This window comes from Thermobia domestica, chromosome 15 (assembly GCF_964235325.1).
Source record: "Thermobia domestica chromosome 15, izTheDome1.hap1.1, whole genome shotgun sequence".
NCBI classification, from domain to species: domain Eukaryota; kingdom Metazoa; phylum Arthropoda; class Insecta; order Zygentoma; family Lepismatidae; genus Thermobia; species Thermobia domestica.
The window spans coordinates 137,857,761-138,001,939 of record NC_137468.1 but is presented as its reverse complement, the minus strand read 5'-3'; the positions used below and the strand labels follow the sequence as shown (position 1 = coordinate 138,001,939).

General features: G+C 35.6%; 6 protein-coding genes across 7 annotated transcripts; 2 read left to right on the top strand and 4 right to left on the bottom strand.

The window, feature by feature from the left end:
- Nucleotides 1-27,505: 27,505 nt before the first annotated feature.
- Nucleotides 27,506-28,477, bottom strand: LOC145671629 (uncharacterized). Its single transcript, XM_081740825.1, has one exon. It carries the CDS (start codon nucleotides 28,475-28,477, stop codon nucleotides 27,506-27,508), a length of 972 nt encoding a protein of 323 aa, XP_081596951.1.
- A 1,197-nt stretch (nucleotides 28,478-29,674) lies between these two features.
- LOC145671628 (uncharacterized) lies at nucleotides 29,675-30,079 on the bottom strand. Its single transcript, XM_081740824.1, has one exon. It carries the CDS (start codon nucleotides 30,077-30,079, stop codon nucleotides 29,675-29,677), a length of 405 nt encoding a protein of 134 aa, XP_081596950.1.
- A 40-nt stretch (nucleotides 30,080-30,119) lies between these two features.
- Nucleotides 30,120-32,705, bottom strand: LOC145671627 (uncharacterized). Its single transcript, XM_081740823.1, has one exon. It carries the CDS (start codon nucleotides 32,703-32,705, stop codon nucleotides 30,120-30,122), a length of 2,586 nt encoding a protein of 861 aa, XP_081596949.1.
- An 11,436-nt stretch (nucleotides 32,706-44,141) lies between these two features.
- On the bottom strand, nucleotides 44,142-87,234 carry LOC145671261 (oxidoreductase NAD-binding domain-containing protein 1-like). Its single transcript, XM_081740182.1, has 6 exons — nucleotides 87,042-87,234; nucleotides 82,938-83,141; nucleotides 81,650-81,791; nucleotides 75,315-75,545; nucleotides 63,593-63,692; nucleotides 44,142-44,409 (listed from the first exon to the last, which is right to left on the bottom strand). The coding sequence occupies exons 1-6, from the start codon at nucleotides 87,092-87,094 to the stop codon at nucleotides 44,243-44,245; spliced, it is 897 nt and encodes a 298-aa protein (XP_081596308.1). The 5' UTR covers nucleotides 87,095-87,234; the 3' UTR covers nucleotides 44,142-44,242.
- An 8,173-nt stretch (nucleotides 87,235-95,407) lies between these two features.
- LOC145671260 (uncharacterized) lies at nucleotides 95,408-98,884 on the top strand. The gene is made up of 2 exons (XM_081740180.1): nucleotides 95,408-96,644; nucleotides 97,099-98,884. The coding sequence occupies exons 1-2, from the start codon at nucleotides 96,628-96,630 to the stop codon at nucleotides 97,517-97,519; spliced, it is 438 nt and encodes a 145-aa protein (XP_081596306.1). The 5' UTR covers nucleotides 95,408-96,627; the 3' UTR covers nucleotides 97,520-98,884.
- A 5,796-nt stretch (nucleotides 98,885-104,680) lies between these two features.
- On the top strand, nucleotides 104,681-138,395 carry Blos1 (biogenesis of lysosome-related organelles complex 1 subunit 1). Of its 2 annotated transcripts, XM_081740178.1 has the most exons (5): nucleotides 104,681-104,836; nucleotides 113,350-113,422; nucleotides 118,125-118,342; nucleotides 135,670-135,917; nucleotides 137,709-138,395. In XM_081740178.1, exons 1-4 carry the CDS (start codon nucleotides 104,776-104,778, stop codon nucleotides 135,738-135,740), a joined length of 423 nt encoding a protein of 140 aa, XP_081596304.1. In that variant the 5' UTR covers nucleotides 104,681-104,775; the 3' UTR covers nucleotides 135,741-135,917; nucleotides 137,709-138,395. The 2 variants fall into 2 exon arrangements, with proteins under 2 accessions (XP_081596304.1, XP_081596305.1); XM_081740179.1 differs by lacking the exon at nucleotides 135,670-135,917 and having other exon boundaries at nucleotides 104,682-104,836.
- Nucleotides 138,396-144,179: the final 5,784 nt, after the last annotated feature.

Here is a 144,179-nt window from a genome sequence, read left to right as displayed (position 1 = left end):
GTATTTGGATGATGGAACTATCGCTGATGAACCTGAAGTAGTTCTTTCAACTCTAGCACAAATAAATGAGAAGGCATCTGCACTTGGCCTATATTTGAATGTTTTCTTGGGTCAGACGAAGCCAAGTTCGACCTATTATTTAAAAAATTTGACGAAACTGCCCCAGGAATACGTCTCCTAACTAACCAGGATGCTTGTCTTCTAGGCGCCGCTCCCATAAAGGAAGCTTTTACCAATGTCCTGTTAAGCAAAATATCGAAGTTAGAATTTTTTGTCTCGACTCGCCTCGATTTCTGTCCATGCAGTTCTCTTTCTTCTACGTGCCTCTTTGTCAATCCCTCGTTTAAACTACTTCTTACGATGCTTTCCATCTTGGAATGAGACTCCAGTACTCGAGAAATATGATCATATCCTTAAAATGGGTCTGAAGTCAATTTTAAACTGCTCATTAAGCGACGAATCTTGGATTCAAGCATCCTTACCTGTGAGATTAGGGGGTCTTGGTATTCGGCGATCCGTCGATATGGCGATTCCTTCCTTTCTAGAGTCCTATCACGGATCTTTTCGTTTAGTCGAGGCTCTTCTTCCGCAAGGTTACCACCTAGACCCAAATGGCACAGTTCAAGAAGGCTTTACCAAATGGAAAAATTTAACAGATACAGATGTTCCAGAAATCAACAAAAGATGTTCTCGGGCATCTTGGTACACACCAATTACAGCGCATTTTCATGAACTTCTCTTACAGTCAGTTATTGCTCCAGAGGATAAAGCCAGGATTCGTGCTGCCTCATCCCTACATGCTGGGGCATGGTTGAATGCAATACCCTCCCCACCATTAGGTCTGCATATAACTAATGAGGCATTTCCTATCTCTGTCGCCTTAAGATTATGTGCAGATATTTGTGAGCCACATCGCTGTCCAACTTGCGGGGGATCAAGTTAACCAACATGGCCTGCATGGCCTTTCATGCATGAAGAGCATAGGTAGACACGCTAGGCACTCCTCTGTGAATGATATCATTTTACGAGCCCTTTCCACAGCTGGAATTCTTTCCATACGTGAACCTTTAGGATGTTGTCGTTCAGATGGTAAACGACCTGATGGCATGACATTAGTTCCTTGGTTGAAAGGCAAATCACTAGTATGGGACTTTACGTGTTCAGATACATTTGCCCATTCAAGTCTCCCTTTAGCTGTTATGAATGCTGAACCTGTTGCTAGTCGTAGAGAAGTAGAAAAGCAAAGGAAATATAACAACCTCCTTGATAAATTTATTTTTGCTCCAATTGCCATCGAGACTAGTGGTACTTGGGGATCTGCAAGCCTTGATTTTATTAGAGAGGTAGGCAGACGCATTTCTATCGTTACTCGAGATATTCGTTCAACATCTTCCCTAATTCAACGCATATCTATTGCTATCCAACGTGGCAACGTGTCGTCGGTTCTTGGCACCTTACCACATGGAAAAGAACTAGATGAGGTGTTTCTTCTCTAACACAAAGGACAACACTGAACATTTATACAACTGGACGACATACTATACAAATAAGATGTAATATCATTGGATGGCGTAGAAAAGCATACAGTAACACTAGATATGATGCCGTTGATAGGTGGGTTTTTTTACCCCTTCCTTTGGTTCGACTATAGAAATATATTTCCTGCTGATTTAATTATTTTTCGCAATTATTTCATAAATTTATTTAATGCAATTGTTACAATTTTAATCAAATTATTATATTTTTTCTGTTATTCTGTTAGCAATTATTGTTCCATTCCTCATTTATGCCTGTTGTTATTTTATTTGAATGTCGAATAATTTTGAATTGTAATAAATATCGCACGAAAATGTATTTAAATATAAAAAATCACATTAATATTAAAAATAATAATTTTTATATTTGGCATTTTCTAAAAATAAATGATATAAATAAAAACTAAAACAATATTTTAAAAAACGTAGGAAATTTGGATTTCCAACTTCCGTATAGTATGATATTTATGTTACTCTTTGTTTTTTTTCTTTTCTTTCATTTCCTCTTAATTTTTTAAAGGACTTGTGTTAGTAAAAATATGTTTTGATTGTAATGGTATAATATACTAGCAGCGTTCACCCCGCTTCGCTGCGGTCACCCCGGAACGCAATAACCTTTGTTACTTAGATAATTTTTACTTTTTCGCTTTCAAGTGATATGATAAAAACCATAGAAGATTGCAGTAAATGTTAACATTATATCGCCTGTCATTTATGTTAACCCGCCCCGCTTCGCTGCGGTCACCCCGGAACGCAATAAACTTTGTTACTTAGATAATTTTTACTTTTTCGCTTTCAAATTGCAGTAAATGTTAAAATTATAGCGCCTGTCATTTATGTTAACCCGCCGAGTCACATGGTCATGCGGGTTGCATATAAATACGTTTATTTTTACCTATGATGAACTAATAACAAAGGATTTGTACGTATGGACACTTGAATGGTCAATTATCTCAAGACACTGGTAATTAAAAATTAAAGTGATATGATAAAAACCATCTAGGGTCCAAATCCTAATAACCCCCCAAAAATGAAAGAAATTGGTTCAGCCGTATTAGCGTGATGAGTTCACAAAGGATTTGTGCGTTCTCTTTTATATATATAGATTGAGAACAAAAGTAGATATCTTGTATAAATCTTCCAGCACTGGTCTAAATTCTGTAGCATCTCTTTTGTATAATAATAATAATAATAATAATAATAATAATAATAATAATAAATAGTCAAACAAAAAATAATAATAAAGGCCTACTATTTCCAACTTAACAACATCACAGCATGTGTTTATCTGTGGGCAGTTTCGTATTTGCTCCCTTACTTCATATAGGTGTTCAGTAGACCAGGTCACAGGTCATCGTTTTTGAAAATGGTGGAGGGGAATAAGTTCAGTGATCCACACTAATGCCTCACTGTACTTCACATATGAAGTGGGGGATTCAAAAAGTTGAAATATTATTATTATTATTATTATTATTATTATTATTATTATTATTATTATTAATAATAATAATAATAATAATAAATATTCAAACTAGTCGTCATTGTTATTTAAAATACTTTAATAATGTTATTTATTTATTTAACCTAAATTGGAATACTTATCTACTGCATTTAATATACACTTCGGTGCGTACGGTCCAAGGTTAGACTCCTGCGGGAACACAGTCCCCATGTGTTTACCATTATATGAAGGATTGCATTCACGAAAATGGCAGTGTGAGATCTAGAAGTCAGAAATAATGGTATCTCAGAACCGATGTGCTAACCAAGCATTAGACCTACGAAGTTGATGCGCTCCACCTGGCTAGTCATAGATATCCATAACCTGTAGAGCCAGAGTATAGTTTCTATTATTTATGAAATTCCCGTTTCTTCGCTAAGTATTTATTTCTTCGTAGACATGAAATGTGTAGGGGAGAGGGGGGGCACATTTGAACAGGGGGTACCTTTGAACATTTAAGATAACAGGCTAGAAATAATAGCGTATCTAGTGGTTTCAAAATTTTTAGTTTGGCAAAACTGCGTTACGTGACGGTCAACTGTTATCTGCCATTTTAGTGTAACTGTTGATGAACAGCAGTACTTTGTTACATTTGTGGGGTGTAAAGTTGGAATTTTTGTGAAGTTTTCTAAGATTTTTGACAGAAGCCTGTGTTTTGATATTATCTGCCATTCATTGCAGAAGCAAGTACATTAATTTACTTATCTAATGTTGCCCTTTGTATTTCACAATAGTTTGTACTATCTGGATATTACCAAATTCTGTTTGGTCATGCCGGTTGGGGCAGTTTTGAACAAAAATTAGGGGGCACATTTGACAATTGTTCTACCTCTACTTTTCTGAAACTTATAAGTACCAACAACATGTTTGTGTTCTCAGACAAGAAAGACAAATGTTCAGTGCCAACTGCTGATATTGTGTGTAGACTTTCTAATCCCACAACTTCTGGAGAGACAAAGCGTACTGCAAGAATTGTGACATTTCATGTTGATTTGCAGAATTTTAGGGTAGAATAAATTTCGTGTCCAGTACCCGGTTAGTGGTGAAAAAAATGTAATTTCTTAGATCTCTTAGATTGCTAGTAGTAATAGGTTTTCCATTAAGCTTATCAGATATGACGAGCAAAATTAAAAAGTGAATCATAATCATATTTTCACAGACATGCTTAAAGTTTTCTTCAGATCACACCTACACCTCTAGATATGTTGTCCACATATCCTTTTGTGTGTGTGTGTGTGTGTGTAACGTATAACGTACAGCATATATACAGGCCCGTATTTAGGTAATTACTATTCTGTGCTCGAACACAGGACGTCACAATTTAGAGGGCGGCAAAATTTTGGATTTTTTTTTAAAAAAAAGATTCACAATAAAGTTATATTTAACACTACCACACTCAGAGTCCCGCGCAAGAGCGAGAAAATGTTAAATTCGCTCTAATTACAGTAGCTATTAATTAGCTAGCTTATCTGATTATTTTTTTAAAAGTCATCCTCTCCTACTCCCACCCTAAGGGGTGAGGATGAACTTGAACATTATGAAAACTGATACCGTTAAACTCAGCGACCTCGAAAACCATGAATTCAACACTAATATCTGTCGTTTTCGATTACTTTTAAACTCTCGCCCGCCTCACTCGGGAGTTGAGTATGACCTTGAAGTTGAATTGGATTAAAACTGTCACTATTCATCTCAGTGACCCCAAAAACTATGAATTCAACTCAATTCAGATGTTTCCGAAGGGGAGGCAAATTATTTAGAGCACAGAGGCGCACAATATACAAATACGGGTCTGCATATATGTTTCAGGAATTATTACTATTTAATATTATTATTATTTCCTTCCCATACGCGATTGGTTAATTCTTGTGCCTTAAACCGTTTATGCTGCTTTGTTACATTAGCCTTGTTGTTCGAAAACGAATTCATCCTGAGAATGACGATTATTGTAGTAAAATAATGGTTTGTTCAAAACTGCCCCACGTATGTTCAAATCTACGCCCCAAGGGGGTACATTTGAACGACACCCCCTGCGCCCTTGCACAGGATGACAAGATCAAACAAAGTACTCTATTTTATGGCAAATATAATGTATATTATATTTAGCAGTTCTATAAGGAAATTTACTGAGTGTTTGGAAGCAAAAGCGAATATTCGAAAATAGATGTTCAAATGTACCCTCCTCTCCCCTACATTACGATGGTTTTAATTTGCCTTAAAATGGAGGTCCACGTTTAATATAGTCTTGGTGGCAGGAAGTGACGTCCAACTCAAACTAACATTTCCTTTCCAGTGATTTATAACACAACTAAAAAGGTGTTCGCGAATCCCTTTTAGTTGGTTGGTTGGAGTTATGTCCTTTCCAGCACCGAGGTTATATAAGACCAACCCGCAGCTTCACGAATTACTTGTACACAAATCAGGCAATAAATGTTCACATATTTTATTTTGATTTCGTTTTTTTTCTCGCACTTCCTGTCTCGAATGTAAATTGAGGGGCTACGGTGGCTCACTGGTACAGCGTTTACCTCTGGTGCGTGGGGTCCCGGGTTCGATACCAGCTCCCGCCAAGTGAACTTTGTGGTGGATAAACACAGTGTGCGTGGGTATCCTCCGGGTTCTCTCGTTTCCTCCCACTTCATTTCACCATTTCATTCGTTTATCATCATCACCGTCTCCTTTAGTATAGCTGGCATAATCGTGGTATGTAAAACTCAAAGATCTCAAATGTAAATTGAGTAGTAGTTCTGAAACCACTTTAAACATTAGGTGCTGTCCCATTTAGCTTGGGGGCTGGAGAGGAACACTAAACACAAATCAGTCCAAACCAATAACTCACTGAAATATAAATCGTTCTGTGATAATTTTTAATTAATATGCTAGTTATTGGCACATGTTTTGAGAGAGGAGAGACGCTCCAGTACAGAATATGGAAAGCATTGTGCTATGGTACGGCTGTTTCATTATATAATATTAAAATAAACATTCATAATTTGATTTCAGTTTTGGGTCTATGCTTAAATTACGGTCTATATTTCAGGTTCTCTTTTCTGTCAGCAATCGCTCCAGCACAGATAAATTTGGCACTACAACCCTGTTTATTGGGAATAAAGTCTATTATTTTGGCCTGAGTCCACTGTGCCTTTTGATCAACGTCAATTAAAACACGATTCCGAGAGAGCATGAAACCTGAGTAGACCAGATAATTTCAAATTCACAATATTTCAAAAGGAGGATTGGGAGATATTATAACTCAAATACAGTAACCAGTTTTACAGCAAAACCAGAACAATGTGACACAGCAATAGCCCAGTAAATAAAGGACCGCGAGCTGAAATAATTTAGAAAAAGCTGAAAATTTCAGGATTTGTTTTTCATGTGATCTTAAATGAAATATCAAAAGTCCCCTAAAATCCCGTGTGCGCTTCATCCTCAAAATGGCGGTCAAAGATGGCGGCCGTTCGGAATGCGCATGTCTCCCGATTTTAGCTTGTAACTCTGAGACTATTTAAGATATTCCAATTCTGTAAAAGCACTTTTGTTCTAGAAGCTCTAATCTATAACTTTTCTAAGTACTTCTTTCTCGTAAAGTTTGACACAAAGCCACCATTTTCCATTAAAGTATAAAGTGATACATTTTGAAAGTCCTGCTCTTGGATTAGTTGCAGAAAATCTCCAAAACCGTTAGGAATTCGCAAACAATGCTCGGAATAGTTTCAATTGAATATTTAATTAGCTTTGTTTTAAAAAAAGAATCATCTAAATCGGAATACAATTAGTCGAGAAATTCGACCTTTTTTAAAAAATATACGTGGACAGAGCTGCTTTCTTGTTACCCAGTTGTCCATACTGTGTTCCTTTAAATCTCCAATCTCCTTTTTTTTCTTTTTAGTAGCAGAAATTAAGTATATATATATATATATATATATATATATATATATATATATATATATATATATATATATTCAGTAGACTCACCCTTAGCATCATTGGCGTAACAGCTGGTAGTCTATATATTATTATATTCTAAACATACATAAATTTTAAGCTAATGTGGTTCATAGTGGTATGAAAATAAACAGCAAACCCCTGCCTTCTTATCTCAAAGAATGAAGCAAACAAGAAAAGAAAAGCAGATCATGTCTAAAAATAGAAGCATCAACAATGCATTCGTATCGCGTCTACCTAGAAAGAAGCAATTCCTTCATTGGAAAAAATTTGCTCCCGAGGATCCACAATCATTAAAATTTTTTGTTGAAAATGTAACTAGAAGTAAGAAAGGTGATTTAAATATGTTATCTCGAATGCATATCATGATCTGCCATTCAATTATTTCAATGTGTCGGCCTCGTACGTTTATATCACCAATCCATCTAGCAATTGGTGTTTACTGTTTGCGATACTATGGATTTCGTCAATGTATAAATAGATATATTTGCATAGTTTTGGAGTATCAGCCAGCTACGCTGAAGTAAGAAGATATGCATATTCTAGAATGTGTTGTATTATTCCAATCCAAACCGATCATTCTCAAAATTTGATTCAGTTTGTTTTTGATAATGCAGCGAGAACATTAGATGGTCACGGTACTTTCCACAGTATGGGTAGGATTAAAATATGCACACCTAAAATAAATAGACAAGATTTACGTATAGAACGTGCTGCACTGCCTTCAGCAGTTATGTATCCGCTCTTGCTAGAAGGTATATTAAATTTTATAACAAACCAACAAACAATTAACTTTTAAATATTGAAATAAAGAGTTTGATACCGGCAGAAAATATGATAGTACAAAATCTCCGATATGCTAATTTTCACAGATGAAGTTTGACTTCTCATGCATCTCATAAAAGATTCACCTAAGCCAGAGTGGAATGGTTTCATGCACACTATCACTATGACCACCGGCAGTTTGAAATGAGCAGCACAACTGCAGTTCTTTTTCTCAACTGGAAATCATCAAATTTCTGTACAATTTACACTTCCTTTGTATTTACTTGTGACGAAAGCAAGAAGGCGGGATAGGATTCTTGTATCGTTACTTTTGAACAGCTTCTGCTGAACAGAAGGGGGATTTCACCTTCTAATGTCATACTTAGGTGTCGTTGGACATATTATCTGGTACTTTAATTGAAGAGCTTTGGGGCTTGTTGTATGCGCAAAATACTGTGGTACACATATTAAATGGAACTACATATGCAAGAGCACTGAGAGCACTAAGCACTTTTTGACTTAAATAGCACCATCAACAGATTTGCAGTTTAGTTAGGGACCTTGAAGAGAGTAATATATGTTTAAGTATCGATGAGTTGATCATAGGTATAAAAACCGTAAACGACTTAAAGGATAATCCAGACATTAAAATACTTATGACCTATCTAGCCGAGTCAAAGCTGAACTGTGGCTTCAAAGTTTGGAACAAATAAGATTAATAATACTTTATATTCGAGCGGAGCGTCCTGGAGACAGGACTCGCATATTTATACGGCGAAATGCATGATTACAAACTTTTACGCAGCAGGACATTTGAACTATGCAAAATCTACACAGTTTCATCTGCAACAGATGGAAGAATTGGGAAATAAACTGAAACCAGCAGAACTTAAAAGATACTTTGATGTGCGAAGGAAGGATTGCTTTTGGAGTGGAAGTGCAACAGATATGGTAATTGAACAGAGTTTGATAAGGGCATTGAAAGCTTCCGGAGGCTTGAGCTATAGGCGGGATATTGGCTGGCTCGGTCTTATCTTTTCCAATTACAATGGAAGTGAGTGAAGCCTTAGAAAGTTTCTGTGAAAAATGGTCGTTAGTGTCTGAACAGCATGTAGAAACTAGACCTTTCGGTCAGGAGACAGATGATCAAGACTTCAGAAAACTTTCTGATTGGCTTAGTCTTCACAACCTGTTTGAACAGTCCTATCAAAAAGACCTTCTAGTCAACATTGCAACTGGCTTAGTAACTGGTAAGAAAGTTAACTGTGATAGGACGAAAGAGATAGGATCAAAATCACTATCTCAAATGATAGGTAAAACCTTTGGTAGCGTAGTTCTAAAAAGAAAAGAGAAGGTTGTGCGTCTGTGACAAGCAATACAATTAATATTAGGAAGGAAGCTGTTACCATCAGCTCACTTTAGTTGTTCAGCCGAATTGCTGCGGTATTGCAATCATATGAATTGATGCATTATGTTTTAAAATATGAACTAGCACCTTATCCTCCCTCTTTGCTTAATGAAATTTCAATTAGAAAAACTAGAAAATCTGTACCTGTGAACATTGTAGGACCTATAGAACCCTGTATGAAAATTCTATCAGAATTGAGTTACGTTGTAGACGGTGGTTTCTTACTTCATGCGGTTGTTTGTCCGATATTAACATATGCAAATACTTCTGAAAAATATGTACGATATATACAGAAACACATTTCTCCGTGCAGAGCTGCAGTTTTTGATGGCTATGCAACAGACAATAACACCAAAAATGTTGAACGACAGAGAAGAGCAATGTCAAAGATGTCTCTACAATCGCATTTGATGAAAATACGAAAGTAACCACTGAGCAAGCACTGAACTCTATAAATAAAAGACGTTTGATTGATTTCTTCAAAACCCACTTTAACTCTTCAAGCATTACAGTGTACGAAGCTGAAGGAGATGCAGATGCTCTGATTGTCAGCACAGCTATTAATCTAAGTAAATAAAACACTTTTGTTGCTGTAGTAGTAGGAACTGACTCTGACTTATTGGCCATCTTAATTGCTCGAACAACTCCAGACACTACAGCGTACTTTGTGAGGCCGAAAACAAACAAAATTGAATTGTATGGAGAACACAATCAAATTTCTTTAGACGAACTTCGATATAAGCCTACAACAGGATAATGACTAGAAAACAATCCTCAAAATTCAATTTGGCAAATTTCCCTCTTACAAGTGCTGCTGCCTCTCAACACAGTGTATGTGTTTACCTTCAAGTACACCAATGATTGGGGAATGATTTGAGCCCAACAAAATGGGGGTGGCAATTAATAGAAGATAAATTGCTTCCAGTGCAATAAACTTAAAAGCTGCTTCTGACAATCTGCTGAACGTTTATCTTGCCCATGTAAGATCAGAACGCAGAAAGACTGTGACAGCAAATGTGAATATAGAAAGGCAGGGCGGCTTGTTCCAAACTTCCTTTCAATTGTCGGGGAAATATTTGTTCAAATATGTTAATTCCTGACGACTCTGAAGATCATGAAATTTTCATGTATTAAAGAAGGTAGATGTAATACATATTTTAAAAACTTTTCACTCCCTTTTTGACTATCTACAATGAAGAATCTACTGTACAAGGAGTTCAAATGAGATGTAAACACGGATACTTAATTTTCAACAATGGTGGCTCGTTGGTGTGTAATCAGTGAGGCACACTACATAACTGTAAGTTGGGTTGTGTATCTACAAGTAGACTCAATGCAAATTGACCATTTGGTATCCTTATGAATATACAACCAAACTTAGTTATTCCGTGTGCACCACCGGTTGCATAACGAGCCACTACTGTTTTCAATGTACTTAAAATTATATTACTCTTAACAAAATTTACAGAATAGGGCTTTTATTTTTCATAATAAAAGTGCTTTTTACAGAATTAAAATATAATAATCCCTTTTCTAGCTGTTAGTTTCTTTTTTTTTTGGGGGGGGGGACATGTCGGACAAGTGTCCTCTTAGGGCGCCAAATTGGTATGAAATTCACATAGGTTCTATGCATTCAGGTTCTATGACAGTTTTGAAATTTCAGTTTGGAATCCAAGGCATGAATGCCATAAATCCAGCACAACTATGAGTTTCGAAACTTTAGGTGCTGGAATAATAACGATTTTTATCCAACTACTTTTAATTAAAAACATCAAATTACTCGACTAATTGTATTCCGATTTAGATGATTCTTTTTTAAAACAAAGCTAATTAAATTTTCAATCGAAACTATTCCGAGCATTGTTTGCGAATTCCTAACGGTTTTGGAGATTTCCTACAACCAATCCAAGAATAGGACTTTCAAAATGTATCACTTTATACTTTAATGGAAAATGGTGGCTTTGTGTCAAACTTTACGAGAAAGAAGTATTAAGAAAAGTTATAGATTAGAGCTTCTAGAACAAAAGTGCTTTTACAGAATTGGAATATCTTAAATAGTCTCAGAGTTACAAGCTAAAATCGGGAGACATGCGCATTCCGGACGGCCGCCATCTTTGGCCGCCATTTTGAGGATGAAGCGCACACGGGATTTTAGGGGACTTTTGATATTTCATTTAAGATCACATGAAAAACAAATCCTGAAATTTTCAGCTTTTTCTAAATTATTTCAGCTCGACACCCTTTTTGGTCCTTTATTTACTGGGCTACAAGCGAAAATGTCGCCCTTGAACTTCGATTGAACATTATAGTAATAGAGTAGTAAGTACTGTAAAAACAGTAACTGGCTTAGCAAAACAAAGAAAAATCTTCTATAATAGACGCAAATGTCAAAAATTTTGGTAAACGTTTTATCCTATTTTGAAACAGATTGACTAATATATCTTAATAATAAATATGTACAGTACATCCTAACAATAAAAACAGAAAATTACTCTTAATTAGCTCTGTAGAAAGGACGCAGAATTAAAGCAAAAATGAAGCTAGAAATCTTAAACTGCAACATGAAACAACAACAAAATTTGACACTTATTCTACATATATAATAGCTTTCTAAATATATATATAATATATATATATATATATATATATAATATTATATATATATAAATATATATATAATAGCTTTCTACAATATTTCACGATTTGGAACATGTGAAAAACTGCATATCAATGTCTCGCACTGGATGTGAGTGCACTGTCACTGAGCCACCGTGCCCTCTATATTATATTAGTAATTTTGCAACTCTTTGTTTATCTCAGAAAAAGAAATGTGTCAATAAGAAAACTGTCAGCCTCAACCGTCCTCATTGACTCTCCTCCGACCGGTCGTCGACATCGGATAAATATTGTACATGAAGAGAGCTAATGAACTTTTATTTTCTTTTGGATAACTCCGAGTCTACGCCAGAGGATAAAGGTCTCCATATCGTTACAACTAATATATATATATATATATATATATATATATATATATATATATATATATATATATATATATATATATATATATATATTCTTTTTTGAGCAGGCGATTTAAAATTGGCTGAAAATATTCACTATACTTATATTTTCATATTAAGGTATCCCCCCTAGATTTTGTTGGGAGGAAAATGCAAGCATAAAATTTTTGGTGGTGGCGAATTTCCCCCGTTCACCCAGGATTTCGCACCCTGGTTAACACGACCACTGACATAAAACATTACCTCGATGAAAAAACACTATAGATTGATCGATTCTTGTCACTGCCACTAACACTTCTGCCATTTTTACGCGGGCGATTTTATCGGCATCAGTGAATGTTTGCACAATTTAGATGTGATATGGTTTTAAGCCCAATCGTGATGCATGATTCGTCGAAGAGATCATTCAGGTGTTTCTGTTTTGCATTCTAACCGAGAAAGTAACTTTTCGGCCTATTTAGCATGACTTCTTGCACCCTTATGATGTTGTACTCAGTTCTGACACTTCTAGGTTGTACACTAGAAGTAATTAATTTATAATTATTGGCCACAGAAACTTTTTCTTTTTAATTCTCACGTACTCACGGAATGGCCAACTTACTTGGAGAATCTTTGTTGTACCACATTTAAACGTCTTTCTCAATTACTGTAGGTGATTGATACACTTCCATTCACGCCGCAATCTTTCTTCTTTCCACGAGACGTAATCCTGTTACTATCTTTCATCCAAAAAGAAAATATCCCATATCAGAGGGATTTTTTTTTTTTTTTTTTTTTTTTTTTGCTGTGCCCTTTATATACTAACGAAACTCGTCCCCCTTGACATTTGTGGCCATTGTGCCTCCCCCATGTATAGGGTTGCCAGACGTTCCGGTTTTCAATGAAAGAATTAACTGTCCCGACAAAGGCTTTCGGGACGCCTGTTAGTCCAGGTTTTCCTTCTTGAGATTGAAAAAATAAACCTGGAAGAACTAGTATGTCACCTAAAAACGGAACGTTTTTGGAAGATTTGTGTAGCCAATGAATTTTACTAAACAAACAAACAGACAAAGGAGTTTGAAAATCACACCCATTCTTTCGTCCTATGGGTTTTAATTAGCTAGAACTCGTACCTTGTTTCTGATATTTACTATACACTATGATCTTGGTAGTGTCATAATCAAGAGTTTAATGATATTATTCTTCAGTATTAGTTTCAGCTTAATAATTTGCATTCTCGCAGCGTCAATTTATAGGTTTACAAACCAATTCATTTTTTCTTGATTTTTCTCGAAAACCACGCATGAGGTGGTTTCACACTTACCCACATAATCTCGTTCAACTTAATGAGATGTATTGATTGGTATCCCTTTCGGCATCCGATGGTACAATTTGTTTCATAGGACATTGCGTTATAACTCTCCTATTTGAGCTTTTTCGTCCGTTTTTTTTTTTTTTCAAGTCTAGAGGCATTGTAGAAGACCTTATATGATTTCACACATTCCTGCGTCCAGATATAGGAGGTGATGACGTCATAATTCTAAAATATATATATTTTCTTTTATTTAGCCTATGTTCATTATTTTCTGGATGGCTTATTTTTGCACGTAGAAGATTGAAATTTTGCACAAACATTCAGTCCACTGAGTAGTATTTCCCAGATTTTTTTCAGATTTCTGCGTTAAAACAGGGGGGATCCAGAGGGGCAAAAAGTTGAAAAAAGGGATATTTTTACCAAAAATTCACTTTCTTCGGGATTTTCCCGCCTTAGATACATGATGAAGACATGTTAATGGTACCGCCTGAAAGGCAGTTCTATTCTGAAGAGAATGATGTGCAAACCATGATCCTAGGGTAATTAGGGATGTCTCAGAGATTTTTTACAAAATATCCTTCTGTATACGGGAATATGGGACATTGTCGGTATATTTTTTTTTGGCGGGCTTACTTTTGTACCTAGAAGATTGAGATTGTGCATAAACATTCAGCCCACCTAGTAGTAATTATCAGATTTTTTCAGATCTCTGCGTTTAAACAGAGGGGGGTCCAGAGGGGCTAAAAGTTGAAAAAAGGGATATTTAGACCAAAAAATCCCTTTTTCGGGATTTTCCCGCCTTAGATACACGATGGAGACACGTGAGTCATACCGTCTGAAAGGCAGTTCTATTATGAAGAGAATGATGGGCGAAACATGACCCTAGGGTAATTAGGGATGTGTCAGGGAATTTTTATCAAAATATACTTCTGTATAGGGGAATATTGGACATTTTCGGTATTTTTTGCGGGCTTATTTTGCACCTAGAAGATTGAAATTGTGCACAAACATTCAGTCCACCGAGTAGTATTTAACAATTTTTTCAGATTTCTGTGTTAAAACAGAGGGGTCCAGAGGGACTAAAAGTTGAAAAAGGGATATTTAGACAAAAAATCCCTTTTTCGGGATTTTCCCACCTTAGATACATGATGGAGACATGTGAATGGTACCACCTGAAAGGCAGTTCTATTCTGAAGAGAATGATTGGCGGATTATAGTTCTAGGGTAAAGAGAGATGTCTCAGGAATTTTTTTACCTGAGATCATGGTGTTTTGCGGTAATTTGGGGCATTGTGGGGATTCTTGATAAAATTTCTCCCGCCCTTAGTATTCAAGATAGAAACTTGAAATTTGGCACACACATTCAGCCTACCAAGTACTATTTATCAGATTTTTTTGAGATCTCTACGCTCACACAGGGCCGTTCCAGAGGGGCCCAAAATGTGAAAAAAATTCCCCGAAATTTTCCCTTTGACATCACTTTTCCCTCTCCTGGTATATGGTATGAGCATGCAAGTGGTACCATTTGAAAGCCAGCTTCATTCTGAAGAGAATGAGGTATGAACCATGATCCTAGGATAAATAGTGACGATGCAGTAGCTGCTTGACTGAAAGTCTAAAAAATACTCCAAAAATCCCGGATGCCGAAAGGGGTATTCGTCTCATGTTTGGATTTATTTATTATGTAACGCTAATAATATTGTTCAATTATAGTGTTCTTTCTTTTGTGTATGACAAATTTTAATGTCATGATTAACTTGCATATATATTTTTTCTAGTTCTAACAAGTGTGTTTCCATCTATTATTTACTTAAGGTGAATCACTAGGTGTTGTCGGTGGTATGCTAAACACTGCTTGAATAGTGCGGCGTTGCCAGGTAGTGTCGAGTGTTTACTGGTGCCAGATAATAAAGGAATTCTGCTTGGATACTTACTGGAGAAATTAGTTTTCGACCCTTACCGCAATTCACAGCTAAGTTCCGCTTCTCGAACTGCAACGCTAGAATCCAGGAATTAAACGTACAAATTTGGCAACATTCGCATTATGGCGTTCTGCGCAAGTTTCTTTTCAAAATATATTTACTTAAACGTAAATTAATATTTAAATAAAATGTTAAGCATAACACGAAAAACGGTTAAACAGTATATCTATTTCGTAATAAGATCGTTACTTTAAAGTACTTTACACATTCAAATAAACGTTTCATAAAAATGAGCACTTCTAGTAGAATCTAACACCAAGTGCCATTTTGTGTGCTCATTGTAAAACGAATCAAATATTTTCTTTTATTTGTTACCTTTTTCGATATCGGAAGACACAACCAAATGAATCAGTGTTTTGTGTTGTAGCTGAAACATAACTTTATCATATAGTACAATATTTATAATATGTAATGTTTCATTGCGCAGTAAAGGGAATGAGCTAAAATATGTAGTGACTTCCGGGTGGTGATCCACCTTAACTGCGCTTTGTATTCGACGATGCTTAACCGTCACTGATGACGTCATCGAGTCGTTGGTGATGAATTGCAGTCGATTGTCAGAGTTGGATGTTGGTGGCTGTGGACGGGTGACTGACAGAGCTATGGAAGCAATTGGTGGAAACCTCAGTACATTGAAATGTCTCAGTGTTTCGAGGAAAAAGGTACATCTGTTGCGATCGTTATTGAAGGCAAAATATTCTTTAATAAGGTCGGATAGATATTAGGAAAAAGATTGTTTAATAAAATTTTCAATGTATACAGTGGAGTCTCGTTAATTCGAAATATTGGATAATTCGAACAAAAGTCCATTCCCCTTGAAAACTGTATTGAAAACAATAGTAAAAAATCGTGGATAAATCGAACTTTTGAACCTATGTTTTGGATAATTCGAAGTAAATACAGTTGAAAATTTTTAATGTTGGACAGATGTAAATAGAGAAATACAGTTTTAACGTGTTTTCAGTTATCCAGATGCAGCCATAGGGAAGAGTAATACAAAAGATAAATAGAAAATCTATGTAATGATAAAGATGAAGGTGAGTTGGGGAAGAAGTAAAGATAGAGAACATGTGCCAATCTCATCTTGTTTCAGAATTCGTTGAAAATTTAAGATGAATTATTGATAAAGTCAACCAAACGTTATTTACGCAATACATGAAATTCAAGATTTATTGACCATACAAAATCAATCAAATTTAAGCAAATGAGGTTTACGATTTCTTAAAAGTGAGACAGAATATTCAAATTGTTACAGGTGTTTAATGGTTTGGGCTATTCAATGTATGTTGTAGTGTTGTACGTAAATATATTTTCCATTGTACACGTAGTTTGAATTATGTGGAGTCAATGTCGTTTGATAGTTTGCGGTATTCGATCACGCAAATAATAAGCTGCTTTAAAGGTAAAGTATACACCATATGAATATGTTTCTGATGCACAGTACTTTGGTTCGTTTGTTGTTATATATGTGAAAACGAATGTTGTTGGATAATTCGAAGTTTTTTCGTGTCCTCTTGGATTTCGAATTAAAAATAGTCCACTGTATTTAGAATATTTTCGTTTGATAATAATGAACGAAAGATGACAGGAAGGTTATCTTCTACACTCCCCGGATGGGACAGGCTTTTGAGTGAAGTACTCAGTACTGCGAAAGGTAAAGTTAACGTCTGTGAAGTTCCAAGTAGTCAGGACTAGACTATGCACCGATAAATGTTAAAAAACATATTTTTGTATTCAGAGTATGTCAGTGTCGCGAAAAAGTCACGAATTCAGAAAATAGTCATTAAAGTCAAGAAATTTAGCTTTTGCGTCACGACTTTTTTTTATCTGTAGAAATATAAGTACAGACTAGAAAATGTTTTATAAAACATCAAAATTCACCACCAATAATATATATGGTCGGCTTTAGACGCTATCAAATCGCTCCTAGCTATCAAATCAAATCGCTATCAAAACACGTTTCTATCGCATGTATGAAAATTCGGTCTAACTCGCACCCAAATTCGCTCTTGAGAATGTTACGAAATTTTATGATTTTTTAAAAGAAAAGGGTCACGAAATTTCATTTTGGTATTTTGGTAGACACCCTGGTATTTGTTTATAGTTGTAATGTATCATTACAGTCGGGGTAATGAAAATTTTCTTTGGAGGGGCCCAATATTTTTGAACGTACTGTATACTGTAGATTTTTCAATATATATTCTTCGGTCCATGTAGCAGGGCTGCATCCACGGGGGGGGGGCAAGAGGGGGCCGGGCCCCCCTAAATTTTTCTTGCCCCACCTAAAATTTTCATGGAAGGCTTGCAAAGAAAACTCGATTAATTCTGTGTGTAAACACTAAGAATAAAATGCAATATAAAAGAGTTTATTCCAAGAATTTTTCCATTTTAACTATTTGATGAACACTTCTAAACATATTTTAAAGGAGTTAAAGTAAAGTTTATCAGTCTTCTCGAATCTTGATATGAAATGACACAATACATATTGAAGCAAGTTTTTACGAAAAGAAGGAATATGTTCATAATACTTCATGCCACAGTTGTAATAGCGATCTGGAAGGTAGGAGACGAAGTGTGAAGTGCTTGCTGCAAGCCAAATCATAAAAACATGAGCGGGAACAAAGCGTTTATCTTTTGTCGATTGCAGTAACGGCGGTAGGTTATTGCTATTCTATTGTGTAGTTATAGTACATACATGCATTGCAAAATCCTCGTCAACAGCAAACCTTAGATTAATTGTAGAACAATTAGTTGTGAATTGAATTAAGAGCTCCGAGTTCCGTTAAAGGCGATTGATTCTAGTAGGGTCCAAATTATTGTGGTGTTATATGTAAAACAAGAACTGTGGTGGAATATTCACCGAAAAAGTAATGGTTGCAAAGAGTCATATGTTTGTTCTCGTAGAAGAGTAAAGTTAAGCTAAATTACCTTAATTAGATGAGTAACTGAGCAAGTGAACATATTTAACGTTTAAGATTAAATTCCGGGCTGTGGAGCCAGGACTAGTAAAAATTTGCAAGATTTAGAGGAGAAATTAAGTAGCAGAATGTTTTGTATTGTACTTGGGGCGGGGGATCCCGTGGACAGGGTGCGAATTACCGGGGGGGATGAGGGGGATTTACCCCCTCAATCACATTTTGTTCCCCCCCAAAGAAGTCAGCTGAAGTATCCCCACCGGGGATGCTCGCTTTCCCCCTCAAACTATGCTTAGTATAACTCCAAATTTCACTGATTTTTGTTATTTCTTGTAAAGGAGGGATGGCGAAAAGGGCCAAAATCGGCCCCCGCGGGGGGTCGTTTTTAAAGTAGCTGTTCGGACTGAATTTGGCCTATATGAGCAATCTATAAGATATAAAACGTCAAAAAATAATAAGCATTTTCATACAGTGCAGAGTGGTTTATAGGAAAATATTTGTGGAAGGAGGTTTGTTGCAAGAAAATCCTTGAAAAGGGGTTGTTTTTCGACATTTACTAAGTTATTACGTATATAGCGCAACGGAGTACGAAAATTATTTTTAAGTATGTTGTGTAGGAGTGGATAAGCGTTAACATTTGCAAAAATGGCCACAGTACTCCACAGCGCTTATAGTGAAAATGAAACCCATCCCCTTGGGAAGAACAACGATGCCTCTATTATCACAGCGCATATGTGACAACAAGCATAGGGTTTAAGACGTTGGCTTAATGAGGATGATGTCATCATCGTAGATAGAGGATTCAGAGACAGTGTGAATCTTTTGGAAGACTTGAATCTAATAGTAAAGATGCCACATTTCCTACAGAAATAAAGTCAACATACTACACAAGAGGCTAATGAGTCGAGATTAGTTACATCAGTGAGATGGGTAGTAGAAGCCTCAAATGGTTTACTAAAAACTTTTCTAACACTAGGCCACGTCATGCCCAATTCTCAAGTGCCATACATAGGAGACTATGTCAAAATTGTAAGTAGCATCTGCAATGCATTTAGGCCTCCTCGAATAATGGAAGATGATGAAAGTGCAAAAATAATTGGAGAAAGAATGTTAGCATTGCACTTCCATCCCAATGAGTTGCAACACCGGGTGACTAGAGAAGTGGTTAAGAAAAAGGGTTATTTGGCAAGAAATGACTGCTGACACTTTGACAGACTTCCCTCGTTTAACACTTGAAGAACTTAAACAACTGATCTTGGGCATATATCAGCTGAAACTGGCGACCTCTTATACAGCTGAACATACAGATGAACTAGGCCTTTACAAGTTGTTCTCACACAGAGAATGTTCAGATGAATAAGAGTTTTAATTCAGAGCCAACACACATCGTCCAAGATACACACTCTATGGATACAGTATAATATAGCTACAGTTGGATCTTGGTATTGCCAGTGTAAAGTTGGCGCACGTGTTGTTGGATGCTGTGCTCACATTGCTTCTGTGTTGTGGTTTCTTGGTTACTATCGACACCTTCATTACCAACAAGAAAGACACTCCGCACATTATCAAGATTTTATACAAGATGCTGCAGTTGGCTGGTCTGATGACGAAGATGCTGATGATGACAAAGCAGGAGACTTAGATTGACAGGAAAGCGAAAATAGAACCATGTGTCTCTCTACATGTTGTGTTACGGCACTGAGTGGTCTGTGAAGAACAAACTAATAAAATGACTATTGTGATATTGTCATTCTGTAGTAGGCCTATATCACGAAGTTCTAATAGGGGATACCACAAATAGTGTTTTGACAACATAAAAAAGGAAATGCTTTGTCTTTTTAATATTGATTTTGTTTCGCTTTCATCAGTAATGCTAGTTTCTTGTCCATGTTACCTACAATATAATACGATTGTGCATTTTTTTTGTTAACAAATAGTGCTGTGTAAAACCTTAATTGCAAAATATATTTGGTTAACATTCTGTTTTTCATACATATCTGCTCTAGTACTACCATTATAGCATAAATGAATTGAAAAATCAAGGGGGCCGATTTTGGCCCTTTTCGCCACCCCTCCTTTAATCTTCTAGCTGTATTTCGAAATGATCGATGTAAACTGTTCAGTTTTGGTCATTTCTACTTACCACCTAATTACCCACTATTTTATCAACGTTGTTTAGTAGAACTATATTATTATGACTACGGTTGTTACTTGAAACTGTACCTTCGTACCCTTCAGTTCGTCATCGTTTGTGAATTTGAATGTAGTAATTGCGTATAACAAAGCCACATATAGATTTATAAATGTTCTTAGCGGTTGGCCAAGAAGAAGTAAACAAATAGCTTCTTCTACCATACTTGGCGAAGTTCGGATATGTCATATTCATCCTCTATATTTGTATCGATTATCATTTTATTTTAATTTTTGTTATAGCATGTTATTTCATTTTCCAGTGTACTCTTTGTTAGCACATGGTCTTCATTCCCTAGTAGGTTGTGTGTATGCAACTCAAAAGTTGCATTTAATTTGTGATAATTAGCATAGTAATCACTGCTTTTACAGTTTACGGAAATGAACTTTTGAAACTGTACACAAAATCTGAGATATAGGTATTCTCTCGTAAGTATATGTTAACGTACACGCTGGGGGATACGCTCCTAGTGAGCAGACATGTTAATGAAGGTGATTTTTAGGTGAATAAGCGAATAATTCAAGATTTGTTTCAGCATTTGTTAATACGACTGGTTCTCCGTGCCATTGTCCGTGTCGGTATAAGCATTTCAACTGGAGCGGTTTTTTTTTAAGTTAACCCTTCATTTTTCCATCTTTTCGCTGTACAGTTTGCTGTCCATGCAATTAATGTTGTCTGAAAAACTTCAGTGTAATGTTTTACTTTATTTGAATAACGTAGCCCATAGTGAATCAACTCATCTTCAACCTAACAGCAAAGTAATTTTTAAGTGTTGACTTTCCGTGCCCATCACGGAATCGATATTTGGAGAAAAAAAAAAGTCGTGATGAGCACAGCTTTAGCGGGAAGTAGAAGCACAAGCTCGAAATTTGAATTGAGAGATTTTAAATATTTGGCTTTCGATTTGACCTTGATGTGAGAAATCTGGACCAGCAACAATTCATTTCTTATTTGATAGGCTAATATCTAGATTTTCTTTAAAAAAAATGTCCGGTTTAACTGATAATTTTAGTGGTTTTCACAAGACTGAAGTAGGTTTCTTTTCGCAACCTGTATGTATTAATGCAAAGTGGAAGCTTTCAATATGAGTGGAAAAATTAACATATGCTTGTGATCATGGCTATCCCTCGAGCCGAATTATTAACTAAATAAACCTTAGAGAGCTACGGAGACAAGAGTGAGTACAACATTAAAACACGTTCAGAAAGGTTTAGTGGGGTGTGTGTATGTCACACAATATATATGTGCATAGTTATTGTCGATAGATTTATTAAATTAATAAATCTCTTATTTATTACACATGCCACACACACACACATACACACACACACACACATATATATATATATATATATATATATATATATATATATATATATATATATATATATATATATATATATATATATGGGGGTAAGGCATTTATTGTCTCATTTTGAAATTTGAACCTTCAGACTATGTCCTTTGGCCTAATTTTATCCCCCCCAATATAGGTTATCTAATTCGCACACTGCCCGTGGAAGTAGCTAGTTTTCATATAAAAACGTTGTAAATTGGAACTATTTCTTAGTCGCGTACGCGTAATAATGTTGTAATTCAACATTAAAGAAGCAGTGATACTTTTACTCGATACTAGATGGGTGTAGCGTTTTACTTAGATTGAGAAAAATGCGTTCTCCGAACCTTGGTATGTTGTACAAATATACGGAATCCTCTTGCTTACTACAAAAATCAGAACGGAGCATATTTTTCTACGTTATCTGTATGCTACATAGGCACTGCCGTTAGGTGTTACATCATGCCGTTGCAGGATGTTTGATGTCTAACAGTACATACATATATGTATGTTACCTTCGTCAGTTATATGTTATATACGTCCATTTGTATGTGAGATCCTGACCGCTTATATTGTTTCATACGGAAAGTATGTATAGATGGAACACTAATACAGAAAGTATTATAGAGCATGCGTTTTCAGTTATACGCTTGCTGTACGTTAAGTCCAGAAACTACAGGATTTACAAATGTAATCTTCGATATTCCGTATGTCGCATACATTTTTTCTCAGTGTAGCTTTGAATAACATAATATTTTTAAGCTGTTTTGGTATGTGTTTTCTTGGTATAGTGTGCAGGTGGTTCATTTATATAAGACGAGTTTAATTTAAGATTTTAAACAAGAACTTGCTATAAATATTTAAAAGAAAATACAACTGTAATTGTAAACAAAGGAATTACTTCAAAGTTACCCGTCCACCTAATTTTCAACAAAAAACATAATAAAATCTACAATCATTAATTTCTACTTAACTTTACTCATTTTATGTTCTGTTACGTTACCTTGAGGGTGTGAGTACGGGGGAGGAACCACAATTACATATGGAAATCCACTATTAACCTAAAGGGGAGACTGGCGGGCCGCGCGGAGCACAGTTGTGGGTAGTTAATGGGGAGTGCGGGATTGAGAGGGAAGAACGAGCGAAGCGAGAAGCCGAAGTAAGGTGGGATAACGCACTGGCACTAGGTTACTTAGGTTAGGTTGTCTACTTCGCGCTCACCTTAGTACTTACTTAGGTTTGTAGAGCTCTCCTATCTCAAGCAGAAACTCGTGAACGATTGTTGGTGGTCTGTTCTTTCATTCATTAAGGCATGAATATTCAAAAGATTAACCTCATTATCAACATCATGTTTTACAAATGTTAGTACTGTCAATTCACATCCAGCTCAAAGACCCTGTACACTTGCAGGCATGTTTACTCGAAACTTATCCACAATCCAACCGTCCTGAACCTAGAGACGAGTAGTTCTCTCTACTTGCGAATTAGTCCCGTCTTTATAACCACTTATCAGAAGGTATTACACATAAATTACGCTTCACTTACATGTTATCAAGCACACAAGTAATCAAATTATCAAATTCTTCTAGGTAAATTTTCAAAATTTTGTTAAAAACGGAAGGGCAACTTCGCAAGTTAACGCTAAAGAAGATCCTAAGTAAAGTTGAATTTCCTTATTTCACAGTAGATCATCTCTCGTTCTTGATCTTAATGTTAGTATTACATGTAGGACTATTAAAACATTTATATTTTAATTCTAATTCGTGTAGTTAGTAATACCCATTCAATAAAATTCACATTTTTTAAATGTAGATTACAGAATGTTAACTTAATGTGTGTGTGTAGAGGGGATAATAGAATTAAGTAGAAACAAAATACTTAAACATTCAAGAGCGATATGATGAATTGCTGATGTTACTATTTGATGAAATATGATGTGGCTGGCTCGCCCCCCCCCCTAACTTCTACCGGGCCCCTTCTACATTTTTGGGCTGGCTACGGGCCTGCCATGTAATGTATTCATTTTTTCCTTATTCAAACCTAAATTAATGTGGAAGCTTTGAATAACCCAGTAAGAATTATATTTTGGGGAATAATATCTTCATTTATACATTATTTTAATGTAAACCCTGTATATGGGCATTTCAAATGGATGAGTATTGAAATTATACTTCCATGCTATTACAAAAACATAGGCCCCGAAATTGGATAGAAATTCTTGAAATTATCCACCAATCTGATATTTGGCAGAATAATTTAGACCTTCGTCCCTCTGAGATGCCCATATCCTCCCAAAATCCGGTTTCATCCAGTTTTTACTATTTTCTATTCGCTTTATATTTTCCGCCGCCAGAACTCTTTGTTCTAATTGGAACTATTTCCGGTGCTCTAGTATTAAGCCGTGTCTCTTGTCATTCTCTTCCTGGGACACGATTGCAGTAACTCCAAGCTACCTCGGCTCTTGGAAATTTTGGATCTTTGGATACAAAAGCCGCATTATTAAGGTAAAATTAGTTTCATTTAATAAATAAACTTGTTAGAAGCAGAAGGGAGCCCTGAACTGTAAAATTAAGCAGTGAGAACAGTCAGAAAATCAATGAGGTATGGAACCTCAATTCAAGAATGCCATGTTTACGTCAAGTTTTTGGCAGGAGTAGCATCAAAGTGAATTGGCTTTGCGGTTGTGTGATATTTCAAACTAAGTATTTGGAGATTAGTGTTTTCCTCTAAGAATCCCTTCACCCTCCAAAAGTTCAGTTTAGAGTTACGGTAGCCTGTCCATCTATATATATATATATATATATATATATATTTTGTACGTAGTATATGTAATTTTTTTTATTAACATGGCGGAAGGTGTAGGTTGCTTTGTAGTTGAATTAATTACCATTATGTCCATGTAAGTTAGCACAGGGACTCTCACTACTCTTAAAAATTGATCACACCTTCCAACGGAAATGGGTTAAGTGATCTTCATTTTCCCTTCAAGAAAGGGATCTTTTTCATTAATAATCTGTAATAATATGTCCCTCCTGGGGCATTGACAATAGTAACTGGAAAACATGATAATTAGTAGTAGGGCCATTGGGCTCTGCTTATTTCGTTTCTTTTCCCTAGTGCATAAAGCCAGTTTAGGATGGTAAAGTTCAGTAACTTGTTTGATTTATGTATAGATGAACGTGTGATAATATGATTTAACATGTGTAATGATATGTGTTAATATTTGTTTTCTTAGTTTATGTGGGATGTAGCATATAATTATATGTGTGTAAATTATAGTATTTTGATCGTAGTGATGTATGAATGAAAATGTGATTTATTTCTTTATGGATAGTGTATTGCTTAATTAGTCATCTCTCGTAGTCAATCTAAACGGATAAACCAATTCGCATCTTAAATTCATAGTAACACTACCGTAATTACTCCCTAGATTACTCATAGTTACCGATCACAAAATACAAATTTATTTAATAGTGCAAGGTTTGTTTTCGTAGTATCAACACCATATCGTGTCAGGTTGAGAACTATTCGTCGCTAGTTTTTTGTTACTCCAAAACTTAATGATTAGTCGATCCGAAAATTACCCTTCTTTTGTGATTATTGATGAGTAAATATTAATTCTGGTTCATATGAATAGGTATTTAGACAAATTACATTATAATTCGAGATCTCTAAAAAGCACAATTATTTATATAGTCCAGTAACCAAATTATTAATAATAATAAACTTTGCTTTTTTCTTAACCTGAAGTTTGTCTATATGTCATTTTCTGTTGGCAGGCTGCAGTTTCAAAATTCTCTCTTCGTTACGTTCGGTGGTGATAGCACTGTTGAGAATCTCAGAAAATATGATTGCATGTAGTTAAGAGGATAGCTAATAATATTGAACTTTCATTGCATATAAAATAATTCGAAGCCCTGGAATGAAATATACTATTTGTTTTGAAAAAATCTAGTCTCAGTATATACAAATTCTCGCGTGCTGATCAGTCACACACATGGTGTACGGAGAACTTAATCCCGCTCAATTGACCAGTAGCGTAGCCAGGATGTGTGTTTGGGGGGGGCCCAAGTGCTGTTATAGGTACATATAGAAAAATTACAAACAAAAAATATATAAACATAGATATATATAAAAAATTACAAACATCAAAGTACCAAAGTACATTGTCGGACCTCTTTGGGGGGGGCCCGGCCCCTCCGGCCCCCCCCTTCCCTACGCCACTGCAATTGACCAACACACATGGTTTACGGAGAACTTCCGATTTCTGTTCTGGTTCCCCCGGAGCATTCTACGCGCAACGAGTAGCCTTTTACGACCTGTATTTTAAAGACTATGGCACACTTAGTTATTACAGTAGAGCAGAGAATAGAAATAAGCACACACGCATGCGCAGAAACATTACACACAACAAGACTTTGAACATAGCAGAACGACCATGACACTGCCGGTAGTGTTTTTTGTACACATTATATAACATCAGGGGTATTCTCGTTCTCTTTTACGAGCACTTTTTATCAATGGCAACAGTAGACCAGAGATTAAAAAATAACAACAGAACTTACAATATAGCAAAAGTCTGGTTAGTAACACACACACACACACACTAGGGTGCATCGAATTTCCACTTTTTTTTAAATCAACTTATCCTTAGTGATATTTTTTTGCGAAATGGGATCCATATAAGGTGTAAAAGATTGCAAGTAGATTGGTCAATATCTTTAGGTGCCACCAACGGCCGAAAATTTCTAAATTTTGTTAAATGTTATTTTAAAAAATGTAAAATATGTACTTTTATGAAAAATGGTTAACCTATGTGGTTTTGTTTCTGTAAAATGTCTATATTTTACGTGTAAAAGATTTCAGCTTGATGAGTCGTCATTCAGGTGCCACCAGTGGCTTAAAATATGGACAATTGTGTCCCTACTTTTTTCATTTCTTAAAATTAAGTTGCGTTGTTTGTGATTTATCTGCATCGTTAATTAGATAAGAAAGATTTTGTTTTACATCTGCAGCTCTTTGCTTATTTCCAAACATTAATGATGGAAATAACCCAGAATTCACCATGAGGTAGCTGCAGTTCGAGTTTCGCCCACCCTTATATACTAATGTTGCATATGGTAGTGCAAGTTCATATCATTACTCTTTTACCTCAATTTTTTCGTATTAAATTCTGGTATGTTTTTTTCTCGACTGTAGTATTGCTGGGACAAATCAATGTCATGCTTCTTGCCCACATACCGCTGATGTCGCTTGTCACCGACTTCACCATTCTTTCTACAGCGCGAGTGTGACAGGGTAAGGATGTTGTTCTGTCTTTTGATGAATAAATGTTCACAAAACAGCTTACTTATGATAAATGAATAAATGTTTATTTGCACTAAGTACACAACAACTGAAACACTTACAACCTACTGTTATATTGTCCTTTTTGTAAGAATTCCGGAGGACCGTCTTGTATGGATCTCCTGGTGCTCAACTTGCTGACACTCACACACACATACTGTTTTTAAAACAAGAGAAACGTTATGCAAATATAATGGCAATGATACAAACTCACTATAAAAGTCTCTACATTCTCCCCTCTCTTGATTGAACCAAGTCAATCAACTTACACACAATCCACATTATCACTTTTAGGTACAGGTACAATTTTAGTAATCGGTCTTTTAACAGTCCCTGTCTTACACTTTACACTCACTACTCTCACTAGTCCATCTTTTCCCGGAAACACTTGTTGAATAACACCTAATTTCCATGACAATGGAGGAGTGTTGTCTTCTTTGATTAGAACCACATCTCCAATAGAAATATTAGGTTGTTTTGTTGTCCATTTCCTTCTCTGCTGTAGTTCATGTAGATAATCCTGAGACCATCTTTTCCAAAAATGCTGCTTCATCTTCTGAAGATGGTTCCATCTTGATAATCGGTTGGTCGGAATGTCCACTAGATCTGGTTCAGGAATGCTCATCAAAGGTTCACCAATAAGGAAATGTCCTGGCGACAAAAATGAAGGATCATCGGGATCATTGGATAGAACGGTGATTGGTCTTGAATTCAAACAGGCTTCTATTTGTGTTATGACTGTGTTGAGTTCTTCAAATGTCAAAATCGTGCAACCTACTATTCTTCTTAAATGAAACTTAAATGACTTCACTGCACTTTCCCAAATGCCTCCAAAATGACTTGCTCTGGGTGGAATGAAATGCCATGTAAATCCTTCTTGCACTGCAACATCTTGAATTGAGTTTTGAAATTGTTGTGAACTGAGTAGTTGTTGAAGCTCCTTAAGTTCTCGCTGAGCTCCAATGAAATTGGTTCCGTTGTCACTATAGATGTTCGAAAATTTACCTCTTCTTGATACAAATCTTCGAAGAGCTGCTAAAAATGCTTGGCTACTCAAATCACTCACTAACTCCATATGAATCGCTTTGGTTGTTAAGCACACGAATATTGCAACATACGCCTTTGTCACTTTACGAGCTCTAGTTCCTTGCTTAATCATTAGGGGACCGGCGAAATCCACCCCCACGTGAATAAAAGCTCGAGCTGGCTGTACTCGTGCTGATGGTAATTGACCCATGAGTTGTTCTGAGGCTGACGCTTTCAATTTAAAACAAACTAGACACTGATGAATGATAGATCGAACGACTTGTTTAGCTCGTGGGATCCAATATTTTTGCCTCAATGATGAAATCAATAACTGCGGTCCAGCATGTAACAATCTTCTATGTTCCGCTTCAATTATCAATTTGGTGAGATGCTCTTTAGGTGGTAAGATGATCTGATGTCGGCTATCATACGGTAAGTCGGAGTTTTTTAGCCGTCCTCCCACTCGTAGCTACTGTTCATTATCTATAAATGGATACAAAGATTTAAGTTCACTTTGGGATGAAACTTGGCCTGACGAAGCTAAGTCCTTGAATTCTTGCGAATAACTAACTTGTTGGATTAGCTTAATGCATTGTTGTAAAGTATCACTAATTTCAGAAGTGGAAATAGTTCCTACTTTCTTCTCGTTGTGATTTTTACAATTGTAAATAAAACGACGACACAAACAAATAACTCGCAATAGCTTCCACAATGATGAAAATTTCTCCAGACAGCTTATGTCACCTTCATAACTGACTAAAGATATGCTCGTTACTTTCCTTTCTTCTGGAACATCTTCGTCTACCACTTCTGATTGTTCGGGCCATGCAGATGATTCAAGCCATGCGGGTCCATGCCACCAAATATCTGCTTCCTTCAACTGTTTCGGATCCATTCCCCGTGTAATAATATCGGCTGGATTGTCCATTGACGACACATGATGCCACTGGTTGACTGATGTGATCTCCTGTATCTCTGCAACCCTGTTTGCCACGAACTCCTTCCATCTGGCAGCTGGAGATGATATCCATGCAAGCACTATTTTTGAATCGGTCCAGAAGTAAGTACTATTCACTGAAATGTTTAATATCGGAATTATTTTGTGATACAACCTGCTCAAAAGTACTGCCGCACAAAGTTCAAGTCTTGGTAACGTTACCTTTTTAATAGGAGCTATTCTAGATTTAGAACCCAAAAGTTTAACAGTAGTTTTGCCTGAAATGTCCACAGTTTTAACATAAATGCAACAGCCGTACGCAAGTTGACTGCTGTCAGCAAACCCATGTATCTCGACATGAACATAATTCTTCAATACTACACATCTATCAATTTGTATTTCGTTAACACTTGGAAGATGATGACACAGGTCTAACCATTGCTGATAGAGCTCTGATGGTATTTGATCATCCTAATTGATCTTATGGATCCACATTTGTTGTAAGAAAATCTTGAACGGAGTAACTACAGGGCTTATAAGTCCTAAAGGATCAAATATTTTTGCTATTGTCGAAGTCACTTGACGTTTGGTTGGTATGTTGGTCGTGAGACATTCTTTAACTGACTTGTTGGTGATGAGAAGCTTATCTGATGCAGGATTCCACGATAAACCCAATGTTGAAACACCTGACTCGGACTCAAATTCAAACGGTAAGTGAATTTCCCTATGTTCTTCTGGCACTGCTTCCAACAATGCTGGCTCGTTCGAACACCATTTTCTTAAAGTAAACCCACCGCTTTGCAATAATTGAATAAGTTCTTTCTGAAGCTTTAACGCCTGTTCGACATTATGGCATCCTGAACTTACATCATCCATATAAAAATCACGTTCCAATACTATTGCTGCTTGAGGATATTTACTTTTCTTCTTCCGCTAACCTTCGAAGACACGCTGTCGCCAAATATGGTGATGATGCTTCACCATATGTGACCCGCTGCAACTCATAAATCTTGACTGGTTCCACTGATGAATATCTCCACCGAATTCTTTGAACTCCAATGTCATCTTCATGAACTTCTATCATTCGATACATTGACTGAATATCCGCCGTAAAAGCAATAGGAAAGGTTCGAAATCTCGTGACAATTGAATGTAAATCTTGCTGGATTGTTGGTCCTGTCATAAGTATGTCGTTTAATGAAACCCCCGTTGAAGTCTTTGCAGAAGCGTCGAAAACCACTCTTAGCTTTGTTGTGGTACTGGATGGTTTCAATACTGCGTGATGTGGCAGATAACATTTCATACCATTATCTTCATGTTCTTCTTTCACTGGTTTCATATGATCTAATTCTTCATATTCCCTCATAAAGTTACGGTACTGCTCGTTAATTTCTGGACACTGCTGCAACCGTCTTTCTAGCTGGTAAAATCTACGAAGAGCTAAATTATATGATTCTCCTAATGGTTTATGGCTTGGCTTAATTGGCAGACGTACAACGAATCGACCACTGCTATCTCTGGTAGTGTTTTCCTCAAAGTGTCGTTCACATTGCTTTTCTTCTTGAGTCATAACTGTTGAATGTATCGTTTCGAGCTCCCAAAATGTCTGTAACTGTCTATCAAGGTTACTTTCTTGCACAAAAAATGACACTTGTGGTATACTAGAATCTCTTGTTGTAGGAACTTTACCCGCCAAAATGTACCCAAATTCAGTCTCTTGTACTACTGGATAATTCCCTGGTCTAGTTAGTTTATGCGATCGCAAAATGTCCAAAAACACTTCCGCGCCTAACAAAATGTCAATAGTATCTGGTTGGTGAAAATTAGGATCTGCATACACTATGTCTGTCGGCAAGTTCCAATCAGCATGATCTATTGGCCTACTTGGAATGTTATCTGTTATTTTGAGCAAAACTAAACAGTTTACATCAATTGCAAATTCACGAATTCTTGATTCTATATGTACATCTACACAATGCTTTGTTTCACTAATCACACTATTAATACCTTGAATTGGAACTCGGTGTTTATTTTTAGGTAGACGCAACCTTTGAACTAAATCTTCAGTTACAAAATTACTTTGACTGGCAGAATCTAATAATACTCTACATGGATGTAATTTACCATTTACATCTCGTACATTTACTATAGCAGTAGATAACATAACAGTAACATTTGGTTTTCCCTTGAAAATGCAATAAGAACCTTGTGTCATATTTTCCCTATTCGTATTAGAATGACTCGAAAAATTTCTTGATTGTGAATTAGCAACACTGGTTTTCTCATCTGATTTTGACATTACGTCATAATGCAGCAAGGTATTATGCCTTTTGGAGCATCGTTTACAGCCACCTGATCTGCACGTCTTTACCTTACATTCTTTTTTGAGACAGTTGAAACACAATAAATTATCTCGAACATAGTCTTGTCTTTCTTTTGCTTCAGCGTTTAAAAATGCAGGACATTTAAACAACTGATGTATTAGGTTTTGTTTACAAAAGTTACAGAAAGACTGAGTTGTTGTCACGTATGATTTGGTTGTTTTTTCTTTTTGTTTTGGTTCAGCACTCTGTCTATTTTTATCGCCCCTTGACCTTGACACTACTTCCTGCGATGGTGTATTTTTTATAGTTTCAAATGCTTGACACCTACGTTCCAAGAAAGCAAAGAACTCTGATAAGGGAGGGAAAGAATGATCTGTGATTTGTAACTCCCACGCACGCCTAGTGTTATTGTCTAATTGTGAAACGAAATGTTGAACTAACAAAACCTCTTCTAGTGGTGTCTGCAAATCTAAAGCTCGTAATGCGTTCAAGTTACTAGTAGCTATATTAATAAATTCTCTTAATTCTGATGTAGTTTCCTTTGTGATACATTTAATATGTAACAAATTACGGACATGAGTAGCTGCAATCAAACGCTTATTTTCATACCTGTCTTTCAATAATTGCCATGCAATTTTATAATTAGCTTCTGTAACTTGCAGATTCGCTATTAAATCATACGCCTCCCCTCTCAATGCACTCCTAAGGTAATGGAACTTTTGCAACACTGACACGTTATCGTTATTATGAATCATAACTTTAAAATTGTCTGAAAATGAAAGCCAATTTTCGTATCGTCCTTCAAATGATGGCAATTCAACACGAGGCAATTTTAATTGATCATTTGACACCTGATTCTCATTTTTTGAGGAATTGTTTGAATGAGATTCCTGGCTACGCTGAATAATAAAATCCTCTAGTTGCGCTAATACATCATAGTAACTGGTTTCAAAGTCCTCCCTATATGCATCGTCCTCTACTTGTTCGTAATTTATTTCTAACTGTGATTGTACTTCATCGAACTTTTTATACAACTCAATCATTGCAGTCTTACGTACTTTCACTTGACTAATTGTAGTTGTTGAATTAATATTACTTACGTAGTTTTGAATTCTTGTCAGTTGACTTTTGCACACACCACGTTGTTTCACTAACTTGCTTCTGTCCGAGTCCTCCATCTTGAAAAATATTGTAAGTCCACACTAACTAATAAACACAAGTCCACACACAAGTCCACACTGATGAACGTGTTCTCACTTATGTCTATTCACATAGTTTCCGGAAGAATTAATAAATGTCACTACACACACGAACAAAACTAAACAGAGAGCAATGTAACGATTGTTCACATACACATTCACAGTTTGTATCAAACGCTAGTTCACTGTGATCCGGTCGGAGCTGACCAATGTTTTGTCTTTTTTGTACGAATTCCGGAGGACCGTCTTGTATGGATCTCTTGGTGCTCAACTTGCTGACACTCACACACACATACTGTTTTTAAAACAAAAGAGAAACGTTATGCAAATATAATGGCAATGATACAAACTCACTATAAAAGTCTCTACAGATGTAATAGATTCATCAGCTGTTGGGAGACGTCTTTACATTTTCTCTTAGGTTCTGCAGACTCAAGTGTTTTGTCAGTGGTGGCTCCATCAGCGTGCATGTTGACCAATTAATATCAACATAGTTTGTCGCGTCTAAGTTGATTTCAGGGACGACGAATTCTCGTACCGGTACGCGATCACCAGGTTGGGTCGTTTGTCTTGCTTTTAGGACTCGCCTCCGGCCAAGCTCTCGTACTTTAGCATCTTGGTCAGTCAACATTAATGGAAGTAGGTTCTCAGGATGGCCGTACCACACTTTTCTACGGATCACTGGATGAATTTTCCTGTATTTCGCTTCCATGTGGCGAGAAGTCGTGATAAGTTGCCACAAATGACGAGCTCCTGCACACGATGGATTACGGATCACAGCAAACCAGAGTGGCGCGTAGACCATCATGATGTACTGGACGATGGTTTTAAGTTCATTAGTGCGTTCTTTTGTTCCTACGTATAAACGTAAGACTCTTATTTGCTATAGTTAGCCATCTGGCTTGATAAATTTTACCAGGCTTCATGTGAGCTAACCCAACGGGGCATTCTCCTGAAGAAACCGCTTGGCAGATATTCAGCAAATATTTTTGATCCGTGCTTAATGAATCCTCAGTGGTTTTGTTCCCAGTCTACTGGAACGGGCTGAAAACTCTGGAGTGGCAACTCTTCTGTGTCTCCTTTCTATCAAGTCCTGCCATACCCATCTGTCGGGTGGTTCTCTGGACAATTAAAAATGAAACCTCCAATTTAGTCACTTTCTTCTCTCTCGCACAAGTGCAAGCAATCGGGTCGATGCATTTACAAGAAGCGATATCAAACAAAGTTTTGCTGGCGAACGTCTGGAATTCTGCAACTTTGGAAGCAAAGGAAACGGGTTTGTCCTTGAACTTTTGCAGCTGACGTACTTTTTTGTGATATGTATAATGTAAAATCAACGCTATAACCGCGTTGCTCGCTCAAAATAGCTGCACCGCTGATTGATGCATTTTCCCAAATTTGAATTACTTTCCTTGCCACTGAATGAGCTATTACTTTAGCAGAGGGGTCCTTCTGAGATGCTGTATCCCATTTCGTGTTCTCTCTTTCCCACAATAATTGCTTAAGAATATCAGCGATTGTTGGAAGCTGACTAAAAGTGACTCCGCAGGGGATCCAATAACATTATGGACAAAGTTCCTTACATTCAAACGTGACTTCTTTTTAGGTGACATCTTTACGGACACTTGATAGTTTATTCATCGAAACCAATTTTGAACAGTTAGACACTTTTGTCAACGCAAGACCTCAACACACTTGCCGCACCATTGGAATGACGAACTGAAACACTCAATGACTGCCGATAAGCACAAGTAGGACGCAATCCCTCAAAAACGCACATAAACGCACACGTATTTTCGCTTAAACACAATCAGCAACGTAAACAGTTTCCACATCAAACACCAATTTTTCTGTCTAGAAAGCAACGCAAAATTACTCCTAATCTCATCTGCAGACACACTAACAATGAGTCACTTTTTTTCTTTTCTCCCGATGCTACTTCACTTTTAATTTTACGACAAACTCGCTTTTGGGCGACTTCATTCTATACAGTGCAGGTGTTTTATCGAAAGGATTTTTATCTACAAAAATAATCATTTTTTCGCGCTACGAACATAAGCTTGACAACCACCGGTATGTGTCTTATTTGATAACATTCATTCTACTCTAAAGTCTTTTTTTTTTACCTTGATTGCCCATTTCTTACCTAATTAGCTGTTTATAAGAGACGAAAAATCTTTTTTACAGAACAATGAATAAAATATATTTTGGGGGGTTTCGTCCAAACTTTAAGACGCTGGTGGCACCTGAAGGATTTGACCGATCAAGCTGAAATTTTTTTCACGCAAAATATGTACATTTCTGCCAAAAATAACTACTAAGGATAAAATGTTTTCGTAAAAGTAAATATGTAAGATTTGTTGTTTAAAAATGTATTTTTTAACAAATTTTTGAAAATTTAGGCCGTTAGTGGCACCTAAAGAAATTAACTAATCGGCATGCGATTTTCTATATGACATATAGAGACCATTTCGCAAAAAAAAAAAAAAAAAATCACTAAGGGTAAGTTGATTTCAAATAAAGTGGAAATTCGATGCACCCTAACACACACACATGGTTTACGGAGAATTTCCGATTCCTGTTCTGGTTCGCCCGGAGCAGACTACGCAACGAGTAGCATCGACTAAACATATTTTTACCATTAAGAAGACTTACCTCACCGGCGCCTATTACTAAAGTTGAGATTCAACCGATACTCACTACAAATACTGTATGTGATGTAAACATAGATTCCAATTTAAATCATTGGTGAACTGCTATAAATCTATTAACTACAGTGATGACACTTCTACCCACTCTGAGGGAAATGATAGTGACTACTTTGATCCTTGCTTCGATGGGACGGAAAGTGTTATTGCCGTTACATGTATATATCACAAGTTTTCTCCTAGTAATTTTACAGTGTATTATAGTGTTTATAGTATTTAGAGTGTCTTACAATGTTTCCCATTGTATTAGTGTTGTAGAGAAAATAACTCATTAATGACAAATGTGTATCTTTCTCAAAAATAATCTTGCAGATTATTTTTTTTTTCAGTGTGGGGATTGTAAGTTTCTCCACATCATAACAGAAGCATAACATGTGTTATTGATTACAAACAATGAAGCAGACGAAATCCAACACGGAAGACACGAAACCAAGACGACGGATCCCGAGGAGGAACGAACCACCATGAGGCCTTCTATAAACACGCAGCCTAAAGAGGACCTGGTATCAGTCTGGCCACTGTTCAACTAACCAACACCTGCTCCGAGGTCGCATTGAACTAGGGATTCTCACCACAGTCAAAACCTCACGAAGCTGCCTTGGGCTGAAGGGGGTTTTCAAGACTCACCTTGTAGGTGCCTTGGAAATTGATTTCAGAGAAGGGGCGCCGTAAAAACATCGATATCCTTCATTTGGTCAATAAGAAAAGAGACTTTTTATTATTTGTAAAGCAAAGACATTGTACTTAGGGATTTTTATAATAAATTGGTGAAGGGGAAAAGACTCGCTCGGACCGTTAGTTTGTCTCTACCTATAAAATCATTACAATATCAATATGCGGAGTCAATCTAACGTTCTTTAAAGATTAAGCTGTTGTTCCATTTACTCTTCCGCTTCCAGAAAATCCACGCACGTGGTGTTTATCCACCATAAAGTCCGTATGACATTAGATGGCATCGATCTTACCCCATGACGTAAACGTTACCGGCACCTAGTGGCCCACTTGCTGGTAAATGTCGATCGTTGCTATAGCGACGCGTCGAAGGATTGCCGCTAGTGTGCCAATCGCGGAGGGTTTCGTCGAGTCGAAATAAATATCTCGAGTCGGGGCGTTGTAGTTACCACTGAGTAGCAGAGAGAACTTCATTTTGGTCCGCACTCCTTCGATTCGTCGCGGAGAATCGCGAAGGGACCAACACGAGTTATCGCCAATAATGTGCATGCAATTATTATTATTATATACAGGCCCGTATTTATGTGTTGTGCATCCTTTTGCTCAAAATAATTTTCCGCCCCCCGAAAACGACCAATATTAGAGGTGAATTCATAGTGTTTTGGTGTCGCTGAGATGAATAGTGACAGTTTTAATCCAATTTAACTTCAACGTCATACTCCATTCCCCAGGGAGGGGGCGAGATTTTGAAAGTAATGGAAAACCACAGATATTAGTGTTGAATTCATAGTTTTCGAGGTCACTGAGTTTAACGGTATCAGTTTTCATGATGTTCAAGTTCATCCCCACCCCTTTCGGTGGGGTGAGAGAGGATGACATTTTAAAAATAATCAGATAAGCTAGCTAATTAGTAACTACTGTAATTAGAGCGATTTAAACACATTAACATATTTTCTCACGCTGGCGCGGGACTTTGCGGGTTGCTAGTTTTAAATACTAGTTTATTATCAATCCTTAAAAATCCTGAGGGCTTCGGTGGCTCAGTGGGAGCGTTCACCTCTGGTGCATGGGATGCTTGACTCGATCCCAGCTCGCGCAAAGTGAAATTTGTGGTGGACAAACGCTGAATGTGCGTTTTCTCGGGGTTCTCCCGCTTGCTCCCTTTTTTCATTCCACCATTTCATTTATCCTCGTCATCACCCTCTCCTTTAGCCTCGCTAGCATAATCATGGGACATGAAACTTAAAAATTTCATTTCATTTTAAAAAATCCAAAATTTTGCCGCCCCTACCGCTCTGTGCTTGAACACAGAATAGCACCTAAATATGGGCCTGATTATATATTATTACCTGACGGATTGTTCCTAAAGTGAGCTCCAGGAGTCAAGAGTAACCCCTGCCTCTGAATCATGAACTGAAAAATCTTGAGATGAGTGTGTATTATTGTATGAATTTAGACGGCAACTGTCGGAAATCATTTGAAAGTGAACCTGGGAGAATCATGAAATTACATACAGTAAACAGATGTGCGTCATTGTTACAAAATTACATGGCTAGCGGATTTCATCTGATCCCAAACGGTTAACGTTGAATATACACAGTTAAAGGAGCTCTCTGATTAGCCAATCGACGTTTCCTACATCGCTTCCGTGGTCAAGTCGGAAGAGCACGCGCCTAGTAGTCCGAAGGTTGATGGTTCGCGCCCACCCCGGGGTACTTTTTTTAGTGTTTTTTAAAGACTCGCCCTAATGTAAACAAATTACGCATATAAGCGATTTAACATATTCTCGGGGAGTAATTTTGTGGTTCATTAGCTTTTCGTCGCGTCTCTGCCGCTGGTGGTGTAATTTTCAAAACGGAAGTGGGGCCACCGCGGGTCGTCACTGCGAGGCCGCCAATTTTTCCCGAGATGTCGCTAGTAGCTCATTGGTAGTCTACCGACGCTTACGGCATAGGGTACATGAAAGTCGGGACCAGTACTATACATGTTATTGTCGAATAACTCAAGTTTGTGTGCAGCGTTACAAAAATATTTACTTACGTCTTATGCGCGTGGACATGGGTTTAAGTCCATTGGGAACTATGGAACAGTGGACCTTAACATACTTTAAGCAAAATTGTAAGTTTCATCGCTACAATCTCAGCTGTTCGTTTTAGTCTTTTGTAGTAATTATTATTGATAAAGTTTAGTACCGGTAATTTTTGTCCTTGCGTGTTGTTTTTATTCTTTTCTTTATTTTGAAATTATATCCAAATAAATGCCACCATAATTACTATTATTTTGAATGTAAACGCCATGTACAATTGATAAAGAACAAATATTTAACGTTCCGACGCACTGTAAAAATTAAAAAACAAAAACTGGAAGTTTTGGGGTTCGAACACACACTCCAAAATAGGGGCAATACAGAACTTGAATACATTGCGTGTTACTAAGCGTAATCATCATGGCCAAGCAGTTTGCGACAGCTGGTTGTAATACTTTTGATGTCCATGACTATGGGTTCGAACCCCAATACTTCCACCTTTGCTATGTCGGAACGTTAAATTTTTGTTCTTTATCAATTGTAAATGGCGTTTACATTCAAAATAACAGTAATTATGGTCGCGTTTATTTGGATATATTTTTAAAACAAAGAAAAGAATAGCAATATGTAAAGACAAAAGCAATTACCGGTACTAAACATTATCAATAATTACTACGAAAGACTAAAATTAATAGCTGACCAAAACGTGTTCTATAGTCCCCAACGGGCTTAAACCTATGCCCACGCGCACAAGATATAAGTAAATATTTTTGTAACGCTCCACACAAGCTTGAGTTATCCGACAATAACATGTGTAGTACTGGTCCCGATTTTTAAGTATACATAAGATCGATCCCATCTAATGTCATACGGACTTTATGGTGGATAAACACTACGTGTATGATTTTCTAGAAACGGAAGAGTAAAGGAACAACTGCCTAATCTTAAAAGAAAGTTCGTTAGATTGACTCCGCATATTGATATTATTATTCGTTCGAATGACAACTACACAGTGAAGTTGAACATTTATTATTATTATTAAAATAAGCTTACTTTTGAACTTGCACGGCGTAATTACTGCATAGTATATTATTTCTGTAATTTTTCCTGGATGGTATGTTATTTCGTTTATTAGTGGGCACTAATTTGTGTCCAAATCTTCGAATAAATGTATTTCGACGTGTACTTTGGTGTAAATAACCTTACAGAAAGAAACCGGATCGTTCCAAAGAGCAGAACTGAACTAAGTAAGATTTGAGTCACAGTTTCAGGTGACAGAGTAGGGTAGGGATAACGTCCTGGACTCATGAGTAGTATAGGTTCAAGAAATAGGTTCGAACCCTGGTAAAGACAAGGGTCCTTTTTTCATAAAGAGATCGTGAAGAATCGAAAAGTGACTTCTGATACTAAACAAGCAATCCATAAGAATGTGGAAGCAAAGATCTGTTTCATAATAGAGACGTTTTACAAATGTTGATTGGGAAAGGGCAAATAATAACTATGGGAGCTACTAGGACAATTCGAAACACTTAATTGATCTGTGGTATCTACTTTTCATGTTATTGTTCTTAGAAACTTTATAACTTTGTTAAATGTTTCGAGTACAGTAACCGTTGGTGTCTTGGTACCGTCCTAGACTTGCAAACGGAAAATATTTTTTCATAAAATATTCACTACAAACATTGGTTGGAGAAGTTACAAGGTATCACTGGTGAGAATCCGAATGAACAGTGTGTGCAGTCTTCATCATAGAGAGTAATGATCAGTAGTTTTCATATGTATATTCGTCCTTCCCTCTCTCTCTATAAATCTTTCTTGACGTTTCCTTATCATGTCTTGCATCTTTCTCTTCTCCCTCACACACACACACAAATACACACTCTATGTCAAAATAAGTATAGTCTCTCTTTTTCCTGTAGGTTACCGAGTTTCAATCGGATCACCGTGTCACTGAGATGACCCGTTTCAGCTGTAGCGTGTTTATTCTATCATTGCGAATACAACGTTATAACCGCAATAGGTGAAATCGAGAGTGGATGTTCGGAACAGACAAATGTTCAGAAATGACTAGAAAATGGCTTCCTTTTGGGTTAATTCAAGAGACATTTTATTTATATTAATTTGACAAAAAATGACATCCTACAATTCTTCAATTTGTTTTACCCACGAATGAAATGCAAAATATGCAAGATTTGCTACGTCTATAAGGAACCAACATCCACTTTTCCTTTTAAACATTTGTAACTTTTCATTATGATACAATTCGGACTTTTAATGTAGGCTCTTTCTTGTATAAATTTAGTACTACAATAGGACTCACTCAATTTTACTTTGTTTTTTCTATATTTTCTTTTTCTTTTTTGTTTACATTAGTAGCCTGCAATGGAAGGTATGACCTACGCTACCTACTAGGTTTATTATAATGTATTTCAGATCAGTACGTTTAATAAACACTACCCAATTTGCAAACGAACCACGCGGAAAGACAGGATGTGTTTGAAACTTTTGTAATGATCCTAGATGTGTCTCGGACCTTTTTAGTTTCACTGGAAATTGAGTACTTAATTTGATCACTAAGTTCGGTATTCATTTTGAAAGTGACTTAATGAATTTTTCAAGCATCCTCTATGTATTTATTTGAATATTTCAGGAATTAAAAAAAAAAAATGTTATTTCTATATTAAGTTGGATTTCTGGAAACGGAACTTTATAATGTTAGGTTCTTTTCTTACTACGTTTAAATCCAATATTTTTATCTGTGTTCCCTTTTATTTTTCTTCTTTTATCTTCTTTCTCTCTCTGTCTCACTTCCATACCTCTAACAGATACCTATTGGTTTCAATTTTTCATTGAGATATGTTTAAGTTTCTCTCTACATCAATTTATGAATCTCGTTTCGTCTCATTTTTATTCTTTTAGTTTATTGACACTAATAAATGTATATTTTGAAATTAGAATTGTGCCCAAGTTGTTGCTGATTTTAATATGGGAGAGAGGAAGCAGGAGAGAGAGGGGGTCTCTCTACCAGACACGATTGTGGGATAAGGAGGTATATATTGGATGGCCTAGCTACAAGGTGTTTGTTAGCTGTCGCTTTTTTATGTAGAGTGTATAGGTTCAGTAATTCATCATGAATATAGTCAATCAGAAATGTTTTTGTAACGAAGAAATAACATGAATAGTGAAATCTCTTTTAACAAACTGTCGAGATCTGAGAGTCGCAAACTTCACACTTTCAGGTATTGTTTATCTCGAAATTCCTATAGCCAGAATTAGCCCAGGATAGGATACTTATATATTTAAAAGAAAAAGGATAATCTCAGCAAAATACAAACGTCTCTTAGTGTGACAGAAAAAAAGGAATTAAATCTCTTATTTGTAGTTCTATTAATATTGTAGGTCTGAGTCTGTAGTCTGTGTCAAAATTACTGACAGAAATCAAGACAATGAATTATGATTATTTTGTAGAACATTCCACTTTATTATCACAAGAATTTTATCTTCTGATTTGCTAAATTGTGAAAAATTATAGTGTGTATTGCTATACTATGTAAAGTATGTGTACTGTTGTTGATTTCTGATGGCAATCAGAAACAGAATTAAAAGATAAATAGTAATAGTTTTCTATTAAGGGAGAAGTATAACTACTTTTAACAATTCCTTTGGCTTAAAATGTTTGTTCGGGTTCACCCTCTTCCCCCTCAACCTTGGATACGGAATGCAAGAACATATTTAGATTTTGATTATTGATTCCAGTATATTTCAAGCATCACTTTCGTATCAAGACCTGTGCGATATGTCGATATATCGATATCGATATATCTATATCCTAAACTTTCGATAATGATCTTGGGGGGGGCGAGGCATAGGGGGCTCCTAAGACTTGCGATGGATGACGAAACAAAACTTAATTTTTACAATAATGTTTCCCAATGACAATTTTTTATTACCACAAATAGCAGTGTAAATAAATCCGCTTGCAAATTTGCAATATTATATACTGTAATTTCTTAGGCGCCAAAACTTTTCTCTTCCGAAAAAACAAGAAAAAAAAGCACCTATCAAAAACAAGTGCTTCGAACTTTGACCCAGAATTTATCATAAGAAAGTTTTTTTTTCCTCTCTCTCGGAGATTTCCATCCCATTTGGCCTTTGAGACCGGTCATTGACAAAAACTGCACACATGACCACTATATGCTGACATGTTTTTATTCAGAATCAGAGATTTGGAAAGGAAATGAGTTTTCAATAATAATAATAATAATAATAATAATAATAATTATTATTATTATTATTATTATTATTATTATTATTATTCTAACAATTGGGTTTACAAGTAGGGTTCAGTCTCTTTATCTTGCGTGGGAGGTCTGCAAATCACTACGCTAATGGCGTCCCTTAGTCTGTGTTTGTTTCTCTGTCTGTTTCCTGTGAATGTTTCTTGTGCTGTCAAGCGTTTATATTAAGCCTTTACTTATGTAACCAATTTTCTTTTTTACGAGTTTCTTGAAAATAGGAAAGAAACTGCTTTCCACTGATACTTATTTCTTACCATTGATCTTGTTTCAACTGCTTAAGTAAGATTATTTTGTAACTTTTTTGTGTCATCCATTTCCTTCTTAATAATAAAACCGCCATTCTTAACAATTTATTTTATTACCTTATTGGCAATTTTGCCACACTGTTATATTTGTAACAAAATTAAGCTTTGGTCCAACGCCTTTCGAATACTCAACCAACCCAACGATCGAGCTTTTTGGGTTGCCTAATATTGCAGGAAAGGGAGAATTGCAGGTGGTAATGCACTTTTGGAGTCTTGTATACAATGATCCTTACTTGTGAATATGCATGAAGTGAAACAAACAATCTTAACGATGGAAGAAAATACACACACTTGTGGTCAAAAAATGAGATTGAAGTTGGTATGAATTATTTCACGTATGACATGTAACATGTGTGATGGTTCTCCATGAACTCTCGGTGTATCTATTTCCATTGGTTCCTCGATGAGGTTATCCGCCACTGGATTTGGCTTCTCTGATTTAATTCACCAAAACTGGCTCTAAATCCAATGATGTTGGCAACTGGGTGATCCTTGGTGTCCCACAGATAGTCCAACAACATTCAAAATTGAGAAGTCGAAAGAATGGCAAGTCTTCCTGAAATTGAGTATGAGATGCCGAACCTTGCAGTCGCCATCGGATAATCCGAAGTTTCTATTTTGCGACAAGTCAAGCCTATGTGGTTAAGTTGCAAAAATGTACATGCAGAAGATTTAATAAAATAGGGAAAGTTTTTTTTTTGTATGGTTATCGCATCAGAGCAGTTTTCTTATACTCGTACAAAATGATTGATTCATAATTTCTTGTTCATGTCACTGATGTTGACACGATAAAAAACTGATGTTTAATTAGTCTCCCTGAGGTTTCTTCAATCCTTAAATTTGGAAGACTAGTCATGTCTAACGGATCCACAATATATTTTTTTCATCTCTTAAGTTAACTTTCCACATTTAAGTCGTAGCATAGAAATACAACTGGGATTAACGTCTTCACGTGATAAGTTAGTTGCATACACGACGAAACTATGTCTAAACGAAAAATTCCAGCTGTGTCAGTGATGATGCTAGTGCCAATAGTGAATGCATAATAATCCAAATCCCTGCTGTGATTCATAACTGGAAGGTTACAAGTCTTTGCCTGGCCAACCTAATTGAGCTTTATCCTCGGTCTCATTAAGTGAATATTGTTCATTCCAGGTTCATTTTTCTTTGGAAAGTTCCTTTCGACTCCTATTGTTAATGTTTCCAATGTAAAAACAGGCTCCTATAAGATGTAATTCCAACTCAAAATGAAAATTAAAAGAAGCTACTTTCGCCGTATGTACAGTAATGATTAGACAGGAAGTAGGAAAGAGCGGATTAGTTGAGAGGAAGTATGTCCCAATTTTGTGTAGGTAACAGTCCCACAAGATGCACAGTTTTTATTGAAGTAATATCAGTAATCAGTATACTTTTAAAGTAATCAGTATACATTTAATTGTGTATTAACAATACAGTATAATACACTATAACAATATAGTTTAATAATATATTTATAAAAACTACTTTATCACCACCACTTCTCAAAATATATTTGATTCCTTGTCAGTCCAGTTCGTATTAAATTATTTTCCATATCTGTTATCATGGGTGGTGGACCACAAACATAAACCTGAAGCGATCGTTTGTCGAACTGTGATACACATTCGTTGATCTTCCATGGCGTTATCCTGCTACCTGTAGGTAACAAGAAAACACGTAATTATAATATTATGTTCAAGCACAATATGTATTTAAAAAATAGTATACGATAATTATGAAATTATATGATAATGTGTCTGAGGAAGGCTATGTTACATAGCCGAAACTGTAACACAAATATATAATCTTAAAATATATATACTGCTTTGGTCAGTTGGAGTTTTATTCGTAATCATGAACTGTCAGAGTACTATTGTGTAACATTTTGCTGCGTATTTATCCCTGTTTCACGATCATTGTATTTACATCATAAAATACTTTACACCTTAAGCCATAATATTAGAAAAGTACAATCCACGAAATTTGTACTGTATAACAAACATTAAAGATGGGTCATTCCATATGGATTCACCAGATTGAAGGAACATTTGTTGTTTCATAGTCACAGATTTTTTTTCTGAAAGGTAGTATGATCTAGGTAACAGAAATGCAATATGAGAGTTTTTAAATAGATACTGCAGAAAATACACGGTGTTGAAAAAGTGACAAATTTTTCCAAATTGACCGTTTCTAGAGAACACCCTACGACAGAAAAAGAGCCATGTCTCAAAAACTATTTGACCAATTGTAATGTTTTTGGTTTTGTTTTAAAGTGGAAGGTTGTACAAACCGAAAATGTCATTTTTGTATGCGTAACCCCAAAAATCTCAGAAAAATTTTGTGAGAAAACCCACAAGCACGGTGTTTGTCCACCACAAAGTTCACTTGGCGAGGCCTGGGATCGAACCCGGGACCCCAAGCATCAGAGGTGAACGCTCTACCACTGAGCCACCGCGCCCCTCAATAACATAAAAGATATTATTTCTGACAAAAAATTACCATCATTTTATTGTATCCTTACCTAGTTGCTATCTGACGCTTTAGAAGAGTCTGTATTTTCGCAAAGACATGTACTCTCGGGGCAGCATATCCTTATAATCTTTATGTGAATTGCTTACAGCATCAACGTGACATTGTCATGATATGTAGGGTCACACAATCCTTGGAACGTAACTGACGAAAGTTAGAAAATCCAATAATGTTCTAGTGAATGTTTTTCCTTAAAATATGTAAAGATTTTCTTTAAGTTGAACAATAATAGCCTCTTCTGCTTCAAGATTATTCCATTCCCAACTGGCACAGATACACAATCCTTTTTACCAGCACATTCGACTTATATCATCATGTAGGTAAAATTCTTGAACTCATTTTATAGTATCTTGGCTTACACTTGCTCTTTTTCTTTTCCTAGGTTTGGATGAATCCGAGCCATCTATTGAATGTGTGAAGAATGTACATTGTTCAGTTCTGCCATCTGTGGGTAATTAACAAAACGACTTAGCTACATGAGAAACAAGTCCAAACTTGTACAGTATAGTGAGTGCTGGCATTGTCTGAGTGGGTAACAATGGAGACTTGTTTCCTTTTAGTGGTGAGCATGTGGAGATACAGCCATTGAACTCTGTGTCTAGTTTAAGTGCAGAAAACCAAGAACTTCTTAAATTAAGAACAAGACTTGTACCGAATGAAACTGCTTCACTACATATTTGTGAGAGTCACAAGATAGAATACCTTACAAGATGTGAACATAAGCAAAGAAGATGCATCCCCTCTGAATCTGCATCCCCATAAACCACGAAAGACATCTCTTAAAATTATAACAGTGAAGACAAATGTGCTTCACAGTTTGAAGACGTATAGTTTTCTGAACCAAGTACGTCTCTGGAAGGACTGAACACCTCCCTCACTGCTGTTGGCTGTTCACCTCTCAAAGTTAAGAAACTATCCAGAAAAAGGCGTACACCATACATGAAAAAGAAATTGTTAGATTTACGTGCAAAATATGTTCAAACCGCAGCAGATCTATTACATGTTCCTCCTCATGAGTTACACAGTATTCCAATGCCGTGCACTACCACATGTTCTGACTGTGACACATTGATGGAGGGTCTCAGGAGAAATTTTGCTGAATCTACTATCCATGATAAGGTGCAAATACTGACTCTAGTTCCTAACTCATGGACTATACCACAGACTATGGAATATTTTCAAACAACTGAATACATGGTTAGACAAGTGCGTACGATCAGACATACAGAAGGTATTCTATCCAAACCTGGCAAAAGAAAAGGTGCAAATGTAAGCAATGATACTATAAAATGTGCTCAAGAATTTTACCTACATGATGATATAAGTCGAGTTTGTGCTGGTAAAAAGGACTGCGTGTCTGTGCCGATTGAGAATTGGAGCGAGTTGAAGCAGAAGAGGCTGTTATTGTTCAACTTGAAGGAAATCTTTATATATTTTAAGGAAAAACATCCAACAGAAAAAAATGTATTTTCTAAATTTTGCCAGTTACGTCCCAAGGAGTATGTGACCACTGTAAGCCGTGGAATACATTCTATCTGTATCAGTGGCGGCCGGTGGATTGTGGTTTCGGGTGTTGCAGTACGAACGATCGGAGACAGAAGATATAAAGTGGACTTATTGACTAATCAGTATAGCTTTAGATGCAAATGCTATGTGACATGTGAAATTAAATAAAATTCTGTTTTTTAAAAGTAAAAAATGCAGAACATTTAATCCGATTAATCACCTTAATTAATTAGGAAGTCCATTCTCCTCTCTTTGATTGGAAAAAATCTGCCTAATACATGCTAGTTGAACTCCAGTATTCTTATTGTCAGGTCTTTTTCGAGTGTAGACTGAAGAGAGTTCGTAGCAGAGATTAATGTTATAAAAAATGTACATTGAACACGCTTTATTCACAATTTATCTAGGGAAATTGAAAATAAATTGTGGAAATGTATCTAGTGCATACAACATTACTGCCATAAGATGTCCTGTAAATTTAAACCTTTTTTTTTTTTTTTCGAACACTCTCCTGAATTGCACTTTGCTTGTTTTGTCTAAGCCTTAATTGTAAGTTTTTCTCGGTTGACAGCTGGGATTTTTTTTTTTTTTTTTTGTAAGTTATTTACAGAACTCATAGTATGCAATTCATTCAGAATTTGTAGGTTATGTACAGAATTAAAGCACACACAATAAAATTAAATCTAATAACTAATAATCAAAAAGCTGATACCAAAGAGATATTGGTATATGAATTGCGAATGTTACATACTCATACATAGGGCTGTCACCTGGCCAGCTTTTCATTGGCCTGGCCGGAAAAATTGCTGTTATTTTGATTAAAGCCGGTGACGGGTACAAACTTCTCACCAGCCCCTTTATAACAGTTTTTTTTTTTTTTTTTTTTTTTCAAATTTGTATCTAGTTCGAAGTATATATATTGAAAAGTAGCTGTCATTCTGTAAACTCAAAACTGTTACCTTTCACCATCTATCAACGGTTACTATATTTTGTTCACCTGTTTAGAAAATTTTGGAGAGATGACAGGGACTATCAGGGAAAATTTGAAATTTACTTTTAACGAATTTTATACATTTATTAAGAGTGGAAAAGGACTTCTTAAAGCAATTTCCTATAGTTGAAGTAGAGACTATATGTTTAAAGAGTGAATTTCATATTCCAAATCCAAAATTGTCACGTAAAGATTATTATACTTTTGTTCAACTGTTTCGATAATTTTAAAGAAATGGTAGTTACTGGTAAATACAATAAATTGTTCAATGCCGATTGATCAATTTCAGTTTCTCATTTATAGCACAATGTATCTATTAAGCTTATTAGTGAATGTTCTAAGGACATACAGAATATATGTGTTAATGCACTTTTGTTCACGATAGTACATTTCCTTTCCATGGATAGGTCCGAACAGAGATACTTCACGCTGAGACCTTTATCATAGAGAATTTTGAGGAAGTGCCGGTTTTTTTCTTATTTTACAGAGTTGGCAACCCTATTCATATATCAACACACACACACACACACACACACACATATATATATATATATATATATATATATATATATATATATATATATATATACGTAAAAAAAAAAAAACTACATTCCAAATCATCCGTCTTGGTTGTTACGCAATGCACGATGAACACAATATACTTCTACATGAGGCGAAACAATGTTTATCAACGTTCTGGAAAGCAACCTTGAAACCCTCCAGATATAGGAACAACATGTTAGCTGGGAGGGGTCCAAAGTATTTGAGGAAGGTCCAATACGTCTACGTAATAACGAACCTGTCTTATACTGTATCCGAAAAGATAAGCAATTCTTAATTACTGTCACCTATATTTTTAGAAAAAAATGATATAACGATTATTTCTATAAGAAAAGAAAGAGTACATGATGAGGCGTAAAATAAAATATTTAGCGTACATCAATCATTTCTCTGTTAAACAAGTATAGTTCGTTAGGAAAGTCTACAAATGTTAGTCAAGTTTCGAAATTTTTGGGAGGTCCAAACCCGGTGGAACCCCCTCGTGGCTACGCCTCTGAGCATTGCTAACTAGTCCCAAATTCAATGTGGCGTTCCCCACTATACAGTTTTATCAAGAGTATAAAATATACTTTTTATAAAAGAAATATGTATATACTAAAATACTATCCACAGAGGGGGTGGGGGATTCTGCATATTGACTTATTAATATTTGGTTCACAAATTACTGTAGAAGAAACCTTCATTATCTATATAAGCCAAGAATTAACTTGTAAATGCGGATCTACTTTAATTTAATTTCTGCTCTACTGCATATTTTCTTTCTTTTTTGTAATTCTGCTATCACTTTTTTTAATTGTCATTATATTGATTTGCTTCAGTATAAGTACCGTAATTTAAAAATATGAATGCATAAAAACAAATTCCATTTGTTAATTGCTAGTGAAATGAAATTCAGAAAGCTTATTTAGCGCGAAAAACCTTCTCATTCACTGCAAACCGTGTTGTGTTGCAGAAGCACTGCAACGACCAGACCCTTTAACTTCTGAGATAGGGGAAAGGAGACTTAACATTCGCTCCAATTCCCGCGCTGAAAGAATCTGGTCGTTGTATGCTCGCTGCAACACAATATAAATTAGAGACTCTGTGACGGATTATTTTTCGCTTTTTAAAACAGATTAACGAAACGGACAGTTACAGAAGTAAAAAAAATATGTTATTTCAATTATATATGGGAGTATTAGAAAGTATTTTTTCTGTTCTTTACTACTATTACTAATATTTTTTTTCTTGAAATACTTTGGTCGTTGCGCAACGCTGCAACACTACCATTAGCCGCTACTGATCTGTATATGTAAATATCATTAAAATGTCAAGTTGATGCTACAAGCCACACACATACAAGATTATAAGGGTATGCTCCAAAAATTGGTTTGTACATTAGAGAATGAGAAATGCATGATTCATCGCTGCAAAAACTGTCCATCTGAAGAACTTGTCAAGTCAGAACTGCTGCAATCTGAAATGTTTAACCTTGTAGATACTATAAAGTACTACCAGTGGGAAGAAACGGACAGATTAACTATTGCATGCATAGAACAGCCATAGAATGACTTTATGGACAAACTGGTTACCAATCTTTCAAAACTTACAGCTCATCACTTCATTTCTAAATGACAGGGCACTTTTTTGCAAATATCAAGGGAGAACATAACACAAGAAACAGTTATCACTATTCCTGATTTATCTGAAAATTACTCCGTTGTAATGCAGGATTTCATTCAGAGCTTCCATTGGAGTGCTTGTCAAGCTACGGTTCATCCGTTTCTGGGTTATTACTGAGATGCTTCTGGGTCTGTCTGTCACCTCTGTATGTGTGTAATAAGTGACTGCTTGCAGCATGATACAAATACATTTTGGTCATTTCAGTAACACATTGTTGTTCATATTAGAAATGTTGTTCCGGCAGTGGCCCATATTTTGTATTTCAGTGAGTGTTAATTCTATTATGTGAGTGTTAATTCGTACACAGTAGTGACATACTTCCACACATCTTCTGGTGTGCTAGAACTGTTCAATTTGTGACATGTGTGTGTTGTGTTTGCAAAAATATGGATTCTTCTAAAGCGTCAGACAGCAACCAGGTAAGGGTACAATAAAATTGTGATAATTTTATTGTCAGAAATAATATCTTTTTAAATTTCTTTTATGCTATTGTCTATGTGTTGATAAGGCGATATACCAAATTATTTTGTTTTACCACCTGGGATTCACCATTAAAAAATGGTCATTTCGGGTGTTATTTTTGTTACTATTTTTTGTCTGTTTCACAAAATTGTTCTTACATTTTTGGGGTTACGCATACAAAAAATGACATTTTCGGTTTGTACAGACCTTCCACTTTAAAATAAAACCAAAAACATTACAATTGGTCAAATAGTTTTTGAGGCATGGCTCTTTTTCTGTCGTAGGGTGTTTTTCAGAAACGGTCACTTTTCCAATACCCTGTATTTTCTGCAGTATCTATTTAAAAACTCTCATATTGCCTTTCTGTTACCTAGACCACACTACCTTTCACTACAAAAAACATCTGTGACTATGAAGCAACACGCATCTGTTAAATTCGTATGGAATGACCCAGGTGCTTTTACAATTAAATGAAGTATCTTTTTTCTTATGGATATATCAATTACGTTGGTGTCAAACAATGCCATGTAATACATTCTCTTGCGAAAAATTGATTGTTGGAGTAGTGGAGAACCGAATTCCGATTTATCGCTTGCCGGACGGAATTCTACCACTTGAACTATCAGTGGAAAAATCAGTTTTCAGAGTACATGGGGAGTCAAAAGTTCCTTACCACTAAGTATAAAATGAAAACAAATTGAGCTGACAAGTGGTCATGGTAGAAATATTTGAACGAAAATAATTTGATACAGTTTGGGGATTGATTGCTATTTTGAATTCACTTTGAAAATCTTAAAAGGAAGAATGTTATGCGATAAAGAAAATATGGCTAGAATTTTAAAAGAAAATGTAATCATGAAGGTTTGGTTAATCTAACACCAATCAGTACAAAGATATGAATATTACGAAGTTGTTTTTGTTGTTGGTTGACGCAGAATGCCATAGTGAGAGAAACACACAAGAATTTAACCATTGGCATCCACGAAAAGGCTTATGTAGCATGTGGCAGATGCGCAATTACTCCAGAAGTTCCAGGAAATAGGACCGATTGACCACAGAAACGTTTCGGACATCGAAAACTGGAACGGACAAACATCCGCAGCAGTGAAAATGAAATGAAATCTTTAAGTTTTACGTCCCACGGTTATGCCGGTTAGGCTAAAGGAGACGGTGATGATGAGAGATGAGTGAAATGGTGGAATGAAGAAAGTGGGAGGAAACGGGAGAACCCCGAGAAAACCCACGAGCACGGTGTTTGTCCACCACAAAGTTCACTTGGCGGGGGCTGGGATCGAACCCGGGACCCCAAGCACCAGAGGTGAACGCTCTACCACTGAGCCACCGCGCCCCCCATCCGCAGCAGTGCTAGCTTCATTTGTTAAATCATCAAAATGTAGTACACACCGATTCTCTCTCGGAAGTAGTACCAATCAATCATCAATTGTTTGACTCTTGCACCGCAACAAAATAAAAACGGGATATTACGGAAACGGTGGCAGTTCCATAATACCCTATTTCCCGGTAGATGGATTGTCAAACAGGCACCTGTTGAATGTCCTCCAAGTTCTCTAGGCCTGTAGAGATTGGGATTTCACTGTGGGACATTTGATGGGGGTATGCAATAAAAATTCACGATCTTGGCCATCTATAACAACACATTGTTGCTGCTTGTTATGTTACCACATATGCAACATATGTGTGACTGGGAGAGATGCCTGACAGTATGCACACAGAAGCATGGCCAACACTGAGCAAATTTAATAACAAATTGTGTTCATAACGTTTCACTCATTAAAGTTAATTGAATCAAATCTTCATCATTACATTTATTTTGAAATTCTAGCCGTGTTATATGTATCGCATGACTTCTAATCTAAAAATTTCAAACTGAATTTTAAAAGGTGGCCGACATCTCCAATTACATCAAATTGTTTTCCCAGCCTCATATGTTTCTACCGTAACCACATGTGACCAGTTCAACTCCTTTTTATTTTATACTGGTGATAAGAGACTTTTGATTCATCCTGTATTATTGGCAAGTATTTGTAGAGACAATTTATTTTTCCGTAAACATTTTACACAGACGACTTATCTGCTGTAAACGTGTCTAATATACACTTCATTACAATAGTTACTCTTCTACAACCGATACCCTAATCCTCGAATCAGATAGACGTGACAGGCTCGCTGACTTGAATCTTGAAGTACTTTCATCGGTTCCTGAAGGACAATGAATATAATACACTTACTGACGAAATTGAACTGTTATCCCAATTGCTGCGAAAAATATCTTAAGGATAACTGAGTAGTGCAATGAAATACTTCAATCGATATTTAGGAAACATAAAAAGTATGTAGAAATGAAAAGAATTCCTTACGTGTATTGTACGATTTGAGACTAAAATCACTCATATCGATACAAGTGAAAAAGTTATCAGTTAAAAATACAGAGCTCTTTTGTAGTGAGACTATACAAATGACATGTTTCAAAGTAATACTATTGATTTACTCCTCTTTAGTCATACTTATGGGCATTTTGTACTAGATAACTCACCTCTGGTGCGACGGGTTGCTAATTCGATCCCCGTCCATTAGTTTGTGGTAAGCAACATTGTATACGTGAGAGTTCCCGTCTCCTCTCACATTACTATTTCATGAACCCTTTCATAATCATTCACTTCCATTAATCACTCGTCTCTTTTAGCCTATAGCGCATAACCGTGGGAAGTTAAAATTAAGATTTCTTTCCATTTTTTTAAGATATTCCTTAGTATGAGGGCCATTTCAAGATTAGTGTACAGTGCATGAGCGACCATTTGAGTGGTGTGATCAAGTTCAATTTCATATCAGTTGTGAGTCAGAGTTTGGGCTTGACGGCTGTGCCTGTGTTTGCTGGTGTTCTGAGAAATTCTATGTTAATATGGAAGGTGAACCCGACTTAGGTCGGATTACACATAGTGACCTGCGTTTCTATATCAAAACCGAAATTCTACGTGGAAAGAATACAACTGATATTTACAATGCTTTGCGAGAGGTTTGTGGAAATAGCGTAGTGGACTGTAGCACTGTATCGCACTGGTCAGCTCGTTTCCGTGAAGGTCGTGTAAGCACTGCGGACAACCCAAGAAGTGGAAGTCCATCAACTGCAACAGCCTACACCTCTGAGATTATTATGAATGACATTTTGAGAAAGGATCGACAAAAAACATGTGAGGAAATTGCATATGAGGCCAGAATGTCTGTCACTTCAGTTTAGAGAATCATTACTGAGAAGTTAAAGAGAAAAATCGCTGCCAGATAAGTTCCGAAAGATCTTAGTGAAGAGCAGAAAGCATGTCGAAAATAATCACAGAAGAATTGCTTCAACGTTACCGAACAGAAGGCGATCAGTTTCTACGAAGGATTGTTGCAATTAATGAAACCTGGATATGAGATTTGAGCCCACCAGACTTTGGTTTATTTCCCAAATTAAAAGAACCACTCCGTGGAAAACGTTTCGATACACTTGGAGAAGCTTCCAGTGAGGTAACCGAGTGATCAGACAGCTCAGCAATGAAGGTGCCCTATTCGGAATACAGAATTTACCAAAACGCTGAGAAGTTGTCATAAGCATGAATAGAGATTATATTGAAGGCCTGTAAAGGCATTTTGTACAATAAATTATTTATTTCCATAATATCTTCCAGTGTGTAGAACCTATGAAATGGCCCTCGTATCGTAGAAATTTGTGTTGATCAGACCCATGAAATTACAGAGGCGTCAAAGTTCATAGGAATTATTAAGCAGTAGTTCTCGTTCGAACATCTTGGGCCTTTCATATTTAATTTCAGTTGTACATTGGAAATGCCTAGACGAAGATTCCTTCGGTTCTTTAAGCTTCGTTCTGTCTATACCTAAAAATATTCGACTATGAAAGTGACAGAAAATGGAGTTGTGTAGAAATTGGCCAAGCTTTGCAGAAGAATACTACTTAAGAACAAATTAGACATCTACAGAAACTTAGCCATGTATTAGATTGGTGTGAATGATGCGTATGTCTACCCTAGGTGCGTCATTTTCAAAGGAAACAAAATACACTGCCTGAACAATATAAACAGTCACAGTCTGCAACCACACATTTTGTCATCGCTCAGCCAACATTGGATTCCGTGGCAAAAGAAGTCCTCAACCACACGTTGTACTGCCTGATCATAAGGAAAGGTATTCCCTTCTAAGAAGTGACTGAGACGGTATTGGGTGAACATGGTACCTGAAGAAAGTTTCATACTGCAAATCATGGAAAACATGCGCTGTTATTTGCGCAACACATAGGCGAACATTGTCATGCAACATGAGGGCACAATGTCTGTTGATCGGATAGTTGCGGAAAAGTTTGCGATGCATTTCGTGGCGTTTGGCAACCTAACGATTCGCAGTGATGATTTCAGCTTGCTTGAGAAAGATATGATGGACCACTCCCACAACAGATCACTATACCAGCAACACCAACTTCTATGGGTGACGAGGTAGTTCAGGAAACTATCATGAACATTTATTACGATCCAACTATTGCCTTGATTGTTCACAATTGTCAAGCAGATCTATTTTCCATCTGAAGCGACAATCTGTTGCAGGAAACTTTCCTGATTATTCCTTATATTCAGAGAACTGCACTCCTCCATTGGCAATCCTTATTGGTCGGTGTAAATTTAGTTGAGTTGAGTTGATTTTGAGATTAACGTCCCTTTCAGCAGCGAGGCTATATAAGACGGGACCTACTGGTTAACGTGGAATCAGAACTACATGAGCTTCCGCCTGGAATCGAACCCGGGTCTCCCACGCCAAAGGTGCGTACGCTAACAGCTTGCCCACAAAGGAGCTCCGTGTAGATTTAGGTGGCACCCACAAACCCAAATTTTTCATCTTACTGATTAGTCACCGATCGACAATGGTATGGTATATACCTAACTTGTCTGCAATGGCACGAACACTTTTCCGATTATAAGATTCCACGGTGTTCCTAAGGAACTCATCCAAATGTGAAGTTGATCGGTGCTCACGGAGCTCATTTTGCAATGCTGTCACTGGAACGAAATTTGACAAACCACCGGTGAATGGAGCGTTCATTTCCAATTCCTGAACCAAATGCATTGTTAATGTTTATGTGCGGCTTGCAGAGCAGAATGTCGCACTTGGAATTCATTTTTAAAAAACTCACTTGCAATTGTGTGTTCTCCATGGTGCACATTTATACAACTCTATTCAACAAGAACTACCTCCTGACTGTGTGAACACCCCAGCCTATTACCTGGACGTGTACTGAGTTTGTGACGTTAGACACCTGACCTTACTCCATTCCTGTGCTATGTTACTGAGGTGAATTTTCCATCAGATGTCAAATAGGCATTTCATTCGCACCAACCTAATATACTCACGGCGAAAGTTATATGATAGTCTTCATCGGATGCAAGAAGGAATATATATAGGATGTTTCAAAACAACACCAACGACGTTTGGGAAGTGATTCCTGACACCGAGATAAGACGAAACGTATAGATCAACCTGGGTCACAAATGCTTCTTTTCGGAGTTACAGGCTGCCAAAAACATGAAGAAATGAACTTTGAAGGTCCATAGCTCCAAAACTATGAGACCTACCGTAATCGGGTCAAGACTTTATTTAGGAACTAGTATGTGCCCTATCCAAATATCCATGTTTCAGAATCCTAAGGTACTCACACAACAGTTTTTATAGAGGTAGTTCGTGAGTACTTCAAATTATATGCCCGTAGCAAACTCCCTCTACAAAAATTGTTGCATGAGTACCTTAGGATTCTGAAACATGGATTTGTGGATAGGGCACATACTCGTTTCTAAATAAAGTCGTGACCCGATTACGGTAGATCCCACAGTTCTGGAGCTATGGACCTTTAAAGTTCATTTTTTCATGTTTTCGGCAGCCTATAACTCCGAAAGGAAGCATTTGTACACCCAGGTTGGTCTATACTTTTTGTCTTATCTTGGTGTCAGGAATCACCTCCCAAACGTTGACGGTGTTGTGTTAAAACACCCTACATATATATATATATATATATATATATATACCGGGTGCACCATTTATAATGTCCCACCTTTATAACAGAGGAACTAAGAGAGTGAGAGAAGCGAAACTTTGTACAAAGCAACTACAGGAAGGGGGACATCTATCCATGTATTGGATAACATCACTAGGTGAACAGTGTTGCCAACCCAATATAAAGTTATGATTTTTTAAATGGAATGACCTAAATTTAATATCATAATTCGAATCAGCAATGAAAACAAAGGCGAAAGAGATGACACTCGCAGATCAGTGTTGCATACTTTTTGAGAAATATTGTAAAACATATGTCAAATTTAAACGCCTTTAACACACACAAGGAATGAAGTAGTAACTATTTGTGCACATTAAATGAAATACTGGAAAGAACTCTTTAAAATGACTTCAAGTTTAGAAGGATTAGTTAAACAGTGTTGCCACAACAGAAGAGAGAAAAATTGAGTTTGGAAATAGTGCAATAACTTGGAAAAAGTCCCTAGTACAATATAGGTTTAAATGCATAGAGGAAATCAGTATGTCATAAGGAGCATTGTCACGTTTATTTGAGATCGATAAGTCAAGTACTTACCAAGATATTCGGTACTCTGTAAAAGCTGAGAATTTTGTGCTGTACAAGATGGTAACGCTGTTTTAAAATTCCCTTTTTTCCCTCAGCGTTGGAGAAATCGTGAAGAAATGATTAAAATGAAATAAAACATTAACCAATGGGCATACAATGAAATGAAACCCATTTGAGTCCTTGAAGGGGCTAATTAAACGTAATGTGAATATAAATTGTTCTTGAGTTAGTAGTATCAATTCAAATTTTAACAGGATGGTAGAAATACGTTTACGAGATCTACCTAATAGCTATTTCGTGCAGTGAATATACTTATTCTCGTGCAACTTTAGGGGAGTAATATCGAAACAATTTAATATTATCTGCAAATATTACCGACTTGTTATTATTTCTTTTTTAAACACGAATGAATGAAATAAGTAAGTGTTCCAATTGAAGCAATACAAAGGATGATTTGGGAGCACAATTTCTTTGGCTGTATTGTAGCTGTTGGGTGTAGCCAAGTGGTGTAATCAAGATAATTATTCACTTTCTTCGTTTGCACGTCTAAGAGGATCATTCAAGAAATTGTTCATACAAGAAATGCAAGAAGTCATTATAACTGCTATGCCGATGATCACTAACAAAATGTTAAATATTGCTTTGCGTTGACGTAACCCATACCGGAATAGTTCCCCAAGTCTTTGGCATTACCCATCAGGTCACGAAACAAGTTTCTTTGTGTGGTCTACTTTGTACAAATGAACTCTCACTTAGGAACTTAAAATTTTAGTCATTGGCCCTAACTGACAATTTTTTTTATTTATTATTATTTTGCTACCATATTATAAATCGCTACAAAGGTTAGCTGTATGAGTTGTAGCCTATATGCACCATTGAAATAGGCATTTTTTTTCTGGAAATACCTAATTATATGTACCATAAAATTCGTGTATTTTTTAAATTTCTACTTTGCCGTCAACTTTTCAAACTGCACGTTATCTTTTGTATTTGTCAGCTCATTTATTGGATGTATAGTTACAAATCATCGAATAAGTTTGAAACGCGCTACTGCCTTTCATGTGAAGCTCGACATAATGTTTTAAGTACATTTTTACGAAGATTTCTCGTGCAGCTTTACTTTTGCCGTACAACTCGAAATAATTGTTCAGAAATTACAATTCTTTACAAATTCCTTATTATTGTTTACTAAATGATTTGCGCTGGCCGACATGGAAACATGTCAAATGGAATAGTTAAATTTCAAGGGGACCATCATAATCAAATGTTGAAAAATTAAAATTCTTCTAGGATTTGCGTGTAAATACGGCGTCCAGATGTATGCATAAAAACTGCAATGCAAAAAACAAGAAACAACCTTTGCTAGTAGGCCACTAAAAAGCACGAATGCTATCTAACGGAGTCACGGCAGGGCGAAACTGAAGGGCATCTCTAGAGATGGGGTGAGTCCGAAGGGAGCAGGTGCGTCAGCGAAGGTTGCTATATGCAAAAATAAGGATAGTGAAATGAGTGGATTTTGGTAATGATATGAGTTTCAATAATACTTGTCACGGTTTCATACTTGTAGCGTTCCACTTGTAAACATAAAATACAACTTATGTACACTGTGCACAAATACAGCACCGGTGGAAAATAGTTTCTAATACAACCATCATTTATATGCACTCACTTATTTTATCCCTAGTAAAGTACTCGTAAGAATTTTACACTATACTCCGCGCCACCCGAATTGGTGTGTGGCATCAACCAATAAACTCACAGTGCACTGTTACTAAACCTTCAGGGAGGAATCAAATCATTCATAATTAATTTTGTTCGTATTTGTGGACAATTATGAATGAATAGGTTCCTCCCTGAAGGTATAGTAACAGCGCACTACTATCTTGTTGGCTGATGCCACACGCCAATTCGAGGGACGCGAACTATAGTAATCTACACTTGTAAACATAAAATACAGGTATATTACTTTGTATTTAACTCTATCGCTTGCAGAAAATTGTTCTTTATGTCTTTTCATGCAAAATACGGACTTTTACCTGTAAATCTTTCAAAATTTGTTGCGCCAAAAGTAAAAAAAAGCACCATATTTACTATAAATTCAAAGGTAAATAAGGGGGGCGCGGTGGCTCAGTGGTAGAGCGTTCACCTCTGGTGGTTGGGGTCCCGGCTTCGATCCCAGCCCCCGCCAAGTGAACTTTGTGGTGGACAAACACCGTGCTCGTCGGTTTTCTCGGGGTTCTCCCGTTTCCTCCCACTTTCTTCATTCCACCATTTCACTCATGTCTCATCATCACCGTCTCCTTTAGCCTAACCGGCATAACCGTGGGACGTAAAACTTAAAGATTTCATTTCATTTCATTTTCAAAGGTAAATAAATTGACCAAAATGCAAGAACTAGCAAGTAGTAAGACTGACGTAATGTACTGTACACTGGCTCACGCACAACAATGCGTGATAGGTTTGTAATATAGTGCTGATGGGATTCACTAAAATTTTACTTAGGTGTTTTTTTTCTTTCTTTTTGTCCTTGAACATAAAATATGAGTTAGGATACGTAGGTTGGCTTTAGTTAGCTTAGTTTAGTATACATTTAGTAAACTCCGTCTATGATACTGCAGCAAACGTAAAAATTTGTGAATTTTGCATTAATATCACAAAAATCATTGGTTCAAGTTTTCTCTTACACACACAATTGCTACGTCGTAATTACTGAATGTCTTAAAATGTTTTATACGGCATCATTCTGCAGTGGATTGTGTTAACGAAATTTAAAATATGGCTTTTTTTCGATTATCGATATGCAATAATAATTATTATTGCATCGTTTCTGCGTTCGTTTGCGATTCGCAAATTTTGCGAACATTATTACGAAATTAGACTCATATACTGTTATTTAGCGTGGTACATAGACTGTTATTTGTTATGGTACCAATAGCTTCTAATGTTTGCAATTAGTATTTAGATGTACCGCTACGTACAACATTATGTCCTAGCAACTGTTCGGAAATTTTTTTGCAATATATTGTACGACAATCACTTCGAAAGTTCTGCACACTGAAAGATGTTATGCAAGCTAATAATTTATTGTACAAAATATCTTTACAGGCGTTCAATACAATCTTCATACTTGTTTATAACAACTTCCCAACATTTGGCAAATTCTGTGTTCTGGATAGGGCACCTTCATTGTTGAGGTATCTGATCCCTCGGGTCACCTCACTGAAAGCTTCATCAATCGAATCAAAACGTTTTCCGCAGAGTGGTTCTTTTAATTTGGGAAACAATTCAAAGTCTGGCGGGCTCAAATCAGGACTATATTGGGAAGGAAAGTATTTCCCATCCATACTTGTTAAGTGTCACTCTTACTTGTAGAGCAGTATGCTGCCTTGCATTATCGTTCAGAATACATCAGCTGCAAGAATGTCGGGATTTCTTTCAATACTTTTCGGATGCAAAACATTTTGCTGAAACAGCTTGTAATATTCGCCTGGTATAGACGTCCCCTATGTCACTCTATTGTAGCCATCTCTCCATTCGTATCATACGCAAAGATCATCGTGAGTAAAACGTTTGATTGTTGCTAGCAGAATTTCTTCGGGCGTGAAGAGTCTGAACTGTTTTAATGTGACGACTGAAACTTCAGTTCTGGTTCAAACTCTCGTATCCAGGTTTCATTAATTGCAACAGTCGTTTGAAAAGCTGATCTCCTTCTGTTTGATAACATTGAAGTAATTTTTCTGCGATTCTTTTGCAACATGCTTTCTGCTCTTAACTCAGATCATGCGGAACCCATCTCGTCTTCATTTTCAGCTTTTCAGTAATAATTTTGTAAAGTGAAGTGACAGATATTTTGGTCTCATATGCAATTTTCTTACATATTTTCGTCGACCCTCTCTCAAAATGTCATTCACAATAATCTCAGGAGTGTAGTCTGTTGCAGTTGATGGTTTTTCACATCTTGAGGTGTCCGCAATGATTACACGACCTTCACGGAAACGAGCTGAGCACCGAAATACAGTGCTATGATCCACTACACTATTTCGACAAACCTCCCGCAAAACATTGTAAATTTCAGTTGAATTCTTTCCATATAGAGTTTCGATGTTGATATAGGAACGCTTATCATCATGCGCATATACACTGTCGCTGAAATGCCTCCTCCATACGGACAAAAGTCCGTGTGAGTTTGCAACTTCGTTTAGTTCAAATAGATGAAATGATCGCTTTCGTATTTTTCCGAGAATAATCGCTTTTCAGATATATCATTTTGCAGTATATCATAATTATGTATTCAATTATTGTGAACCATTGTACAAAAAACAAAAGATTTTGATTGAATTATAATAGGAAAATACTGTGGTTAAGCCTTCTTAAAGTTAAACTGCGAGGGCACGGTTGCTCAGTGGTAGAGCACTTACATCTGGTGCGTGGGGTCCCTGATACGATTTCCGATCCAGTAAGTTTGCGGTGGATAACGGGGTTGTCGGGTACTCTCGCTTTCTCTCACATTCTCATCCCATTAATTCATCAGTCACTTGCCTTAATCATTGTCTCCCTTAGCCTAAATGGCATAAACGTGGGACGTTATACAGTTAGTTACGCTGCGCTAAGTAATACGATGTCGTATATAATTTGCAGAACTATGGAATATTCTTTACACAGTATGTTTACACTATTTTGTTTACAAGCATACCCACTTTTGCTAACGCGCCTGGTCCCTATAGACACCTTGATTTTCCACTACTTTGGCCCAGCCCTGACTTGGTTAAATACTTCCTTGTTTTTTGTGGCTATCCAGCATAGATTTGATTTTTTTACACTCTATTCGTTTACTCGTCAACTCACTACGGATCCAATCGTTCATGGACCCACCAGGTTCTCCATTTCCGATCAGATACATTTCCTGTTTTTAATGGATATCTAACAGGAGTTGTTTGGTGTTTGTTCCATTATAGCTTATATGGCATATTTCAACGTGCTGTAGTTTTACTCGTAACGTTTGGGTCCTCATAAGGGAGTCGGCACCTATGAATCCATAAATGCAACTCACTTCTTAAAAACAATTTATACATTATTTGTAGTTAATTTCGTGGTGAATGAAATACAAAATAAGTTGTGTATGGTCCCCTAAAATTGGTCAGTATGTATAAATATTGGATGATCTGAAAAATTTTGCTACCATTTAACATAACTTAGCCTATGTATTTTCTGTTTAACTTTTACAACTATTAATATCTACGTTTTATTGTCTTTTCCAAATTATATTCAGGAGAAAGAAATTAAATTAAAGAAATATATGTTTATGATGATCAAGAAACAATTATTTGTAACATACATTACAAAATTCATGAAACAGAAAAAAATATTCTGTTTCCTTATTTTAAATATTTTGCTTTAATTCAGCATGTCACAGAATATAACTTGTGTCACAGATTAGTACTTTAATATTTCTCCAAGGCAGAGGGAAAAAAGGGAATTTTGAAACAGCGTTACCATCTTGTACAGCACAAAATTCTCAGCTTTTACAGAGTACCGAATATCTTGGTAAATACTTGACTTATCGATCTCAAATAAACGTGACAATGCTCCTTATGACGTACTGATTTCCTCTATGCATTTAAACCCATACTGTACTAGGGACCTTTTCGAAGTTATTGCACTATTTCCAAACTCAATTGTTCTCTCTCCTGTTGTGGCAACACTGTTTAACTGATCCTTCTAAACTTGAAGTCATTTTAAAGAGTTCTTTCCAGTATTTCATTTAATGTGCACAAATAGTTACTACTTCATTCCTTGTGTGTGTTAAAGGCGTTTAAATTTGACATATGTTTTACAATATTTCTCAGAAAGTATGCAACACTGATCTGCGAGTGTCATCTCTTTCGTCTTTGTTTTCATTGCTGATTCGAATTATGATATTAAATTTAGGTCATTCCATTTAAAAAATCATAACTTTATATTGGGTTGGCAACACTGTTCACCTAGTGATGTTATCCAATACATGGATAGATGTCCCCCTTCCTGTAGTTGCTTTGTACAAAGTTTCGCTTCTCTCACTCTCTTAGTTCCTCTGTTATAAAGGTGGGACATTATAAATGGTGCACCCGGTATATATATATATATATATATATATATATATCTACAGAGCCGGATTTAGGGGGATGCAAAGGTGCACGTGCACCCTTCTTCGTTGTAAATATACACTACCTAAAGTAAGAAGCTAGCAGTGAGTTTTACAAAATCAATAGTTTAAGTCAATTTTCTGAAGGTTGAAGGAAAAGAATTCATCGAGAGCAGACATTTAGCATTTCCAAAGGAATTCCTCATTCACATCACAGATGTCTAAAGGCTTTTAAAAAACTCAAATGTACTGGTAGTTATTGGTGCACCTCCCCTTAGAGAATCCTGGATCCGGCGCTGTATATATATATATATATATATATATAAAATTATGTTTTTCGTTCCCGTAAGAAGGAGTCAGTAAATATACTTACTATTTAAAGAAGTATCTGAGCTGTCATTCACGGGCTGCCTAGTTACGAAATAATGACATTTGACGAAATCATTGTCTTTCGTTATACTGTCGAAAATATTCTGAAAAGAAATGAATAAATGAAAAATATTTTATTATATTTTCATAAAACAGGTTACATTTTTGTATCAGATTACGCTCCTAGCATATAATTGTAAGTACGAATTATTCACAAGTAACTTTTTTCATAATGCGTTGGAGCAGTATACAATTAACAACAAAAAATCGCACTCAGTGCTCTGTTCAATCTTTATAGACCCGTCTTTACACTCCGAACTCACAAGATACATTCGCAAAGTGTCCCGTCGGGATTTGTGTAAAACTAATTCAAATGCAAAGTTCCCCGCGCCTTAATGTGTATTTTACTAATTTTAGCGGCCCATACTGGTAATTTGCACATTTATGGGCCTTCATATATCCAGAATTCAATCATACACTACTATAACGCTCGGAGACAAAATTGCTTTTAACTTTCAGTTTTTCAAATGGAAATAGGCGCACGTGATACATCAAATTCATGTACAATTTTCTCGGAAATTCACTGGTGAAGTGAGTTTTATCGTAGCTTGTACCATTTGGAAGGGATTCCATGTTAAATCCCTCCAGGCACTTCGCGAGTAGACATTGAAGAGTAATATCAGTTACGATTACGTTTCTGGTGTTGACAAATTAGAACAATTTCTAACTGGAAAAGTACTGTAGGTATAATCAAACTCTTGTCATTAGTGGCATAATCATATTACATTTCTGTGAGTGATTGTCATTACTCACATGTTATAACAAAGGAGCATTGTATTACGGTAAAAGTGCCTAATGTAAATCTAGATACAACCAGATTTGGGTAGAGATCTATTATTTTCGTATTGACGTTTGTATGTCTGTATGTATGTGCATCAGAGACTATTTCGTTACCGAAAAATCTCATAAAAGATTACATATACACACGGGGCCCTGCACAACTTTCTATTTGGTTCAATATTTGTGAAGTGCCTAACATTTAACATGCAATACCTTGCAAACGGTACAAGCTACGGTAAAACTCACTACTGTACACCAATGAATTTCCGAGGAAATTGTACATGAATTTGGTGTATCACTTGCACCTATTCTCATTTGAAAAATCGAAAGTTGAATCCAATATAACAGATCCAATATGACAGATGGTGGACAGGGTGGGTAACATGTGTCAGAGATGCAGTACTAGATCCAATTTGTTTTGCATATGCTCTTATTCATGTCCAGTTACATCTAAAGAAACTAAAAACAATTTTGTCCAAGCGTTATAGTAGTGTATGATTGAATTCCGGATATATGAAGGCCCATAAATAAGTAGATTACCGGTATTGGCCGCTAAAATTAGTACAATACACATTGGGCCGCGGAGAACTTTGCATTTATACTAACTTTACACGAATCCCGAGGGGACACTTCGCGAACGTACTTTGTCAGACAAAATAGATTATTAAAATGATACAACAATAAACGCTTTGAATATCATCTTGGAAGTTGTATAAAAAAGACCAATTTGACGTCGAGATTGAACTAAGTGGCAGTTTACTGCGTACTCATTGTCAACTGACAATTACATTCCTGTCTTTCTTTTTCTTCGTCCAACTCATATAGCAGCCAAGACAAGATTGTCTAACCTCTTATGTAATTGGCCACAATCCAAATTTATACTCTGGTTTACCTATTCTAATTTACTAGGTTTCAACAAATTGCCTTTTCTATAATCGTTTTATATACGATATTATTCATGTATATCATAATTATTATATTTTCTGACTATATGTTCTGATAGATTGATACTAGATTTTATTTTTGGACTCCTTCATGTACTCCTCTAATCTTATGTTTATATGTTTGCTTTTTTCACAAAAGTACGTGTAACATGATAACCCGACTATTTTATGTATTACCCGTGGAGTACCTTTTTAAACTCAGTTAACTGATTGTCTACTCTTTCCTAGATTAATGTCGAATGTGCCAAACAACTTATTTAACTTTCTCGTAATATTCTAAAATGATTGGTATCTCTTCTTGGCTTTGCTTCGAGGTATCGCATTCATTTCCTCTCCTCTTCACAGAACACTTAATTTGCACTATTTAACCATCTGACCAGGAGCCTTTTTTAATCACTCTTTTTTGGTATCTCACCAAAAACATCTTTACATGAACACACCTTGAACATCTTTCTTTAAAAAAAATCTAAACGTTAATCTTTAAGAAATATGTGAGCAAAGGACGATTGCATTTAAAATTTCTGTGAATATCACTGTTCAATACACAAAACGTTACGGAAATAACACTAACTATAACTAAATCTTACTAATCTGGGGCCACTGAATTTGAAAAGGATATTACAATTTATAGTTTCCGAGTTACGAACTTGGCCTGAAATTACAGTTTTTGCACTAAATGTTGTGTTTTTCACATTTAATCAGTTGCCAACACTGAAAAGTTCATTATATTTTTCACAATACTGTATCTTCATGTTGTCGGCTACTCTCGCTGCACGTCTATCACATAATAGTAAAATTCTCATCTGATAAGGATTTTTTAGTTTATTTAAATGGTAAGAAGTCAATATTTTTTGCTCTATTGCGGTGAAGTAACATTTGCTTCGAGGAAGTGTTCAATAACGCCAACAATAAAAATTGCATATTTTGGCTGTTGGATAGAGGATCAAGACAAAAATTAGACTGACCTCTACTGCACTTGATGAAAAAGGAGTTTCATGCCTTCTGCAGTACCCATTCTTTAGAAGGAGTATTATCAATCACACTACTCATTGTTATATCCGTGTGGTTCCTCCTATTAAGAAATGAATATTCATGAAGAGAAAACCAAAACCTATGTACTCTAATATACCCTCTGCAGTTCGGCCTGTGCATGATGACAAAGGACTTCCTAGTTCCTAGGACTTCCTTCAGAAAATGTCTCTATAAACTCTGACAAAAATAACAGTCTATCTCAAAATAGCGAAGAATAAAGACCTCCATTAAATGCGGACTATTAGAAAAACACACTCTTCGAATCGTAACACAAAGGGAGCTCACTTATCTGATCAGAGACTTCCTAAAATTAAGACAAAACTTTGGGCATCGTAATTACAACAGTGAAATTATGTACACCACGCCGTGGAAATGTTAGCAGGAACAGGAACTGGGGTATTTCTTTAAAACCGAAGATGATTACATACTACAAACATTGGAGGGCCTAGTGGGTGATTTGATTATGGGGCACAATTCTAATCAGTATTGGTAAGGTTGTTGTAAGTATTTAATATTATATTATTTTATTGTATTGTATCACACAATATAGCTAGACAATAGTATTTGAAATGCAAAACTGAGCTGATTGGGCAGTTGTTAGTTTATACATTTTAGCATATAAACATTCCGTTTAATGACCTCTATCAACGTGCGGAGCTTCACCAATTTTCCTTAAACGACATATGATACGGAATCAAACGTGGGAATTTGTTTCTGCAGCTATGAACCTTTGCATATGCAGGGTGATGACAAATCTAGAAAACTAGGAAAAATCAGGGAATTTCAATTTGCTAACAATGAGATCTTAAAAACATTTGAAATGAAAATTATAAGATGATTTCCGATGTGGTTGAGTTGAGTGCTTGTTATATAGCTGGCAACTTCGAACTTAGAAACTTATATGTATTTTCCACTAACGATGTGTAACAAACCTATGTTCTATAATTGTGCGCATTATCTTTCCTTTTACTTGAACGTGAAATATCAAATTGCTGAATCATCCACTAGATGTAAATGGATCAACAATTTAATGGTAAAATTTATTTATTCATCAGGGAATAACAGACACAGGAACAACAATTTTCTGTACAGTAAAAAAAATGCACTAAAATATAATAGTGATAATAATGGAAACAAAAAAATCGTTAGTACAAATAGGAAACAAATGGGCATGCATAAAGATATCGACCACAGTCATCACTGTATTGCATTGTATTATTAAAGATGATATCTGGTTTTTTTTTTTTTTTTTTTTTTTTTTTTTATAATACCAAAATCTTCCATATATCAGTAAGATTAGAATAATTACTGGCCGTAGACAAACAGTTAGAGATAGATACATCAATTAAACTAGGTACACACTTAAAACTTTTGTAATTCCTAATAGCAGTGTAAGAAATATGCAAATTCACAATATTAATTATTAATTAACTGTAGTTTATCAGTTGGAATTTCGTGTAATAATTTAAGATCATAAAAAGTTTTTTTCTAACAGTTTCAAGAGTCCAAATACGTGTCCAGTTACATCGTTAGTTTTGAATGATAAAAACTTAAACTTCCAACGCAATCAGAAAAGAAATAAATTTTGAACAGGTTCAATATTATTGTAAAAGTACTATATGCTTCTGTTTTAAACACTAGAGCAATATTCAAGACGACTTCTAACATTACCGAGATACAAAATATAACAAGTTTTCATTAATACTACACTAGAGATTCATTTGATAATGTCTAAATTTCTCCTAGCTTTGGAGATAATTAGTGTAAAGTGCTTCTTAAATAACAATTTATTATCAAATATTACACCCAACTATTTGGTAAACCCAACATACTTAACTGAAATATTATCAATAACATCTATAATTAATAGGATTAGATTTGTTGAAAAAAGTATGTTAAAGTTTTGTTGAAATTTAAAAGTAAGGCATTGCTGCAAGACTACTTCACAACATTATCAAATATTACTTTGAATAACAGCACAGTCATCAATACAATCAATAGAACAGTAGAATTTTAAGTCATCAGCATCAACATACATAAGAAAATGACAAGTAATGTACTCGTTCAAATCATCTACAAATACAAGAAACGGAAGAGGTCCCACCGAATTTTTCGATGCATCCATAATACCAATCTTTTTTGTCTTTTCCGTTTCCACTAGTTTCGATTTTATCAGAGTTTCCTGTCTCCTGCATTAAGTGAAGGTAGTTTATCACACAAATGAAACGATTTTGGAATACAGCTACACGTATTTGAACTTCTATTTTTTCATTGTAATGTACGTTAATTCGCAAACAGGTTTATTTCGGAAGTATGTATGAGTTTACGAAAATAGCTGATATAAGATGCACATCAGCGTATGCGCTGGGTCAATACTACGTGGACAGCCTGACTAATTTTATCGGACTCAATCTTTAAGTATGGGATACATATACAGATATCAAAGTGTACTTTCTACTTCGTGCTTAAAATGCTATATTTACTGTTATATGGTATAGGTACATTAATTTTCCATCAATAATTATCACTTGTATCATGCGTTTACCAGGACACGTAAAAGTAGTAGAAAATGACCGATATTAGTATCGAATTCATAGTTTTCGCGGTTGCCGAGGTCAATAGTGAAACTCCGATCGCATTAACTTCCAAATTCACCCCATTCGGCTGCAGGCCGGGCGTCACCGGGGGGTACCGAGACATCTAAAAATAATCCAAAATAACCGATATTAGTGTCAAATCCATAGTTTTCACGGTCGTTGAGATGAATGGTGATACTCCCATAGGCATTTACTTCCAAATACAGCCCCATCGGCTGGAGGCCAGAGGCGTTTTTTTTTTTTTTTTTTTAATCGAACCAGGGAGTCTCAGGGGGCGATTACCGGGATATGTAAAAGTAGTAGAAAATGACCGATACTTTTTTCTTTCGTTGTTCAGTTTGTTTACATAGATATTTTATCTGACCCATGCGAAGAACGGCTATTTGAGCTAGTTATTAATAAAAAAGTGTCAATTTCCTTGTTTTTCATGTGAGCCACATATGGCTCACAGAGCCTAGACTTAAATTTGTTCCTCTGAGGCCCTGTGAGCCATATGCGGGTCACGTATTGTTTCAGAAGTCAGATCTGGTTCAAAACAACTTGAAATATTGAATATTGAGGTTCTAGGTACGTATTATTTGAATATCTCTTCGTGGCCTCGTCGTGACCATAAGGCAAACATACGTTGGCGCCACCGTCCTCAAAACTAACCATGGGCAGTCAAAGAGTTAAACGACTAGACTACATACAAACACTGTCTGTACCTCAAAAAAGAAAAAGAGGTACCGGCAGCAAATGCAAATTGATTTATACAGTGGATCGAAGCGGGGAACGTGGGGAAACAAATTTAATGCAATCGTCAACAACAGGCTTTTACTTACGACAGCATATTGCTGTACAAAAAGGGGGTCGAAAAGCGGAGGGGCAGAATGCATGGTAACAGATTTGTGCTGGGTTAGCATAGTTATTTTACAGAGCCAAGATCGAAAGTGAAGAAAGAGGTATTGTGGTTGTGGTGTACAACCTTCGTTGTATTCAGTGGTTCCGTGCAGATAACAACCATGTCAGTTTTCAAGTACTCCAAGACCACGTTACATCCTTTCTGACTGTTAGATAATTATCATGGATTAGCAAAGTACCAAGTACCAAAAGGTGACAAATTTTTTGTTCGCTGTAACATTTACCGGAGCGTCTTTGTGCTCAGTAACATAGGACAGCATGTGATAGTAAGTCACATGAATCGTAAAAAGCATATTCAGTTGCCCACGTCCATTTCAATATTAGGAACAGCTATGCTTTCGTAAATCAAGGAAACAAGCCAATACCTTCTGACTTGGAATGTCATCCTATTTGTACCTTATCTGTCTGTACCTTCCTTAAAGGTTTTCTGGTAATGATACGTGCTCAAATATGGATAATACGATGCAAGTAGGTAGAAATTCCGGGATGAAATAAAGTAGCTTACAGCAAGTTTCCATAGAAGATAACATTATATAAGCAGAATTATGGTACATCAACACGAACTACTGCGAACGTTCTGAAGGTACCATTTATGTTCTCAGACACTGAGATTGCGGGAAAATGTAGTTTCAACGTGACAGAATAGCATATACTTTAGTTTATGGATTATCACTATACTTTAAAAGTGAACTAATTCAGTTGTTGATGGAGACATAAATGTGCGATTTTGAAGTGCCCTAATATGGCAAGAGTACACGCGTGACTTGACACGAACGCTTTTAGGGACTTCTACACCTTCTGATCTTTTAATTGCTTTCAAAGAAACGCTTTTACCTTTGAACTTAAAAAAAAAAGTGATTCAAATTTTAATGCATGGCCCCAGTGTGAACTTCATAGGCCATATGCAGAGTCGTTTTGACGCATGATTAGCGTCATACCAAAGGCCTGACTACTGCAGGAAACGTACGTTAGTCGTTCTCTTTAGTATGGCACTAATCACGTGTCAGAACGACTCTGCATAAGGCCCTATATGTCTGTATATTCTTCAAGTAAAATATCAAGACGCAGCCAAATGACTCGGTAATACTTGATATAGAAGGCTGAGAACATATTTAACGCTGCAATTGAGGTAGAGAACTGGAAAATCGTTTAATTTCTAGGAGCTCTATATAACTTATTTAAGGATGTCCCAGCCCGCCATATTGGAAAAAAATGAAATGAAATCTTTCAGTTTAGTCCCATGATTATGCCCTTTAGGTTAAGAGAGACGATGAATAAGGCAAATGAGTAATGATGGAAGAATTGGTGGAATGAGGAAGCGGGAGTACTCCGAGAAAACCCACGGAAACTATGTTCTCCATCACAAACTTCCTAGGCTGAGGATCGAACCAGGGATCTCACACACCAGAGATAAGCGCTCTACTACTGAGCATCTGCCCTTAACTATGGTACGAGAGAAAGGGATGCACTACTGATAGTTCATATATTTGATAGGGAGAATAAACGATTTAAGAAAAAAAAGAAAGAAGCATCTTCATTACACATACACTAGACAAACCTAAAGTTAGAAAACATTAGAAAACACTCAAAACGGATATGAACTCAATGAGGTGGAAATCTATTGTACCGTAGTCTTAACTGATAACTATTTAAAATCACAAATCATTCATCATAGAGAAATCTGAACTCTCGATCTGTGACGTCTTAGCAGATTTGCTCCCACATTTTTCAGCAATAACCAATATCCAAAAGACACATGTAACTTAGATTCACGGTATTCCAAGAATTCTTAATCGTTATGATTTTAATGCTGGGATTCATCGTTTTCGTAGTGTTTGAAAAATCGTCAGAAACAAACGCTGAACAGTTAGCGACTTTCTAAAGTGTGACTTTTCCTGAAGGGAAGAAGTAAGGGAATGAATCATAAAACCAGAAATTGTACGTCAAGAATAATGGATTTAAAAAAAAAAGAAAAGAAAAGAAAGAAAATCGCCCAATCACCCAGCAGAATTCGAACCAGGTTGAAAAGCAATGAATTCCAACAAGAAATAACACATACACCCTCCATTCCAAAAGAAACCGAACGTTTTTAAAAAACAAAAAAGCAATGTACATTTTGGAACAAATCATTTTTATTAATCAATGTATTCCCCTTCTGCATCGATACACATATTTGCACGCTCCAACAAGTTGTCAAACGACTTCTCCATGTCCTTTATTGGAATGGTCTTTAGGACGGCGGTCGTCGCCTTCTCAATGGCATCAATCGATGCGTGCCACTTTCCTTTCATCGCCAAATGCAGTTTCGGGAACAGATAGAAATCGCACGGAGCGAGATCTGGTGAATAGGGCGGATGATGCAACCGAATAATGTGATTTTTGACCAAAAATTCAGTTACAAGTCGCGAACGATGTGATGGTGCATTATCGTCCAAAAGAGTCCAACTGCCGATTTCGCGATATTCGGGCCGAATACGACGAATTCTTGCCAGCAAACGCTTCATGACGCCCAAGTAAAACTCTCCAGTGACTGTCTGGCCGGGTTGAACAAATTCTTTGTGGATAATTCCTTTTGAATCGTAAAAACAAATAAGCATCACCTTAACTTTTGACTTCACCAAGCGACTTTTTTTGGGTGTTCCTTCATCCGGCGCTCTCCATTCAGCACTTTGCCGCTTTGTTTCGGGCTCATATTCAAAACACCACGTCTCGTCACCAGTTACAATCAATTTCAAGAAGTTTCGATCCTGCCGAGCACTTTTAACGATGTCTTTGCAATGCGCAATTCGATCAACTTTTTGGTCTTCGGTGAGTTTGTGTGGTACAAACCGCGAATTAACCTTCTTAAGGCCCAAAACTTCGGTCAAAATGCGGTATGCGGTTGTTTGAGGAATGCCTAATTCCATTTCAATAACTTTCACCGACGATTTTTTGTTATGTTTAATGAATTCACGCACTTTTTCGATGTTTTCTTCCGATAATCCGGTTCTGGGACGGCCTGATCTTTCGTCATCATCCAGCGTCTTTCTACCCGATTTGAATCGCCTGAACCACTCGTAAACTTGCGTACGGGATAGACACTCATCACCGTATGCAGTTTGTAGCATTTGGTGCGTTTCACTAAAAGTTTTACCCAGTTTAACAGAAAACTCAATTGCAGCTCGTTGTTTGAAACTCATTTTCCGACCGATGTACACAACACACTGACAGTTGAAACGCAATAACTTTGTTGCCGTGCATCCAAATGTCATGACATTTATACCAGTTGTCAATGAGGGACTACGCCATCTACCGGTAAAATATTACAACAGATGGCACTAGTGGTACTATTTGTTTTCAAAAGTTCGGTTTCTTTTGGAATGGAGGGTGTATGGCTATCGAAACAAGTATAAAGTTATCTTTCATTTGTATCTATAGCTAACAACTTCTTATGAACTTTTTTTTTTCTTAATCGAAGACCATGTGTGATTTTTTAAACTACAACAAATTCTACTGCATTTGCCAAGGCACTAATTTATTCTGAAAGTAACATTGTACTAAATATCAAAATATGAACTGAATATTTCAAACAGCAAACAACGAGGTGTGTTGCCAATGCTTTGCTATTCTTTCCCTTTCGAAGCGCTGCTACCAAAGTGCCTATTTTGGATGCGGAGCATTTGATGGGAACAAATCATGCGTTTTTGAATAATAAGAAAGAGGCAAAGTTTAAAAACTGATGTAAGCAGTACGCACTTGAGCACAACTTTTACCACACCATCAAGCAAGAAGGTAGGAGACTCGCATGTTCGTATTTTGACAACTCTTGACAATGCAATTCTTCGTTTCTTTTACCTTTAGTTCTTATTTTCATTTGATTTTATACTACAAACTACTAATTCTTTCCCAGAAGAATTAACTCGACAAGAAAAGGATACTGTGCATTAAAGTTTCTAGTATATGCATTATCATTTCTGACTTTACAGGCATTCTCTAAGCAACTTATTACTGACCAATGACTATAACTAACTTACAAAGCAAATTAAGTAACATTTTACATAAATGAAGAATCCATAAAATCATGCTCATTATCACTGTACTATATAGTTAAACCAAACCACTTGGTGTGACATCCCTTTGTGGATCCCAGCCGCTCCACCATCTATTAGCGACCAGCTGAACTACGTCCAGTCTGGCGATTAACATGTGATCAGCGCGATGCATCGTCCTGTCTGTAACAGGCGTATTAGGAGCTTGCTAGACCTAGTGGCCGTTACGTCTTTAATTCACGTGACTCCCCAGTTTGCCTCACGATGCTGTGTGGAAGCCGAAAATTCGGAAACACCGGCCGGGAATCGAAAACCAACGCTCTAACCACTTTACTATTGTGTTCCCTGTATTATATAGAGACATTACTTTAAAATAGGGTTCCGTGAATTTTCTCGGGATACTCCCTTTTCCTTTTCCTTTCTCATCCTAAAAAAGGCATAATCGTGGGACGGGTTAAACTAAAATAATAATTATAATTGCGTCTCAAGTTTTAACATAAACATATAGTACAAATTTCCGGGCTTTAATGGATCATGCACCAGGTCTTTATGTATATAAATTTATTAGAACATGCACTAAGAATGCAACTTTTTCATTTTTTCTAAAGTAATGCGAACATTAAATAATGAAATTAAAATTATTATGTGTAATGATTTAGTAATTAGAAAATATTATATTCATAGTAGTTAAATAGTATTCATTTTTGATATGCTCCACGTTGTCAAAGAATACATCTTGAAATCAATAAGGATGTCGTACGCTTAAATGACAAACTTAACAGAAACGAAGACTTTTTTTAAACTACTTTACTGAGTAATCAAGTAATCTTTTGTACTTCTAGAAAAAACTATATTTGAGTTTTGATATCTGTTTAAAAAAAATTAAAGAGAGAAAGTGATAACCACCTTTAATTCGCCGACGAGTCAAGAAAACTGTTTCTTTTTAGTGCTGACTAATCATTGTCACATGACAAGTACTTGCTAGGGCGCTTATATCGTTCGTAGCACTCATATCCGTTGCCTAACATTTATCAACTATGATGTCAAAGCATGTCATTTAATTGCACTGTTTTCTGGGTACTTGATACCTTATGTCGTCCCTACATCTAATGACGTTATTGGGTACCAATTACTGGACTGTAGCTTATGGCCAAATTAGCGTATCGTAGCTTATGGTATACCTCTGAAAATCCAACTCTTCAAATACGAATCTGACAATGACCATATTTCTAAATATGAAAACACACTAGTACAGTATTTACTGTTAATTTATAAGACAATGTGATGTAACATAATATGAAAGAAAGAAGTAAAATAATAATAATAAAAGATCAGTGACCTACAAATACCTACAAACACTGAATTAGGTGTACGTCAATAATTACCTTAAACAATAATTCCTCCACACAGCTCGCAGAGTACAAAAGCATAACCTGTCCAAGTGGATACTTCTTATTTCTCTGCTTCATTTCAACAGCGTGATGCAAAATTGAACACAATGGATTAATGCCAACTCCTCCAGCGACCAGTAGAAGACTGTGAGGCCTATTAGCTTTCGATTCGTCGTAATAAAAGTTTCCTCCTATCCTAAGTGCAACAGTTGACCCAACACGACACTGCAAGAATGATAAATCTATTTTAATATAATTGAATCAAAGTTGTTTCTTATTTGCCTCGTTGGAGCATTAATTAAACACTATTATTATTATGGAAAATCCGTGAACGAAATGATATTGTCAACAGTTTGCTGGCTTTAATTTACTTACTTTCTGTGAATATTATTATTTTGAAATATTCTGTGAATAGTGATTATTATTGAAATGTGTAAGCTGGTTACTTCCATACCTTTACCCCTTTTGACTTCATTTCCGGAACAATATATTATTTATTATTAGCCTGTGTTAGAAAAAAAAATGAAATCTGTGAGTTTTACGTCCCACGGTTATGCTGGCTAGGCTAAAGGAGACGGTGATGATGAGAAATGAATGAAATGGTGGAATGAAGAAAGTGTGAGGAAACGGGAGAACCCCGAGAAAACCCACGCACGTAGTGTGTGTCCACCACAAAGCTCATGTGGCGCAAGCTGGGATCAAACCAAGGACCCCATGCAGCACAGGTGAGTGCTTTACCGCTGAGCCACTACCCCTCAGTAAGTTAGGAGTTTTCTAAATTGAAAAATGAAGATCTTCTAAAGATAGGTTTCACCATACTATATAATGTACACATTATGGAATGGTGAGAAGGAAAGCATAGGAACTGGAATCTAGGAGCTCAGACCTTTTCAGTATTTTTGTTGAGGGGACTGAGGCCCCCAATGATTCAGAATAGTTTTCGTGTTCTTAATCCTGCAAAACAATTTTCCTAAGTTTTAAATTGACTACTCACGTGGATTTCCATTTTGAGAATACAGACTTTATATTTTTCTTAGTTATCAATTGCAGGTTACTTAAATAGTAATAGTTTTCAAACAACTAGTTTTTTCTTTCAGAATTTGTATTGACAGGAGGAAAAACAAGATTGTTCTTCGTAAGTTTTATCTTTGTTTTATTATTATTTTCTTTCTGCTTGTGCCATCCTGCCTTTCATTTGTCCTTCTCTCGGCATGTTCGCGAACCTATCTTAGCTTCTCAGTGCAGCAAGGCAAGAAATCTATACATGGAAGTCGTCTATTTTAGGTCTTTTAGCTGGTACCGGTGATGTTGAGTCCGTGTGAACCATCCCATACCGCTGACACACTGATTAACATATCGGACTCCACCTGTGACGTAGACTCGGAATATGCACGGAAGATATTCTATTACTCAGACGAAATCTTATGGCCATGACACATTTATCAAAATTATCTACATTAATTTATTAATCCTCGGAAATAAGGTATCAGTCCAGTTCAGGGACTACAAATTTTTATTAAGCGTATGTTTTGTTGCTTTATAACATACAGTAAACATTGACTTATGATTCAGCTGACCAAACTTAAGTAAACCATAGATTCCATCAACTAATTACAACCTAGCTGATTTGTTCACTTGTTGCAAAATACATGTAAACGCTTCTCCATGCCACCTTCATATAATTATAAAATTATTTAAAATCAATAACAGACAAAAACACATTACATCATCCGAATAAGACACATTACTTTATATTATTACAACAGCATAGGTAGCTTAAAGCGACATTCCATCATATAATCGTAGCGTTGACAAGTCAGACAGAATAGTATCGCAAAGAAAGATAGCTTATTAATTAATTCGGCTTAATAATTGCAATTCTTGACATCAAACTCATGAAACTAGAGCAGCAGAACATAAGAAACTAAACTGTGCTTATTTGTATATTCAGATTGACTCTTTACATAAATTTCAACGTTATAATTTAATTTTTCCACATCAAAGGTCTTTAGCCTGGTCACTTAATGTGAGATTTTATACTACAACATACCAGTTTACGAGTAAATACTACTTTTCACTGGAAGTTATGGCTTCAAACTTCGTGTTAAATGTAGTTTTCAGACTTATCTCGCTGTATATTACAATATTAGCTAAGTAATATTGATTATTATTTCATCATATAAACTACTTTACATTTTGAAGTACACTTTTGCATATATAAAAAAAAGTTATGTATCAGACATCCTCTGGCATGCAAATTTCTGTCTATACATTAAAATTTATATTAATTAAATAGCATATTTATTTATAAATATTCATAATAGATTTAAATTTAAAGTTACTGAATTAATCAATAAGACGGAACATTCGTGGGAAATGTCTGACCCATAAAATAGTTTGTTACATGCTACCAGCTGCAGTTGTTTACTGATAACTGGTGAGCATTACTGTCGATTTATTAATACAGAAGTTACAACCAGGAATTAAATTCAGGAGCAGAGGGGACTGATTCCGGCACCAATTTCACAGGGTAACCGCGCTTCCTCTACAAAATCTCTGTTTAAACTAAACGTCTGGTTTTCAATACTTATACGTATTTTGCAATAATATTTTTAACAGCATTATATACTTATGTATGTCATTGTGTTGCTTTGAGTTGGTTACTTCTGTTTGTCTTTCCCATATGCTCTGTACAGAGAGAGCAGTGGCGTAGATATAAAATCGTCATAAGGGCTAATAATGACCTTATATAACAATCATGAGGGTCTATATATATTAAAAGCCGTTATATAAAGTCCGATGTCTGAAATTTGGTATTGGAAGCCGACTCCTAGAGACTGAAATGTGTCACCGGCTGAAATATTGGTTATATGGTTGGGTCAAATCCATCATGGTCGAATACACGAAGTTTAGTATTTTATTTCAGTACACAAATGTGAGGAGTATTGCAGGAGAGACAGATAATAAAGCTGTGATATTCTTTTCAATTTTCTCTAATTACTCGTTACTGAAATACAGATGAAATTAGCTAACAGACAGAAAGAAATACTAAACTGAACTTCCTGATGTTACTGCCAATGAAGACCTACCAGAAGGCACATGTTCAACTGCGTGATAAGTGGTTAGCGCATCGACTCCTAGAGGCCATTATTTTTGGCTTACTGGATGGAGTTTGCTACCTTTTAATTGAGGTAGTTCTCTAAGTGCTTCATGATGCTAAGTCAATACCGGAAACTTTTAGTGCTCCCACGAGGAATAGAATTAGCGACTACGCACAGTGAAGTTGCTAACAATTTAGTTAATAAGGAACTCAGTACTAAAAAGAAAAGAAAATAATAAAAATACAATTAAATTAAATTAAACTTAAAAAATAAAAACTTGAATCTATTTTAATGATTATTTTCGCACCCACAGGTGGTAAAGTTTGATGCATATGCTAACAAGGAGCTGAAAACAATATTAACATTACTGAATATAACTGCTGAAATCTTACATAAAGATAGAGTTTCTGGGAGTTTAACATTTTTAACATTTAACATTTTTTTTAAATTTCTTTCTTTTTCATTTTTTGATAAATTATAAAAGTTTGGGGATCACAAATGGAACATACTTATGGAAGAAGAAACCATATTTGATATCACTGTACTACGATCAGAGCTTGAGCCAAGTCAGCCTCTCTGGCTGCGCCACTGACATCGAGTATTTAATATCTAATACATTAAGGTCTTTTATTGCCATGAATCAATTCAGCTACCTTCTCATGTCAAGATAAACTTGATCGAGCCTCTGTCTCCCTGGCAATCATACTCGAATTTAATCTCTGGTTATAAAGACTCCCTTGCTTCTCACTCTATCTTGCCCTTAAAGCGTTTTAGATGTCACTAGTCTTGAAAATTTCCGTTAAAAAGCTTATTTTAATATCACAGGTTCCGCCAGATCAATGAAATTTAACTTCTTTTTTTTTTTTTTAAACCTCTAAATTTATGGAACGTGAAGCATTTCCGTTTAAGATAAATTTCTTTTAATAAGGGGCACGTTAAAGATAATTTTTACTGTATTAAAAGCCTGTATTCAAAACCTTATGTTCTTGTTTAAAAGAAAATAAATCGACTTGAAATTACTTTCTTGTATCCAATTATGTGTAATTCCTAGGATATTTTCTTCTAGCTTATCATTGTCCGTTTCAAACGGCAATAATTTGCAATGTATAATATTGATACTTTACATGGAGTAAACTGATTTTAGCGAACAGGAGCGTGAATGGGAAAAAGGTAAAGTTATGGGAAACATAACACAAGACTTAGTAGGAAAGTTATGTTTCGAAAGACTGAAATGCATATCAAAACAACACAAGTTTAAATACTCTAATAAACTCGTTTAAAGGGAAACTTGGGAACTTATCTCAGAAATAACTGCTACAAGTTTTAGATTTTGTAAAGCAAATATTTTGATTAATTGTAGAGCTTTTTTTTTATTTTTTTATAAAGGTTGTTCATTTCTTCCCAAATTACAGTTTTCAATCGTTTCTTTGGGATGATCTCTGTCGGAGTATGCAAAAAGACACATCTAGATTGTTTCATAGTTGTACAAACTCCTTACCGGACTTGGAGTTTGCTATGCTGCTATGAAAATATGAAAAGGCCAGAAAACAGCGCTGCTCAAGTTTGAGTTTTTGCTGCCGAACAAAATGGAAATGTTCCCTTCTAAAATAAGCTTACTTATTTTAAAAATATTACTTGTTTAGTACACGCTTTGCAAAATATATCTTCTTCTTGAATTGTTAACGTCTCATCGCCTTCAATCCATTGTTTCAGAAGAAAACCTGAAGATATTTCTTTCGGCATTCTTATACTGCCACAGAACCACACAATTTTAAATCCGCACACACATTATCAACTTTAACTTCCGAAATCAATGACGCGGAAATTTTGTCGTAGGTGACTTGACACCGTTTTATGTCTTCTTCTAAACAGGTGACAATCATGCATCAATGCCGGGAGGATGAATCATTCAGTTCTTTCTTGTTCTCCCTATACATGACCTTGAAAGATATTCTAATCGACAACAATGAACCATTTCAAAATACTGAGTCTATTTATATTAGAAACTTGAAATTCCATTTATGAAGAAAGTTATTGGACGTTAAAAATTATCAATTTGCTCATTCCTTTAAACATATACTTATATGCAGTAACGATATACACATGCACTAACCTCCGAAATACGCACATATATGCACTATAAAACTCTGTTCTTTTACTCCAAAATACCTGCAACGAATTTCTGTTTAAAGAGCATTATCAATATCACATCAGGAAAAAATATACGCAAATATGCAAAATTACGAAATCCAGTAATTACCCATACTAAAGAAAGAAGAGAAAAAAAAGAAGAAAGAATTTGTCATAGACAGCAACTAAACTGGTTCTCACATGGGAAGTAGATTCAAACTCATGATTTCACTGGAGAGAATTTAAAAAGGAATGACAAGAGATTTGTTAGATAGGATGAGATCGAATAGGAGTTACTCGAGTGCTAGAACTTCAACCAGAGTAAGAAGGCCTCCTGACAGATGGGAGTATTAGTTAATTGGAAGGGGTCAGTAACCATCCCTCTCTTCTTTTTTTTTCTAAAAGAGGGAAGGAAATGTTGGATAATACGTGTTCAAAATATATGAACTAGCCTGAAGTTAAAAAATGTTTAAAAAAAAAGTTATTTTGTTACAACTACATTGTTATACACAGCAGTTTTCGTGTAAAATATTATTGTGTTTATTACATGAAAACAAACTGAATGTATGAGATGTGAAATATTTCTTTGACAAATTCATACGTTGTAGTCTGTACATTGTAAGAAGTTGTGCTTATGGTATCTATGAATAAAGTAATACTCAACCTGTTGAACAAATGAGCTCCCTCGTGGATGTATGGTTAGTGTATGAAGGAGCACGAGAGATTCGAATTTAATTCTCAATGGGAACTCCAATCAAACAAATGAACGAATCTGTTAATAATAACACTCCCAGTCACGCCTTATACATCATAAGTCATTCATCAAGAAATACATTTCGAAATACTCAAACATCCACAGCATTCTTCAGACTTTGGTTCTAATAACCTCTAGTGCATCTGTTACTGAATGGAAAAGGTGATCGATAAAATATAAGACTAGTAATGAAGTGTTTCAGGCTGAACAATTCCACTTCCTTTTGTATTAACGAAAATGTGTAGCACTATTAGCGAAATAGCACAGTAAATTCACTGTAGTACATCTGAAAATGTAATCAGGATACAATCTTTACGTATGTCTTATAAATAAAAATACTTTACCTGTTTATGTATCCAATATGCTGGAGGATATTTAGCGTACTTCACTGCTAGATCAATACAATGATCTCTCCGAAGTCGTCCTGGACTAGAATATATCGAATAACCTCCTATTTCTTCAACACCTGGAATTGCCATATCTATCCTGCAATGAATATCTCACTTGCATTCTAACTACATGAACAAATATACTATATAATGCTATATTCGAAACGAAGTTGTTTTCATAAGAAGCACTCATACACTGAGGAGATTACAGATAAACGTATAATAAAGACCTTGTAATGAGTAAAGACAATTTAAAGTTCTTTAATGATAGAATTATACGCTGTTTTCCTACAGGAAGTATGGTACATCCAAACAATTATATACAATTGTATATACCTGCGTATTGTAACGCATATTTAGGATATGAAACATTGCTACATACAAGCAACACAACGAATCTTACAGAAAATGGGCTCCGGAAAATGTTTCGAAAGAAAAGGCAGTCGAATGTTGGGAGCTGTCTGTTGATATGAAGGATTATGGAATGCAAAGAAATAAATGAAAGCAAATAACTGAATAAAAATTACATAAACTCAATGATAATTTTCTGAAATACAATTAACCTATCACATTTAAAAAAACGGAATTCTACATTACTTCTATCAAAAATATCTGAATTTAGGCGGAAGATTTTCATATATGCTGAATCAAGTGTATGTACCTTAAAATAATTAATATAAAGAATATTTTAGTGCAGTTATTTAAGATGACAGCTTTCGCTCCGTTCGTTTCACTTAAATGTGTGTCAAATGTAATATGTATTAGAATGACAGCGCACATACAAATCATATATATACTTAAAATCAACAGACTCAATCTCAGTTCGATTTACAGTGAAAATCTATCCTCTTTTGTCAACATCGTGTAACTACACAAGAACACTCACACAATCAAAAATCAGTTAAAACTGAGCTATAAGAGTCTATGAGCTAACCATTAACCCAATATTACATAATTATGCTCATTTCCTTCCTCTCCTACTGCTCACAAGTAATTTTCGTCCAAATGAGCGAGGAATTAACAACTTAATTAGCCTAGAAATACTTGGATAGCAATAGTTACGCTATATTTTTTAAAAAATGCAACTCTTCATCAGCGCATATTAAGAAAATCTATTTGATAATGTGTATCAAATTGAGTCAAATTAGTATTATTTCCTTCTGCAGTTCCGACCTTGTTGACAGGCTCTACATTCAGGAATATCCTAATGTATGCAAACCAAGTACTTCCTTAATTTACTCACCACTGACCGGCCTTGAAGGATAAATTATGATTGTCAACTTGAAGAGTAATACTTTTCACTGTCGGTGATATATCTGTAATTTTCGTCACTGTAGCTGAAGATCCGATTCCTTGGCGGTATTCGTTCTTCGTGAGCTCTACATGATCTAGCCTGGTTATCTTTGTTTCTTGATTGGCAGAAAGCTTTTGTGCAGCTGACATGTTCCTGGAATAATAATAATGATTATGATGATCATGAAAATACCCACCACAGATGGTATTATGTTCGTTTCACTTAATTCTTATTTTTCACCTCTATTCGAAAAAATTATCTCAGATTTTCTTTCTTTCCTAGTATCCTTCTCGCAATATGCAAATTTTTTGACTATTAACGGCTAACATTTAAATTAAGTACGATTTGTATTGTTAATGTAATCCACTTGAAAAGCTGTCTTATAAATAAAACGAAAGGTATTCATCTTTTACATTCTGTTATGGATTCACAAGTAACTAACTCTATGGTCTATGGAACCCGGAGGTTCAATGCCACATTCACAAAAGCTCTCCATTGACTTCTATCCTTAGCCAACTGGATCCAGTTTCTACTTTGTATTTCTATTTCTGCGAAATCAATCTTAATATTGTCCTCCCATCTGTGTCTAGGTCTTCCTAATGGTCTTTTTTCATTGGTTTCCAACTTAAGACTGAAAGTGTTTCTACTTTCTTCCATCCTGGCTACATGACCTGCCCACCTGAGTCTCCTAGACTAGATGACCCCAACAATGTTTGGTAAACCGTATAAATTATGTGATTTCTCGTTATGAAGTTTCCGCCATTCTTGTTCCTCTTGGGTCCGAATATTCGTCTCAGGATCTTATTCTCAAATACTTTCAGTCTATGCTCTTCCCTCATTGTAAGCGACCATACTTCGCAACCATACAGAACAACAGGCATAATTACCGTTTTATGTATTTTAAGCTTCAAATTCCTCGACAGAACTCGCGACGACAAGAGATTTTGAACTGAATAATAACACGAATTCCCTGCTTTCAGTTGACATTTATTTCCTTCGTAAATATCGTTTTCGTCTGTTAATATTTACCCTAGATATTTGAAAGTATTCACTTTATCAAGAATATTATTTGATATTTTAACGCATCCAAAATTTGCCGTACTACTATTCCGAGGAACTTCTGTGTGTTTAGTACATAAATTTCGACTAAAGTTTTAATTTTTTTTTTTTTATTTTGTTTCGGAGAGGGGATCGGACCCCTCTAAATACGCCCCTATTACCTGGAAACAAAGAAATCGACGTGGACACAAAAGAATTTTCGTCTTAAATGTCCATAGTGATTACCCCGTCGGAATAGTCAACGATTTAAAAACCGTATGTTACGATGAAAAGGAAGTAGGATTCACCCGTTACCCGTTCAAAACGGGATTTTCCCTAATCATCCTCTGCATGATACTCGTTTTCATATTGCGCTTACATACATTTGAGTCTCATTGTATTATGATTATCGTCTTCCATAATCGAAATAATAGAACAGAAACGGGATTTTACTTATCTTCACTTTAAATTAATTTATTTCGGAATTTGATTTAAATCAACGTTTTTTATTTAAAAAATCAAGTGATTTAAATCTCGATTAAAATCGTGACTTACATCAGACTGATTTAAATCAATCCACCCTGGGACAAATGTGATTTTTTCCCTCCCTTTAAATGCAAACATAGGAACTTCATAACCTTTGTCCTGAATATAAGTTTTACAGGGTCTATATTTTGTAACATTGACTACTAATTTACTAATATAAAACATACAATTCTTATGTAGATGGGGGGGGGGTCTTCCCCCAAAGAAAAGTCGCAAAAGACGCTTCTGTCTGTCAGTATTCCCTTTTTCGCGACAAATTCACACAACCATAAAGATTCAGTGTTTTGTGTTTGTTTTAAAGTGATAGATAAGAGTATACATTCCCAAATAAATTGATAAATATCAACAGTTTCACTATATCTCAAACTAGGGATGGGGCGCCATAGGCCTCAAATGGAGCATCAGTGAATTTGGCGCTTTTCAGGTGTAATTTCTCACTCCTTCACGTAGCAAATATGCTAAACCTACATTAATAGCTGTTCGTTTTGCAATTGCCCCCTTATAGGTGTGGTATGGTTGGGCAAACCCTGATACTTATCCACCCATGCCCTTTCAAAAACATTGGAAAACGTGTTTACTTATTTTTAATAAAGAATTTGACACAATCAGGGCAGAAGTGCAGCAGGTGGGTCCGAGCATTAGCAAGGGGTGTTCCATAAGGAGCAGACGCAATAGCGACGGAGGGTATTCGCATAAACGAGGTAGTTTAAAACGGCTCACTCCAAGTCACAGTACCGGCTGCGGGTCAAGTTTAGAGTTGCTCCTCCGTTTTTTTCTAAAAATTAGGAAAATTTACTGGAGAAATGAGGCAAGAAATTATGATTTGGTGTTCTTATGTGATATTTAGGTGTGTAAGTTTGGCAGTAAACTTATGTTTAATACGGGAAAAGAGATGTAGAAGTGGGTACTATTTGCAACACACGGAAGGATTCGGTGATTCAGTAGCATGGTAGTCGAATAGGATGGTGATATTTCCGCATTGAGTTTGACAAAATTATATGAGAATAATCAAGAGAATCTACTAAATTTTAATGAGAACCACGGATTGCTGAATTTAAGTTATAATTGAAGCTTCTATGAGAACCGATTCCAGTCACTGTTCTAGTCTAACTAGTCTTACCGGATAACCAAACCTAACCTAACATTTTTAATGTTAGTGTGGTTTTTTGTAGATTTGAAACTGGAGGGGTAACTCTAAACTTAAGCCCCGGCTGCGGAGCCGTCGATGGATTTGGGGGAGATACTAAATACTATCCGTAAATTATATCTCTACTTGGACCCATCTGTCCGATATAACCCGGGAATTGCAGGTAGCGAAATGTTGCAGAAAGTCGATTTGTTGAGAAATAAACATAATGAATTTAGGTATGGCACCGTACAATAAATCTGCATCAATTTTAAAAATATATGGGTCTCGTAACCCTCAGGCGGGTTAACTGCTGTATCGCCGGACCAATTTTAGGAAATTTACCGGGTTATTAAAGTTAGTGAGGAAGAATGAGTGAAAGTAAGGTAAGAGGAATGTAAAACTTAAGAAAGTGGTTGTATTTGCTGATTGTTTTTGATTATGTAAGCGGCACTGCATGTGGAGGCGGATGGATTACTTCGCGGAGAGGTACACTTGTTTCACTATACGGATCCATAGACTGTAAAATGTACAGAAAAATTTGGGCAAGTCTTTAATTTGCCCATTTCATGTCGAGAACAGAACCCAACGAACCCCTGCGGGGCTTCTACCCCGTTCTTACTACTACTACTCCTACTTATACTATGGATCCGTATAGTAAAACTACACGCCTACAAACGTAATCTAATGTAACTTAATGTAATCTAACCAAATATAACCGAATGCAGTACATTTTGGTACTTTTTTCGATTTTCAAATTGGTCCGGCGATACAGGAGTAATGACCCCTCAGTCACTTAAATAATTGCTCATCATCAGTTAGCACACTGACTTAGATACTTCACTAAACACTGTGGTTAATATTCACTTTATGAAATGAAATCTTTCAGTTTTACGTCCCACTGTTATGCCGGTTAAGCTAAAGGAGACGGTGATGATGAGTAATGAATGAAAATGGTGGAATGAAAAAAGTGGGAGGAAACGGGAGAACCCCGAGAAAACCCACGCACACGGTGTTTGTCCACCACAAAGTTCACTTGGCGGGGGCTGGGATCAAACCCGGGATCCCAAGCACCAGAGGTGAACGCTCTACCACTGAGCCACCGCGGCCCATTATTCATTTTATGAGTGAATTCGTGGTTAATTTTCATTGACGTATTTTTACGTAGATACGCATCTCACGTAAGAACACAACATATTTTGATTATTTACACACTGGTCTAATGAATATTATTACAAATCTGTTCTGTAAATTTTACAAATATGTGGATCCATATACTAAAACGGAACCTTAACTTGTGGACACTTACGACAATAAAGATATTGCACTCACGTAATACTTACGTCACAATTCGTCTTGCTGTACCCAAAATTCCACACAGATATTCCTTTAGCATACTTAAATTTATAAAGATTATTATCTATTTTTACTAATTTAGAATTCGATCATAAAAATTTTCAAAACTGTAAATAGCCTTGTTACAATTTTCATCTATTCGAAATTCGTTGTTCATCTTTTCTCTAAAAAAAGAGAATAAAGAAATGTTTCAATTAATATTAGATCTGCGACTATTCAGTCATGTCGGCCATGTCACTAAAATTGTGTGAGAAAGAATTTATTACGAATGTAAATTGAGTAAAATTAATGTGCAGTAAACTGTAAAACATTGGCAGGGACGAACCAAATTGGCTGATTCCGAATAAGTTAATGCAATAATCAAATTATCTTGTCTATATCTGACAAGGAGGATTTTTGTAAGAAACTCACTAAGGTGAAAGTCACAATCAGGATAAGAAATACCAAAGTCGGCAAAACGTCAAAATCGGGAGAGAAGTTCAGACAGTGAAAGAGAGCTGAAGGCCCAGATAGAAAGGGAAAAAGTTAGAGAGAAGTAGGAAGTGTAAAATGAAATGGGAACGCACAATAGAATCAATCATTTCAGGTGGAACGTGGAACACTATGACGAAAACACTTTTTACCGCATCGAGCTATAAATAAAGATAGCGCTTCATTGTTGTATATATTTGACCATATTATAAATTGTACTTGTTCACTATGTAATATTGCAACATATGATAAAAAAAACGAGGTGGTTTTTGTTACCTAGTAACAAGGGTGTTGTTTCTGAACTAGTGAAATAAGCAAAGTGAATGAGTGTGTTGAGTATCAAACGGTAAACTGGCGTTAAAGAACATTGAAAGGTCAGGTGGTTGATATAACCTTCAACTTCACCACAATAACTTAAACGGGAAAGGATACTGCTGGATGTTAGTCTGAACAATGTAAAGATGGAGGCTTTCTGGGATGTCGTAATGGATTGGCATATAAACTAGCGTAACAACTTCATTATTATCTAGTAATCGAAGCTGTTGATTAATATTAATGTGTAGAAATATATTTGCAGACGTTCATGGGTTTCTACAAGTTCCTTGTAGAGCACAAAGGCTATCACTAGAAATGCCAACTATAGGTACTTTCCGCTGTAGAACGACTTTCAATCTAGGTTTCTTCCAGATAAAGTGATGTATTCAGGGAAAGTTTTTACATATGTGTAGTTGAGCACTTGTATATATTCCTGCTCCAACCACAGATTCGTACTCAGTAGACTGTTTGGAAGCACTTGTGTAGATAAAAATAGTATTTGGGTGGAGAGATTGGACGTGATGATCCCAGAGATGATGTACTATCTGAGGCTGAGTGGAGAAGAGACGTTCCAGGGAGACAACTTTTCTTTTCTTTTTCTTTTTTCTTTTTTTACTTTTTTATTTGATTTCTCAGATCACGACCTTTCAGTTTCAGCATCTGAAATTTAACCGAAACAGGTCTATCATCATTGCAATCTTAAGGACGAGGGAGGGGGTTTCGGGATGAACCCACAGCACAAACACAAAATTGAAAAAACTGAAAAATAAAAAGTAATACAAATGAATAAATAGAAAACCAACAAATACTAGCTATATATTTGTAGCTTACCTACCTAACTAGTGTTGTATTCTAAAGCTAACTATACGTATTCTATTTTCTCGATCCAAGTTAGGCTTTGATAGTCTTACATTGTTTCTATCTTTCTTTGGTTTTGTGTGTCACACTTATCCTACAAGGTTTCATTTTATCATCAACTTCTCTACACGCGGGTTCCCTTTTGCTTCACCTGTATGACATGGATGTTCACCTGTTTTTAGTTTCCCTTTAGGTTCAGATTTCTGTTATTTGGTTCTCTCACTCAGAATTTACCACATTTTCCTAATCAAGAACTATGCCTCTACATGCTTACTTAACACCACTAAGGGGGGCGCGGTGGCTCAGTGGTAGAACGTTCACCTCCGGTGCTTGGGGTCCCTGGTTCGATCCCAGCTCACGCCTTGTGGCCTTTGTGGTTAACAAACACCATGCTTGTGGGTTTTCTCGGGTTCTCCCGTTTCCTCCCACTTTCTTCACTCCACCATTTCATTCATCTCTCATCATCACCGTCTCCTTTAGCCTAACCGGCATAACCGTGGGACGTAAAACAAAGATTTCATTTCATTTTTTAACGACACTGACACTTAACATAAGCGCTTTCACACTCCTGTGTGTGGATACACATCCTAGCACCTAATACGAAAAACACTACACTCCTCAAACTACACTGTTGCACATTTCACTGTTTTACTAGTCGTGTAAACTTTAATGTTCCTTATTGATCCCATGCTGAAAGCAAATACAGGGTGTTTATAAGCGAACTCCGGGGTTTTAAAAATTCATATCTTATTAACGATAAAAGAGAGCAAAATTTAGTTAATTTCTCTGAAACGACTAGCTCAAAAAGTTTTAGTCATACTAATTGGAAATGTTTTTATCAACAGGTGGCAGCGCTGCGGAGCGTTGACCTTGAGACGACGTAGCGGCTGCGGTAGTCAGTTAATCAATATTCGCTCGGTGAGATGGCGAACATTACGAATTTTCTCCGCATACAAAAGATTCTTGATATGCCCCCAGAAGAAAAAATCCAACGGAGTCATATCAGGGCTCCTTGAAGGCCATGGAACAGGTCCCTCCCTTCCAATCCATCTGTTGCCGAGCCGAGCGTGTAGTGCCTCACGCACATGCAAATGTACGTTTTTTACTTATTTTGCCTCAAAACCCCGGGGAGGCTCATATTGAACTTTATTAAATTGTTAAAAACAAAACTTGAAAATGTAAGCTTTCCAATCATGTATAACACATGTATGTACGTTTTTTTACTTAATTAAAATATTTTGCCTCAAAACCCCGGAGTTCTTTTATAGACACACTGTACTTAATGTTCCTTGGTTGATTTTATGCTTATATAGTCGTCAGTACAGCTGCTTGGGGTCCAGGACCCACTCGGAGCACTTATTGCGGGCCCTGGTTAGTTGTGTCCTACAGCCGTACGCGCTGGGACCGGTCCCATATACACAACTAAGTCGCAAAGCGGCCACCATGTTATTATTTTCCGAGTTTCCTTGTTTATGTCGTTTTGCGTTTATTCCATGGGATCTTTGTGTGTTTATATGTTGAAGTTTACACGATTTCTTGCCACCGAATCACAGTCACTTCCGCCCGATATATCCGGAGTTCCTATCCAGTTGGATACAGAGGGATGCATCGAGATCACGCATTCACACTTTCGTTCTTCCGGAACACGCGGAAATCCTGCGTTCCTGTAGAAAACTTCCAATCGTGGAAGATTCACATTCTCACATACATTCGTTCTTTTCAAATGCACATATCATTAATTCCTTTAACAATTTTCTAATAAGACTTGTCTCAAATTCTTGTTGCTTAATATATAACTGTTCTCTTTATTCTGAAAATTCCTTTGTCTTAATACTTATTATTTTATAGCCCTCTTCTTTGACCATAATTTAGCTTATTTCTTTATTCTCATAATCTCTCTTTTCCGTAGTCGGTCCCTTAATAGAGGACATCATAAAATATGATGTTCAGGCGTGCCTAACTCTTGACATTGACATCTGGATGTTCTTTCAGACCCATTCTGTATAAGGGCCATGGTAAGGTAAGGACCATGTCCTGTGAGGTAATGACTTAAACCTGGATTAGGCTCAAAACGTTGCCACTTAAGACGTGTATCAATATCTGGTATTATATTATATAATCTTCGTGAAGTACTTATTTCTTGCCAATTTTTATTCCAAATTTTTATTATTTCGTCCTCTATTTCTTCCACTGTTTTAATTTGTTTACCCAATATTTCTTGTATTTTGGTCACACTTGATTTCTTCAGCCAATAAATTGCAGCCCTTTTTATAATAGTTAAAATTATTGGCTTGAGTCCCAGCAAAACACTTAATGCAATGAATGGTGTCGTACTAAAAGCTCCACATAATCCTATTAACAAGTTCCTTTGAGGTCTATCAACATTTTGCTTTAAAATATTATTTTCTAACAGTCTGTGAGCCCTCACACTTGATGCATATGTCATTGACGCACTTAATAATGTTTTCTTTATGTAATTTAATTATTTTCATGGTAATTTATAAGTATTAAATGCTATCGATATTAATTTATTCGCTACTTTATGTCCCCTATCTACTACATATTTTATATGTGGCCCAAAACTTAATTTTTCATCTATTTGTATGCACAAATGTTTAAATTCTGTTACTCTAGTTATTGTATTGATTCTTAGTTTGATCGTTGGATTTCTACGCAGTTTTGTTCCAAATAACATGTATTTGGTTTTCTTACCGGATAATCGTAATTTGCATTTATTAGTCCAATTTAGTAAAATATTGAGAGTTTGTTCTCCCTTGTATTCTAATTACCTTCGTGAATTTGCTGAGATAACGATTGCTATTAATATATCATCAGCAAAACCCACTACTCGGTCAGTTGCTTCGTTTCTGTTTAAAGTTTCCAAACAGGGCTGCAGTTCTATATCCCACATTAACGGTCCTAGGATCAAACCCTGGGGCATCCTTTCTCCGTATTGACGGCAATATTCTGAGGAAGACTACTGGTTGTTCAAGTTTGGGAATGCGTATAAAGGTTGCATATTGCTCAGTTTAACATGGTAGTTTCGGTTCCCGATATAGTTGGTTTAGCCAAGTATAAATACTAGCAAGTGTTCGATATAGTCAAGGCAACTGTTTGTGATATGGGCGTCTGGTGTGAAGATTGTTATTGTATAGCAGTTGCAGTTTCGGTACTAATATAGAGAAGGCTTATGCATTGAAGGAGGAATTTTTAAGCCACAAAATATGTTTTCACTATGATAAGAATGATTCCAGCTTCTTCTAAGAATGCTTAAGAAGGTGCAGTCTTTGGTTGTCAAAATATAATTCGCTGTGTTGTAATTTGAAGACGAATGTGGTGTTCGCTGGTTCGTGTAGATGGCGGAGAGGGTAAAATTCAGCCATAGTGAACTTTTGCGTCCACAACCTGAGAACAGACTTATTGGAGGGTGGTAATGTCTGTTCCCCAACCTTTCTGGCTAATGCGGGACATCAACTTGAAGTACGGTTGCGCTTCGAGTGAATTGTTTTGAGGTGTTTCCAATTTAGTTTGGAGTCGAAATGAAATTCAAGATATTGCAAAGTAGGTGTAACTAGTAATTGAATGGTATTCCCCGAGAGATGGATCGGAGATTGAATTAGTTTTCGGGTAAAAAGTCTGCTAACGATTTCACCAAATTGACTGACATGCCATTTTTAGAGATCCAGGAATGAAGTTCTAGGAGAGTGTCGTGCACAATACGAGTACATACTCTTCTACTAGGTTATTAGTTTCGACGTATAGTAACATGTCATCACAGCATTGTTGTATACGAACCATTCCTCTAAGTCGTTGAGGGAGTTGAGTTGATCTTGAGTTTAACGTCCCGTTCAGCAACGAGGGTATATATCAGACGTAAGTCGTTGAGGGAATGTATATATTAAATAATGTTGGACAGAGACTAGAACCTTGAGGAATTCTCAAGAATGTTGAACGGTAAGGAGATTGATTATTGTTACATTTGATACAGATGCAACGTTATACTAGCCAATTATAAATATTACAGAGAAAAGGTATAGGAATTTGGAGATGTGCCATGTGAGTGATCAGTCGATCGAGAATGATGGGATCACATGCATTTTCTAGATCTAATTTAACAGCAATTAAGTAATGTTGATTTTAAAAGGTGTTCCAGATATCTAAAGGAAAGGCATCACCTGAGTCAATACATTACATGGCTTTTTTGGTGACCAGTTAATATAGGTGGGAATAAGAAGTAATATTCCAAGTTCTTGTTCAATTTACAGATGTTGATCTTCTCAAAAGCGTTCAGTATGCATGAAGTAAGAGTAATCTAACGGTAACTGTGAGCCTGCCCAATTGGTTTATGTGGTTTTAGTATAGGGACTATCAGTAGTTCTTTCCATGAAGGTGGAATGTGTCCTCTACTCCAAATTTCAGAGTGAATTTCAAGGAGTACATATCAACTATATGGGGATATGTCATACAGCTGTTGATATCTGATCTGATCCCTGCCTGGAACTGTCGATCGCCGAGAGTTTAACACCAGGTTCATTTCTAGGATAGTAATGCTCTTGTATGTTTTTGAAACGCACTCTGGAACTAGAAGAAGTTGGATGGTTCGTCTGTCTTTCAATGGTACAGGAGGCGTGAGATAACGATGAAATTCGACAATCCAATGTGAATGGCCATCCGTGGGTAAAGATAGTGGAGGATAGCCTGTTATTTGATTTTGTATAAAAGTCCAGATACGAAAAAGTAAACACATCACAGTTCACTTCCCGACAATTGAATAGCTATTTACATGTATGGAAATCTTTACTTTCCATCTCACTATGCAATTCTTAACTCCTTCCATTCAATCAATACTCCAATGGAACTTGCGAAGTTATATCCAAAAAGACTATTCCTTTTATAAATTCTGTACATATTTTCACCCGGAAATAATTTTCTTACAGGAAACTTGGCTTAAATCTCTCCCGCCTACTTTTTATATATAATTGGATTCAGTAATTCCGTGCTGATGGCTATGATTGTTGTTCCATTTGGCATCTGTAAATTCCTTACATATATTCTCCCCCCTCTCCTCATTTCCCCATTCCAATATACATTGTCAGGCTATTCATATCGGTTCTGCTACATTCGTTAACATGTATGTACCCCCTCATTATCATTTACTTGCCACTGATTAGAGTACTATCAAAATTTACCCTCTCCTTGTGTATTGTTTAATGCAAAAATAGAATGAGTATGATTAAAAACAAAAATTACAATAGCAATATTCCATTTGGCTTAAACAAGGATTAAAACAACCTTGACTGTAAACAACTTACAAGTGAAAGTGAAAGTGTCTTGCCAGAATGATATAAAAAGCCTCACTTCAGTTGACAAAACATTCTATTCTATTCTATTCGATTCTCTCTTCCATTCCTTGTATTTGGAACATCTTAAGATTCTACGTTACGTCTGAAGAGGCTTCGATTCATTATGGCAGCACACTCTCCTGGCTTGTAAGTTGTCCTTTCCTATCTTACCTGATTTATGTTATGATGACAAATGCTATACAGATTGTGGGTAGGTCTCTTTGTGACAGGACCTAACTATCGAGGTAACGATATATTCATCTTAATTCACATATATATGTACTTGTTTCTTTTACATGTGTTTTTTTTTTTTGCTCCCATAAATCATTATGTATTCTGTTTGAATATATCTGCCCATGCTCGAAATGCAGATTGTAAATTTTGTTAATTGTTCAGCATAAATAAAATCTGTTAACAGACATCATCCATTTCATTCACATAATAATAATTATATATAGAGAAATAAACCCTTTCTTTTTAAGAGATAAAACATGGTTCCTTCTAGGCAAAGACAATCATATGTATAGCCTTGTCATCCTAACAAAATCCTAATTAATTTCACGCCAATAATTCTTAAGTTTATTTGTTATGCATTTTGCTCAAAATACTCTTAGCAGGTCCAAGGTTAACATTTTCAACTCATGCAGTTGAACTTAACAGTATTCTTTGTAGAAAGTAGTCTTTCGTAAAGATTCTTGCTATTGCTTCCGTTATGACCTACATAAGCTACTTTAACTATGTAGTTTGTGCTTCTTTTAGATTTCACCCATATTTCAGTTCCTCTACCATTGCTATCCAGTTGCTAAACATAACAACCCACCCTTTATTGCAGTTTCTGTATTCTTATTACATACATAAATATAGTTTAGTGTTTGAGATAGAATGAGGTATAATAAATCGGCAATATCTTACCATAAGACCGATCCTCTCTATTTTCAACCAAGATAGTTTCAAAAAAAAAGCTATTTAAACTTATATCTCAAATCACCTACTAGTTTAATAGCTTCAATATAAAAATAGTAAAAATTCATATAAAATCGCTAGATAAAGAAGAATAGGCCCCATTTTCCATTAGCCTAATATATAAATCTAGTGTTAAAAAATATTAGAATAGAAACTTAGAGGTTTCCGATTCAAACCTCCCTTACTCTCCAAAAAAAAAAATTAATGCCTTTTGAGCACTTTAGGTTCGCACTCCTATAGATTGTATTGAAACAATCTGAGTTAATTAGAACTTCTCTATAATAATAATTAAACTCAAGAGGTCCCAGACTATAACCTCTTCTTATAATTCCATGTATGGATCTTGCATTATGCAATTTTGTCTTATCTCTCTATAGCGCGCAAATTGAGATCAAGACTAAACTATATACCATTAAGTCCTATGTTTTAACTAGGCAATTACTAAACCACTAATTAATTTATTAACTTAGGGTCGTAATCGCTCGTTGCACTAAACATAAATATAAGCGATCATCACACCCTAATCCCCTTACTAACCATCACAATAATTTGGGTCCATAATCGATATATAGGCGATCTTTCACCCAATATATATATTAATTACAAGCAAATTTGCTCTTTAATCTAATCTATTAATTAAAGCATCATTAATGCTTCTTAATTCCATATTAAAATACTGCATTCAAGCAGCTTTCATGCTAGCTATACATATAGTATCAAACTGCATGTCTCTACTCCCAATATTTAGTAAGTTTAGGCAAGTTACTCCTTACTCATTTCATTACAATACTAATCACATTGCATTTTCATTATCATTGCCTCATAATATCATTTATTTCATTCTATTGACTGACGACTTTCGAATAACAAGTCAAAACAAAACACCTAACAAAATTACTTTAAGATGTAAATATTGTTCAGGAAGACAATAAGTCTGAAGGTCTCTGTTAGAGTATTTTCCGTAAACATATTATTTAAAACTTTCATAACATCCTATTTTCTAAATTCTTGCGTTTTCAAAATAACTATTTGTTGATATTTTCATTCTCTTTCCGTCAACAGTATCACTTGTTTATTACAGCACTTTTACTTTCAAATTTCTTACATGGTAAATATTTGTAACTTCTAAATACAAAACAAGGAAGTTTAGACCACTTTCACAACGGCATGTTGACGTCACTTTCACTTTCAATTTCTATTTCTCCCATCACAGTTGAGTCTATTTTCGTAACTTTCACTTTCAAAAACCTTCTTCTAGTCACAAAAATATTTTGCCATTTTCCTTCTAACAAACATGTTATTCCTTCATGTCATCGAAAATATTATTTCTACCATTGACGTAAATTCAACTTTCCTTCTGTCTCAAAATAAAATCAAAACAAATAATAACAATTTGAAATTGTCAATATTTTCTAGATTATTTCCAAAATAAGGAAAACAAATCTATTTTTCAATAACATTTCATGTTTGTTACAAGTCAACTACTTTCAAGTTCTCTAAAATAACAAATTTCAAGGTAGCTACAATGTACCAACTTTCCTTTCACTTTGTATAAAATCGTCAACACCCAAGCTTTTGGTATCAGTCTCTCATTCAGACTCATCGTTCTCAACCAACGCTCAACATGTCTCCAAATTTTAGGTAAGACTTTCCTTCTCTCAATTTTATTTTGCTTTAATAATTTTGAACTTTAACTACTTTGAGATTTCAGAACTTAGTCTGTAATACCAAGATACCTTCAGTACTTTAACAAAGGAACATCACATATTTCCTTGCTTTAACTTTGCATTTGCTTAACTAACGTTTTTCAAACTACCGTCTCGCAAATATTTATGAAGTCAGTCTCATTGTTCATTAATTCAATGGCCGCATATAAAGGACAGGTTAATCATTTATTTACTTTACCATTAAATTGCTTTGATATAATAAGTGCGTTCTTTCATAGTAAATTCAAAGAAAACTTTCTTTTCATTTATAGAGCCCTACAGGCATAACCATAGTATTCTGCCTCGATATGGCTGAACGCACATAATTAAGATTCCTCTAATAACATACCAATAGTTATAATTACAAATAGTATATCTTTTTCTTTTAGTTTAATGTTGATGGCATTCATAGCCTTTATTCTCACCCAAGCTATTGATCCACAAGGTGTCCAACTACAAATAGGAGCTGAATTTTCGCGCATTCCTAATGCTTTGCTTTACTCCTCATTTGCGCCTTTAATATATTCAGTCGAAATGCACCCTTTAGATCTTCGATTCTTTAATGTTTCTTGTGCTAATACTGGGACCATTCAATACTGTGATTTGATCACATCCATTATTCAGGCAGCTAATAATTTTACTTTAGATATACAAATGGCTACATACACATCTCGATTTGGATTTGTGCCTACCACAAATCGCAACCCAAGAAATTTGTTACCATTTGTAGGTTCATTTTTACAATGGCTTGGTGGTGTCGCAATACAAGATGATATAGATAGCATTAAAACGCATGAACACCAAATATAGCAGCACATATCTCATTTAGAATCCAATAATTATTTGGTACATTCACAACTCACTAATATGAGTAGTATGCTTTCCCGTTTAGCTTCCCAAACTAAACACTCCTTTCAGGAAGTTCAATCAGCATTTAATAATTTATTAAAACATGAACATAATCTCACCTCTCAGGTCTTAAATAATAATAACATAATACATTCATTCATCCAAATTTTCTTTCATTTAGATCAATTATTAATTTCTAAATTACACACCCTTCTTGAATCGGATTTGTATAGAGATGTATACACCGCCTGTACTCAAAACTATTTGCCATCTACTTTAGTACATTATAACACCTTAACATCAGATCTTAAACTCTTAAATTCCAAATTGATCTAAAAAAATCTACAGGTTAATCCTTCTTTCACCACGGATTTAGCTTACAAAATTGCTCCTGTCTCATGTAAGGTTACGCCAGTTGCGATTTATGTCACGGTCAAAATTCCAGTATTACCAACTTATACACATTTTAGGCTATACAGAATAATTAAATATCCAGTAGCTTCAAATGCTACAACCTGTTTCCCACAATTAAAATCTGATCTAGTAATATTTTCAAAAAGTCAGGTCATTCCTTTGGATTCTTATAGCACTCACTTCTGTAGTGTTCAAAATAAACCTTTTTTCTGTAAGTTACCTATGGTCTCAGCACAGCATTCTAAAGAAACATTATGCCTTACACACCTACGTTTCCCCAAAGTAGCGGGTCTCTATCAAAAAGTTTGTGAATTTAAATGTTCATTGGATTTAAATATGACAATCACTCAAATTAATGAAACTTCATTCATTATTACAAATCCACAAACTAATTTGTATTATTTGCACTTAAATGGTTCAAAATTTCCAATTCATACGTATGGCACCAAAACAGTACATATCACAATTCTTTGTGACACATCAATTGTGGATCAATACGCAAATATCCTGATCACCCAATTTACTCCTTGTTTGAACAGAACAATTCAATATAACCACTTTCTTATACATCACACCCTTCATGTCACTGACACCCTTTTTCAGCTACCTAAAGATAGGACTTTTCCTTTTATATTAAATTTTACTAACATCCCTCTTAATTATTCGCAACCTATTACGGAAATCACTCCTATTAATTCATCCTATGTACCTATGTCATGGTCAACAGTTATCCCGGATTCGTATGTCTTTCCTGTACATGTGACGAGCATTGGTATACAGTTTCTGTTATCTGTAGCTAATAGCGTAGCGATAGTTATATTATATAAAAGACAGAAAGCTACTCAAAAACAAACACAACAAATTGAGTTAGTACCACTCAGGGACATGTAACTGACAGACTGCAATTTTCCATTCCAGAATATTTCTCCTTTTTTTCTTCTTTATGCCCCATTCCACATTTGCATTAACCTACCATGACTTTACCTTATTAACGATTCTTCCTTTAGCCTTTCTCATCCTAATTCTCATAAGTCTTTATATATTTCAAAAATGTGTAATATACACTACTTTTCGGAAATTTAAACAAGTAAATTCCTATTCTTTAACCCCATCCACTACCTTTCATCTACTTCCCATGCATTCTTTTCCTTCTGTTCCAACTACCTCACAACAAACAATAACTTACAATAATGATGTGATATTTTTCTAAAAAAAAAAACAAAAAAAACTTACTATGTAATTCATATATTGATTTAGTTCAAATTAGTGCTTTCTTAAAAAAAAAATCAGCACTTCCTTTTAGATATGATATTGAGTTTATAGTTCAAACAAGAGTAATAAGCATAATTTTCAAAATACAAAATTTTAATACAAGCATTTGGTGTGAAATTAAGAACTAATTCCTGCCCAATATAATTAATGGTATACCTTTAAAAATTCCCTAATACTAATATTTTGATTTCTCACCATCACCCCACCCTGTCCTAAGCCATCAAAAAAATCTGCCTGGCCAGCGAAATCGACGAGCAACTCCAGATACCTTACGAAGACATTCAATATTCAGACGCTCTCAAGAAGAAGATGCCATCCAGTTCCCTGAGATGCCATCGAGTTTCCGTGAGATGCCAGTCTTGTCCAGCACCTGATCCAGTACCAGTTTTACATCTTACACTAAGAAGAAGAGGCCATCCTTCCAGCCATCCATTCCAGGCGTGTTCCAGTAAAGAAGAAGATGCCTTCCATGCAGCTCAATCCAGCTGACTACATCCCAGACGTTATCCAGTAAGAAGAAGATGATTTCCATGCAGCCCAATCCAGATGACCACATCCCAGGCGTTCGTTCAATCCGTTACCAGGGTTAACTTTGATGTACTACACAAAGGAACTGCTCGTTTCCAGAACAGACCGCCAGTTCCCATCCCAGGCTCCAGTATCCAAGAGAAGATGATGTTCGGATGCAGTCTTGTAGCAGCCTGTTATGTTTCCACATCCCTGGAGATGTCAATCCAGCAGTACAATGAAGGCTCCACCCCAGAGGTTTTCCAGAAGAGCAGCCGACGTACAGCGCAGATTTGGCTCCAGATTCACCATCAGTTGTCCAGAGCAGCTGCAGTAGCAATTCTCCAAATTCGCCGTGGTGGTTTGACCATTCCCCCTACCTAATTTGGTCTTTGGGAATGTTACACCCAGACGTCTATATGGTTTTGCCCAGCATGCTTCTGTACACCATGGACCTACAGCTGTTTCAACAAGCATCTACATCTAATATCCAGCTTCCAGTCTTCACGGATTCAGAGCTTCACAGCATATCAGCAGTAACATCCAGATGATGCTTCAAGATCTCATTCTTCACGATAATGGATCCTGCAAACTTCCGATGTTCATCTCTCGTTTACACCATCTTCAATGCATCGCAGCATCACTCCATAAGATGAATCTCTCGCCATAGTCAACACCATTCCATCTCTCCAGTCAGGGTCTTCTAGTCTTCAATCAACACCTACATAATGTTTAGTGAAGTCATCCCATGCAGCACTTTTGGGACTGATCACCCCAGAAGGCCAGCCGTCTATGGATGTTCCACGTCTCGACGCCCCTGCCTGATTTCATACCAGCGTGATTCTGTGGAATGCGCACCCATATGAATCAGTACGCTTGAAGAACTTTCAGCAGAGATTTGTCATTTCATTCTTCATCGATGCCCATCCAGAGAGAATCATCTATCCAGAAAATCATGCAAGGATAAGACTCTCTTCTCGTAATTCAGAAGTTTGTACAAGCATCCATTCACTCCAGATGCTCCAAAACTAATTTTTCTGTACAAGAAGTCTATAGCTGCATTACTATCTTCTGAATTAAATAAATATTTTAGCTTCTTCTTGAATACATAAAATAAAAATAATGTACTGGTATCATATCATAAAACACATACTTTACAATAATGCTCGTCAAGCATTTCATATCAATCATTATTTTACATAATTATTTAATATTCTTTATGTAATTATTTTTTTAAGTATATATACTCAAATATTTGGTTGCTATTTTAATTACATATGCATATATATATTATACTTTTACTTTGCAACCATTTAATTTTGTAAGTCCTATAGGCACATCTGCAAATTAGCAGCTGTTTAGTTTTGTATTTTCACAGCCATTTTCAATTTAACTTCTTGCTTGTTTAAAAAAAAAATGAGTATGATTAAAAAAATGTAAAGCTGTTCTTTTTTGAGTCATGTCCTTACGACTATGACTAAGAACAAGCTTCAAGTAAGAAGGGCTGTGTATTGTTTAATGCAAAAATAGAATGAGTATGCTTAAAAACAAAAATTACAATAGCAATATTCCATTTGGCTTAAACAAGGATTAAAACAACCTTGACTGTAAACAACTTACAAGTGAAAGTGAAATTGTCTTGCCAGAATGATATAAAAAGCCTCACTTCAGTTGACAAAACATTCTATTCTATTCTATTCGATTCTCTCTTCCATTCCTTGTATTTGGAACATCTTAAGATTCTACGTTACGTCTGAAGAGGCTTCGATTCATTATGGCAGCACACTCTCCTGGCTTGTAAGTTGTCCTTTCCTATCTTACCTGATTTATGTTATGATGACAAATGCTATACAGATTGTGGGTAGGTCTCTTTGTGACAGGACCTAACTATCGAGGTAACGATATATTCATCTTAATTCACATATATATGTACTTGTTTCTTTTACATGTGTTTTTTTTTTTTTTTTTTTTTTGCTCCCATAAATCATTATGTATTCTGTTTGAATATATCTGCCCATGCTCGAAATGCAGATTGTAAATTTTCAGCATAAATAAGATTGTTCAGCATAAATAAAATCTGTTAACAGACATCATCAATTTCATTCACATAATAATAATTATATATAGAGAAATAAACCCTTTCTTTTTAAGAGATAAAACACTTGGTATCTTGCTGGCCAGTCAAACTGTTATCATCCCCATTTGTGAAGTACCATCTCCAAAACAGCTGGATCTGAAGTATATGATACTTGTTTTACTTCTTCTTGTTGTCGTTTTAATGATGGTACCCCAATCGTATTTCCCGTCCCTCCGAACCTCCTCGGCTCCGTACCTCAATCTCTGCTCTGCTTCTCTCAGTCGCCTCCTCCGTTGGAATATATACTTACGGGTTTGGCAGTTATCAATTTCCCTTCTTATACAAGTCCCTTCTCTGAACCCTACCTTTACACCTCTGTCTGCGGTTTCTATCTTTCTCTAGACCCAATATATAACCCGGGTCTCTCACACCATAGTGACCTACGCTAACCGGTTAGCCACGAGGAACTCTGCTGACGACATTGTCGTATATACTACTGCTCCTACCTCTTCTGTGGCTTCCAATCTTTTTGCTACTGCTCTCACTCCCTTTTCACTCTGATCTGATCAGTATAATTTTGCAATTAAATCGACTAAAACTCATTTTGAGGAATTTACTAGAAAATGTTCTTTCCTTCTCCTCTTGGTCATCCATGGTGACTCCATTTCTCAAGTTTCATCTATTAATTATCTAGGCATGTATTTCTCTGTGTTCGACATCTCAGTGTCGCTCTCTTCATACAAAAGCTGACTGCTTTCTCAATGTTCACCGAAAAATCAAAGCCACCCGTTGAAATGTTGACATTAGTCATCTTCTTATTTTGTTTCGTAAAGCTTATCTACCCCTGATCACCTATGATTTCTATCCTAATTTACCCGAAACCCATTAAACGTATCACTAATCTTCCTTCTCTTCAATAGGGTATCTTTTGAAGTACATTATTCCTTTAAGCCACTACTCCTGTCACAGTACTTTTTACGTAAGCATGAGTTCCCCTCTTCGTAAATTATGTTCAGTTTCTCAGTGATAACTTGTGTCCTTCTCTCTTATCAATTACCTCAAATCTTTTCCTTCGCAAATTTAACTGGTGTCTTCCCTATCTATGTTTCTATCTTCCAATATTAGCTTTCTCGTTTCCCTCTCAGATACCTGGTATTTATATGCTAATGGTTCTAAATCCCGTGACTGTGTTAGCTCTGTTTTCTATTATTACTTTATCGAAATACTTTTTAATTACAAATTGTCCTTCTACTCTAATATCCCTCTTGCACAAGGTGCCTTTGTTGCATTTGCTGTCTTCTTCCATTCTGTCTTCTGTCTTGCACAAGGTGCCTTCAATACTCTTGTGTTACAGTTTGTATCGCTAATGATTCTAAATTCACTAACTGCATTACTATCCTATCCTTAGAATCAAAAATGGGTCGACTTTTAGAAATTAAATCATTAGCAGAACAACGCACTTCTCCAGCTCCTTTACTCTCATTTTATTAGCGAAAAGTCACGTGGGCGTGGTTGTTAATAAGTCGGCAAACCGAGTTTCCAGTGTTGGCAGTTTGTTTGGTAACCCAGCCTCCCACGAACTCTCTCCTTCTGCATACCACTCCCGATCCCTTCCCTGCCACATACAACATAGGGAACATTACAAATCTCAAGGATTTATCACTCCTTGATATCGGCAACACCCTCTTCCTTTCACTTTCCTCCTTAGTTCCTTGCCACCTCTCTCTCTACTACCGAAATCCGTTTATTATTACTACTTCTCCTTTATATTGTTTCCACAATGTTCCTTTCTATCATCTACGTCAACTTCCCGTTGTGATTGTGGAAATGACCTCGGTACAGGTAATCACTAGTCTGCTTGTCCCCGCTATTCTCTATGCCGTCTCCAGTTATACTTTCTGTTGTATGTATCTTATGGCACTGGACCTTTCAATCTCAATTCCATTATTTTCATGGCACTGCTTTCCTTTTTCGGTTTTCTTTTATCTTTCTACTAATCGAATATTCTCCTACAGTTCGTAGTTTTTTTCTCTAGTACGGTAATTTTGTCTCGACTTTCCAAGTGTTTTACTCATCATTGGATTTATCTATATTGAACATTTATAAATTGCCGATAGGTCTTGTCACGAGTGTCAAATATAACTCGTCGTTTGTAGCACTTAGAAGATGAAGTGAAGCGGTTTTTTTCTCTTGAATTTACGCACTTCAACTGTTCAAGGTCACATATGGTTCACTGGTGCAATATTTCAGAGCATAGAGAAAGGATATATAATATTTCAGGCAGTTTCGTGTCTACCATTGTGTCGATCAGACATAGGAAATCCTAGCACGTGGAAAATTAGTTTTCATTTCAAAAGTTTTCCTTGTACATTTAAAATAATGTCACACTTGCACCCTATATGAATATTTGTGCGAGGTTATAAATTTTATTTTTATAATCGTTAGTGGTTTTAAGAGAAAAATATTTTGGATTCTTCAATGACAGCCTTAGTGTGCATATCTTTACACCATGGTGCTTTGTTCAGAAAGGGGGTCAAATTGGACTTTCTTCTTATCTAAACTACACTTACATAACTTTTTTCTACATTTACTAGATCATACATCTCGTTATTGTTGACGTTCGTCACCTCGTTATTATACATTTCTCACTTTTCCCACCTTTTTACTCCTGTCAAAAGGGCATTAACCCTTTTTTGTTGTCTGAACTTCACTCTAAATTTTAACTTCTCATGTTCTTGATTGTGACCTTTTCTCTTCGACAATATAGTTTTGATTTGAAACATTCACTTATAAGGTTAATACCTATATGTCAATCTTTCTTGTAACCTACATGAATTATGTTCGAGGCAGAAGTTACCGTTGGTGATTTGGAGAAGAAGAAGAAGATATTCAGTAATGGGATAATTGTCAACGAAAGTGAAGTGTGGTATTTAATTCTGCAAGAAATATGTTGTCATCATTAGTGAAAGAGCATCAAGCTAAGCAGTCTCAAAGAAAGGAAGAACAAGGTAAACTGTAAGCGATAGATGCTTATATTTTAAGTAACTTCTGTTAAGTATTTTTACTCTTTCGTGAAAACAGAATTCAAAAATGTTTATAATCGCTTGATATTTGTTGCTCAGATTAAGAATAGCCTGTCAGATTATAAAAACATTTTTCGTTTACTTTCCTTGTTTTAAGTTATTTCCTAAGACGTTGTGGACTGTTGAACTGGCTCATGTCTAGGTAATTCAATACTGATTGAGGTGTTGGTGTACTTTTGGCGCACCCCAGTTTGAAAGATTTAGAGGTAAAATTGGATACTTTGAATGAAAAGAGCAACGTTCTTGATTACTGGTACCCCTTCTCATTGAGCAGCAATAAAGACAGAAAACAACGTGCCCTGCGGGGCTGTAACCTGCCTTCACTCGCTAACGCTCGCTCGGCAATACTGTGTAAATTAAATATATAAACTTTAGTACAGAAAGAAAGCAACCCAGCTACTTACCTACATGGGGGACCAGTAATCTAGAACCTTCCCCATGAAAAGACATATATATATAAACCGGCCCGTATTTAGGTAAGTGCTATTTTGTGCTCTAGCACAGGGCGGCAGGGTTTAGGGGCGGCAAAATTTTGGTTTTTTTAAAATAAATTCATAATAAAGTAATAGTTAAAAGTAGCAACCCGCAGAATCCCGCGCAAGCGCAAGAAAATATGTTGATGTGTTTAATTCGCTCTAATTATAGTAGTTACTAATTAGCTAGCTTATCTGATTATTTTTAGGAAGTCATCCAACCCTATCTCACCCCAAGGGAAGAGGAAGAACTCGAACATCATAGAAACTAATACCGTCAAACTCAGTGACCTCGTAAAGTATGCTTTCAACACTAATATGTGTCGTTTCCGATTACTTTTAAAATTTCGCACCTTCCCTGGGGAATGGAGTATCATCTTGAATTGGATTAAAACTATCACTATTCATCTAAGCCACCCCAAAACTATGAATTCAACTCTAATATTGCTCGTTTTCGATCATTTCTAAAATACCCCCATGTTATTCTTAGGGGGACTTTGCATCCCCATATCTCAGTTCAGGTATGACCTAGAGACCTGGAACAGGTATTTCGATCATTTCTCTGAGAATGTTAAAACATTAAAATTTCATGGTTGTATCTATTAGAGTCAATCCATTCTAAGTGATCGAGCATGTGCCGCTCGAGCATCTCAAAAAATCAAAATATAATTTTTTCATGAATGTTTATCCTATATCAGGGTACTTCAAAACCACAATTAATTATTTTTTACAACATCCCATGGCGACACAGCGGCTGCCGCCATTTAGCGTTTTTTCAATTTTAGGCGTTTACGTTCTTTTGAATATCTTAGCATGTGTTTGTCCTACCAAATAGAAAATTACTGGACGCCTCCAACTCGTGCAGAGCTAAAACTTTGATCTCTTAACATTTTTGTCCCAAGAAAGCACCAGTAGTGAATCTAAGCGTCCGAGTGGATTTAAGACCTTGTCCCCTTTTGTAATTAACGTAGTAACTACATACACTGCCCGATAAGTTAGATCATTAGAAAACTTAAAAAAAAAAAAGTACATTATTGGTGGAAACGATCAGTAGAAAGAAAACTGAGAAGCTACTTAAAATAGACTGCATGAGATAACTTCACGTCACAGTAGAGCCTCGCCGTCTACTGAATGATAGCCGCTGTATGATTTCGTGTTGGGATCTCCTGAATGCCATTGATGAGGATATTAAACTTCAACTAGTAGACCAATATGTAGAAGCAATTTGGATTAAAAGAAGTCAGGTGAACTGCTCCCAATTCAGTTACCGATTCTTACTTTCAATTGACCTACTCTCCCGGAATTTGTAAAGGCTTCATATTATCAACTGAAGTTCGACTCTACGTTCCTAGTCATTTTTATTTTGTTCATTGTACCTTTGGAGATAGTCGGCAGTAGTAATAAAACAAAACTGACCAAAGCAGTAAATAATTAATAACACTTGTGTAATAATTTTGGCAATGTAACATCGCCTTCATCAAAACAATTACTACTGTTTGGCGTGAGTTTCGCTCCATTAAGGACCACTCTATTACTACTAGTGTGCCCATTCTGTCGCCTAACGAGATTTTAGGACTAACTCGACAGAGATAACCAACATATTGAGCCAACACTTTCCTTCTGTCTCTGATTATGCACAGTATTGGCTCGAGTTTAATCGCTTCCGCACTCGTACTAAGAAGAACCCTTTAAATTTCCGTAACACCAACACTGAAAATTATAATGTTTCCTTCACGGGTCTCGAATTCAACTCTGTTTTAAGTGAGTCGTCTAACACTGCCAGGGTTGATCATATATTTTATGCTATGTTGCACAACCTCGAGCTATTCACAGGTTGCATTATTGCAGTTGTTTAATCGCATCTGATCGGAGGAGACTTTCCTGCCTCGATAGTGTGAGCCTCTGGTCCTTCCAGTTTCGAAACCAGAGAAAATGACAGCAGCAACAAACCACACACACTTACGAGTCGCGTATGTAAGTTTTTTAAGCTCATGGTGAACAAGCGTCTCGTTTGGTATTTAGAATCAAATTCTCTGTTAAGCAAGTTTCTGTGTGGTTTTCACTGCTATTTTGCTATTTTTTTTTTAAAGAATTATGTATTTATTTATTTATTTATTTGGAAAAGACATATAATACAACTCGGAGTTACAGAATTTTAAAACAGACAGACATACACACACAAACACACACACACACACACATATATATATATATATATATATATATATATATATATATATATATATATATAACTGGTCTTCATACCTACATGGCGAAATTCATCAAGAATTTCTTGGATGAATTTTATTTGGAGGTGCGTGTGGGAAGTATAAAGTACATTATAAACTGGATAAAAAGAAGTACACAGAAATAACAAAGTTGTATCATTGAATCAATCATTTCCAAAGTTGTATTGTATGGAAATCACATTATATTTTAAAATTTTGTGTTTTGATGACATGTGAAATAACGCGAATAAGCTTACAATGAATTTTTAGAACTGCTGCAAGTACTATGCATCGATTTCAGTGGCAGTGATTTCTGCGTAACTTAGGGGGGAGCATTCAGGTACGTGTGATTGTTGTCAGATATCCAAGCAAAGGTCTAACTAAAAATATCAGGATCGTAGAGGGCCGAAGCAAACTTTGGCGTCCGGGTCTCCCAGCTTTGGCACCTGTAGTCGATTTTTTATGTTTGGCATCGAATGCGTTTACCACATTCTCTAAAGCAATATTCATTATAATCTTTCTCTGCTGAAAGGAAGCATACATCCCTTTGGCTACTGTTTGCCATGCGTTTTCTTAGATATACAGAGATGCCTGTATTTTAACTCGTCTAGAACACGAGAAATATATGTGAAACATAGTAAACTACATACAACAATGATGAAAACAATTGCTAATTTGTGAATTTCGTGGAAAACTATTTAGAAAAGGTATAGCACTTCAGTGAACTGATAAATTGAGGTAATTTTGCGGGTTTTTTTCTTCTCTTTTTAAATCCTCATAACGTCTGAAAACTTTCAGGAGAAGTTTCAGTTCCACCTCGACATTTGATGTTACACCATAATAACATGCAAGTAGCGCAGTTTTATCAAAGGAGAGGAAGTACTCACTTTTTGGAAGATGATTACTTATCCTGAATAGAATACCTATTTTTTTCTGTAATACGCCTATTCATTTCTGCAACTATTCTGTCGATTACAAGAAGAGATAATTTAAAGTACGTGGTGTTAGGATTTTAAATCTTCTTCCTAGGTATTTCATCATCATAATATACTAATTTAAGTTACGGGGCAGTCATCGTGCTCTGGACATTTGACACCGTAGATGTAAAGGCAATGTTTGCGAGCATCAAAAGGGAGTACGTATTAAAAACAATAGAAGAAGAAATGGAAAATAAGATTATAAGAAAATGGAAAAAGAAGATGTTGAAGGCCCTAAAACTGATATGGGAGAATAGTGTACGCATGATTGGTGAAAAATTGGTGAGAATAAAAGAGGGACTAAGCATAGGTTGGAGACTGAGTCCGGTACTAGCAGAGATTCTAACGGAAACAGGTGGGAACGGAAAGTAAGAAGAGGACAAAATCTTATAATGTTTTGTAGATATGTAGATGATTGCCTTGGAATATGGAAATGAACTAAGAGACAGTTGGAGAAATTTGTTAAAAGAAAAAGGGATTAGGCTAGAAATGGAGATAGAAGAGAAGAGGAAAATCAGAGAAAATAGGAGGAAAATTCGAAACGAGATGGTACAGGAAAGAATGCGATGTCGGGATATATACTGCCACAAGAGGAGTGACGTAGGTAGTGGAGCTAAGAAGAATGTTATACAGAACATGAAAAATAGAATAGAAATGATAGATAACAACAAAGAAATAAGACATAGAAATACTGTGCCAGTTATTAAAGGGAAACGGATATAGAAGAGAAGATTTAGAAGAAAGAAAAGAGGAAGAAGCAGAGAAGGAAGGAAAAGGATGGTTTGGTATTGAAAGTTTAGGCGAGAAAACGGAGATTCTAAAGAACCTGTTGAGGAAGGAAGGGATTAAAACATACAGGAAAGGAGGAAAGAGGATAATAGACTTAGTGAGAGAGAAAAGAAAGAAAAGGAGATAAGATCAGAAGAGGAAGGGATAGTGTACCAGGTTAATTGTAAAGAGTGCGATATGAAGTACATAGGGGAAACAGGAAAGAGATTAGAACAAAGGATAAAACAACATAAGAATGATGCTAGTCTAAAAAGAGAGAACAACGCAATATATAAACACATTAAAGAAATAGGACATGAGATAGATTGGGAAGGAATAAAAGGATTAGAAAGGGAGAAAAGGAGTGTGATAAGAAAGTGGAAAGAAACCCAGTGGATTACGAAATACGGGAAGGAGAAGTTAATGAATTGGTCTAGTGGACTTGTACTACATGAATTATGGGAAAAGATGATAGACAGAATAGAAAGAAAGAATTTAAAGGATTAACACGAGCTGTTGGACTAGGAGTACTACGGGGAACAGAAGATGGGCAATAGCGAATAGAAAGTGTAAGTGACAAACACCTAACTGAGAGTTTCATAGCAGGTGCGCAAAAGGAGAAAGTGACTACAGTAATTAAAAATTTACTTTTTGAGTCAATTAAAAGTTTATGTTTACAGTAATTAAAATTTTACTTTTTAGAGCCAATTGAAAGTTTACGTTTTGTAAACAGAAAGTGGGCGTGTCTTGCATCCAGATTGTTTATAAGTTGTCCAAATTTGTTATCTCTCTCATAATGTGTCTGAGGAAGGCTATGTTACATAGCCGAAACTAACTCAAATATGTAATTTTAAAATATATATACTGCTTTGGTCAGTTGGAGTTTTAATAGTAAAAATATAAAAAAAATTAACTCACTCGTTATCGCTGTTTTTGGCATCATTATCACAAATACCTGACTTAAGACGATTTCAGAATTAAGCAGAATGTTAGATCCATATATTTACATTACAACTGAAGGTGTAAATTATTTATTTCAAAATATAAGATATAGCATACACTATTTTAATTCTGTTGGGGTGGCGCCGTGCCTGCGAAGAAGTACTAGGATAATACCTTCAAATCAATCGCTGGCAGACTCGTTTGCATATTCCTAATTTCTTTCTACTCCTATCTTAATGAGATGCTTGAACTCGTAAATCCATAAATAATATTATAAATTATGTTTTAAATTTTAGAAAGTCAGCATTTAAAAAAAAATCACCCTGCTTCACGAGCTGTTCTTCATTCGTTCTTGTTTTTGGAGTGTCTGCAACCAGAAAAGATTGTTCAATTCAATGAATTAACTGGGGGCCGCGGTGGCTCAGCGGTAAAGCGTTCACCTCTGATGCTTCGGGTCCCGGGTTCGATCCCAGCCCCCGCCATGTGAACTTTGTGGTGGACAAACACCGTGTGCGTGGGTTTTCTCGGGGTTCTCCCGTTTCCTCCCACTCTCTTCATTCCACCATTTCATTCATTACTCATCACCACCGTCTCCTTTAGCCTAACCGGCATAACCGTGGGACGTAAAACTCAAAGATTTCATTTCATTTTTTTCAGTGAATTAACTGTGCGTAAGACTTTTCAAGATAATGTTTCATTTGTAACCACAGAAATTAGCACAAGTGTTATAAATCACATAATTATTTTTTTTTTACTACAAATGCATTTGTTTTACTTGTTTTTAACTATGTAATTATATAATATTGTTACATATTATAAATTTAAAATTTTTTCAATAAAGAAATGTCATCTTCATCAGACATTAATTAGTATTTATGTTCATAATATTAAAATATTATTGATATATACAATTTTAATCAAAAGAAAAACTATTGTCCAGGACCTATTATATATAAAACAATTCTTCTCAGAGTAGAAACACCTCGTCCAGTTCCTTGCCAGGTGGTAAAGTGCCAAGGACCGACGAGACGTTACCACGTTGGATAGAAATGGATATGCGCTGTATAAGATAGGTTGTGGAGCGAACTTTGCCGGAAACACAAGAAATGCGTCTTCCTACCTCCCTAATAAATTCAAGACTTCTTGCACCCCAAGCACCACTGGTTTCAATAGCGATTGGAGTGAAAACAAACTTTTCGAGAATTACATAAATTATGTATTACATGCGTAGCAATTTGTAAAAAATTCTCATCGAAGAAATTGGTTTTCAAAAGTTCACATCGACAGAGTTTCCATCAAAGAATAAGAAAAGTGAAGATCACACAAATTAATAAATCAGTTATTCTACCTCCAATTTTCAAGATTTATCACAATGACAATTCTTTATAATATGAAGTCGAATTAGCAGTCAAAGTTAATCAGTCGCGCTGAAGAAGAGCCTGGTATGGGTTGAAATTGAGTGATATAATTAATAGTTTTTATTATTTATTTATTATTTGAGTATAAAATTTAAATTGTTAGAGTATAATATTTTTTTTTAATATTTTTTCTTTCCGATAGTGTAACAATTTTACAAATTTTTCGTTAATATTTTTTACATTTTTGTACAACTTTTTAAATATCTCTGCTACCATGTATATGTTAATTTTGTTCGAACTTCAACCTTCCGTTTAGTGCCTGATTTTACCATAAGTACTGTCCCAAAGCCTTAAGTACATTGACACAAAATGCTTAGAGATGTTTTAATATCCTAATAACATAAGTTACATGGATCCATTATGAACCAAAATTGCAAATAATTATCCAAATTGGCCACCATTAGCGTGCACACAGTCTTTAAAGTCTGTGGTCACTCCTCAATTGCATTACACTACGTATCAAATGCAAAATCCGCAGCTGCCTTCGGGAGAGACTGCTTTAAACTTTCAATATTAGGATGTCTCTTCTTGCAAGCCATCTCCTGAAGCTTGAACCACAATTTGTAGTCCAAAGAGTTTAGATCCGGACTTGCAGAAGGCCAATCTGAAGTGGAAATGAAGTCCGGAACATTTGCCTCCAGCACTGCTGGGTTGTTCGTGCCGTATGTGCTGGGGCTGAGTCCTGCTAGAAGCTCCAGTTCTGTCCATGGAAGAGGATGCTGGTGATATTCTCAACTAGATTCTCAAGCACTGTCTTCTGGTACACTTTTTCTGACATTTTGACCCCCTTTTCATAGAAATGGAGCTCCGTTGTACCCTCGTAGTTCACACTCCAATACATCATGACTGAGGCAGGATACTGACCCCTCTGGATCCTTGGAGTCTTTTCACCAGCTTTTCTAGAGGATGTGGCATATATCCTGTCTTTTTTATTGAAAGTCTCCCCAACACTGAAAACCTTTTCATCAGTGGAGAAGATTCGGCTGTGCTCATTTGCTGCGTAACGCTTAAGTTCATTTTTCAGGAAATGTCTTTTGCGTTTGTAAGCATGGAGTCCCGGACCACTGTTTAACGTGTGAGACATATACATTTTCAATATCTTTAGCTTACGATCCATACCTTAAATGTTTCCTAACTGGATTTCGTCGGACATGCCGCTATTGCTTTCACGAATTCCGGTGTTCGTACTGTGCGTGATTTTCCTTGCCGTGGGCGATCTTTCACGATTCCAGTCTCAACCAAGCGCTAGACAATGCGGTAAAATTTTGTTACTAATTTGCAGCTTCTGGAGAATTTTGAAAATTTCCCCTGGTGATTTGGCTACCTTGTGCAACGCTATCAAAGGCCACATGGTTTTCTTACTCGCTCCATTCCATGTTGGACACTTAAAACTGACACTTCTCTACGGGCGGAAGTACAGCCACTCTCAAAAGGTGGGACAGTATTTATGGTAAGATTAGTTATATTAAATTACACTTGGCTTAATGACGTCAATCGACTTCGCACTGAATTAGTTCTTCATAATGGTCTTTGATATTCTGAATTCTTAATTACTTTAAGAGATACAAGTTTGACAGATTTTATATGTCACACTTCCTTCTTTTCTAACATTTGTTTAATTATTTATTTCAGAACAAAAGAGAAAAGAAGCTGTAGCTGCGGCGAATAATTTAACGCAGGCTCTCGTGGATCATCTCAATGTCGGGTAAGTTTGACAGCTTGGTTCTAATCTGTCTTTAACAATTGAAGCCATAATCATAAAAATAAAGCAAGTACACTGTAAGCTCTTTCGCTAAAGTCTTTCATCAGATAGAAAGAGCGAGATTAACAGAGAACAAGCTGAGAAGCATCCAGGTGGGCGCCATATTGGAATGCTAGTATACCAGGATGAAAGTAGATGGAGTTTAATGGAGAAAGATGAAAGTAATGGGACGGTAGGTCAGTAGAAATACAGGAGAGCGAAGGCTTATAAATAAGACAATAAATTATAACATAGGGAAGAAAAGATTAAAAAATGAAAATGAAGAATTTAACAGAAGTAATATGTATTCTTATTCCTAGTATTTTCTTAATTTTCACGTTATTCTTGTTATCATCATCATAGGTATGCAGGTCACCTGCTGCAACTGAGAAGTTTCCATGGTCCACAGTCATCAACTAACCTCTCTGTCTTCACATACGATTTTTCTGTTTTGATATCGTCCATTAATTTTAGTCTCCTTCGATCCCTCCCTCCTCTTTCCTGCCACTATACTCTCTAGCACGTCCCTCATGATACAGTTCCTTCTTACCCAAGGTCCCAAACAGTTTCTTTTCCTCCTCTTAATAATAACTAAAATTGTTCTTTCGTCCTCTACCATTTCTAACACCCTCCCATTCGTTTTCCACTCAACGCAGCTAATTCGCTCCATTCTTCCCCACACCCACCTTTCGAAAGCTTCCAGTCGTTTCTCATATTTGCGTAATGTCCATGTTTCTAACCCATACAGTACAGTACTCCATACGAATCATTTTATTAGTCTTTTTCTCAACTCTTTATTCAGGATTACATAAAATAATCTTCTCTCCCTCCTAAAGGCTTCTTTAGCCATTCCTATCCTTGCTTTCATTTCACATTCACTTTTCATATCATTACTAACAATACTGCCCAGGTATCGAAAACTAGTCACCTGTTCTATTTCTCCCCTCCTACTTCCATATTTGACACCGACACCTTCATTCCAATCACCATGACTTCTGTCTAATATCATCTGCAAACCGTATACACCTAATCATTCTACCTCCTACTGAAATGATGTCTTAATTCTGTAGGCTATTTTTCACTATCTCCTAGATAGATATTAAATAATGTAGGCGAGAGACATTATATACATCATAAAATTTTACTTGATGGGGGAAAAGGATTGAAAAGTGAAGATTAACAAAGTTAACAAAGAATGATTATTATTAAGTATAATTTCAATTTTTGAATGGTTTAGTTAATTTTGTTTAACTAACTTTCATTTTTTAATATTACTAGCTAAACCTGCGCTCTCTACACAGCGCATCATTCGCATATGATCATAAATCTCATCATTCCTCACAACATATGTACATGCCCCTTTACAGACACAAGTGAAAGACGTCTTGATTTTTAAAAAAAAATCAGCAAGGGTTATCATAAAGGGGAGATTTTTTCGATTATTTTTTCTCAATATCTCGCACTGTTCGCAAGATTTGAGCCTACTTCCGGTTGGAGTTTCTAATTCATGTATGACCAGTGTTTTCTTTCTTCTTGCATGCAGTATGTAATAAGCAAATAAAGTACATATACAATTAATTATAATGTCAGTTATATGGTGTTCATTTGGCAAAACACTCAAAAAATAAAGATTTACCTTAGACTCGATAAATGGTTATCCTTCCTTTTTCACTATTATTTGGCCATGGAACAAACTCCTGAGACATATACAACCCCAATATACAACATTGTGGTGTTGGAATGTATAATGCATAGGATATGATGCTTTAGTTTTTTTTTTTAATTTCAACGCTTCCAGTGTATCCTAAAAAAATGTAATAAAGAAATAATGACCATATTTTTTTAAATATTCAATTAGAACTGGACAATTTACGCAAAATTTGCAATCGATCAGTGAAAACGTTATCTTTCTAGAGCCTGTAGTTTCCGAGATCTCATTGTCGAAAGGATTGACCACAAACATATAAACATAGTTTAAAAGAACTCGGAAGATGGAAGCACAATTCACATGCATTGATTTTAGAGAAGGCTTATTAAAATACAAAGGCTTTGAACAATAATTTTATATCATAAACTTTATGAAAAAGATATAGTTAACTAATTTAGACTATTTAAAGTACAAATACTCAAAATGTTTGTCTCTGTTAAACGTGAAATCGCACATAACCGTAAGTGAAAGATTTGAAAGCCAAAGTTATAGGTTAGATCTCAGTCGCTTTTAATTGCTATTGTAGCATTTTAATAGATAGATTATTTGTTAATTCCTTCATTAAGCTTCATTTTTCAATCCCTTTTTTCTATATCAAGCAGTATTTTCCTTTTAATAATAATAATATCTAGAGCCTCGAGTTTTTCGCAATGCACGATAAAATGAAATGCGTCAGAATTAAATAATTTTCAGTTTCTTGATGTTTTATTATATTCTGTGTGTATTTTTATTGGTTTCCGTTTCGCTATAAAACGCAAAATTGGTGTTTTGGCGAAATTTCTAACTACGCGAAATAATGCGAAATTTAGAAAAGACTTCCAAACTATAGAGATATATGATGCTTTGGGAAACCTATTTGATCCTTCTGTAATTGCGTGTAGTAGTGAACCAGACATTGTTGCGTTAAGTTTTTTTTTTTTTTTTTTTTTTTTTAGCTTTGCCTTCATTTAATTAAAAATGCAAGCATCTGATGACGAAGTACCGTATTTGGAGTTTTACTGAGTGGCCTGTGAACTCTTACAAGTAATTCGTCTAGAAAGTGCAGTGTAGTGAATATTTTGAATGGACAAAAGCGCCGAAGTGATGACAGTTTGAAGTTTGTTGTAAATGCACTTAAAATATGTGTGGCTTCCAACAAGCAATGCCAATTGAGAAAGGTTTTTCTCCAAGTATGGACTTGTGATGAGTGGCAAACGTACAACAATGAAGGAGGAAAAATAATAGCTTATGTTTAATGCTAAATGTAACTTGTGCCTATGTGATTTCAGAAGACAGAAAAACTTTCCTACTCATAGGAAGTTTAGTTACTGATTTTCCTTCAGTTCCATAAATATATAATTCTCTATAAGTGAAATTTATAATGTCGAGTGAAATATTCAGCTTGTTTTGTTTTTGGATAATTTAATGGTTTATTTCTGTAGTGATGTATGAATAAAACGAACAATTGTAAAAGTGTCAGGAAATATATTTTCCATAAGAGCTGCAAAATGCGAAACTTGATTTGGAAAATGCTACAAAACGGGAAATACGAAAAACGAAACGCTAAATTTTCAAATTCTTGGTGCGAAAAACTCGTGCCTCTAATAATGTCCAGTAGACTTTCAACTATCCGACCCTAGTTCTTAAAAAAGTTAAATGAGGATTAATTTTTTTTAACGATCTACTCAACTTTCTACACCTTCATGCGACTTTGCCAAGGAGAAGCAGTCATATGTAAAAGACTTTCTTCAAAAAGGAAAATCCTTAAGTTTTGACTTTTTTTCGTAGACCATCCTTTTTCGTCCTTCATTTGATTTTTCTTTTTAAAATTCAATATCAGAAGGGGCATTATATATCGTACGTAATCGATGGAATTCATCCGATCTTGACCAAAATTGGGATGGTGATAGAATTTCACGTAGTGTGCAGATCTTTGTTTCCTGAGTTATTGGCCGTCAAATTTGGGGTTTGACGTAGTGGAAAGCTATATGTGGTATGGTACGATGATATTTATCCGATCGTGACAAAATTTGGTTTGATAGCAGCGTAGTACGTAATGGGTGAGCGTGAATTGATTCTCTATTGAAAATTGTTTGTCACTTTTTAATACTTAATCAATTTTCGTGAAAGAAAAAAAAAATGTTACTTACAACATTAGAATTTATTATATATTTCATTTATGTCATTGTAGATATCAGGGTCGTTTGCGCAACGTCTAATCTTGTATGAGTGGGTTTAGCTGGCCCCCCGGCATGAAGTGTGGCAGTTCTGTACAAGAACAGAGTTGGCGAAATGTGAAAGGACCACAAGCCTCGGTAGATGCAAAGATAATAAGGAATTGCCATTCTAAAGTAATGGACACAGGCTTTGTAGCAGATAGTAGGAGACACAGTCGTCCCTCAATATTCAGAACGAAGGAAGATGTACAAGTGCCCCAGGTAATGTTCACTCGAAGTTCTCAGAAATAATAGGGGCAGACATCTCGCCAAAGTGGTTTATTCCGACATACAATCCAAACTGTTCTAAAGGAAAAGTTGAATTTTCATCCATTGAGACCACATTACTGCCAGGAATTATCGCCAGAAGACTGATGATCGGTTGGAGTATGGGGAGATGATGCTTGCTTGGTATAAAGACTGGTCCGATCTTTTCAATATTGTCCTCTGGTCAGATGAATCGAAGAACTCAAGTAATAAACATGGGTTCCTTGATGCATGTTTAAAGTTTATTACGTAAAAATCGGCCTAAAATTCAAAATGGTACAGATAAACAAGTTGAGTCCAATGGACTCACCTCATCATTTTGTATTACAAAAAAGCTTATCATTTTAAGGGTTAAACAGATGGTCCTAAGTTTGATGCTCGTTTGATTCCTATCTCTCATAGAGACATAACATTGTATGACGATGTGTGCATGTGAATAACATTATAGTTAAATGTAAACAATTGTTATTTATAATATAATCTCTTTATATTTAAGAGTGGCGCAGGCATATATCAACCAGAAGCGACTGGATACAGAGGCAAAACACTTGCATCACAATGCAACTAATTTCGCAAAGCAAACGCAGCAGTGGCTTCATTTAGTAGAGAGTTTCAGCAGCGCTCTAAAAGAAATAGGGGACGTTGAAAATTGGGCGAAAAGTATTGAAACAGATATGCGAACTGTGTCCAGTGCCTTAGAGTATGCGTATAAAGGTTAGTATGTATTACAATTGCTCAGTAATTTTATTCTGTGATATGTCATTTTTAAGTAAATTGTTTGAACTCATAAAGTTTATCTTATAATTACTGTGTATTCTGATGTGAAGTCAGTTTGAATGAACGTAAAAATATATTAAATAAATTACTGTAACAGAAAATTATATCTTAGCTTTTAGATGTCGTTTAAGAGTAGCGAAACAATTCAGGGCCACTTTCTATAACTTGCTGTAACGCTAAAGCTTCTCACTATAAGTAAACCCAGACCCTCTTATACTAAATGATGGACATTACTTTTATATGATCCGTTAAAGAACTATACTGAACGAACATCTGGACGAGTTTGGTTTATTGAACTCCATGAAACAAACATGTTTATATTTCATGCAGTTTATATGCAGAAAAAATATTATACAGTTTTAATACAATTTTGTTCTTTTTTTTTTTTTTTTTTTTTTCTAAATAAGAAATCTTAAAAGCATACCAACTGAGGACATTTTTAAACTGTTTTCTTTGTATCTTATATAATTTTATTTTCTTTTCGACACTCATTTCTTCGTGAAATAACAGAAAACCGTTACCCCATACATTGTAACGCAAACTCAGTTATTGTTAATATATATTGCCAGTACGGTCTGACTTCAGTAACGTATTGGATACTGCGTACATTTAAAAATATTTCTCAGTGAACACTAGTGATCAAATGTTTTGAGAAGTGTTTAAATGGAATACAGTTACGGAAGAACCTATTGGATTTAATGCGAGTGATGCCAATTTCGATTTCTCTGAAAATACTGTAACGATCGCACCATGTTAGTAATGGTCAGCGACACTTTCATGTGAGAAATATTCTACAATAATTGGATTTCATGAACCCCTGTGAAAACTGATTTTCGTCTTGTACCGAAATTAATGAAACGTTTTTATGGATTAAGATTTCAGTCTGATAAGTCACCAGTTAAGAAAAATATAAAATTAAAATATTGGGAAATCTCTTCATGAGAAGCGTCATCTCTCTCATGCTCATTTCATTCTTGATCTCTTCAACATGCGTCAGAAGAGAAGACTACCAAGTTATAGAAACTCACATTTAATACTAGCTTAGCTCAGCTCACTGTTAAGGTGTAGAAATGGAACTTAAAACTTGATAGGAAACCTGCTTAGCTCAAACTTATACCTCATATAAGCTACGCTTAACTTAACGCTCACTTCCAGAGAATTAAAAATAGAAAATATCTATTCATACAGTAATATCCATACATACAGTAAACAGTCACAATTTTTCTTGGAATAGGGAAATATTCATAAAAAACGTCAACTCTACACTCGCAACTCAACTAAACGCAAATTCGTTTCAGGATAATCTTACATGTCTCGTAATAAAGTATAGAACATCCATTCCTAACTGAAGGAGGAAAGGGGCGAGTGCTACTGACGGAAATAAACCGTGAAATTACCAATGAAACACCACTTGTAATGACTATTTACAATTTTGATTTAGCAAACTTGGCAGATGCTACATGTCTGATTGCTAAATACTACTCTTTTTCTACATTACTCACAACTCTGTTTTTGAGCTTTTGCATTTTTTTCTACTACCGTAAGGGTTGTCGGTGTTGTTGGGAGTATTATAAAATATAAAAAAGACATTTAATCAAAAGCAAGAATGTATAATTAGTTATGCTGTTTCTTACAGTTATTTAACAAATACTGAATTAGGTATGTTCTAACAAAGTGGTGCCAGATTACTATAAATAAGGTACAAACCCAAAATTATTGAGTAATATCTGTGGTGTCATTAAGGACAAAGCTGGTAAAAATAATACTGTACTACAATCGTATGCAGATGTCTTGCTGGAAACACATAGAGATTAGTGAAAATTATTATTACGCCGACTCACAATAAATTTAGGCATCTGGAAGGAATGGTCTGATGTCCACTTACACGTCAATACCATTGGTGGGTATATAAATTATTAGAGTTTGCAATGATCTGTGACAGCTAGAAGGTCCCCCCAAGTGCTTTAGTGATGTTACCATGTAATTATTTGATTTTATTTCAGCACTTCTTTGGCTTGGATGCATCACAGATCCGGTGGGAAGGGTGTTGTACAGCTGTTGTATCTTCTTCTGATACAAGATGGCTTACAACTTACCCTCAGTATCCTGGTTTTGGCACTGAGGCGGATTTGACGTCCAAGCTGGACGCGCATATATTCTATCAGGAATCAAACCCAGAGATCCCCAGACGATGATTCTTTTCAGATGTTTAACTTTCTTGTCATTCAGTGTATTATTATTATTACGAATATTAATGGAGAATTGATAATTCAACGCGGCATCTGAAATCGCAAGAGGGGTCAGGGGCTTGAAGTATACAGGGTTTACGAAGATGGGCACCTCGTAAACAAGATAGGGAATCACTGGTATAGAATATTGCTATTCGACTGGGAACTCGTGTGAATATGACAGTATACGAAATGACATACTAGATGGGTCAGTTTAAGTTTTGTCAGTAAGCTGAGTTGCCAGTTCTACTAGGCATTTGTAGAAGAGAAAAATATAATTGCCGATCACGTTTACTTCAGCGCACTAAACAGAATGTCATATTCAGTTAGTTAACTTGTGAATGCCATGGAGGTGAAGTCTGTTGGAGAAGGAAGCATGCAGAATTAATAAGGCTGAAGTACAAGAAGGAAGGAAGATTTTGGTGGAATGAATGAGAAATTAATGAAGAAATCTTTCGTCTAAAATGGCATAAACATCTGACAATATATTTGAGTAGTTTGCGAGACATAAGCAGTTCCATCATACATGGGAGATCAATTGATACCATCAATCGAAGAATGATTTCTTGAGTCCATACAGAAACAGTTAGTACTCTGTGCGACAGACAAGTATTTTTCTAACCCTCGCTCATACTCATGTAGCTCCCCGTGTTTGCTTACCCTCACCTGCTCGTACCTGGGGGCGCGGTGGCTCAGTGCTAGAGCGTTCACCTCCGATGCTTGGGGTCCCTGGTTCGATCCCAGCTCGTGCCGTGTGGACTTTGTGGTGGACAAACACCGTGCTCGTGGGTTTTCCCGGGGTTGTCCCGTTTCCTCCCACTTTCTTCACTCCACCATTTCATTCATCTCTCATCACCACCGACAACTTTAGCCTAACCGGCATACCGTGGGACGTAAAACTTAAAGATTTCATTTCTGCTTGTACCTAACCTTACCTACAAATTACTACTACGCAAGTAGTTATACCGTCACTTGACCTCACTTTGTGATGAATTTTCCACTTTTCTCAGCTCCCGCCTGATCCGAATGACTCGATTTTTCAGTGTCGCACGATCTGCCATGACCCACGTACCATCCAACCATATAAAATCGAACACCCCGAAAACACGTTCTCTTTTACGACCCCATTTTAGGTGTATATTTGTTCCCTTTTATGAGCACATTTTTCAACCCTTATTTTAACATAGCAGAAATTACATAAGACTATGTAACATAGCAGAGCTATTAAAAGAGTATGGCTTATTTTTCAACCCGTCTGTAACATAGCAGAAATTACATAAAACTACTTAACATACCGGAGCTAATAAAAGACAATGAACATATTTTCCAACCGTCTATTTAACATAGCAGAAATTACATAAGACTACGTAAGATAGCAGAACTAATAAAAGACAATGAACACATTTTCCAACCCCTATGTAACATAACTAAAATTACATAAGACTACGAACACAACTATGTAACACAGGAGAAAGGCTACTAACATAATAGAGGTATACTCGTTCTCTTTTTCAACCCCTATGTAACAGCAGAGCGTTTGGCTTATTTTTCCACCCCTATTTTAACGTAGCAAGAGTGAGCACAGAGACTACGAACGCATATTTTAGTAGCACTTCTATGTAACATAGCAAAGACTACTAACATAATAGCGGTGTATTCGTTCTCTTTTATGACCACTTTTTTCAACCTCTATTTTAACATAGTAGAAATTATACAGAGACTACGAAAACCTATTTTCGCAACCTCCCTATATATAAAAGAGTATGGCCTATTTTTAACCACTATTTAGCATAGCACAGATTATAACCCATGTTTAATACAGAAGAAAATATGAACCAATAGCAGGAGTATACTCGTTCCATTTTATCAACCCCTATGTAACAGCAGAAATTACACAAGCATTCATCAACTACAACATGTCCGGAAAGTAGTGACCATCAAGATGAAAGGCCAAATATTTAAACCAGAATAACTCGTAAACGTAGCCACATATTGAGATACTGTTTCCACATTTAGTAATAGGTAGGTGATGTCCCAAAAGTACTGACCATCTAGGTCAAAGGTCAAATATTTAAATCCGAATAACTTGTAAACAGAGCGACGGATAAATTTCTGTGACCTATTCAGTTTTGTACCAAGCAGAAAAAGTAAAGAAACGTCATTTTAACTAGTTCTGTGTTTTATACCTTTTTGGGCTATTCAAATAAAGAAAGGAATAAATTTGAATTGTCTATTTAGTTTTGTATCGACCCGAAAAAAGCGAAGATCCATTTTACTTAGCTCAGACAAACAAAGGAATAAATTTGTACTAACCAGAAAAAGCGAAAAAGGACCATTTTAACTAGCTCAAACAAACGAAGGAATAAATTTGAATGGCTTATTTACTTTTGTGCCAAGCGAAAAAAAGCGAAGAAGGACCATTTTTAACTGGCTTAGAATTTTATACCTTTTGTATTGTTCAAATAAACGTAGGAATAAATTTAGCTCTACTATTCAATTTTGTACTAAGAGAAAAAAACAAAGAAATTCCATTTTAACTAAGAATTTCTATACCATTTTGTACTATTCAAATAAACGAAGGAATAAATTTGAGTGCTCTATTTTTTGTGTCAGCCAGAAGAAGGTTCATTTTAACTAAGAATTTCTATATCATTTTGTACCATTCAAATACACGAAGAAATAAATTTGGATGGAGTATTTAGTTTTGCACCAACCAGAAAGAAAGTGAAGAATGAATAAAATTTGGGTGGACTATTTGCTTTTGAACCAACTGGAAAAAGTGAAGGGTCATTATAGCTTTTGTGCTCTTCTAATAAACGAAATCATAAATTTTAGTGATCTCTTTAGTTTTGTACTAACCTAAAAAAGGCGAAGGTCCATTTTAACTAGCTGAGAATTTTATATCATTTTGTGCTATTCAAATAAACGAAGGAATAAAGGCGAAGAAGGACCATTTTAACTAGTTGATTATTTTATACCATTTTGTACTATTTAAATAAACAAAGGAATAAATTTGTACTAACCAGAGAAACCGAAAAAGGACTATTTTAAGTAGCTCAGAATTTATGTACCTTTTGTACTACTCAAATAAACGAAAGAATAAATTTGGATATTCTATTTTTTTGTACCAACCAGAAAAAGCGAAAAAGGACCATTTTAACGCTCAAAATTTTATATCTTTTGTACTACTTAAGCAAAGGAAGGAATACATTTTAGTGACCTATTCAATTTTGTACCAACGAGAAAAAAATGAACGTCCATTTTAACTAGTCAGAATTTCTATACCATTTTGTATTATTTAAACAAACAAAGCAATAAATTTGAGTGACTTACTCAATTTTGTTGCAAGCAGAAAAAAAGTGTAGAATGTATAAAATTTGGGTGCCCTCTTTCCTTTTGTAACAAACAAAAAAAGCAAAGAAATGCAATTTTAACAGAAATTTATAACTTTTTCTGCTATTCAAATAAACGAAGGAATTATTTGTACCAGAAAGCAAAAAGCGAATAGCATTTTATACATTTCTGGGAAATTCAAATAAATGAAGGAATAAATTTGAGTGGCCTATTTAATTGTGGTGCTAGATTTTATACTGTTTTGTATATGTTTGTGTTATCCAGAGAAAGAGACATGTTTTGTACAAGGTGAGCCATATTACTATGTTTGTGCACTTTTTATATACCATTCAAAATAAACAAGGATGTGCCATTAAGTTATGGTACTACATTTTTTAAAATTCGAATTTTTCGTGCCAACAGAAAAAACATTCCGTTTAAATAAGCAACACATTGTTGTGATACTTTGTGTGGGAAAACTCTAGGGTCATAGACCAAAATGCTAAACAATAATTGTAAATAATTTTTAATTACCCCTCCCGTTACTAAGGCTCATAGTTATATGGTTAATGAACGTGCGTTTAGCGAATTAAGTCTTACATTTAGTATAGGTTGACAAAATACTAACGGCAACGTTAAAGTCCAAAGTTTCCCGGTCACTAACATATTTGAACGTAAGATTTAATCAACCAGACCTGCCATTGGTTACAGAAGAAAAATGTAGTAGAAGAGAGTAGCGTCATACATTCAATTTTAACTTAATTCTGTAGAACAGACTCCATAGCAATTAGCGTTACTAAGGAATGAAGACGCACTAAAGAAAAAAGAATAAAGAGCATGCTTGGCCATTTTGGATGACTGTGCTGATAGAGGAAAAGGCAGAAGGAAAACCAGACGAAGAAGAGATCATATCAAAGTAAAAATCAGCTCATCAAGGAAGAGAAAAATTTTCAAAGTTCAATGTTGCCCACCATCTATAAAAAGTGCTGAATTATTCTTTCTGTTGCTGCAGGTATTTAAGCTTCTCAATATTAATGCACTTTAAATAAAATAAAAAAGGAACGTTACGAATGCGTTACCGAACATTTGTATTGTTCGTATAGTGAGGGTCCTAAGGTACAGTCTATTGAGTGCAAATTTGTTTTTTATATAACACAGAGCACCTTACTAATGTGGAAGGCAAACGGGTATTAACATTATTTTTTTAGTGTAATTTCATTAGGCAAAAGCTGCTTATATAGTGCATGTTTTTACATGACGGGAGAGGCAATTAAAATTTATTTAGCAATGCTACTTTAAGGTGGCCCTTTTTCTGGGTAACACAAAAATATACAAAATCTAGCACCACAACTAAATAGACCACTCAAATTTATTCTTTCGTTTATTTGAATCCCCCTAGAATGCTGTGCTAGTTAAAAAGGACCTTCTTTGCATTTCTTCTGATTGATACAAAAATAAAATAGACCAACCAAATTTATTCCCTCGTTTATTTGAGTAGCACAAAATGGTACAGAAATATTGAGCTCGCTATAATGAACCTTCTTCACTTTTTTCGTGGTTGGTACAAAATTACATGGGCCACCCAAATGTATTCCTTCGTTTATTTCTATTATGTTAATTCTTTCCTTTTTCTGCTTGCTACAAAACTGAATAGGTCACTCAAATTTATTCCTTCGTTTATTTGAGTATTACAGAATGATATAAAATTCTGAGTTAGTTAAAATGAAATTTTTTTCTCGTTAGTACAAATTTATTCCTTCGTTTATTTGAATAGCACAAAAAGGTATAGAAATTCTGAGCCAGTTAAAATGGCATTTCTCATTGGTACAAAATTGAATAGGTCACTCAAATTTATTCCTTCGTTTATTTGAGTAGTAGAATATGGTTTAAAATACTCAGCTAGTTAAAATGGTCCTTCTTCGTTTTTTTCTCGTTGGTACAAAAAGTAGAACATCCAATTTTATTCCTTCGTTTATTTGAGTAGTACAAAATGTACATAAATACTGAGCTATTTAAAATATACCTTCTTCGCTTTTTTTAATCGTTAATACAAAAGTAAAGAAGCCAACAAAATTTATTCATTCTTCAGTTTTTTTCTGCTTGGAACAAAATTGAATAGGCCACTCAAATTTATCCTTCGGTCTGTTTACAAGTTATTAAGGGTTAAATATTTGACCTTTGACCTCAATGGCCACTCCGTGATGACCCATTACTAAATGTGGAAACAGCACCTTAATATGTAACTTCGTTTACGAGTAATTCGGGTTTAAATATTTGACCTTTGACTTCGATGGTCAGTACTTTTGGGACATGTAGTAGTTGATGACCTGTTACTAAATGTAGAAACAGCATCTCAATATGTAGCTCCGTTTGAGATGTTATTCGGGTTTAAATATTTGACATTTGACCTCGATGGTCAGTACTTTTGGGACATGTAGTAGTTGATGACCTATTACTAAATGTGGAAACACTACCTCAATATGTGGCTCCGTTTGCGAGTTATTCTGGTTTAAATTACACTTGACATTCCTCTTCTCTCTCTCTGACTTTTGACCTCGATGGTCACTACTTGTGGAACATGTAGTTTATGAATGCTTGTGTAATTTCTGCTATGTTACATAGTGGTTGATAAAATAGAACGAGTACACTCCTACTATTGGTTCATATTTTCTTCTGTATTAAATAGGGGTTCTAATCTGTGCTGTTAAATAGTGGTTAAAAATAGGCCATACTCTTTTATACATAGGGGGTTTGCGAAAATAGGTTTAAGTAGTCTCTGTGCTCATAGTCTTTTGTACCTCTTGCTATGTTAAAATAGGGGTGGAAAAATAAGCCAATCTTTTATTAGCTCTCCTACGTGTTCATGGTCTTATGTATTCTCTGCTATGTTATATAGGGGTTGGAAAATGTGTTCATAGTCTTTTATTAGCTCTGCTACGTGTTCGTAGTTTGCTATATTAAAATAGGGGTTGAGGAAAGTAGTCGTAAAACAGAACGATTACACCCCTAAAAAGTGGTCATAAAAGAGAACGAGTACACCCGTAAAAGAATAATCTCTGCTGTTACATAGGGGTTGAAAAAGAGAACGAATACACCTCTATTATGTTAATAGCCTTTTTCCTATGTTACATAGTTGTGTTCGTAGTCTTTTGTAATTTTTGCTATGTTACATAGGGGTTGGAAAATGTGTTCATTGTCTTTTATTAGTTCTGCTATGTTACGTAGTCTTACGTAATTTCTGCTATGTTAAATAGGCGGTTGGAAAATATGTTCATTGTCTGCTATGGTAAAATATGGGTTGAAAAAAGTGCTGATAAAAGGAAACGAATACACCACTAAAATGGAGTTGTAAAAGAGAACGTGTTTTCGGGGTGTCCGATTTTTCATGGTTGGATGGTACGTGGGTCATGGCAGATCGTGCGACACTGGAAAATCGATTCCTTCGGATCAGGCGGGACCTGAGAAAAGTGGAAAATTCATCACAAAGTGAGGTCAAATGACGGTATAACTACTTACGCCCTCTCGTAACTTGCTCTTACTCTAACCCTCATGTATGAAAGTGAGTGGGAGAGTCCATCTTCTCTCTCTCTTCTGAAGAGGAATGTGGGTATTTTGAACAGTTATTGAAAGCAAACTGTTTACAGCCAAATAACATGTACGTTATTTGTTCCTTTTCACATTCTGAGTCCCTGGACATTAATGTCTTGGTGGGTATTAGACAAGAATGATCAGTATCTAATCTTCTTGTTCATATATAATTTTTCTTCCTACTAATTATCATCGGTACAACTGTTCTCAACTCCAAGTACATAGGCAGCCCACTTTACCTGTTAATCTAAAAGAGACTCACCCTGTACAAATTGATAATCAATGTAAAGAGGATTAAAATGGTCAAGTAATGTTGATTGTTTCATTAATAATATTGTAATAATAGATCAGTAATGATTACAGAAATTATTGAAATTGAATCGTAGAAATTTCTTTAATATTGTTTGTGAGTAGTGTTGATCATGCAATGATAGTATGCTGCGCCAACTTAAATTAGACTTGATTGTGACGCACGCTTTTGGTGCTGTGACGAAAATATTATAAACTACTAGTTTAATACGTCATTGTTGGTTTAGTTATTTCACAGGAAGGCAGTTTTTCTTTAACTTTGCGGGTGAACTTTTTTTTCGGCAGACGGAGGTATTTTGGTGTTTTTCGAATTTGTTCTAAAAATGTAAAGAAAAGGGAAGGCTACGTCTGTTGTTCTTAATAGGCGTTGGCCACTCGACCTTAATGTGTTAAAAGTAATATCTGGCATAAATATTTTATTTTTCATGTCGGAAAGAGTTAGGCCTATGTTATGCAGATCTTCTCAATTGACAATCATGTAATTCAAATGTAAAATACTTCAAATACAGAATAAATAATTTTAAAAAAATATGCAGTAAACTAAATCTCTCTCTATATATAAAAGAAGTTCTGAGGTAGCAACTGACTGACTGACCAACGCCCAGGCTAAACCGCTTAAACTAGAAATTTGAAATTTTGACAGGGATTAGGATTTATAAGGTGCCATTAAGGAATGATTTTGGAAATTTGATGGAGGGAGTGAATAGGGGTGGCAATTATTATAGTAAAATGTCCGAATCTCTGAAGGGTAGAGACATAAAATTCGGTGTATGGACTTTCTATTTAAAATAATTAAGATACATGCTTCACCATTTTTTGATAAGAAAAAAAGATGGAGTTAGAATTATTATAACAGGATTACCATATCTCGGAAATCCTTTATAGATAGAGATATGAAATTTGACATTTAGACTTTTCATTTAAAATAATTACAGATTTATTTCAGCGGATTTTTTAAAATGTTCCCTACAACGAAAAAAAAAAGTGTAAGATAAATAGGCTGGGGTTACAATTCTTAAAACAAAATAACCGTATCTCGAAATCCTTAAGATTAGAAACATGAAATTTGGTATTTAGGGTTTTCATTTGACCCAATGGTTCCCAATCTTGTTTACCGGGCACCCCTCTTCGGAAACCCTGCATACTTCGCGCCTTCCATTTTTGCAGCTTGTTGAACGTACGTGCTTTTGTGTGGCCCATCGTGCGATTTCAGATGCAGCATTAATACCCATAATAATAATAATAATAATAATAATAATAATAATAATAATAATAATAATAATAATAATAATAATACACTGAATGACAAGCAAGCTAGACGTCTGGAAGGAATGGTTTATTGTCGACGTAATTTCGTACACATACATACCATTGACAGATACAAATGAGTTGCAATGATCTGTGATGCCCAGAATGTCCTCCAAAGTGCATTTGTGTTGTCACCGCGAGACCTTGTTATCAGGCCTTATAGTGTAGTATAGAAGTGGCGTGCGCACCGTCAGACGGATATTGAGTACTATGACAGACTGTGGAAAATGTCTCGTTCTCGTGTCTAGTAACATTACCAACACTTGACAGATTTTGAAAACGGGTCTGTATGTGATCGGCTGATTGAATCATCCAATATCGAGGCATGTAGGGCATTCGAATGTAACAGTGGCCCGATGTTGGACTGATTGGGAACGTGGGGAAAACCCCACGCTTCGTCAAGTTTCCAATCCACAAAGTTTAACCCCACCGAAAGAGGAGGATCAGCTATTATGCCCTAAGCACATTTCGTAATCTCTTCACATCTTCCCCTACCATCTGAGCACTACAACACCTCGTGGCATCCCGTACCATTGGCCAGAGACTACCAGCAGACTAACTAATGAATCACCGTCCCATTCGTAGGCTGCAATTAACACATGCGACTGCATTTGCAGTGATGCCATGTCAGGGAAGTCTGGATTAATGACCAATGGCGTCGCATTTTCAGGTACGAATCTGGGTTCGGCACTACCTCAAATGTCCATCGTCTGTGAGTTAAACATCTGTGTTATTCTTGGCATCATGATGTGGGGAAGTATCGCGTATGGTTTGAGGTCACCTCTGGTAGTGATTCAGGGAATTATGATGGCATAACTGTACGTTACAAACATCCTGCACCCTTATTTGTTACCTCAAATGAAACAGTATCTTTCAACAGAACAACGCTCGTCCACACACAGCACGTGTCTATGAATTAACGCGTATGATGTTGAGAGACTTCATTGACCAGCAAGATCCCTCGATTTGTCCCCGATAGAATATGTGTGAAACCAGCTTGAACGTGAAATTCGTTCTATGCCAGTATCGAGGATATTGAGGGACAACTTGTCTCAGAAGAGTATACAACGTCTGTATAACATTCCTCCTAACCGAATCTGTGACGTATCGAAGCCAGAACCGTGCTGAAATAAAATCAAATAATCACCTGGTAATAGCACTAATGCACTCTGATAGACATTCTAGCTATCACAAATCATTGCAATCATTAATCATTTATAAATCTGCCGATGGTACTGACGTGTACGAAATTATGTCGGCATCAGACCATTCCTTCCAAGTACTTAAATTTATTGTGAGTTAGTGTAATAATAATAATATTTATGTGTTTCCAGCAAGACTTCTGCATATGGTTGTAGTGCAGTATTATTTTTACTAGCTTTGTACTTAATGACACCACAAATATTACTCAATAATTTTGTTTGTACAGTATTTACAGCAATATGGCACCTCTTTCCTACAACATTCATAATACAATATTTGTTAAATTACTATAAGAAACAGCATAATTAAGTATAGATTCTTGGCTCCTTGTAGATTAATTAATTGTCCCTTTTATATATTAATACTCCCGACAACACTGACAACCCTTCCGGTAGTAGAAAAAATCAGTGTCAAAAGCTTAAAAACGAAGAGTTGTGGGTAATACAGAAAGAGAGCAGTGTTTAATTGTCAGACATATAGCGTCTGTAAAGTATGCTAAACCAAAATGGTAAATGGTCATTACAATGGTGTTTTGTTCATAATTACTCGATTTATTTCTGTCAGTATCTCGCTTTCCCTCTTCTAGTTTGGGAAACAGTGATTTAACCCGTTTTTGCCCGAATATTTTAGGTTTCTAATTTTTTTCCTGAATTGGAATAATCTATTTATTTGATAAAATTCAATTTAGTTAACTTCCATAGTAGCCTGCCATAATGACGTTGCTCCAAATTCATAAGTGGCCTGTCACAGTAACGTTGTTCCAAACTTTAAAACACCAGGAATGAACGGATACATTAGTATTGCTTCAACATATTTACATTAATATTCTATAAACTGAATACCAAGAGAAAATGGGTGCATTCTTATTTGTTTAATTTTCATAAATATCATAAAGCGAATGATCATCTATAGATACGTATTCCGTAAATAGTATATTTTATACATATGACTAGTATGTATGTAACGTTAGGAATATAGTACAGGGTTCTTACTGGTCAAGGAAGTCAGGGAAAATGGTGCAGGTCAGGGAAACTCAGGAAAATAGACTGGAACTCGGGGAAAGTCAGGGAAATTTTATAAAATGTATTTTTTTTTTTTTTAACATTAATTGTACGCTAATTTCGGCTTAGCCAGCTATTAATGATCAGAGTATGGAACGTTACTCAGATTGATATGTGTGATATAGAATGTACGTGAGAGGAATTGTATTTGTCTCTATGGAATAAATGTTCTTATATATAAATATTCTCCATTATTTATTCCTTATTTATGTGTCAACGTCATCTGACACCTGTCATGAAAGTCAGGGAATTTCCTGCCAAAGTTCTGGGAGAAGTCAGGGAAATAGATTTCTCCAGATCAGTAGGAACCCTGTAGTAGTACAATAATGTAAATACATAATAATATGATTAAACATTTTAACGTGACAATTTCAATAGTATTATTATTACAGTATGTAGTTTATATGTGAATACATTCAAATATCAAAATATTAACATACCATAGAAAATTGGCAAGAGTACTAAGTTTTGAATACACATCGGCTTTCAGAAATTATTTTGTTTTTTCCTAACTAATTTGACTATTTCAGGAATCAAAATTACACTTAAGTGTGGTAAGATTTGAAACATTTCATCTAAGCTAATTTCGGATTTATTTATTTATTTTATTTTTAATTTTTTAATTTTTTAATTTTTTTATTTTTTTCAAACTATTCATCCTATTTGTTTAGTATCCGGAGCTATCAGTGACCAGAGCTGTCACACCGTAGAGCTTGTGGAATGTATGACAATGATTCTTTGCTTTCTATAGCCTTCGTCTTGAAGATGGTTGGTATTTATACTTTTGTAAATATTTCTGGACTATAATCCTTGAGCCAAAGTAATCAATTTTTGGCTTCGTTATTGAAGAGATGCTGCTTTGCTCTCTTTGAGAACCATTGTGGTGACCCGCTGTTGCTTTTCCGCTTTTTCTGGAATTTGAGTCCGTTTCAGTTTAAATCATGGATACGGACCCAAAGAAACTAAGAGTTCTCTCTTTTTGCATTACTTTTCGGATCATGGCCGAAGTGAAAGTTCGTTGCTGAGCCGAGCTATTAGCTTCTGTAATCGGGAGTACATGTTTCCCTCGTTATTAGCGGACAAAAGTTGCTATAATGTAAGGTGACCTTGAAGTTGAGCGTAATTAGGACTCAAATATATTCCAAAAGATTTTTTTCTGTTTTCCATTTTATGATTATGCTTGTGTAGATTCCGTTCTTTACGTACAAGTTAGGGTACAAAACTGATAGGTTGTATTATTTCTAAACGTTATTATATTAGGCAGTGGCGGATCCAGGATATGATCAAGGGAGGGACTAAACCATAGTTTGCCGCTTTATCCAGTGTAAAACAGGATTGAAGTCCATTTTATCCAGTGTATACCTGAGGGTCAAGGGGGGCTATAGCCCCCCCCTTGGATCCGCCCTTGATATTAGGTATACATTTGGGCAGGGCGCAAAATTTCAGTCAGACGCACTTGCCAGTCGAAAAATGTTGGTCGCCAGTACCTCTCACGTACAAATTCTGAGAGCCCCCCCCCCCCTCTAAGGCCTTTGGCTTGACAAAGAAAGAGATTACATCAGAGTATAAAATTTCAAAACCAGGCATTAAATTCAGGATAATCAATTTTGAATTGGGCAATTTATATATATATTGAGTTGTGTGAATTACAGCGTTGTGAAAATTTCACATTCCGTGTTTTCTTTCACTCAGTGACAATTATTTTCGTGCGAAACAGAAACTTCGCAGCGCTGTGAGTTTAGGCAGGAACCATTCCTACTGAACACAGGTCGCCAGCTCTAAATTTCTAGTCGCCAATGGCGACCTAGCAACCGGAAATTTTGTGCACTGTATTTGGGCATTTAAAAAGCTTGCTGATAGTGCTATTGTTTTACCCAGATTCGTATTTAGGTAAGTGCTATTCTGTACTCGAGCATAGGGCGGCAGAATTAAGGGGCGGCAAAATTTTGGACTTTTTAAAGTTTCATAATAAAGTAATATTTAAAACTGGCAACCCGCAGAGTTGCGCTCAAGCGCGAAAAAATATGTTAATGTGTTTAATTCAAATAACCTAAAACATGAGACAAGAAAATGCATACGAAAGAGAAAGTTTATTTGCAAATACTTTGGAAATAGATTCTCTTATTCGTTCGAATAGCTTAAAAACCTAGGAAAGAAACCACACTTACTATGTAAACTAATATACGAGGGCTGATCAACAAAGACTGAGACTAATTATACCGCAGTTTCCTTTGTTGCCGAATGCCGGCACGTTTGATAGTTGAAAGACTTGTGTTTCTTGTATACTCGCACTAGGTGGCAGTATTGTCGTATCGGTAAGTTGGAAATAATTCGCTGTGTTTTGGACACGTCTTCCATTTCGCCTCACAGTGTGATGTGTATATGCATACAACGAAGGTTACGCGAAAAGAACAATATGGAGCAATAAAGGTTTGTTTTCGCTTGAACCATACAGCTTCTGAAACGTACGAAAAGCTCAAGCATGCTTACGGTGAAAATTAATTACTTCGAGCAACAGTGTTGGGTACTACAATACTCGTTGTACCCAACGGGCACAAACAGGGACATATGGAGGTGATCGTGCATTATTGAAAAAACACTACCATATGAAATTCCCAACACTTTACTTAGTTTACGTAATGTTATCCTTCGATCCTCACGGACAATCACAGCAGCAGTATTGATGTTTCTTTCTGTCACAGCAGAGACCGAAACAATGTTGCTCGAGGTTTGCACTTTCACCGTAAGTTTGCTTGAGTTTTTTATGTCTCAGAAGCTGTATTGTTCAAGCGAAAACAAAACTTTATTGCTCCATATTGTTCTTCTCGTGTAACCTCCGTTGTATGCATATACACAGCACGTTGTGATTCAAAATGGAAGCAGTGTCTAAAACACAGCAGATTACTCCCAACCTACCGATAAAACAATGCTGCCACCTAGTGAGAGTATACATAAAGCCCAACTCTTTCAACTATCAAACGTGCCAGCATTCGGCAACAAAGCAAACTACGGTACAATAATCAGTCTCAGTCTTTGGTGATCAGCCCTCGTATAATTTTTTACATATGAAGTTTTGTAAAATGCTTTTTACTAAACTCACTATAATCTTTAATTATGTGATAAGTTTAAAATAAACTATTTCAAAAACACTGCCTAGTTGTTGCTTTTTCAAATTCCATATATTACTATTACAAATATAAGAGTAAATATTTAAGAAATTCAACCATAATTCAAGTGAAATTATGAAATAAAAAAAGTGACATAACGTTTGATTAAGAATTAGTAGAATGCATTTTCTCCGGACAGTAAATTAAAACCTATGTGAATAAATTACATGCCTGTATAGAGAGAATGTGTCTCCAATGGATGAGTGGTTAAGCTCTTGCCTAGTAATCAAGGGGTCCCAGGTTCGATTCCCGGTGGGGACACAAGTGGTTCGGATCCAAAATTAAACTGTAGGTCCCATAGTACGTCGTCATCTTGCCAATGAACGCAATGGCAAACTACCAGGAGTTCACCTTACCCAGGGATCTTCGGGTCAGTCACCTACCTTCGGGCAGAACACGACATCATAATCATCATTGAGAGAATTAGACCATTTAAAATTACGTTATAAGTTTTGTAATTTATAATACCTAAACTGCTACTCAACAAGAGCTGGTATGTTCGCAAAATCACGGCTTGTTTCCTTGTTTGAGACATAAGTTTGTGCCGGGGGGGGGGGGGACAAATTATTTAGAGCACAGGGGCGCACAATATAAATACAGGCCTGGTTTTACCGTAATTGCTACTAACAGATATTATGATCCAGTACGAGTGACGTAATACAATAAGTCAAAAGTATTATTAAAAAAAGTACATACGCATGAAAATTACGTAAAGCTACTAAGAACATGTTTTCTCTCAAATCGGAAATTTAAAAATGAATTAGGGCGTTATTGATTAAACCTGTAAGTTCCAGCAATTGAGGGTAATCTCGAAATTCGATTTAGTGATAAAGACGTTGAGAATAGTAGAAAACTATAAGTAAAATTGAACTAATATTTCTTATTTTGAATCAGTGAGAAATAATGACGGAAGTACATAAGTGCCTATATGAAATATTAGCGACAGACAAACTTTTATTTTAGAAGTCGTTACCAAGGTTTTTTTTTTTTTTTTTTTTTTTTTTTTTTTTTTTTGTATTTATTTATTGTGATGAAATGATAAAACCATTTCTTATTGCTGTTTGTAGATTGCACCTACAATCCTGCTGTTCGTAATCCAAGTCTACAAAAGAATAAAAATATATTGTCAAAGAATTAATTGTTGAAACTGTCTTGGATGCATTTAAGAAGGGGTCGTCGAATTGGATCGCTTAAACTAATTAGTTAAGAAAATCTGTTTCCTTTTTATTGTAATATACAAAAAGAGATGCTGACCGCCTTTCGTAAATGTAATAGAGTATTTTGATAGTACAACAAAGAAAATGCCTTTAAACAGGTAACATATTATTGAAAATCTCACTTAATTAATATAGCACAACTTGCAGACTATTAATGTTCACAGTTCACTTCGCACAGCACAATTATTTTTCTCTAACCTGAACATGTTTGTGGGTATTGAATGAAATTATTATTGATACAACTCTTTTTCTCTATCTCCACACACACGTCATTCACAATTGCTGAAGCTTTCACGGTGCTCATTTGTGTTTTGTCACACTTGAATTGATATACTTTAGATGGGACTAAATTTTGTAGAACACTACTAATAATTTTATTAGTACCTTAACTAGATGTGAAATATTAGAAAGGCAGTAATGCTAGACTTAATAGTTAAGATAAAATATGATAAAAAAAAGTGCATAAACTGTTCTCAGGAATCAAATATGCCTCTGGGGGCGCAGTGGCAAGTAGTAGAGCGTTCACTTCTGGTACGTGGTGTTCCTGGTTCGATCCCAACGCGCGCCAAGTGGGCTTTGTAGTGTAGTTTGCATGGGTTTTACCGGGTTCTGTTGTTTCCTCCCACTGTCTTTATTACACCATTTCATTCATCACCATTACCGTCTCCTTTAGCCTATCCGGCATAATCGTGCAACGTAAAACTGAAAGATTTCATTTCATTTTCAAATGTGCCTCTGTAGGATGCCAAGACCTGTCGGCAAACGTTAGCCTAAAATCTACATAACTGAGTGGCAGAATGCTCAGATCTGATGTGAGAAATCTCTTGTTCGATCCCAAGTCACCTCAGTATGTGGGTGGATGATATAATGTCCATGGTTTTTCTCAATTTTTCCGCATTTTCCCCACTTCACAAATTTGTGCATCAGAGTTAACTCGCAATTCTTATCCGTCTTACTCCGACCTTCCAGCTGTGATCCTGTGTTGATTTTTCATCTTTTTACTGTGCTATATGTAGAAGTACTTTTCTTTGATACCACCGCCGTTTTCTTATGAATTCCATTGGAGATATCCCTTTCTTACACGAAAATTTGAAGTGTTCCTACGTGAAACTTAATAATACACACACCTTCAGAAATGTACTCTCAAATGAAGCAATCTTATTTCGGTTGCTTTGTGGTTTTAGGTTTATCCTTTAGATTATATATGTATGGCTAATGTTAAGCCATTTATTATTACCAGTATTGATGTTGTAAATAATTAAAAATCAGTTTTCTTGAAATACAGTTAATGAATTATCGAGCTTTACACTCAGACTTTTCATTTGATCACTGCACAAGCTTCTTTTAGCCTCTAGTTCAGACGAAACGCACAATTTGTAGATTTTAACACCAGTAAAGAAAGAACAGTTAGTACGTTTAAACTTTAGGGTATAATTTTTAAAGAACATACGACTAGGTTGTCCGATTTTGTTTTCTGGTTAGATCACGAAGTTTGGAGTTACGTTGTATAAATATTAAAATCCTGAGTAAACCTTTCTGTTTCGAAATTTACATTTATTGTGGAACCTGAGTCACTTTGTATAAATTTTGATGTATTTGGACGTTAGGAATCTTACATTGTATATTGCTAGTTTTGTTTGTGTATTCGACATAATTCAGTTTTCGTATTTGGAAAACACATTCCAGTTTTCTCCATTTGCACAAGTTTTCGTTTATATTCACTGACCGAATATATGCAGTTGCAGTAGCAATTCAGATTTAGAAATGCACTTTAATATATTGTGGTGAAAAATAATAAATGAATAAAATAAAATAAAATGTATAAATTTCCTTCTAATTTTTTCGTCAGATTTGCTCTAAGATGTTTTCTCGTCTTTTTCTCATTTCAGTAACTCAAGAGACGACGTAGTATGTGCAACTTGTTTTTAAGTGTTGAAAGTGGAAAGAAAGACAGTGGAATATCAAGTGCAAGTGAAGAAATTGTATCGTTGTCAAATATTCCATCTTTAAGTGCGTCCTCCATGTGTCCAAACTTCTTGTTAGTGGTGCACTGTGTCTAGGACTTTTAAGACATCCTACCTAATATTAATTGACAACTTATCTTTTTTTCAGTGGTCATATATTTGTTACAATATCTTTTCAGAGTTGATTCAAAAAAGAATGGTAAAACCCTAAAAATATGTGTTTCAACATTTCTTTCTTATTTTCATGTATCATATAACGAGTTATTTGGAAGAAAGTACGCATTTGCAAAAACCCGAGTCTTTATTTTTATATCTTTAACAGTGAAAGTTTATTTAATTAAACAACTCATAGGACATTCCTTAGCAATGTGTGAAAGATGTAACATTTTAATATTTATAAATGAACGATTTTCACTTTGGGATACATGCATATTTATGTGCAGAAGTAATCCCTCTCTAGATACCTAATACTACCAAATATGGGCGTGAATGAAGAATTGAGTATAGAAAAGTTAATTTTGCTATTAACTCTTCATTTACCTCAAATGTACAGAAGTGACTGATGTAATTTTGGCAATCTTCAATTTGATTAAAAGTATGTCCACACTTAAATTTTTGTGTTTATTTTGCTGTGTATAATGTTCAAGAAAATATTGCATATTAGGAAATGTTTTTACTACATAACTTTGCATGCTAAGTTTCTAGAATTGTATAGATAAATTAGAACAAAGATTTATTTTATTCAACTGAGAAAAGGTCGTTATAGGAGAGGGATGTGAGTTAGCCTAACTGAAGTTTCCGTAGCTATTCCGCAACCCGTCGTTCACATCGAGCAAGAGGGAGATGGTTCATCGATAGAGATGTGCTCCACAATTATATTCATAATCACTTTAATAAATTAGGAGTTATTCTCAGCGTATATTATATATAAGAATATTGGTATATCATGAGCAATGTATATTGTTAAAACCATGTATGCACCTAATTTAAACATCTTAAAAGTAGAATGTGCGGAATTTCTCATTTCCAGAACAGTATCACAAGCATAGTATTACTCTGTATACAGCGACTGCAGACTTATTTTGATAAAATTATTCAATATGCTCTTATGTAATATAGTGGATTTTTCCTTTGGTATGTTAATGCGTAGGGAACAAGGTTTTGTCATACTAATTTCAACTCCAATCTAGATATTTTGGTATTATTGTTGTTTCATTGAATTCTACAGGAACGGTCTATTCGAAAATATCACTAAGTAAGAAGTTTTCAGTTTATTTACCAAGTAACGCTAGGAGTATATATATATATATATTAGGGTGATCCTTAATTTTCGATTTCCGAATTTCTTTGCTCCCAACCCCTGAATTGGTTCCATGTCGGACCAAATTAATCTGTGAAAAAAATGGGCTCAATCGAAGAATATTTAACCGACCCCCAAGCGACCTAAACATCGGAATGCATTTACAATGTATAGTATATGGCAAAAGTTTGTAATAAACTCTTGTAACTTAAAAATGGCTGAGGGAAAGGAATTATATCTTGCATAGAAGTTATAGAAGTAGATCCAGAAATTAGCAATTGTACTGTGAAAAAAATCGCTAAACACTTATGGTATCTGTCACCAGAAACTGCGGCATTTGCATTCTTTGATGATGAAGTGCCACAACATGTGAAAGAAAAAATGGTTCTTAATATAAAACGAAGTACAGAAGAATGTGATTTAAAAAAAAAAAAAAAAAAAAAAAAAAGCGATACTCTATAAATAGTGCAGAACTCAACAGTTTCAGAGAAAAAGAATTCTCAGACTTCGTTTTCCGCAGATTCGAAGACATGTTTCTCAAGATTTTCGATAAATACACATTTCCAGCAAACATGCCCATCTACTTGGAAAGAAGATATGAACTTTCAACGTGGGTTGAATATATTGAAAAACATTGTGGTGGTGAATGATGTTGCAGAGAGAAGTGTGAAACTGATACAAGAGTACGAGGACATTTTAACAAAGGACGAAAAAGAGAAATAATACACATTGCAGATAGTCAGTGAACACAGAAAAAAGTATCCAGATGCTACAAAAATTGGCTTAATGATGCAGTAGAATTTGGCTAGTTATCCAAAGCCTTCAGCTTTCTTTTATTATCATTTTAAACATTCATTATATTATTTATGTAATTTGATTTCATATAAATTATTTCAATATAGGCTGGCGTGTATTTCGACGGGATGTAATTATATAACAACATATATAATTATTTCCTTGTTACATGTATGTAATAGTTTATTAATGTTTCAGTAACCTATAAAGAAAAAAAAACAATATTGAAAGATAATAAACTATTATTTCAAAGCTAAAAAGAATTAAATGACCAGAGGTAAGTTGAAAATATAGGAAGATATGTTTTTATAATGAAAGGTTACCCAAAAACGATGTCACAAAACATCATTTCCATTTAAAATTTTGGGTCCGAATACAAAATTGCGGACTTTAAAATGGCCGCCATCATGCTATTTCTCAGGGTCAGATGTGGATTACTTCCAATCCCTGTATCCAAGATTTGGTCCCTTTCCCTTCAGCCGCTTTAAAGTAAGAAGGGTTTATTCCAGACTTTTCCTATATATTAACATATTGGATATGCATTCAAACTTTAGGTCGCTTGGGGGTCGGTTAAATATTCTTCGATTGAGCCCATTTTTTTCATGGATAAATTGGGTCCGACATGGAACCAATTTAGCGGTTGGGAGCAAAGAAATTTGAAAAAAAAAAAAAAAAAAGTAATTAAGGACCACTCTAATATATATATATATATATCAAAATATCCATTTTCTTTTAGAACTTCTTAATTTTTGACTAGGAAAACTTTGCGTTTCTCCTTTTCGCGCTATTTCCAATTGGTTACAGAAACCTGAAAAAAGAAACAGAATAAAAGGTAAGGCACGTATTACACAAAATTTAAAAATAGTTTAATTTACATAATCTGTTTTTACACAGCTGTAAAGTTAAATCTGCTGCTTGTACAGACATGGGATTTTAAGAGTGATACAGAGCAGTGGTTCCCAATCTTTTTGATCGCTCACAATATTCGCGATCCACTTATTTAACTTCAATAAATTGTAATAGTGTAAGCCAATAAATTTCTGTAATGTAGTGACTCTACATAGTACTGATACTGACGCTGGAGATGTTGACTGGTAAAATGTATCTCAAAATTGATTTTAATTAATTAATAATGTTTCGCGATTCAAAAATTTCGCGACACACATACTATACGACTGCGCAGCACATCAGTGTGTCGGGACACATCGGCTGGAAACTACTAGTATATTATATACAAAATGACGATGAACATCTGTAAATGAAGCTCTCAATAATTGGATTCACTACATCATGAATTCTTAACTTGAATTGGACTCATGTACTGAAATATTTGAAACTCATAAAATGAAATTATGAATATTGTTAGCTAATAGTGTATGGTACTTGCACCAGCAAATTTAACGAAAAATAAAATCTGACCAAAGCAAGCATTGATTATTAATAATCTGTAATTCAGTTTTCGGCCAGGGCAAAATGCCAATTTGCCATTCCCGCTCCCTTTCTCCAGAAAAAACAAACCATAAAAGCTACAATTTTAAGTATGCTACTCCATCGTGACCAACGAAGGGGAAGGAAGTGCACTAGCACTCAGAACGGCATAAATATTACAAATATAATCTCGTTGTGTCTGTTTTTTCTTTAAATAATCTATTATGTTGGTGAAAAATAAAGCAAACACACCTGCAGAGGAAAGATGGTAATCCTTTTTATAGAATTCAATATCGGTTTGCAATTCAAGTGCAACTAGCTCTTTTATCTTGATATCTTGATTTTCCTTCTACATCTGTTAAAAAAATTTTGAAAAAGGCGTGTTCCCATAAGGAACTTGTTTGTAACAAAGACAAGATTAGTTTTCATAGAAAAACTGTGATAACTAACTAAATGGAACAGGTGTTTTCTACTGTTCGAGATTTGAGTTCTTGTGTTTGACAACAATCAAGCAATTCATGCTGGAAAATGCTTGACCATTTGCTTTAGCAGTGTCTTTGTGACCTTAAACTAATGCAACCTACAGTAAGCATGATTTATGAATGCAGTATTCAAATAGGTCAGCTTAGTAAATTTAACTACCATCATCATGAAGTCTGTTCACAACAAGAAATATTTATTTTAAATAATACTGTATAGTTATGACAGATTTTGTCTCCCCTCGAAACTTGCCGCCCCATGCAAATGCACGTATTGCACATATGGTAGAACCGGCATTATATCAGACATATCTGAGTTCGCACAATGTTTCTGATTAATGCAATATGTTGGCGATACAGATCAGTAATACTAGGTTTCAGTGGCGGCCGGTGGATTGTGGTTTCGGGCGTTGCAGTACGAACGATCGGAAACAAAAGATATAAAATGGACTCATTGACTAATCAGCATAACTTTAGATGCAAATGCTATGTAACATGTTAAATTAAATAAAATTCTGTTTTAAAAAAAAAATAAAAAATACAGAACATTTAATCCGATTAATCACCTTATTTAATTAGTAAGTTCATTCTTCTCATTTTGATTGGAACAAATCTGCCTAATACATGCTGGTTGAACTCTAGTATTCTTATTGTCAGGTCTTTTTCGATGGAAAGCATAACCAATGGTGATAACTTTCTTGGGACATCCAATTTCTTGAAAGTGTCAAATCTTTGTGATGTGAAAAAAACTTTTTACTGACGCCATAGATCCAGTTAATATTAATTTCAAAAGCTTTGTAGATTCACTAAATATTTTTTCTAGATTATTGTGAACAATTCATTCTAGCAAACTCAGTCCCTGACAGTGATCCGAATTCCTCTTCAGTGTAGACTGAAGAGAGTTCATAGCAGAGATTAATGTTATAAAAAAATGTACATTGAACACGCTTTATTCACAATTTATCTAGGAAAATTTAAATAAATTGTGGAAATGTATCTAGTGCATACAACATTACTGCCGTAAGATGTCCTGTAAATTGAAACCTTATTTTTTTTCGAACACTCTCCTGAATTGCACTTTGCTTGTTTTGTCTAAACCTTAATTGTGTTTTTCCTCGGTTAAAAGCTGCTTTTTTTTTTTTTTTTTTTTTTTTTTTTGTAAGTTATTTACAGAAGTCATGGTATGCAATTCATTCAGAATTTGTAGGTTATGTACAGAATTAAAGCACACACAATAAAATTAAATCTAATAACCAAAACAGCTGATACAAAAGAGATACTGGTATATGAATTGCGAATGTTACATATTCATACATAGGGCTATCAACTGGCCGGCTTTTCATTGGCCTGGCCGGAAAAATTGCTGTTATTTTGATTAAAGCCGGTGACGGGTACAAACTTCTCACCAGCCCCTTTATAATCGTTTTTTTTTTTTTTTTTTTTTTTTTTTTTTTTTTTTTTTTTCAAATTTGTAGGTCCTATCTAGTTCGAAGTATAGATATTGAAAAGTAGCTGTCATTCTGTAAACTCAAAACTGTTACATTTCACCATCTATCAACGATTAATATATTTTGTTCACCTGTTTAGAAAATTTTAGAGAGATGACAGGGACTGTATCAGGGAAAATTTGAAATTTACTTTCAAGGAATTTTATATATTTATTAAGAGTGGAAGAGAACTTCTTAAAGCAATTTTCCATAGTTGAAGTAGAGACTATATGCTTAAAGAGTGAATTTCATTTTCCAAATCCAAAATTGTCACGTAAAGATTATTATACTTTTGTTCATCTGTTTCGATAATTTTAAAGGAATTTTAGTTACTGGTAAATAAAATAAATTGATCACGATAGTACATTTCCTTTCCATGGATAGGTCCGAACAGAGATACTTCACGCTGAGACCTATGTCACAGAGGATTTTGAGGAAGTGTCGATTCTTTTTATTTTGCAGAGTTGGCAACCCTATTCATATATCAACACACACACACACTTGTGCGTAAAAGAAAAAAAAGAATTACATTCCAAATCATCAGTCTTGGTTGTTACGCAATGCACGATGAACACAATATACTTCCACATGAGGCGAAACAATATTTATCAACGTTCTGAAAAGCAACCTTGAAACCCGCCAGATATAGGAACATGTTAACTGGGAGGGGTCCAAAGTATTTGAGGAAGGTCCAATACGTCTACGTAATAACGAACCTGTCTTATACTGTACCCGAAAAGATAAGTAATTCTTATCTTAATTACTGTCACCTATATTTTTTAGAAAAAATGATAGAAAGATTATTTCTATAAGAAAAGAAAGAGTACATGATGAGGCTTAAAATAAAATATTTAGCGTGCATCAATCATTTCTCTGTTAAACAAGTATAGTTCGTTAGGAAAGTCTA

Bases quoted from the DNA above. Each gene is read 5' to 3' on its own strand.
- Blos1 (XM_081740178.1), top strand. From the start codon at position 104,776: ATGTTGTCATCATTAGTGAAAGAGCATCAAGCTAAGCAGTCTCAAAGA. The intron at 104,837-113,349 runs GTAAACTGTAAG...TATTTATTTCAG, and splicing joins TCAAAGAAAGGAAGAACAAG to AACAAAAGAGAAAAGAAGCT. The intron at 118,343-135,669 runs GTTAGTATGTAT...TGCTGTTTGTAG, and splicing joins CTTAGAGTATGCGTATAAAG to ATTGCACCTACAATCCTGCT.
- LOC145671628 (XM_081740824.1), bottom strand. From the start codon at position 30,079: ATGGATGATGTAAGTTCAGGATGCCATAATGTCGAACAGGCGTTAAAG.
- LOC145671261 (XM_081740182.1), bottom strand. From the start codon at position 87,094: ATGCTAAAGGAATATCTGTGTGGAATTTTGGGTACAGCAAGACGAATT. The intron at 81,792-82,937 runs GTGAGTAAATTA...TATTCATTGCAG, and splicing joins TCCTTCAAGGCCGGTCAGTG to GATAGATATGGCAATTCCAG. The intron at 44,410-63,592 runs GTAAGTATATTT...TGTTACCTACAG, and splicing joins CTCAGATACTTCTTTAAATA to GTAGCAGGATAACGCCATGG.
- LOC145671629 (XM_081740825.1), bottom strand. From the start codon at position 28,477: ATGGGTCAATTACCATCAGCACGAGTACAGCCAGCTCGAGCTTTTATT.
- LOC145671627 (XM_081740823.1), bottom strand. From the start codon at position 32,705: ATGGAGGACTCGGACAGAAGCAAGTTAGTGAAACAACGTGGTGTGTGC.